The sequence below is a fragment of the Lathamus discolor genome, chromosome 2 (genome assembly GCF_037157495.1).
Source record: "Lathamus discolor isolate bLatDis1 chromosome 2, bLatDis1.hap1, whole genome shotgun sequence".
NCBI lineage: Eukaryota > Metazoa > Chordata > Aves > Psittaciformes > Psittacidae > Lathamus > Lathamus discolor.
The window spans coordinates 50991939-51136117 of record NC_088885.1 but is presented as its reverse complement, the minus strand read 5'-3'; the positions used below and the strand labels follow the sequence as shown (position 1 = coordinate 51136117).

Here is a 144179-nt window from a genome sequence, read left to right as displayed (position 1 = left end):
GCTTGTTGTAAAACCAGTAACACTATGCACATTACTTTGCATTTGCAATGTCCTATACCATGTATTTAAGCATATACCTAGCCGCACACACACATGCATATATATATATATACACACCAAATCATATCTATGCTTCAGTTACAGTAATTCTTAAAGCAAAAATTATTTATGTTTTCCTATGGCATGCAGATAATGATATGGGAGAGAAAATAAGCAAATGATATGATACCCCCAAAAGAGTACAAAATCATAATCAAATTTCAGCAAGCAAGAATCAGATTTTCAAGATATAGATGACTGTCACCTTGTAGGACTGAGGACAGTCACATGGCTAATAGGAGCTGGATGCAGAGAGAGGATGAGCTTAGGTGCCTCCATGGACATATAAAGAGACTAGGATGAGGAAGAACTGAATGCAAGGCTCTGGCAAGTCATGAGAATGCCTAGTTAGTACTCATCCTGTTTCATAAGATAAGCTCTTTAATTTCATTACTATTGCTCACTAGGAGGAGTGTATACATCTGTCCAGATGTACATGCTTTGAATTGCTTTCTGAAAGTACCTGTTACTTTCCCCTAAGATGGCAAACAAAAGTTCCTAACTTCTGGTGTCCTAAATCACACCTAAATTAGATGCCTTGAATAAACAGTATGATTTACCTCCCTCCATAGACAATAAGGTATCCAGATAAATGTATCACTATAAACTTTATCAGTATGATAGATACATACAATTGAGGGTGTGTAACACATAATTAATTAAGTGGCATATTCATCTGCAATTAGCAAATAAGCTCTCAAATCTTGGCATGGGTACTGTGAAATATATAGCGCATGACTGTGTAATTACAATGAAACATGATTCTTTCTCCTGATAGATTCCTCAGGAAAACATATTCACTCTAACCTAAATTCACAAATTGCTCTGACTCACTTAAAAAGCATTTTTCAAAACAAATATACAATTCAGAAGGTAATGGAAGTGTTATTAAGGTTATATTAGAGACATACTTTGCTGGGACATCACATCAGTAACAAAGTGTTTCATAAACATTTACAGCCGAGACAAGTTTCTTTGCAAAGTGGGACCATCTCTCTCCCTGACATGGGTAGCATGAATAATATACCATAACCTATAATGCATCACTGCCTGGCACAGAAGTCCATGTTTAATAGTGATAACTTATCAGTAGATGCTGACAGAGTTGGCCTAGGGTCTCCTAACAGCTGTGATCACACTGACTGGGGGTGGGGAGGGAAAGGAAACAAAATCTCCTGTGGAACACTGTACAGCTCTTCCATAGATTCGCACCAAGTTGGTTAAACTGCCTGTGAAGCAGTCTGCTTAAGTCAAACATGTTATTTTTTGCAATATCAACTTCCTAGCAGAACTCCCCTCCCCAGCTACTATAGTCTAAGCAAGGAACCATCAGAAGCGCCAAAACATGATGCCAACACTTTCACTCTGAGCTCCAATTACTGTTTAGATCTTTATCTGCTAGTCACGCATGGGTATGGAAGCTCATGACATGCCACCTTGCTGAACCAAAGCAAAAATCATGCTTGAATACCATACGATCAGTGATACTAAAAAAAAATCCAGTGTCAATTATACATCACGCTGGATGTACAACCTGTAGAAGAAACACTGGGTCCAGAGCAACAAGCATTACCTATGAAAAACACGTTCCTTCCTGGCATCTCTAGGGCATAAGGTTCACTGCATTTATAGTGATCATCTTAATGTATTATTACATTAAATGTTTCAGGCACTTTCAGTTGCCTTTCAGAATTAAAGATTAAGCAGTTCTATGATTGTGAACATCTAAACAAAATGTATTGATCCCATTCATTTTTAAAAGCAAGACGTTGTGTTGTATTTCACTATGTCATATTTTAAGGCTGGCTTATTGATCACATTTTGAGAACTCTTGATATTCCATTGAATTTAAGATACAAAGTGTAAGATTTTTGTTATGATGATGTGTCCAATGAAGCCACAATCTTGTGTACTGACAAGCTTTTCTTTGCACTGAGATCTGCCCACTACTCTTATTATAAGGACAGGCTCAACCTGAGAACCATAACTCATATTAGTGTTTCTGCCCTTTTCCCTGGCACTGCACATACATATTGGAAGAACTCTTACACTGCAAGTCTACAGAAACCAGCTAGGTTTCTGGGAGTGGTTTTACTAAAGTCAGTTGCAGACGTTCACATTTATAGCAGTTAACTTCTGTAAACCAAGACCAGCACATTTGTTTTACTTCTTTAGTATTTAATATTGGTCTGGTTGGATAATAGAAGATAAATTTCATTGAACATCAACAGCTTATGGAACCTAGACATTGCACTGTGGGCCTCATAACTCAGAAAGATTAAGAGAGAAGGTTCACTGTTCCTCATAAATATACAATCAAATCAGGAGTCTGGAGACATTAAGCAATGAGTTGACACTCATTATTTTCGAGATTTACAGCTCCACAGTACTCAGCTCTAGCATGTTTATAAAGCATCAAATGAAACTTTTAGAAAGTGAGTCTGTTCACCAGTACCAAACTTGGCTATGAGTTTCTGAATGGATGGACAGCAATTGAGCCATATAGTCATACTGTTATCAGTAGAAATCCAAATGCTAAATATGCACAAAGACAACATGCTGTAAACATGCTGTTTATATAGTAGTTCACTGAAATGGGAAAAGACTGAGTTAGAAGAAAGGAATGAATCATTTCTGGATGCTGCTTGGAATTATCAGCTTCACAAGATGATCTCCAAGAAGATGGCACATTTCTTAAAACCATTCTTCTGTGCATGCATTCCATGTTGTTGCTTTTCAGCATTACCACTGAAGTGTCTTTCATAAGTAATAAATATGTTATGTAAATAAAAACACACATAAATTCTAGAGCTCCAGGCAAGAAAGAGCTTGTATTATAATACCATAAATTATGAAGTCTGTAATTGCTACAGCAAATAACATTTTAAAACAGAACTGTGCCGATAAATACACGTGATAAGGCTGAGTAAGTTTCAGAGTGGAGTAAATCAATTGATGTAACTCAATGTAATTATGGTAGCAAGGTAATATGGTGAAGTCCTCAAAGTCATCAGCTTTTCCCCAGACAAGACTTTTTTAACATTGAGAAAGAGAAATATAAATGAAACCTGTGCAAGAAGGCTAAAAATATTTATGGAGAACCCAAAAGATAGTGAACAGCCACAATTATTTTAAATACCTTTACTGTCTAGCTACTTTTAAGAAATCAATACATTGTTTTCACAAGAAATCACTGTCAGTGACTTCTCTAAATGCAGAGAACAGAAACTATGAACTTTATGCTAGACCATTTCCTGAAATGTTGTGATTTAAATTAAATATAATGTCTATTTGAACATACCTACCATAAACAAACATACTTTGTAAAACAAACAAAAATGTAGACCTGTCTGCCTAGATATAAGGTTTCTCAAAACTCACGCTGATTCATTCAAATAAAAGTGAGGCAAAAATCAAAATTCTTTTCTACTATCCTAGAGCAGTGATAAAATGAGATTAGGATCTAACTTGCTTCTGCTTTAATGGAAGATGCAAATTGATTTATTCAACTTTTTAAAACAAAATTCAAAGTGTGGATTATCACCCATTTTTCTCAAGAGGCAACTACATATATTCTTAACAGCAGCCTTTCTGCTCCTCTATCTGTAGTCCACTAGCATAGTAGCAATTGCTTGGTGCAGTAAATGTCTCTTATAAATCCTTAGGAGAGATAGAACTGACAAAAGTCAGTTTGCATTCTGAAGCTTTTCATTGGATTTTCTCTCAGATGATTTCCTCCACCTAATTACCTCTCTCAGCCTCTTAGGCAACCTCCTCTGCCATAATCTAAAGGTTTGCCTCTCCACCTTCTACAGATCCTGTTATACCGATGATTTCTATATTTTTATTATGTCCTTAATCCTCAAGATCACTTAGTAGTGCACCTCAGTAAGTAAACTCTCTTTGGTAAAGGCCATTTAACTCAACAGAATATGACTCAATTTGAATAATTTTCATTTATTTTCCTTATTACTTGTTTCATGACACAAGCGTTTTTATTACTGAAATCCCCATCATTTTCCCTTGTGGAGTCCCTATAGCCAGACCCTGAGCTTCTTCACTTTCCTATTTTCCATAACACATTCTCACTCTCGACCCTTCCAGCTCAGCTGCATTTGAAACTCAGATCCCTATAGCTCCTCTCTTTCAGTGTGACTCCCCAGATCTCCCCCATCTATGTTTCTCCTTCTTTCTTTCAAAGCTTTCTTTCAAAGCCACATCTATACTTTCATCTCCTCCTACACTCCTTAGCCCTGGCAAATCCATCCTCTTCACCACCTTTCATGTATATTCCTTACCTCATGCCACCCAATTTGTTTGGAACAAACTCAATCATTTATCAAATTCTCTCCCTCTCCTTCTTCATCTATGGAATAAAAACTTCACCATTACTAGAAATACAAGCCATTCAGGTTAGCAGGAGTGCCTAAAACCATGGGTTCTCTTGTCTTAGCCATAACATGCTATTGATATTTGGGAAAGTATCTGTGGCTGATGTGGTCTTAAACAGAGTAAATCACAAAGTCCTGTTTCAAGGAATCTTGATCTTTGAAATAAAACCGTATCTAAGACATAATCAATCCTAAATATTAGCATATGTATAAAGTTTCTCTTATTCCCTGCAACATTTGAAGACAAATACAGTTAAATTTTACTTCCATATATAATCCTTTATCAACACAGAATTTTACCTACCCATATTTGCAAAAATGAACACCTAATTCTCCCCTGAAATTTACTCTTGGGGAACCAAAAGAATGTTTCAGGTATGCAAAATTCACTGAACATATGATACTTGCTAGATTTCTTCAGCTTTCTGAAAGCATCGTGTTAATACCAAGAAGTTGTCCTAAGGGCTTGACATTAGTTCAAATCACAAAGCTTTGATTGCCATCCAGACTAGAAGCATTTTATAAGCATGCCAAATTAATAAAAATGCCTCCTTCATACAATTCACCTGGCCTTGTATTACCTGTCTATATCCATTTACATGAGAAGAACAACATAATATCAATTCTGAGATTCTAGAGACAGTTCATAAGACATTTCACTCTACTTGGGAGTACTTGTTTATCTCTATTACAAACAAATCATAAGATTAGGCTGAGAAACAACTCTGCTGTAACCTAAGCCTGCATATGCAGGCAATGGTCTGTCTTTTACTAAGCATAGATGTAATCACATCATAGGTTCAATCTATCTGCAAAATATGGGTCCAAATTGCCTTTTCCTACCACTGTGCACAGTTTAGCCTAAAGTGAACTGTGGACTTTGCACATGAGAATCTGTATTTATTTTGCACAAGAGAATTTTTATTTATTAACATATTTAAATGAAGACTATGTTCTAGAAGGTATTTGAATTACGTCCTTTGTCTCTTAAGACATATCCCAATGCTTATTATAAAAAAGGAAAAAGATTGCACATAGAAAAGTAAAAACATCAAAACACGTTAGGGTCATCTGACTATAGAAGGAAACAAAGGAGGCCATCAGTTAAGGAAAAATAAGATAACACTGGTCAATCTAAAAATGTATCTGCAGAGGAAATTGGTCTAAAGTCAGTGATGTGGTTTGTTGGTTTATTTTAAAGCAGGAAGAGATGGGAAATGAAATAGATTTCAAAGACAGAGAAAATCCACATCATGAGGTGAGTCAAAATTAAAATGTTGGCAGAATCTAGCTGTGCCATGGAAAATCTAAAATATCTTTCCTTCATTAGTGCTTTAAATCTCTAAATCACTAGTGTAGAATTGAATTAGCAGAGCCATAAACCCCATAATTCTGCAATGGCCTCATCCCTGAAACTCCAAAGACAGAATTAATAGAAGCAAGAGTAAAGCATTGCCAGAACTGAAACTAAATCACTTCCAAAACCGAAAGATCTGATATTAGAGGGTAAATCACCTGTGTCTCATACACATTGTTGAACTATCATAAGACATTGCCACTCCACTCATTCAAATGCTTTCTCCTTTTCCAGGTGTTACTTACAACTGGGATACCCAAGTTGCAGCTCCATAATTTTCACAGAAAACCTTATCTAGTATCAAGCAACTTCCTCCTATTCAAAAAATTCCCCTATAAAATACAGCCAAAGATAATGCTATCAACTTTGTGTGCTGGTAGTCTGGTATAAATCTTACCCCATATAATGGAGAAACAGTAGTACGCTGTCAGGACACTGCATGCTATTGTAGAGATACAAATCTAGTCCAACCTCCATCTTATCCCCAAAGCTCATTAACATATGAAATTGCAAATGCTATGAAGGTCTTTATGCACAGTGGATAATCTTCTAATAATATTATTAATGTGTTGATATTAATAATATTGGCATGTGGTCAGAAACACCTGGTTGCAAAAATCACACACTTTTCTTCTGAAGGCAAAAGATAAAAGTCTACTTTTGAAGGGGAGCATGACAACTTGAATGGAATGCTGATCTGCTTTCATAGAGTGCCAGTTTTATCTAATATCAACTCTAAAGTTTGATTAAATAGGATCCAGTCCCACTTCTAAGGGCACCTCTACCTCTTCTTGGAGAATTTTCTCTATGTATGTTGCAGTCAATAAAAACTAATTGATCTTATTTCCATATGCATAGTTTGTTCTAAATCTCACTAAATCAATATAACATTAAACTAATTTTATTCATTTCAATAGGCATTAGAGTCATCTTATATTTTATTAATTTAAGAGAAACATTCATTGGTACCAAAACCAAAGATCTAAAATGGGCTTATACTTAAATGCTATTACAAAATGGCATCTCAGGAAGCTGAAGACTTTAAGTAAGATTGGAAACATCACTGTTTACCCATCAACATGTGAGAGAACATCAGCTACTGAAGAAAGAGTTGCAGAAGGCAAGCAGACAGTATAGACTCTTGAGAATGATAACAAGATGCATGTGTGGTATAGAATATTCGGTTGGCTACTCCTGTATTTTCCTCTACAGCATAGTTTAATATTCAGCAGCAATATATATTTACATAACCAAAAAACTATGCTCCATGCTCCATATAGTTTAATTCCTTCATTTGTAATGAATTCACAAAAAAAAAACAACATGACTTAAACACATATCAAAGCTAATGAGCTGATTCAACAGCACACTATATCAGCATAATTTGATGATATTTCACTACCAGAGATAAGCAAACCTGAGTTTAACTTTGCTAACTTCTCCTCAACTGCCTTTCAGTGCTTGATTCAGACATAAGCATCTAATGCCATTTGAGATACCACAGAGACTCTGAAGCATCCAACTGACACCCATCAGATGTGACGCAGGATTTGAGAGACCTGCACCCTTCAGGAGTGGTAGCTGAAGGCCAGCTGTGATATTCTGAAGTACCTCAAAAGGCACTTGGTACCTGTGGCTAGGCAACTGAATCCCACCTCTTATGATTTTAGCAGTTATGTTTACTAGAAGAAGGCTCTTGGGACACAGTGTGGGCTGTCATAGGTTACTGCATTATATTCTTTTATAAACTCAGCACACCCTATCACCAAGCTATTTAAATTTTTATCTCCTCACTGTTTGCAATAGGAGGTGTCTCCAGAACTTGAACTGCTCTTTCTGATACTTACAAATGTTGTTCATATTGCCAGCCTTGCTCATGGATGATTAAACCCATTTGTTTAATGCCAACATTATCTTCTAGCTTCAATAGCACTAGTGTTTTTCCTGCCTTGATAGTTTTACAGAGAGAAGCCATAATACACTTACAGCACAGTGTTTGCTCGACTAAACAATGCTAGGCTTTAACAATGCTTTTTGTGATGACATTAATACTCTTTATCACTACTGGAAACACCAAGTCTGAAACTTTCTGTTTGCCTTTTCTGCAGTCACTTTGGTGATTCACTGTCATCCTGTTGTTAACTCCAGCCTTTTTACCCTCTGTTATTTTGAGTGAGTGAGCTGCCAGATTACGGCAGATCTGAACTTTATTAACCCTACTTTATAGTATGGTGGTTTATTTTATTTTTCTTTTCCTTCTTATATATCCATCTAGGTTATCTTTTTACCACCATTCAATATATTTTTCTTTGATAAATTATGAGCTCTCACTTTCATTCTTAACCAATTGCTAGCTCTCCGTTCTTTGGCACAACTGAGGAAGGTCGTTACAAGTTCAGAATTTGCATCCTGGGGCCAAGAAGAAAATAGTGTTGCTTTCTTTTCAGAGGATATGAGCAAGAAAGGAGCAAGATAAAACAGCTGATTATCTGCAGACAAATATTCCAGCTTCTTATATTTGAGTATTTAAATCTGGTATCTAGAAAGAGGTATTGTGAACAGCATCTAGACTGGACAGGGAACAATGCTAAAAGCATTGACAAGACTCATAACAACGGCACTACCATGGCCTTGCAGGAATTCCAGTACATAAAGATGTACATACAATAAACTGTGGGATTGACAGTGGGATTGAGTGCGCCCTCAGCAAGCTTGCCGATGACATCAAGCTGTGTGGTCCAGTTGATACGCTGGAGGGAAGGGATGCCATCCAGAGGGACCTTGACACGCTTGTGAGGTGGGCTGATGCCAACCTTATGAAGTTCAACCATGCCAAGTGCAAGGTCCTATACCTGGATCGGAGCAATCCCAGGCACAGCTACAGATTGGGCAAAGAAGAGATTCAGAGCAGCCCTGCAGAGAAGGACTTGGGGGTGCTGGTCGATGAGAAAATGAACATGAGCCGGCTTCAGTGTGCGCTCGCAGCCCAGAAAGCCAACCGTATCCTGGGCTGCATCAAAAGGAGTGTGACCAGCAGGTCGAAGGAGGTGATCCTGCCCCTCTACTCTGCTCTTGTGAGACCTCACCTGGAGTATTGTGTGCAGTTCTGGTGTCCTCAACATAAAAAGGACATGGAACTGCTGGAACAAGTCCAGAGGAGGCCACGAGGATGATCAGGGGACTGGAGCACCTCCTGTGAGAAGAGAGGGTGAGAAAGTTGGGGCTGTTCAGCCTGGAGAAGAGAAGGCTGCGTGGAGACCTCATAGCAGCCTTCCAGTATCTGAAGGGGGCCTATAGGGATGCTGGGGAGGGACTATTCATTAGGGACTGTAGTGACAGGACAAGGGGTAACGGGTTAAAACTTAAAAGGGGGAAGTTTAGATTGGATATAAGGAAGAAATTATTTCCTGTTAGGGTGGTGAGGCACTGGAATCGGTTGCCCAGGGAGGCTGTGAGTGCTCCATCCCTGGCAGTGTTCAAGGCCAAGCTGGATGAAGCCTTGTGTGGGATGGTTTAGTGTGAGGTGTCCCTGCCCATGGCAGGGGGGTTGGAACTAGATGATCTTGAGGTCCTTTCCAACCCTGACTATTCTATGATTCTATGATTAACTGACATTCCACTGCAAAAAACTTCCTTTTGTGTTATTGTCTTCTAAGGAGTTAATGCATAAAAATTACTTTTCCCTCAGGCTGAGACTTCTTCCAAATCAGCCATCAAGGTTAGTAGGTTAAAAATATCGTTGAGAAGCAAGTTCCTTTTTCCAGCGAATGGCATTAGTTGTTTAGTACCTGGCCAACCTCAAGCACAAGGAAGACAAAGATCTTGACAGAAGACTCTCAGAACCTGAATTTTTGACCTCTCTTACTGACTTTGTAGCTTTTATACACCCTCCTTTGCACTTTAATCTTCACTCACAATTATTTTATTTTATTTCATTTTATTTTATTTCTTTTTCTGAATTTAGCAATACTAACTTGTGGAGGTCGATTTTTAAGTAAAAATTTGATTATTCAAAAAATTGTTTTCTTTTATTTGCATCATTTGATGCCTCAACTCAATTCCAGGGAATGTGAGGGAGCCAATAATCCTGGACACCATTTCCGAACATCTGAAATCAAGAAAGTGACTGGGATTAGTCAGTGCGCATTTATGAAGAAGAAACGCCTGACCAACCAGCTAGTCTTCTTCCATGAGATGACTAGCTTGGTGGGTGAAAAAACAGCAGAGGAGGAAAGCAGTAGATGATGTCCATCCCGGCTCCAGTATGAGTTTCAGTGGTGTGTCCCACAACATCCCCATAGAGAAACTGATGAAGTACAGGTTAGATGAACAAACTGTGAGATGAAGTAAGCTGTGAGACGGACTGAAAACAGTGAACTGCTGGGCTCAAGTGGCTGTGAAGGCTGGCATGAAGTCCAACTGGAGGCAAATCACCAGTGGTGCACCCCAGGGATAGATGCTGGGGCCAATATTGTTTATCATCTTCATTAATTAACTGGAAGATGAGACACAGTGCACACTCAGCAAGTTTACAGGTAACAGAAAACTGGAAAGAGTGTTTAATAGTCCAGATGCTTGTGCTGCCTTTCAGAGCGACATCCGCATGCTGGAGAAATGGGCAAAGAGAGTCTCATGAGGTTAAATACAGGGAAACACAAAGTCCTGTCTCTTGGGAGGCATAATGTCATTATAACCTGGTTGACCAGCTGGAAAGCAGCAAAAAAGACCTTTGGGGTCCTCGTGGACACCAAGTTTAACATGATCCTGCAATGCAACCTGCAGCAGAGGCCAACAGCATCCTGAGCTGCACAAGGAAGAGCACTGATGGTCACGGAAGGTGATACTTGCCCTCTGCTTAGCACTTGTGAGGACAGATCTGGTGCGCCAGCTGTAGTACTAGACTCTCCACTATAGACACTAGAGTGAGTCCAACAAAGGGACACAAAGATGATTAAGATATTGGAACATCCATCATACAAAGAGAACTGGGACTGTTCAGCCAGGAGAAGAGGAGCCTCAGGACTGCTCTTGTCAATGTGTATAAATACCTGATGAGATGGTGTACATAAAACAGAGCCGAACTGTTCCCGGCTGTATCTAGGGAAAGGATAAAAGGCAATGGGGACAACCTGAAATACAAGGAATTCCATTCAAACATAAGAAAAAGCTTTTAGACTGAACACTGGAAGAGGTTGCCCAGAGGTGGTGTAGAGTCTCCAACCCCTGATAAATTCAAAACCTGACTGGACATGGCCCTGAGCAACTTGCTGGACCTGACCCTTCTATGAGCAGGAGAGGCTGGACTAGACAACCTCCAGATGTGTCTTCCAACCTCAATCATTCTGTGATTCTGTGATTCTGGAAAGTAAATTGAAAGCTCAACAAGACTCCACCAGGTTTTACTAAACAATAAAAATGTTATGGCTAGAGTTCCTTTAACTGAAGAAATCCCTATTTCTCAAAAGTCTGCATCTTTCAGTTCCCCCATACTGACAAGTCTCTCTTTGGAGGATCAAGCCCCTCTGGTTTCTTATGAGCCCTTTTATTCTTATCTCACAGGCTCTTTCAAATGCAGACCTTTAAGACTTTTATGTGTAACTGAAGCATTTGACATACTTCACTGCTGAGCTGTGACTAGTTCTCACTATCAGCTTAGAGGTGACCCAACCTCAGCGAATCCCTGTTGGCTGCCAGAGCTGTTCGCTCCTTCCCTGTTTAACCCATCCAGTATTGCCAATGTACACAGTGTTTGATCAAGGTCACCTCTCCTTGACAGGAAGCATTTCTTTCCCTTCCCTTCCACCAATAAGGCCAGAGAACCCAGTCCAAAACCCTCCAGATTCCAGACGAATTAAAAGGACCCTTAGGTCTCTCACTGGTTGCAATCAAGAAAAAAAGACAATTAACACACACAAGAAATAACAAATTTGGGATTCAACTCTTAATTTCAGACGAGGCATCTAGTCTAAGCTAGGTCTCCAGGCTCCATCTGTAGTAAGTAGGATAGAGCAGCACTGTTGTGTCACAAGATGTAATTCATACCAAGGCAAGAGGCACAAGTTGCTATCCGAAGAAGACAGACCTTCCCCTTTTACTCTATTACTCCTAAACAAGAATTTCAGGTAGTAAGTCAGGTGAGCTGAACACCATGCCATTTCCTACACATTACCTTTGTCCATTTCCACACTGATATTATTGCTCTTCCCTTTCCTCAGCCAAATGCAAGTCCATTTGAATTTGCTTCCACTATGTCTCCTGACTTAGTAAATCAAATCCATTGTAAGGCACAAAAGCAAAGGCTTTCTTCAAATCCAAATAAATTATGTTCAATGTCTCAGGATTGCCTCCCAGTTTGCTAGTGTATATAATGCATTTAAATGAAACGTATGCATATGAATGGTGATTGCTCCTTATTGAAGCGCACATCTCTAAACACCCTGTAATCTTGTTCCTTACCAATGTCTCCCAGAAATTGTTCCAGCATAAAAGGCTTTCTTCTTCATTCTCAAACCAGTTTTAAAGCCATACAACACAAACTGTTCCTTGAGCTCTTGCAGTGTCATTGTATTTATTATTTATTCTCATTGTTCACACAGTTTTAAGTGTTTCCCAAATGTACAAGGGAAATTCTTGAGACTGAAATTTGGTCACAGATTAGGAGAACAAGCAATATGTGAAACATAAAAAAGGTCACCTAATATACTTGTCAAAAACGAGCAATTATTTAGAGACCTCATCTGATGGCTATTGCCAAGAGTAGGAGACTTTTCCTTTTTGCAATATTTTTTTTGCAGCCTGAATTCTCTTCCTATCAGGCAGTCCTCTAGAACCATCTGATCTCCTAAATGGGTAAAGCAAATGAGTTGCCCTTTCTCTGCCTATGCCTTATGCATTCTGATTTTGCATCCACCAATTAAAACCCGGACTGACTCAAAGAGGCATTAAACCAGGACATGTTCTTTCTGAAAAACATATAAAGGCTTTCAGTCATACCCAGGGATATACTTTTACTGAGTTTCAACTACTGTCAAACCACAGTTCTTCCAATGTGCCTTTACCATGACCAGAAGTAAATTTCACAATCCTACCAAAATTACCTAAAAACCTAAACTTCATTTCCTAGTTGACTTAGGCACTTCAGATTCAAACCACATTGAAAACCTCCTACCTGCTTAAATCCCTTTTGAAGATTCAGTTCGTAGCCTCTTCCTAAAGGAACCTACTCTCACTGTTAAGGTACAGATCTATTTCCTCCCAGGTAACAAGGTGAAATATTTTTCAGAAAACAAAGATCACATCACCAGGCAAAAAAAAAGGAAAACCATGTAGAATGATGACATTAAAAATATGCTGGTTGCAGTACGATTCTTGCATGAACAGGTGATGAAAGAAATGCATTTTTTCCTGCCAAAACTAACAGCTGTATTATTAAAAATATTGATAGGATTGTGCAGAAAATCCAGTCAGATTACTATTGTGAAAAAATACCTCATCTGCTGCTTCTTTTTAATACAGTAGCAAATATACTGCCTGGTTTGGCTTCATGCCAAGATTAATTTTAGATTGGACCTCATGAAATATTTATGAGGTCCAATTTAATGGGATTGCTTTCCCTGGCATTAAGCCTGTGTGGATAGCATCTTAAACACTGATGTTTTTAACAGAACTTCAAGACACACACAGAAAAAATCCTTGGGTATTAATAGGCTTATTAATAAATTGCTTAACACTATGACAGTATATTTTAGAAGTATTTTGACAGGCCCTTTGTAGTAAATCTTTACCTGCTTTTCTCTAAGCCTGCAGTTTCCACTCTGTCAAACAAATGCTGCTTAGCATTTAGCAAAATGGTAAATCACCATTAGTTAGAAACAAGCTCAAGTAAGCTGAGTAAAGAGCTAATCACCCTTAGATAGGCTTCATGGGGAACTGACAGTGCTCAGAAAGCTACAGGCACCACTCAGCTCCTCTGTGGCTTTCTTGACTCGCTGAGACACCATTTACTTTAGGTTTCTAATTACAGTTAATAGTTCAATAAAAACACTATATTGAGACACGTATACTTACAAAAAAACCTCAGCATTTGGTACAAAGAAAACATCTTGAATAATTGATAAATTATTTTCCTTCCTTTATTCGATTAAGAGCATAGACCTAATCTCTACACCCGATTATTTCAGCTGCATTTGAATCCATTTCTAAATAGCTGATCACTTCTTCTCCTCCATCAGTGCTCACAGTGGACCTTCAGAAACCAAAAATCACAGAGTGTAAGAGTAAAGTCAGTGCAGACCATAGCCAAATTTGATCTCAGTCTGTTACTACCAGACAACACCACTGATGTGTGACCCCTGTTAAATGTAAAAACAATACTGCAGATACCGAGTGCCACCTAACTTTATGGATCAGTTCTGCAAGCTGCAACATGACTGCTTGAGTTGAGAATCGAGTACAGAACCCATCTTTCTCCTAGAGAGAGCTTTGGGAGGCCCAGACAGAGGTTTGTCTGGAGTGGAGGGCAATCGCATTCTAGACCACCTAATAAAAAATGTATTTCCAGGTGCTTCCAAACATGATCCTTTTAGAAGAGCCACAGATAGTTCACAGGCCTTTGGAAAAAGCAACTGGTATGAGACAAACAGCAAAGAGAATGCCCATCTGACCTGATTGGTCCATCAAACCTTTGTAAAAAGAGGATGCTTGCCAGAACGGCAGAAAGTATCAGCAAGCAGGAGTAAGTAGCATGCAACTGAAAAATGAAAGAGTGAGGGGAAAAATCATGTCAAATTGTGCGTTTAGGTAACTGGAAGAAAACAGCCGAAAGGTATACCTTTCCATATGTGTGCCATTTGATTCTAGTACAGCAAATGACTGACATAGTGTGACATGACATTGTAAAACTTGCCTCAGCTGCTTTTTGCTGGAGCTAGATGTAGTCCTACTTAAATCCCATACCTTTACCATTCATCTTACATTCAAAGAGGCAAAAAGTTGACTTCACAGTTTGCCTTCCAATGAACCAAAAAGTTCAACAGTGAAACTCTTTAACAAAAAAAAAGAGACATGCTACTAAGAGTTTGGAACAAAATATAATGAGCTAATGATCTAAATAATGAAACTACAAGGGAGTTTTAGGAAGGCAGATTGTAATTAGCCGACTGGAATTTAGCCAGGACACCACAGCTAACACCTCTGTGACCTTCAGTCAACACTCCTTTAATATGCATGAAGCTGAGTTTCTTTATCATTAATAAACTAAATGAAAATCCAATTGGAGCAAATACTATCTTGGTTGATTTTCACCATAACAGAGCTGCTAGAATGACAAAATTCATAGGGGAAAAATTTGTGACTACTCAGTCTTTAATGCTTAGCTAGCTAACAGTCAGTCCCCCTTCTAACACAGTCATGCTGAGAGCTGTTGGATGTGTACAGAAAATGTTTTCACACTCATAGCTGGGATGTATAAACTATGTGTTCACTTCGAATCTCTTCCTGCCAGAAACGAAACCGCCCAAATTCCCACTGTGGCCAGTTGAAGCAAAGAAGAATCTGCAGAACAACACCTTGAATTCAGCTCCACGCTCTTGCGAGGCCACCTTAGCTCTTGGTGTCTTTTCTAAATTGCATTCTGCACCCACACGCTTTATTAAGGCATAAAAGTGCAGAGTCAGAGGAGCACAAAGCCTGCTCCTTCTGTTGTTCCCACACAGATCAACACCCCCTGCATTAAAGAAAAGCTAATCACAGGAAGGCCATGATTCAAGGCAGCCATTTCAAATGAAGGAATCCCACCACACACAAAGCAGCTTCATGGAATAAAACTTTGAACTATCTACCCCTGTTTGGGAGTGTTGATAGCAAGATTAATTATCCCTCTGTTGAGAGGCAGAAGCTGCCACAATGATGTGTCACCAGCACTTACCGAGCAAGGGTGTATTCATCACAAGTGACAAGACTGCAGAGAAGTGAAATTCTTGTTTAATATTTGTCTGTATGCTAATGCAGTGTGAAAACAAAGTTCTCTAAAGCTGGATGAGAAGAAAAAAGAAAAGAAAAAAGGAAAGGAAGAAGAAAAATGCTTTAGCCAAAGTAAACCATGGAAAGAAGTAAAGCAATTTAATTTTTTTACTCATTTTACAGACCTTTTGAGATTTAATCTGCACAGCCATTAGGGATTTAAAGAGGACTGATGTTTAACTTGTTTGCCCATTTGACTTAAGACAAATCCATCTGACAACAACAAAGCACTTTCTTTGTCTTCACCACCACTTAATTTAAAGGGGACATGTTTACTAACAGCTTAATCTGTTTAATACAAATAGTCTTTTACATTCTTTAATCCTGTCCAAAAAAAACAAAAAAAGAAACAAAACCAGAAAAAAAAACCCTAAAAAATACAAACCAACAAAAAAACCTTCAGAAACCATGTGGTCCTTTCCAAAGCCCAAAGCTGGATTTTGAGGCAACCTAACAATAAAATATCCTAACTGTACAAGCACTCTGCACTGAACAATTCACATCTTTATAAAAGCAGAAAAAATGTTATTGCTAAAGTGTCTGTTGAACACTATACACTTTTTTGTAGCAAAAGCTGTGGATCTGGAAGAATTCTATGGCAAATGTACATATTTATGTCATATATTTCATATTTCATTTCTGCTGCATGCAGAAAACTTCAGTTAGCATTAGTGAGAATTAAAGTCAAAGAGCATAATAACACATCGTTTCTCAATGTCACACTATTACTAAAAACCTTTCTCAGGAGAGTTCAATGGTCTTTCTTCAATGCACATATAGCCTGGAATTGCAGATGGAATGCTCTCAACTGTTTGGGGGGTTTTTTGGATGGTATATTCTCTTCCATGACCATCAGCGTCTCTTGGCTGTTTAATGCTAGTAAACATGGCAACTGTCATGTTCTTTCAAAGTGTTAACCACCTGCTTGTCAGGTTTATTCTTTCCTAATGATTGCACTTTCTCATCTCTGCTGTTGATGTTATACATGATCTAGGAAAGGAGCATAGTAAGAATCACTACTCTGATACCAATAGACTTAATATTGGAACTGTCTGCTGTATGACCTTAAACAAGCCATTCAGCCCCAGAGCAGCATAACGTGAGCATATGTTTAATTTTAATCTAAAGAACAATCATTTACAATAAAGAAGTGTTTTAGTGTCTCATTGCTTTGGAGCTTTACCTTTTCTTTGCATTTCAATTTCCCCATATGCAAAATGCGCTACTAAGAGCTATTCCAGTAAAAAGACATTTCAAGTATTTTTCTTGTCACTTTCCTGGGAACTTTGCTCAGGTAGTGCCAAAGTATCTTGTGGGATGGCTGAGGTTATATTTTATGTTTTGCGGTTTAAAGAGAGTAGTCCACAGGCTTCAGAGCTTTGCAGAGCATTGCTTGCAGACACACTGTGTTACCATAAGCACTTCTTGTATTTTAAAAATTCTAGTAGCATACATCTTTCCCCTTCTTTAAATAGGAAGGAGAAAAAAATCGTCTGTAAAATACACTCAAGGCTTGGTATTTTTAATAGAAGACACTAAATAAATTGTGTATTGTTTTACTTAATATGTCGGTGTTGCTTTAGGAATTAGTTATTAAAATAAAGCCTTTTATCTTCAGATTCAAAAAGAAATGGAACTTCAAGACACCTCTGACAAAATACTCATAGTGAATACATTCACGAGTAAACTCAGCCATACAAAAGCTAAGTGATTGTTAGTCCCTAGTTAAACAAGGAGCTAGTGGAAGAAATGGGAACAAGCCAATACTAAGCATTTACATGGGCCTTTTCACACAAGAATTTAAAACATTTTACAATGAAAACAACAAAAAAAAAAGTAAAAAAGCAGCACTTGATTCCTAAAACTCAGCCTTCTGCTGTATCTACTACACATCAATCTCTTCCAGAAAATGCTGCTTCTAACATTTACTTTGTAACACATATTTTCACCCCACCTCTGTACCGGGTATACTGAGTAAACTACAATCATACCAACACACGTGCTTTTGAATTCAGATAAATATTTGAACTTCACTATAGAGGCTTCTGTCAACCCAATTAGACCCAATCCTCTAAAATCGAGCCAATCTTTAATTGTAATAATAAAAATCATATTACAATAACCATAGTTTCAAGTTAATGGCACAATAAAGGCCTGCTAAAAGGCAGTCTTCATCAGCCTAATAACTATCCTATTTTTGAAACAGACCATGGCCATAGAATAGGTTAGATTTCCAGAAGTTCATCTGAAAATTTCCCCCTTCAGAGAATATTTAAGATTTTAAGTTCTTTTGGAGGGAGGCTTTTCCATTTATTTCATGTTTGTACAGGACCTGGAGGAAAGAAGACCTCATCCTACATGTCAACATCACAGAACTAATAAATAAAACTAGCAAAATTTTCATTAACAAGCGATTGATTAAATTATCTAGCTTTGTCTCAGAATTCTTACAGTTTTAATCCCAGACAACGCCTTTCTCCAAAAACAACCCATGCTGCTATGTGGCATTTGAATGACCAAGACTGGAGGACACACTTGACTGTATGTGTAAAAAGTGCATCCCAATTTTACAGGCTTCTTTTGAAAGCCTCACTGGGCTAATTTCGAAAGCGTGAAGATAGTAACTGAGAGGTTGTCCTTTCTGTCAACTGCTAAGGTATACACGGGAGGTAATTAAATTGCAATTAACTTTTAACCACCTTGTCTCTCAGCAAAGTGATTCTCTCCTGTGGGAAAGGAGAAAGTAAACGGGATTTGGAGGTTTGGTATACTTCCCTCCCTGCTTTCCCAGAGCTGAGGAATGCTTGCTCCAGCTGGAAAAATATAAACAGCTCCAATGAATCACAGAAGTTTGGACATCTTGCTTGGTTACCTGATGCCAGACATCTGACCGTGCAGACGGTCAGTAATCCCCCACGTACCTGACATCTTTGGAGTAAAACAGAGTATGAGTAGTTGGTTAGTGAAGACAGAGACTTTAATTAACCTTACTTTGTAGGGACTTACAATTTTAGACTAAGCAAGTGGTGTGGCATTTAAATTTTCTGCCTGATCTCTCTTCACATTTTCGTGTATATAAACTGTTAAGAAAAGCCTTTGGTGTCCTCCTTTCCCAGGCAAAGGCAAAAAAAGAATGCCTCAGAGTCAACCTCAGTGAAGGAAAATAGACATGGTAAAATAGAGAAAAAAAATCGGGTTAAACTTCAAGAATTCTATGGTATGTAACCATTCCAAAGGCCGGGGAGCGGACAGGCATTTTCCAAACATGACCTCTCCCAGTGGCAGTGAAGTGCTGGATGTCACTCTGAGAAATGGGACAACCTGAACAGGAGTCGCGTGTTTTATTGGTTTTTCACTAATAATAATTACTTCAGGTGTGCAGGCAAAAGGATATGCCATAGAAGTAAATGCAGGTGAAAGAAAATAGCGTTTTACTACAAATTTTCTACTGCAAGAATCATCAGTGTCTATGCTGTCACTGTAACATCTCACCATTGCTTAAAGACAATTGAAACTGGGCAATCCTCTGTCTTTCCATAAAAGAAAGGCATAAAGCCTCTTTTCCTTTTTTTTACAACCAAGTTGCCCCAAATCTGTGATGCCTTTTGCTGTGTGCTACTTCAGTTCCATCTGAAATGGTAAATGACCATTCAGGTCAATCTGTGGTGTGAATGAAAAATGACACTTTTCTGAAAAGATCCCCACTTCTTCAATTGTTATAGTGCCTGAGAGTTTTATTGATGTAATTTGGTTACACTTGGGCTTTATATTATTTCTTCATTTGGTGTTAAGAGTGAATATGGACATTTTATGGATCAAAGACTCAAAGTTGCTCTCTAATGTGCCACTGAAAAAAAAAATAAGACTTTCAAACCTTGTGACATGCAATAGAGGATTAGCCATTTGGTGGGGTAGTAGGGTCCAAGTTTCAAAGTTTCCACTTTCTGTATGCACCTTCTTGTGTCAAATTCCATCTCAAATTCAAAATACCCTTATAAAACATGTTTCACGAATTATTCATAACTTTAAGAAGCTTTCTATTGCTTGCAAGGCCCTTGCCAGAGAAGAGACAAACTAAACCAGAAACAAGAAAACACTGGTAAGAATTAGGGGAAAGATTATTCATTTATTCATACCTATTGCATCAAGAACCCGGTATCCCTAACAAGGCTAATGCTGTATGTTTAATTTACAACAGCTGACCTGAGCATCATACTACAACCAAGCAATGTAAAATACATTAGAATGAAGTTTCCTCACTGAAAAACAACGGAAAGTCAACAACGTAGTTTGTTATTACAGCAAATAAAAACCAAATTACTTGAGGCTTTTCCTCATACACTTTGCTAAAGGAGTTTGTCAAGACACAGGAGGCTATTTGCAAGTGCAGTGAACAAAGACCATAAAAATGGATACTAAAGATAATAACCTTTGAAGATATCAGGGATCTCAATCAGACATTCACTGTGAACCTGAGTGTACAATCCCAGAACAATAACCACCCAGGTGCCGAGGCCTTTCAGCTCCTGAGGGTTTTGCCTCTAAAGGAATACTTTGTCGAGATGCCTATAGGAGCACATTTTACCTATTTGTGCTCACTGTAACCATTTATTGATATCAGAAGAGAACTTTACTTACTGAAGAACGTTTTGTCAAGCATTCAAAATAAGGTATGGAACCCTTTTACAATGTTGTTAGCAATTAATCATTGATTCATGGTAGGTCTTGTTCGAATGCAGGAAAATCTGAGAAGGTATTGCAGAAAACATAAATTATTCATATGAGTTCCTGTGTTTAACATAAAAAAGCAGAAGCGGTCCTGTAGAGTTTAGTCATGTAGAATTTTATTTAAATATCTCGTTAGCTCATATTCAGGTGAGGAATTAATCCAATTTTGATGCAACTGTGTAAACGTGGCACACTGAAAAAAATCTATTTATAGTTTTGGTTGCCATCTGTACCCTTTCTATTCTGTTTCACAGCTCAACTTCGCCACCGAGCCTTCACTTCTTGTGACGCACCGACATGGTTCAATCTTACCTCACACTTAACAACTCATGGTTTAGGGAAGATAAAGAACAACTGAAGAGTTTGTCTCATTGAGGAAACCAGGAGGAAGAAGAGCAAAAATGACAGCCACTAAAAACTGCATAACAATCTATTTACTTTTAAAAATCACATTTCCTTGTAGCAGAGAACTTTTAATAGGTTTAGTAGTGAAAAAAATATGAATAGTTTGTAAAATGCAACAGAAAAATGTAAAATGCATAACACAAAAGGCATTTTTTGCTTAAATGTGTATGGGATGACAACTGTCAGCAACTAACACTGGAAGCCAGCTAAACCCATCCATCTGATTAAGATAGGTTATGTCACTCAAAGTTTAGAGTCAAATAATATTGTAAAGTATCAGAGATGATGAAGAAATAGACACAGATTAAAAGACACAACCGATAGGATGTCAGGTACAAGAAATGGAAGGTGCATGAATTTATAACATAAGACAGAGATCAAACGAATGCTGAAAAGAGGCACAAATATTAGGGATATAAAAATACACCACTGGCCTGATTCTCATTTGTGTTACAGAGCCTTTATTCCTTTCTGTTAGCTTAAAGTGGCTTTGAATGAAAAGGGGCGGGGGGGGGGGGAAGAAAAAAGCAAAACAGATTCCAAGAGGTTTTAAACAAAACAGTGAAACCACAGCTCTACCGGAGTTACTGGCATGACCTCCTCTGGTTCTGTGCTAGCAAGAATTTAAACCTTGTTCTTCAGAACAATTAGATATTAAATTATTTAGCTGTAGAGCTGGATAAATACTGAAAAAAAGCCCTCATGTTTTCATATTCCAAAACTATTCAGACTAACCAGGTTATCAATCTCTTTATTCGTCATTCATGCATATTCACCTGGACTCATTTCTATTTGCATGAATGGAGCACGTTCCAAGTGTCATACTCGATGCAAACTCCTTGGAATCAACAGCTCTATGAAATCTGTTCAGATAGCAAAACCATTATCATGTGTACTAGGTAACCAACCCCAAAGCAGACAGTGGAAACCAAAGATACATCAGGGAAATAGCCATGCATGATTTGGTGAATACTCATGAAAAAGAAATACCTCCACAGAAACTGGAATCAATCTGCCAAATTATTTCTAAAGGGAAAATAGAAATTGTTATTGCTACCAATATAATCAACTTCTTCTAGCGAAAGTTTCATTTGGGTTTCAGTTTTAGCTGCTTGAAACTGAAGTGCTTTAAAATTGCACACAGACAAGTGCATTGGTTTTGTGACAGGAATAGGCGTGTTTCAAAGTGGCTTTTGAAAACTAGCCCAAGTGAAAGTATAACCATATCATTTAATGGAAAATATTAGATGCAAACAAATGGTACAAAAAGAACTGAAGGCCTTCCTTCTCTACTCATATCTTGCATTGGTAAATCTGATACCAGCTGTGTTAATACACAAGTCAGTAAGAGAAAATTTGCTACACTCATACTACCCTGACCAAACCTCCCTTATGAAGGAGGGAAATGGAAAACTGTTTTCAGCCCAACTTCTTCATATGAATATCAGTGTCAACTGAGTATCAACTGCTAGTGAAAGGCTCCTTCAGACTGCCTTTTACTTTACTCTGAATCAAAGTATCATGACTGCTTTCACCTGCTCCTGCCAGGATAATCATTTGAAAGTTGATCAAACATATCTGAACCAGTACAAGAGCAATAACCGATGGGGGCTGATGCTGTCAGCTAGGAAGATGTCTTCACGCGCTATTTGTTCAGCACTTGTCACCTTTGGATCATAGTACCTCTGTGCGCACCTTTCTTTTTTATTATGACAACACTGCAGTCCAGTAGCTTTCACTCCTGAAAGCTTGGTGAAAATATGTGTTGATTTTTTGAAATATGAGAAGAAGCTGCTTATCTTTGGAAAGATGTTTTCTTTGATGCTGGTGTAAAAATGCATGGAATGCATCTAAACTCAATTAAGGAATATTTGTAGTTTCACTTAACCTCTTACAAATGCTTCCTGGCCAATTTTAAAAAGAGCTGACATTTTCTTTGAACAGAAGGAAAAAGGGGTGGAAAGATCCATATTAAAACATACTTCTTGTGTGAATATAGTCTGGGAAATTTCTTCCCAAAAGAGTAGTTTTAGGGCTGCCAACGAAGTATAAAATTATGTAACATCATGACATTGTTTAAGGATTGGATATGGGATACCACTCATTCCCAAAGCCAAATCCATCTGAAGGTACTGGACAGATTGCAAAGACACGAAAAATATTTCTGTATTTAAGAATGTTACTACCTAGAAACACTGTTCTTTAGCTCACTTCTATGGCGCAAATATTCCCACTGCCCAACGAAAATGTAATAAAGTGTTTTCCCACTCTTGGAGTCTTAGAGCTCGATACTCAAGAAAATTTGCTGTGTGGTTTTACAGAGGTGGTTTCCAATGAATTTGATTCATTTTAAGAGTTTCATTATGACAGATAAACATGAACATAGCGGCAAAGACCTGAGAAAGAACAGACTGTGCTAATAAGGCACACCTCTGAGATCTCCAAGTCTGAAGGAATACAGACCTTGTCACTTCTAAGCTGGCCATTCCAACCTAAAGTAAGTGACAAGACACTGCAAGATGCTGTTATATCTTAGCATTCGAGTACTTTACATCTCTAAAGTCATCAACGAAAATCAGTTCATTTCCCTTGTTATTATTCACATCAATATCTCTGGGAAACACTCTGGTGATCATACTTAAGCTGCTAATATCTCACAGTCCAGATTCTTGCAGCCCAGTCTCCATCTGAATCCTAACTGTTGCTGTTTGTTGCCTTCAGGCTCTCAAGGATCCTCAAACAACGGAAAGTATCAAAAAAGCACAGATTAGGCTGTGTGAATCATGTTCTCCATGTCCAAATCCATAATATGTCTCTCCAGGGTTGCTGGCTTTAATACACAGTCCTGGAGGAAGAGGAAGGGATAGTACAGCTTAACACATGGCATTTTTTTCCCCTACCTGTGCCAGTATTACTCATTCAGCTTAGAATGAACAACAGTTCTGCACGATCTTAGACTGAACAATCAGTCTCTAGGAAAGTAATTCTCAAGAGTTCTCCAAGCACTAAATAAAAAAGGTAACAGAAGCTGAATTGCTTTGTGTTTTTTTAATGCAGTAGAACAAAGAACAGTGATAATCAAAACACTCTGTTTCTGAACTTCATGTCTCAGCTATGTTCTTTCATTTACGTGGATGATGCAAACATGACATCAAAATGCTCTTAAGGACTGGTAGTGGAAAACTAGAGACAGAAAAACTGAAATATAAGAAAATTCTTTGACTGCTCTAAAAATGCTTGCAAAGGAAGGGTGTGTATTTATTCAGCCAACACTAGGATAAGGTCAAAGGTGACAGATGAGGAATTAAGCGGCAACCTGATAACATCAGCATTATGAAATACTATTCACAATGACAAAGTGTCAGCTGTCCTTGATTAGCATTCAAGAAGAGCAATGGAATTGTTAGTATATTGTGGAAAATTTTCTCAACCATGCTTTTCCATGTTAGAGAAATGTGGTCACTAATCAGATGAGTGGAGTTTATGATGGCAAGCATTTACTCAAATTTTACATGCATTGGCACAGTATCTACATCACTGTCACTGCCATGTACAAAGCCATACACAAGCTACCCTAACAAAGTTAGCTCATGCTAAATACCCAAGTATTTGCCAGCCTTCCTGGGAGGAATTTACAACCTGTACTCCCAGGACAGTATCATTAGTATTGGCCATTATCCACTTTTCATACGAAGGGTACAAGCTGTTGACCAAAGGCTATTGTATCATGAGATAAATGACTTCCTGGAATTCCCAGGATAAAGGCACTGGGAGATAATGCCATACATAATGACCTCAGGTGGCCTTAGACTAAGTCTAAGCTTCCATAAGCAGGAGAAACTAGCATTTCCTACACAGTTTATTGAATGGGGGCATATTTTGGTAGCTCCCACTTAGTCTGTCTTTAGCATCAAGGAAACAGCAGATGGGTTGGATTTGGAATTCTAAGTCCCAGTCCCTTATAAGGCTTTATTGCAAAATAAGGAACAATCACACTAGCATATATCTAACATAGATGTTCAGGGAGTCCTCTTTTGCCTGGTTCCTCCTGATGGAAGCTGGCAAAATAAGTAGTGAACACGCTAAAGTGTAAGAAGGAAAACCATACACATTTTTTCCCACTTGTTTTTCCAAGTTGTTTTTCCAAGATATTTTGTTTTATTTGAAAAGTGTTTACTCATAAAGATTTATCAGAAGGTGAGCACCCACTTTGGGCAATTCACGCTGTAAAGTGCTCTGCCTCTGAACATCCATGTATTTTGATTTCACTGTGTTACCTAAGTGACTCAGACTGGAAAGATCTGCCCTTCTGCAGGTTTTGGATCATTGTCAGCAAAATAGTTTAGGTCACTTCAGTGTCCAAGCTGAAAACCAAACACACTGATACCTAATAAATACTTTACAGGTATACTTCAGAAATTGTACACTGCCCTAACAAAAGGGTGTTACATTGCATTCATAATGTAACAAAGGAAAAAGTAAATTCCTTCCACATGGACCCCTGACTTCTAATAGTAAACTATATCTGAGTGGGAGATCAATAACTAGACTTCTCTTTCTCCTTTCTTTCATTTTTCCAGTTCTTTCATCCACCTAATTTTTTCCTTCCGTAGTGCCTCCTTTTCTTATCCTAGGAGAGAATGTTCAAATGCTTTCAACACACCAATATACCATTAAAAAGATTAAAACCCTTGAAAGCAAGGGATCTTCTTTAGCAGTGGGCTGAAAAATAAAAACCCAACAAAATCAGTGGGATGCAATCAGAAATAACTGAAACATGGAATGGGAAAAACAGATGACTATAACCAGTACTGATCTGATAAACATTAAACAGATAAACAGATAAATCTGATAAACATTAAACAGATTTGGATATAATTTGCCTGAGATTTAAGAAGGCCTTTTTGATACACTAATCTAAAAGTCAAACATCCCCAGCACAGGGAAGATGCTCTTCATTGGACTGGGAGGTTGTCAAAGAAAGAAGACCCTTCCCTTGTGAAAGTTAAAGTGGAGGGCAAGGGCAAGTGATTGGCAAGTCAGTTTCCCCACACATTGGATATAACATAAAATAAGAAGGCACAGCGTGACAGAAGAGCTTATTAATAATAACAATGAGGATGGAACAGTATTAAGTTTGGTGCCAATAATTTTGCAAGTGACCTGAACAAACTAGGAAGGCATATGGGAAATCGTTGGCTTCCTTACTGCAACCTGCAGAAATGTAGGCTAAAGAAACTTCTACAACAGTAAAAATTAATAAACAAACAATTTTCTATGTTACAGAGCATTACAAGAAGGCTCCTCCTGATAAGCAAGTACAGTTTGAGCAGTTTATTCTCTCCTGACTACTTAAGTTTCAGTTCTCAGCAACTCTTACTATAGCAGTAGTAAAAACACATACACAGCCTAATATTCACATGCAATGAAAAATCTCAGTCTTCTGAGGTTCTGACCTTCTCAATGGGTATAAGAAAAATGGTCTTGGTATACAAAAACAAACTGCAAGATAGCATTGCCTTCACTGGTGCAGGAGCTGGTCCTTTATTTGTAAAAAAAAATCATGAGCCTTATTAACAAAAAGTGATCACATATCCAAAAATGTGTAGATATAAAAACAATTCCTCTTAAAATTACTGATTAAAAATGGTTTGAGAAGCTGAGATTTCATTCAGACACTTCAGAAACAGGAAAACATACACTATATTTGAATAACAAAATTATTTGGTATTCCTGCAACCTTCATTTGGGTCTTCTCTAAAGATGTTATTGTGGACCAACCCTGGCTGGACACCAGATACCTACCAAAGCCACTCTACCACTCCCCTCCTCAAACGGACAGGGAAGAGAAAATATAATGAAAGGCTCTTGGGTTGAGATAAAGATGGGGAAAGATCACTCAGCAATTGCCATCACAGGCAAAACAGACTCAACTTGGAGAAATTAATTTATTACCGAACAAATCAGAGTAGGATAATGAGAAATAAACCAAATCTTAAAACAACCAAATCTTAAGATTTGGTTTATTTCCCCAAATAAACCAGCTCTCCTTTCTTGCTGGACTCAACTTCACTCCCAAATTCTCTACCTCCCTACCCCCAGCAGTGCAGGGGGACATGGAATGGGGGCTGCGGTCAGTTCATCCCACATTGTCTCTGCTGCTCCTTCCTCCTCATGGCGGGACTCCTCACACTCTTCCCCTGCTCCAGCATGGGGTCACTCCCATGGGAGACAGTTCTCCAGGAATTTCTCCAGCATGGGTCCTTCCCATGGGCTACAGTTCAGGAACTGCTCCAGTGTGAGTACCTTCCATGGGTGCAGCCCTTCAGGAGCAGACTGCTCCAGTGTGGGTCCCTGGAAGTGAATCCAACTTACACTCAGATATTTAAGTATATATTAAATGAACAGGCTAACTTACAGGCTGGAAGTTGAGCTCATGCTCAGGTACTTTTTCAGATAAGTTCCCAAGTGACAATGCATTCATTATACAGGACAAGTCAGTTTTAAGCAACTAAAAGCACAGGTCTGTCCCTAAGAAGAGTTTTAGCACAACTAAATCTGACAACTCTCTCTTCTCACAACTGAAATATGGATACAGACATGATTTGAACTGCTTTGTTTTCTACTTAGATGATGATGGACTTTGTCACTGACTGCTTGTTACTATTCAGGACAAATGATCTGAGTAAAAGCAAGAGATTTGCTAGGACATCTTTTAAGGTGCAATTCTTTCACTTACTGTTTCTGCATCTGTTCTGTTCTAGTACAGATCACCTCTCAAAATCCTCTTCCAATTCATTGAATATCAGCAAATAAAAAACAAGCCAAAACTTTTCTTCTAGCAGTAGGTTTAAGAAGAGTACGATAACTCTTTTTCTAAATACATACCTAAATACAGACATTCTTTATTTCTGTACTTAAAAGCCATGTCAAAATAATAGTATCTTAATAATAATACCCTTATTCCTCAGTAGCTGGAAAAGAAAACTACCTTCTAGACACCAGTAAGCAAGAATGACATTAACTTGACCTACAAGAAAATTCTATTATCGGAAGCATTGACAATACAACCGTGGAAGTTAGCAATAGGCAAAATTTCCAGTTACACACATTTGGAAGTGAAGCATACTGATTACTGTCAAACAAACAAGATGGATAGTCCTCAATTTAGAAAGCCAACTTTTTTTATATTATTACAAGCATTTTTTGGGAACTCATCGTCTCACACCTGTTCTAAGCTGTAGCCTCAAACAATACAGAAGCCACCTTTGGATTTCAAGCTGCCATTTAAAAATCCTCAAACATAAAAAGGCTTTTGATGATGCCAGAGGAAACCAAATTTGCATGTGAAGCAGAACTAACAAGGACTGGAGTCAAACAACATATGCTTATTTCTAAGGTGTTAAGGAGGCACTTCCGAAGTAATGAACAAAACGTTCTCACCGCAAGACCATGGTTTACAGCAGAGAATGCACTGCCTGAAGAGGACAGCTCTCTTAAACAAGGCTGCCTCAGACTTCCCATTGAAAAACCATCTTTCCAGGAGTTCACAGCTTCCTCAAACTGTAACAGCTTGGGCTGAAAGTGTAGAAAATAGCTCTGACTAAGGATGAAGTTCTTCAGAAGTGTTGACATAAACCAATTTTGCTGTTTCTCAGGGATGAGAGGATGAACACATTGTTTCTCCCATTCTTCCACTTCTCTCCTGTTTCCCTCCTCCCCTCCTTAATAAAAACATCTTTTACAGCTGTTTGGTGGAGATGCTACAGCTCCCTCCATGACTCAGATCAGGCCTTGGAAACATGGCACAGCTGTTGCCATAGCGCCAATATTCTGTTTTTATTGTGAAAATGTCCACAGATTCAGCCAAGTTATGAGCTTCTACAGATCTGCCCACACAGACCGACTGGAAATTCTGACTCCATAACAGACAATAAGAAGCAAACTCCACCCATTAAACCTATTGGGCCAGCCAAAGCGTGCATGCCACATTCTTCTGAATTGCAGGTCCATTCCCTGCAGCTCTTCACTAGCCTTTCAGCCTGTGAGCAGCCACCAGGCCCACTGCCTAGGAATGAAAGCAGTAAATTTTCTCCCTCCTGTGCTTTTTATTGCCTCCGTCTGTTATCCTTCCTCTCCTCAGTCATGATTAGAAAGCAATATTGCAAATTACCACAGTGGAATAAAGATCACGCAGAAAAGTTTGGGGATGATTGGATAAAGCATCTCGACTACAAAGTGCACAGCAGAAGCTGGGCCACATAACAAAGAACAACAAATGGCTACAGACTGTCCCATGCATCCAAGGGCCTTGGTCTTGCCCGTGACTCAGGCAATCAGTGTGTTTCCAGGTACAGCTTTCCAACAGTTTTGAAGCTTTATTTCCCTCCATGGGATGACTATAAATATTGAAGCTGAAGAAAAACCTACCAAAACTGACCCAAAACTCTGGAATTCCTCCTTACTTAGCAGTTGGGTAGTTTTTAACTATTAGGTGTTCATCCACGGAAGCCATTTCATTAGTTGCACCATGAAGCCAATACTCTAGGAAACCATAGTTGGAAATGAGACTGCCATCTCTAAGATCCTCTCTCATTTACAGCAGGAGTTGAAAGACTACTTGAGTGCATGAGGAAAGAAAAAAATGTGGTCTGAAGGGTAAAAAATGTCATCTTTGAGTATTGGAGTCTGCTCAGCTTTGACCACAGCCTCTGATGGTGGCTGAAAAGATCCCCCTGAACTTCTCACAGCTGAAGTCCAACTGTCTGGCCCTTATTTTCTGAAAATACAGATTTGCTGAGGTCACAGACTCTGATTTATGGAAGGGATGAGAATTCAGAACTGCAGGAGTCGTCAGCTACACGTCTGCTTTCCCTACAGAAAGTGCAAAGTATTCTGAAACGTGCCAGCTTTAAGGCTTCTCAGATTGGATTGATAAAATTAGTGATCACTTTTGCCTTGCATTTCACCTTTTTTTCAGTCTCTGTGTTAAATGGCAAAAGTACATTAAACAGTGATTAATCAAAGGATTAATAAACTACTTCTGGTAGCACTATAGAGAGGTACTTGAGGAAGTCGATAATCATGCATTCAATGCTGGACAGAATGGTGTGCAGCAAATAACTCAATGGCATACACTGAGCAATTCAGATAAAAAGAAACATTTCATAAAGCTCCTATTCAGTGGTGTCTATTGTACATGTTAAAGGCATAGACGTCTCATAGAAAAAAGTAGCTGTGCAGTCATGTAATTTAATATCCCTGTCAGGATGTGGATGAACAATCGGAAAAATTACCAGAATCAAGATTGCCAATGTATTTTCTGTTTTCTCTACACTTGACTTTACAACCTTTACACTCTTGTAACAAAGCATTTGATATACTGGCTTACCAAAAACCATTTTTCCACTTTTGAGTATTTCCATGTCAGGGATTTGTAAACACCTTTTTTGTATTAAAGTCCTACTGATGTTTAAAAATAATCGAGAACTTTAAAAAGTCACTGAGATTCATATTCAAAAATATTAGTTCACTATACATCTCTAGTTACTCAGAATACTGAACCTGCCTTTCAAAAATACAGGAAAATGCTCTCATTTCTCACATAAGGGTATAAGACCACATTCAGTGACTCATTTAGGAGGGTATGGGGGTAGAGGCCAGGAATCTGAAACTATCCACTTTAAAATGTCTCCCTTCTTTAACTTGAATCAATTAAGGAAATGGTTTGCCATTAAACTATGGCTCTCCCACACACCATTTAAATACACACTTGACTCCCATTGAAATGGTCAGTTCAACTTAAATTAGATTGAACTGTGCATAAACAAAAGGCTACTGGGGAGCACAAAACTCCCATAGCACCCTCTACTGATAAAGAGGGAATGGGATTAACATTCATACAGAGTGATTGCACAGAACAGGCAAAGTAACAGAGAAAAGTGAAAATGGGTTTTCATTGCAGTTCAGAATCTAAGCTGCTGATTTATAAAGGGACCCTTTCAAGACAGTTACACTCAAAGGCCCAATCCTGTAGTCCTTACTCTGGCAAAATTCCAGCTGAAGTCAATGGGAATATTGCCTGTGGAAGGACTATTCAAAATTAGTCAAACTGTCTGAATATCATTCAATCAGCTCTAATCACTGCATTGAGAATAAAGGCCGTAATTTTGGCATTTTTTGTCACTTTAAATTCTTCAACAAATACTTGCATTATTCTCTGTAAATCATCTTGCCAAGCAGTATTTGTCAAATAATTGGACAATTTTTTTCCATCAACCATTGAATAAATTATGAATAACAAGCACTGATTTAACCATGTGACTCCCATCAGTCAATTCTTATGTTTCCTATGAAGGGCTTAACTGGGGGTTTTATTGGTGACTTAAACATTAGAGAAAATCTCATTCAACAAGAACTACTCAGCTACCTTTCCACCAGTATTGACAGCATAAAGGCCAAACCTAAATTGTGATTTACTTTTTTAATTGTATGGACTACCATAAATGTTAGCATTTTTATTTCTTCTCCCAGAACGTCTGATTTTACTCATTCTTCCAAATCTGAAATATAACCTTTAGAAAAACAAAAAAAAAAATTGCAAAGCTCTACTTAGGAGAGATGATGTATGTAAAGAGACTTCATAATCTTTGTTAGATTAATAGATATATTTGAAATAAATACTTATTTTCTTTCAGACGCATAAGCCTCACATAGGCACAGTAACTACCACATTATTAGCAACAGTATTTGTGTCCTGTATAACAGATTTTTTACAGGTTCTTCCACCTTTGAGATAGATAAACTCTAATTAGAAATATCAGGGTCATTAGGAATTTTTAAAGGGAGGGTAAAGATGCATCTTAAATCTCTTTTAATAAGAAATTAAATAGACTTTTAAAAAGGTATTAAAAATAGAAATTTTAAAATTCTATTAAAAATTAATAGGAGGGAAAATTAATTACAATTGGTAATACTAGGGCATCAGAGTGTACCAATAGCCCAGTGACAGGTCTCAGGATTATTAAGTGGATTTCTTTTAGAAGAAGAAATGACCCCTTTAAAAGATCTATTATTGTGCAATACAGTGCTAGGAGAAAAATCTTGGGTTTATTTGAACTTGTATAGCAGTCGCAATTACTATTAATAGAAACAAATTATTTTGGTTACTAATGTTCTCACCTGAAATAGTTCTTCAGTAACGCCTATCCCCCCAAAATGGCTTGTACCCTGTCAAGCTGGATACGTACACAAAGTGATGACAGCCATAAACAATGCCAAGCAAATGCATAGCCGGGGTCTAAGGTATCCGCCTCTTCGTCTCCTCTCTGAGATGAGCACACTGACTCCTTGAACAACTTTGCACTGAGGAGAAACCAGATGTTTCTGGTTGGATGGCAATGATGTGAGGAGGCAAGGGCAAATGAGAAGATGAGCAAGAAAGAGTGTGACAAGATCTTGTAAAGCAGTGGTGATTGGTAAACAAATTGAAATCTTGCAGGAAATAATGAATTATAGGAGGAATTACTATTCTATGCAGTAGCTTCCCCTACAGAAGCAACGTGGATTCCCTCTCTCCCATGTGAATATATCTATATGTACACTTTCTTTTATCTTATTAACTCTCATTAACTTTGGGTTTTCTTCTCATTAATTCACCTTTCATTTCAGGTAGTATCAGGAAGAGCAATTAGCTGCACCAAGCACATCTTCACTATGCAAATTATTTAGCTGGTAACTGTGTTTAAGTGGTTTAACACCACTTCATTACATCGCCTCAGTTGCTTACATCCTTGCCAAACTCCAGTTGTTCTCCATGCCAGTTTTCTGACTCGGGGAGAAAATTTTATGGAAAGTTTCTGTAAAAGCCTTCTACGTGAGTGGAAAACCTGTTTTGTCTACATTCAAAACCTTGTGCCTTTCACGCACATTGTTGGTGTGGCAGTTGTAGAAAAGGGGTAAAATTTGGGCAAGTCCTACTTATGCTCTAGGGAGTCTTGTCAGAGTTGGCAGATTTAAAGCCTCTGTCTACTGTTGACATGTTCCATCCTTCCAGAGCTCTGAAAAGAAAACCACATTGACCACACATTAACCCCAGCAGGTGACCGTTCTCTGTTTTCGTCCTAAAAGCTTATACAGGTCTTCTTCTGCAAGCAGGGCAAGAAGCAAAGGGATTGAGATCAGAAAAGCTACAGCTTTTACTCTTACACAGCAGCTGAAGGTCTGTGGATAGGCACTTAGGCAACACAACAGCACAGCCAAGGTCCACCTTAAGCTCAATGTGGGCCAAGCACTTCAGTGCTAACTCAGTTTTCCAGAAAGGTTTTATGGCTCCCAGTAAGCTGTTTGTTGCAGAGACTTAGAGGCAGAAGGAGAGTTCCCTACCTTAAAGCTAATTTGGGCATGATGGCAGACGAGCAGGCACATCTTGACAGCAGTATGGGCATTGGAGCTGCCTCCTATGCACTCGCTGCTCCCCTTTTTGCTGTGTGGTGCACCAGGCAGAATAGTTAAAAACAACCTCCCTAATGCCAATGGAATATTGAATAAGAACTAGGAGAAAGTAGGAGAAAGAGCTAGACTGGAGCACCCTGCAATAAGACAGGAGAAATCTGAATTCGACAGGGAAAAAAATAAGTAAACCAAGAAGCAACATTGCGTCGACCATAAAAACTGGTCCTAACCAACACTCGGAAAAGGATGCATCTCTAAAGACTCACATAGTATGGATACTGGCACTTCCTAACCTTCGCAGCCTTGCTTTTGTAATTATGTTGGTCTTTTACTGCAGGTCTCTGCTATAATCGCCCTGGTTTTTCATATTAAAAAGACATTGGGGTAGACTCTCTGCTGGTGTAAACTGGCACAGAGCCATTGATCCTAGTGGAACCGTGCCAATTTTCATCAGCTGCAAATCTGGACCATTCTTGTTAATTTACTTGTAAAGAAGCTCCCCACATGCCTCTAATCACTTCTATTTTCCCCCTTGACCCTTCCTGTGTTTGAGGTTGGGTTTTTATCCTAGAAATGTAGTGATAAAAAGCTTTATTTTGTTCCATCAGCAAATTGGGATGTCGTTAGTCGCCACTTCCAGCCTCTCCTCCAAATGCAGATTCACAATGGGGTGCAGCACGAAAAGCTCTGCAACACTGCTGTCCCAGGCTGCTATGCCTACACGTCTGGCACAGTGAAGGAAGGGAAGCACGTAGCACAGCTTCACAGTGTCTCAGGTAGTAAGACCAGCTTGCTGCACTGCCTCGCAACAAGAGGTGGCATGTGTTTTGTCTCAATGGCAGTTTAAACGCATCCAGAAGGATCCTTGGACATTCCCCTGACTGATTTTTCTGATGAAATCTTTTGCTTTCTATCACAAACCTGTCTTTTCCCCACACTGGCTTTATTTGTGTCATCTCAATTACCAAGTTCTTTCTTTATGATTGCTACTACCTACTGCTTAAAAACCTCATGTACTTGTAATTCCAACCTTCTCAAATAAATTATTGACCTTTAAAATATATACTATAAGGCTCGAGCAACAAGACATATTGTTACAACGGTCACAGTTATTTTCCCTTACAATTATATTCCATCCAGGTTCTTTACAGTTTTTTATCTTTAACAGCTTTACCAATTAAGTTTTCTGACAGCAAAGAAAGGCTTGACATTCTAATTCCTGGAATCGTTCTCAAAACCATTTCCCCAAAAAAAGTTTGGTATGAAGCTGTCTAGCTTCAGTTTTCCTCTATTGCATCACATTTTGCTGATTAATTACCTAAGTTTTAATAGGAATTCACTTAGCAATTCTTTAGCTCCTTCAGATTCCTTGGATGAATGCCACGTGTTCTGACTTTCACTGTCCTTTAATCCCATGGGTTGCTGCAAACTCTGTATATACATCACTGCTTTTGGCAACGCTTGCTGTTTGTAAATAGGAAAGGCTGAGGCAGGTAGTTTCTTTCAATCTGCTCACAATCTATCTGCTCTGCTGAAGTTCTAAACAACCAAAATGCTTCGTTTCTGCACAAGCTTTTTGTCTTTTCAGGTTGTTCCCTTTGTACGCGGGGGAGACCTCATGCATTTCCAGCACATTACCACTATAACTACAAACATTCTTCAGGTTTCTTCTAACTGTTGTGTTGTATATCACATTTTGACATGACATTGAATCATGTCCTCTACCTCTACTCAAACTCTCATTAAAATCCCACTGGGGAAGAACACAGTCTTTGCTTTGTGCTCTTTGCTATCATGCTTAGCCTATTCAAAGCAGTATTTAGCCCAAATACTCTCTGATGGTCCCATACACTCTTCACTTTTCTTGCCTAAAAAATCCCCTAAGGGATTTATAGAAGAGACTCCCACTTCCACATCCTGACCTCTCTTTCCTCTGCGGTATACAGAAATGAATTATTGTACTTCATTGATTTTTTTCATGAGCACCATATTTCACAAGTGATAAATTATACCTATATTATCCTGATGCCAGACATTAAGCCCTACCCTGAGTTTTCTTTAAGCTCCTTACATGAGTATTTGCATGTTTTATTTTATTGAAATGTTACTCCTTTAGAGATGTCCTTTCACCTTTGCTGCATCACAGTTGCAGTTTTTTACTGAATCTCATATTCTTAGATATATTTTACAAAGATGAGTGGTCTGAACAGCACATAAGAAACAGGACATTTTAATCTGAAAATACCAAGCAAAATTATGGTAAAAACACTCTTTCTTGTAAAGAATGTTTTTTGCTTCATACACTTTTGTTCTATTGGGAAGCATGCAATACCAAGCACAAACAATAAATAGTTTGCTTTGTGCAAGCTGCTGATGAAACAAAGAACAGAATACTACATTGTTCAGGTATCTTAATTTATTGAAGTTGAAAATCTGTGTAATGCACAGGGTGGAAAACAGACAAGAAAATATCACAGGCCAAGCCAAATGTCTCAAGTGTGTCTGACAAACCCAATTTATTCAGATTAGCAACAAAAATTGAGGGATGACTTGATGACATTGTTAATGTATCTTTTCAAGGAGAAAATACCAGTTAATAAAGAGCTCTTCAGCCTAGCTGAGAAAGGCATAAAAAGAGCAAATGGCTAGAAGCTGATGCCAGACAAATTCAAATGAGATATAATAAGAGTAGCAGCCATGATGATTAACCACTTGAGCAAACAACCTCCCCCAAGTTACGAAATTTTTAGATGAAAACTGAATGGCTTTCTGAAAGATACGATTTAAACAAATGGTTTCAGTTCTCAACTTTGCTAACTGCATAAAATCCCTCGCGCAGCCTTAGATGGCCAGACTGAACGACCACATTGTGCCCCAAACCTGAGAGTTTTAACATGGGGCAAGACACAACTTTCAGAATCGCATAACCACTGAGAACAACCGCTTGTTTATTGTAATTGTCTTTTTTGTGTTCTCTTAAAGCGGTAATTTTGTGAAACAGATTTCTAACCCTCTATCTTGTTACACAAAAGGTTAATTTCCCTGCGGACGGATCAAGTAAAAAGCAGGTGAAAATTGCACTTAAAAAAACACCCCTGTTTCAAATAGCATTTCACATAAAGAGAAAGAGAGGGAGAAAGAGACACAAACCCAGCGCTGGAAGTATTAAAAGCATGCTCTGAAAACCTCTGTGATGACAGTTGGAAGAAAGCAGCTTTTATGTGCTACTGAGCCTACATCTACAATGTCTTTTAAATGCAACTGTTTACCTAGAAAATATAAGCAAGGGCCAGAATCTGGACTAGAAGAGGCACCTTTTGATTGCAGACACTGAACTGAATCCTTAACTAATAAATTGTTGCACACCTTTGTCTGAAACCAGAAAAGCAAAGGCCTGCATTTTCTCACAAGAATGCACAAGCCCCCTCAAAAGCAATATGGTTTTCTACATCTAAGTCTCTGTATTTGTTGACTTAAAGAGTTTGTATGAATGACAATGCACATCACTGGTTTGTTACTTCTGTCATCTGTGCTACTGAGTGTACCTTGACTCAGATCAAAGTTGAAAGCTTCTTAAAAGATACACAAACCACAATGTGACAAATAGCAGGCTTTGTTTGACACAGCAAACAAGAAATTACTTTCATCAACCCAGGAAAAGAATCCTGTGTTTTCAGTGCTAATTCTGAAGACTGCAGTGATGGAACCAGAGCTTTACTTCATCCTCAAGGAATGAGGACCTCTCCAAAGACAAACAGAGGGGAAGAAACAATATCAGTGCATTAAATGCTGGCAATGGTATGAATTTGAGGCTTGTGCTCTACACTACACATTTGTAGAACTGTGGGTGAATCCTCTACATAATTAAACGTATTTCCCACACAGTGGAAAATGTGTCTATTAAGCAAATATTCCTCTAACAGGGAAATACAAATCAGAACATACGTAGCTCTTCACAGACACGTCCAAAACTAAACATTCATACACCTACAGCATTTCACAGCCTAGGACCATATGCAGTTAATGCACAGGCATCATAAATATTGCAAGCCAGGTGTTTTGGGTTTATTGTTTTTACTTTGGAAATTACCTAAGTAATTTCCAATGCATTCTTGCAAATAAAAAGCAAATCAGGTCTATAAATCCATACTAATGTGTGTACTATTGGGGTAAAAAAAATTTCATTATGACATATGCTCGATAAAAATTAATGGTTAGGCACGAACTGTGGCTTGGAATCTAACTTGTTCCAAAAAATGTACATATACAAATTTCCCCTTAAATTAAGCTTTTTCTCCCTGAGAAGGACATGGTATTTACTTAACAGAACAGATTCTGAATTCAGCTACAAACCACTGACAGCCCTTTAATAGACTTGAACCTAGGAACATCTCTACTACCTTTACAAAGTAAAACTCTGCAGCTTTCCTACTGACTTGGAAGCACATGCCTGAAAGTCAGCAGAAACTTGCAGAAAGTACAAACAGTCAACAAAGAGCACAACGCTGAAAAACACGGAGCATATGTGTGTACGCACACATATAAACAAATACACATATTTACTATTTATGTGAACAAGTGGTAAACAAGGCAAAACGTTTTCAAACCTCTGACAAGAGAAAGCAGACATTATGTTTTATAATTAAGGATGTCTGACTCAATTCTCTTTAAAAATCCTTTAAGTGGGCAACTACAAAGCTCTGTGACACAGTGTTCCTTGCTGAGTCAAAGGCATGGCTCACATGTGCAGATCTGCCAAAACCTGCCTTCTTCAGCCAGCAGAAGTATTTCAAGCTGGAATTCCTTGTTAACACATTCAGACTCACCTCTCATCGTCTGTGACAGCAGCACATTAGATTCTTAGAAGAATTATTGGCTTGTACACTTCCAGCAGTATAAATATCCTCATTTCCAGCAGGGCTTGAGGGTGGAAATCTGCATCCTTACATAAGCAAAGGTCACTGTCCGTACCCCGGAGCTTGGTTTGATGACAGCATCACAACACAGCATCACTGTTGCAACACTACACAACACCCCTTCCAGAGATAAATGTATAAAATGTTTAGCACTTAGTAACCGTTCTGTTTACGACACAAGCTTTACTTACTGTATCAAGGAACATTTTTGTCACATTCTTTTAAAATAAACATTCAAACGTTGATCAAGTCGAAGGAACCTCCACAAAGTACCATATTCCTTTCAAACACTTTACTATCTTCATTACATTCCTTTAACATGGCAAAGTGTAAAAACAGAATACGTTATCACGTATAACAAGAAACATGATACTCAGCATTATCAGACCATATCACGGTATAAGGACCCTGTCCAAGTGAAGTTCATTACAGCAGCTATACATACTACGAAGTTTATTTGAAACCTTTGCCCTAGCATTGCTATTGCTGTACCAAATTTATTCTACTTATGCGATTTATGAGCTCTTCCTGAAAAGTTACTCTTCCGCCATTGATGGCAGCAGGCCACCTGCCTCTGCTAATTAGCAGCACCATGCTCAGTTGCAGCTCTACAAGGATAAAATGGGTCGGCTTTTTGACTAGTGCCTTTTGTTCTAGAACACTAGAAGTTGTTAAATCTGTGTCTTAACTCCTTCAAAAAGACTTGAAAACCTATTACGTCATGCAGTACCTCAGGTGAGTGCTACCGACCTGTGGCTAAAATTCTCATTTTTCCTAATTTTCTTAAACAGAATTCTGTGAAACTCAACCGTTCTAGACAGACCCGTAATTTTAGCACTATTTAAACATACAATGAACACTTTAAATTTACACACATGGGTAAAACCAGGTATCACTAGTCACTTATTAGTCAACTTCAAAACAGGCAGCGTGTTCCTTCTGTTAATGTCCTTGGAGTGTTTAAAGCAACCTTTTGCATTTGAAGTGGAGGCTCTTGGTAAAAGGTGGCACTTAATAAGAAATGGCAATTACTGAGACATGCTGCTCCCCAGAAGACTGCAGGGTGAATTTTAATTCCTTCCTTGACCATGTATCAGCTAAGGCAAATACAGACATTGCAGTTTAGAAGCAGTAGGAAGTACAGTAAAGGTGAAAACCAAAATAAAAGACAACACTAACCCTCCCTGAGTTTCAATTAAGACCCAGCACCACTGGATTAAAGGCTTATTTTAATGAAAAGCCTTAATTAAGCATGTATGTGTATAGGATCACATTAATGAGGTACGACAGAAATAGAAGAGACAGCAAACTTCATTGTAAAAGAAGCTTATTAGTAACTTCAAGAAACTCAGTTGAGGGTTCCTTTTAAAAAGACAAAACACAGCAATGCAATACGGAAAAGACGCAAGAACGCTGGCCCAAGTTCAAGCATAAAACAATGAAGCTAAAACAGGTATGAGAGGGGTATTTTTCAGTATCTTTGTATTCAAATTGATACATACTAATGATTTTTCTACATCCGAATGTGGTTTTGGAAATACTACAGAATTTACGCTTTCGTTTACATTTTAGACAGCAGAAAATCAAGCTTTCTACTTTATTTACTGATTAAAAATCATTACAAAAAATCCTCAAAGGTTTACACTGTAAAATATGCCTTTGTGGCACAGTTGTCATGCTTGGTGCCAGGCTAACTTGCAAGTTTATTTTAAAAATCATTTTATCTTTTATTCCTGTCCTTCGAAAGAATTGGTGATTTAATGTCGTTTTAAAGATAGCCACTTCAGTTGCTTTTTACATCTTTCCCTACAGTACACAGAGGTATCCTCATTTGCAGATTTGACTTTAAAGTAATTGCTTATAATTACAGAGAAGAAATGCATCCAGTGGATTAATCACTCCATTTATATGCTGCTTGAAGAACCACTCTCAGGACAGCCTCACTGCTTTTGCTTGGAAAATGTCCGTTCCGCGAGAAAACAGATCTCTCAAGTCAGCAGCAGCTGAGAAGGACTCTGACAACTATTTACACCCAGAAGATTAAAGAAATGGTACACCTGGACCTGAGGCAGCATCTGTACCTGTCCTCCTCTCAGGAACTAAAGGGCCGCCAAATGAGAATAACCAGGAAAATAGCCAAAGGAAGCTACACTCCTACTCGGGGCTAAAAGTACCTTTGCACAGTTCTGGATCTTAAGGAAACACATCCGTGGTTATTAAAAACAAGGGCAGTGCTTCTGCTCATAAAGCCTTGCTCTGAAGCCTGGGAATTCCCTAAATGAGCTGTCACTGTATACTAACCCTGGTCTTACAGTGTTCCTGAACCATCTGCTTTTGCCATGGACAGAGATGGGACACTAGGTGACACAGATCTTTGGTTTGATCCTTATAGATACCGCTCATCTGTTCTCTTCCTATAGAATTATCATTATGCTTTTTTTATACAGAGTTGCCAAAAACCAGAGGTCACCCAAAATAGCAGCAATGTAGCTTTCCTTAAAATTTAAAGCCACCAGGAACAGCTACACACGGGTAAAGAGCAGGGTTGTAGGTAGTGGCTCTTGATTGCCACAGCCGGCATTGAAGGGTGTCTGCCACCACAGCTCCCTCTCTATTACCAACCCACACCACAGGGCTTCCAGCTGTACCAGTGAGGATGTGGAGATCACAGCAGAGCAGCTTCAGCTGCAAAGCGGTTGCTTACATCCTCCTTGCTCTATGTATCACAGGCTTCCTTGTCTACAATAAACTGATCTGGCAGAACAGTTCAATGAGGTTTATTGCTACAGCCATATTTTTGCCTCGGATCAGTTTGGAATTCATGATTACTGACATTCATTTTGAAGCCACTCTGTGTACGTTATGAGCAGTGCACTGGAGGTGAGATGAGGCTGCCAAGAGAAGGGCACAGTTGGTGCTTTATGGATCCAGAGTTAATTGCTGTGCCTGGAGTACAAGCTAAGCTGTCTCCCATGGTAGGCCGAGGAGAAAATGAGTGAAATTGTAGGGTTCTCTTCTGTTATTGATGAGGTTGCTTCTGTTGAGAAATATTATTCAAGTTCTTATACATGTCTGTTTGTAGAACCATGCTACTCACCTAAAATCCGCTAAAGATTATCAATGGAGCATCATGGTATTATAAGGTACGATTTCACATCTTTTAAAATAAGGCAGAAGGGTGGGGAAAAATGGAGGAATAGGTAGATAAGCCTATTCCCTGTATAAAAATAATATGCTCTTGTTTATGTTCAGTGTTCTGGAAGGCAAGGTTAGCCTTTGGGATTGTTGCTAGTTATATTGAAGTAAAAATGTGTTCGGGCATGCCAAACTTTTATAGTCCATAATGAGTTTATTGCATATAATAATTATAAGCTCGGTAATTAAAAAATGCTGCTATTTTATTTGATATAAATGAGAAATCAAAGATTTCATTTGACTTTTTATAAGTTAAATCTAGGATGTGTCAAACATCAATCTTAAAATTCATATTATGGTAATTGTACATTAGGCTTCAAGTATGGGAGATGCATGTGCATAAAAGTTTTTCACAAGGCAAAAATATTGGCTAAGAGCAGAGTTTCTTTTAATTTAGTATATTATATATGGTTTTTAATAATTTATAACAATAATTACTCACATTTGTGGTTTTTTTCCTTTTAGGGCCGCTCCTCCAAACAAAAGACAACAGTTTCTGCAGTTGCTCTGCAGGATCTCATCATATGCAGTCATCAGCTCTAGGATCTTTCATTAGCAGAACCTTTTAAGTCAAGCACAGGGAATACCAAGAACATTTACAAACCTGTGAACGAAGAAATGGTCAGAGAAATAGTAGATGCAGGACTAAGAAAAAAGAGTACTGGCCACAAAACCAAGGAAGATGCAGATAAAGGAATGCATGCTCTTGATCCCAGTCCTCCACAGCTAACGTTAGATAAACAATTACATCCTGATTTGTGAATTTTTGTTCTTATTTAAAATGAATTAAAATAGACTATGCTTTCTGTTCAAGAAGATAATTTAATGCTAAACAGTATAAAATCTTGTTTCCAGATTTGTCTAAATTCAGCAATTTAGGCCAGGTAAACAACAGAATTGCCCTTCAGTGGCTTGAGCATGTCTTTTCATATCTGAAATGTACTAAAGAATATTACTCTTGTGACAATGAAGGTGAAACTGAAGAAGCTACTGTGTCTTGATGAAGAAGAATTCTTTAAGAGGGGAAAGTTTTTACACTTGTTTTAATATGTTTGAGTGTCATAACTTTCTTTACCTCATATTCTCAAGCAAATATTAGTGATTTTTCAGGTTGTGTTTATTTGGTGGAATGTTTTAATATTGGGGGGGGTTTACGTCTATTCGAAATGGTTTAGTTTATTCCGTATTCAGTAAAAAGACATTTACTAGTGCTGCATTAAATATATTCTTTGTTACTATATACCCACCTTTACTCAAAGTTAAAAAGGTTTGTTTTTACAATGGTCCTGGGGCTAAACCCGGGAAGAATTAACACCTGTAGTTAAATACCTTTTTCAAATTTAGAAGCAAACATGCAACAAGATAAAAGTCACAGATGTGAGGGCTTGGAATGATGCCTGGTGAGAAAACTCACTTTTAAATAGCGTAATACAGTTGTACAGCAGCAACACACAATATTGCTTAAAAAAAAACAAAGCTAGGGAGCATCTTTACAGACCAGGAGTCCAAATGTGCTCCTCATCAATCAGTTTCAGCCCCGTATTTCCCTTTTCTAAAGGTTTCTATAGTATCTTTGCCATGAACATTTTGCTTCCATCTTTTCATTTGTCTTGTTTAGGCATTTCTTAAAGGACCTCCCATCTTCACAGTTCGCAGTTTCAAGCATAATAAAACAATTATTAATGACGATGAAAGTTTATTTATTCTTTACCATAATAATGCCCTTATAGGCCTCTCTGAATCATGTTGCCTTTGCTATAGTAACTGTCACAGTGGTCGCAGCTCTAAAGAGAACCATGTGAATCAATGAGGCTCCATACAAGCACAAGCATCTGCCATTTGTAATGAGCTGAAGGTTAAGAGGGTAACCGAAGATAATACACAAGAAGTGAGTGTAACAAGTGATAGGACAAAGGTGATTATTACTATGTTTACACGGTTATAGTCTTAAAGATGGGAGGTTTATTTCTTTGGTTTGTTTGGAAGAGGAATTTGAAAGAAAAGAGGATAGTGGGGGGGAAACAGCAGGTACTGAGGTTAACACAAATATAAATAATGAGTGATTATGGGAGCTAAAGACTGTGGTGAAACAACGCAGCCCAAGTGTAAGCATGTTCTCTGCAACCATGAGAAGGATTTTCTCTTTCAATCATGGCATCGACTCATTGACTGAACTGTCCCCTATGAATGCTTGTGCAAGTGATTTGAAAGAATGTGCTGAAAGACTTTGTAAAATTGCAGTTGTTTCTGGGTTTTGCTTATTAGTATTTTCACCTATGGTCGCACACTCTTTTAAAGGCTTGTGTCAAGCTTTCTGTTCTTAGGAAGAATTGTGTGGCTTAAAATTTACAGCTGTGAAACAGCTTTGAAAATGTAATTTAATGTGACCTTTTCTTCCCAAGTTTGTGGGTAATCAAAATCTCACAGGCCACTACCATTGCATTTTTCTCAATTTAGGACTTGAGTCCTAAAATCCAATAATAACAGTTTAATGATTAATGTGCGTGATCACTTTGCTAATGTTCATTTTAGGATAGATAACTGGGTTGTAAACGGGTGTGTTCAGTAAAAGGGTTGCGCTTGTAAACTTGATGCATAAGGATGAAAACTCTTGGATGTCTTGAGCGGTTATAAATGTAGGCTTTCATGGCTTGTATTTATTCAAAGTGCTGCTTTGAGAATATCTTTGTAGAGCCTTTTGCTTCAACCACATATCCCTTCTTGTGTGTCCTGCTGCCAGTTTTACTTCATCAACTATGTTGTGTAAAAGCTTTCCTTCTAAACACCTGTATAACCTGTCCCTCACAAATATCCCATCTGGTTTATATTATTTAGAAGTTAAGTTTTGCCGCCAATCTCTTCCTATTTGGCAGCTTTAATCATCCATTTGTGAAAGTTTTAAATAAGCATTTTTTCTTACCCTGGGGGCATACAAAAGGCTTTCCACAAAGCCATCTCATTGTCTTCCTTAAAACAGTCTTTGACCACAGTACTTGGAAGAAAATCAAGGCTAGGCACTTTTTATGTTGTGATACTGTCTTTCATGCTGTGACTGGTTTGCTATCTTGTTCCCTGTGTAACCAGATTTTCATAAAGACCATTGCTTGGTCTTTGTGTATGTTGGACTATCAGTTCGGGATCTTGTTTCCTTACTCATTCACCGATACCCCCAGGTATTACTGTCAGATGAAACTTCATATATTATTTTACTGAAAGTTGTATCATGTATTTTATAATTTGATTCTACTTTTGTGGCAGAAACACTGATCTGTGCAATATATGCTCTTCAAGAGTTAAATGGTTAAGAGGGAAAGCACTCCTGCTTAGGAAAACTTCCTTGTTACTCAGATACCAGTTTCAGCAATGCATGCATAAGCTTTAAGCGAAATACACATTCTGAAGTAGTTTTTAAACTCTAAAAATTTTGCAGGATCCTGTATATATTTCTTAAGCTCATACCATATTTTATCATCAAAAGGGCCAGATAAAAGCATTTTACCACACCAAAATTGATAGACAATGCTATTTTACGTTAATAAGGTATATATTTTATGTTCTGAAATTACAATGCTGTAAACACATATGTATGCACTTCGCTGCTTGACACAGAATGGTTTGATTTCTAGCCCATAGCCTGCAGGCAGAGCTGTGAGTCCCCGCACGTGTGGAGATGCTGCATTTATGTCTGGTATTGAGTAGTCCAGGAACTGTAAGCGTGTGACCCTGAGAAAATGCATATATGACCATGGATGTAATCTACAGCATTCATTGATTCAAATGTTCTATTGATATTTAGGCTTACATGAACTGCTTACCTTTGACTTGATACCTTTACAAGAGTAGCAACAGCAACAAGGTGGGATCTATGTGAACCAAATCATATGTAGAAAAAGCACTTTCCACATTGTTCCAAAAGCAGAAACTGACCCAGCTTGAAATCTCAAAGCCATCCTGTTGTTGTAAGGTGTGGAATTAAATTGATTTATGCTTGAAGGATGTCATGACCTCACAAGGAAGTAGGTAAAGGCAGGTAGTTCACTTAAGGGAAGAAAATATTCTTTATAATTCCTTTAGTACGTCACAGAAGTTCTTTAAAAAGATCAAAACCAGTTTTGTGCAAATTTTAAATGATTAACGATACACATCTGCAGATGGATGAGCCCAGGAGTAGAATTTTTGTCTTGAAAATTAACAAGTCCTGTCCTAGAATAATGAGATACTTCAGTAAGGGAATCACCAAAATCCCAGTCTTTGGTTTGCTGGGATTACTTTTCTCTTGATGACTAACTGGTGTAATAGGTTTGGATACACAAGTGGTCCGATGAGTGTTTGAAACCTTATACAGAACAAATACGTGCTACTTATTAATGTCTGGTTTATGCAAAGATTTTTGTACGAATGAAAGAGTTGATTCTTTCCATTTAGAACTAAAACTCTCAGCTAGGTGTCATCAGCTTGTGTTCTAATTATTGCATGTCCCTCTTCCTTTCTTGTTCGAGCAAATACTACAGAGGCCTCATCATGGACTCATGTTGTTGGGTTTTTACACATACGTTGGACACACCCCACTGGCTTTGGTCAGTCCACACAAGCTGCTTCCTCTGGTCTTCAAAGATGACAAAGATCTATTCTTTGCTGTACCTCCTAGCATACTCTTTTACTACTGAGATACTGACACTGGATTTATCTGCCATTTGTGTATTGTGTTTTCACTGGTTCCTTCGTTAAGAAGGCAGAGGTTTCCTAGAATCATAGAATGATTTGGGTTGAAAAGGACGTTAAGACATCCTCCTTGACATCCTTGTAGGCCCCCTTTCGATACTGGAAGGCTGCTATGAAGTCTCCAGGACACGCAGCAAGGCACCTGACAGTTATCCAATATCGACAAGTTCAGCTATCACAGTGACACTGTCACTGGTGTCTTGTGACCATCTCTTCGTTTCTTTATGATCTTTATTTCTTTTGTACCCATCACAGTCTCATTACACTTGAGGATTTTGCACCAACAACAGTTTTTATTCTATCAATTTACTTATTTTTATTTCTATTTTAAGAACACGACAAATGCAGTGTTGAAGAAACCTTCACAAATTAACAGATTTGGTATACACCAATGATCTGAAATTATTTTATTGTGCATTGCTACATTATCTAGTTAATAACCCCCATCTTAATGGGTGTGAAAAGGGGTTAAAATAAATTCAAATTACTTGGCAAATGAAAGTTTACATTTAAAAAAATTCCTGCATAAATCCTGCATGTAAAAGGGTTCTGACAATTACTGACTGGCTAATTAGTAAGTATGTCGCCTGCTAGGGGTTTGTCTGATAATAGATTTATATGAAGTATCTGTATAAAGTATTTTTAAGTAAGTGCATCATCAATGACTTTCATATGAAGAAAACCCATTGTCTGCATCTGGGTTTTATGCAGCAATTTGTTGCTGTTATTGTCTACAGCTCAGAAATTAGGTCTGGTTGAGCCTTCTTCCTTGCCACTAACTGCTGAAAAATGGGTAAAAATAAAGCAGTGATCCATACAGCACAGAGACTCCATACAACCTTGTGCAATATGCAGGGAAGAATTAGCACTTCAACCTCAGGTACACGTATGACTGTATAATTGTGTGGACTATACAACTGTATTTTAAAACTCTTTTTTCCAGTGTTACTGCTAAAGCTGGAAGAAGAAAGGAAAGAAAGATTGTACTGTAAGACACCAGCTGTCATTTTATAGCCCGGACCCAGCTATCAATGGCCAACTCTGAAAGTATTTTGGACATGACACGGTAGAGAAAGGTTGGTAGTGTTCACCTCTGAAATTATGACAGTACAGGAGAAGGTAATCAGCCTTTTTATCTGTTCTTGCTTAGCAGGCATAGGCTATTTTCTGCTTCATTTAAACTCTTGTTAGATATGATCCCAGCCTTCATTCATCAGACTGGTAAATACCTACTAACTGTACATTTTAAGATACATTTTGTTTTCTCACAAGTTCTGTTAATTACAGTTTAGTTCAATAGCTTTTTTTTTTTTTTTTTGGCAAATGGAAGTATGTGTACTCTTAATACCAGTCAGTCAGTTTCTTAGGTTATCCAAAGAAACGCCTGTATTTTACCTTGTTGGCTTTATTTGACGCATGTGTGTAGCATAAGCATAAAGACATCACACTTCATTAGATTCTCTCATCTGTCATCTTGAAAATATTAAGCCAAAGGGACAAGTGACTGACCGGAGTTCTGCTTCAGAGAGGTGATGATGGTAATTAGAAGAGTTATCCCAACCGCCTGCAAGTTTCTTTCCACAGTGCATTTTAGGCTGGTTTTTTTTTTCTTCCTGTTGTCCCTTTTAATTTTTCCTGAAGACATTTTACAGCCAAGTTTGTGATGTGAATCAAGCTCTTTTAATAACCTTAAATACAGAGCTTTTGTTTCCTTTTACATCAACTGAAGGTGTACAATTGTCCACAGACAGGTGGGATAGATCTGGCAAAAGACCATTCTGCCAGTTTCTGGCTACCCTGAAAGCCTAAAGCTTGACAAGAGAGAGCAAAAGACAGCACTCATTAAAAAGGTTACTTTAGATTTGGCACAAAAAGGGAAATGCCTCTGGAATTCTTTTTGTCCACAGTGTTTCGTTAGCTTTCCTCCCTCAAGGGAAAAAAAGCCACTGTATCTGAAAGCTTTCCCTTCAGCTGGCTGCTAGCCATTAATCCTTTTGTGTTTGCCAGCTCAATAGTACACGCTACTTGTTCTGGTTTTCACTCCTTTCCCAGTTTTTCCTTCCTCTAAGAGCCAACTGCCTTTTTTGTCCAACTCTGTATCTTTTGTCAGGATGGAGATCATCAGCATTTGGTGGGAATTTGGGTCAGATAAAGGTGAAGTTTTCTTGTAGCCTGTGAACATACTTTCTCTTTTGTTTTTTGTGTTTTGGTTTGGGTTTTTTTGTACGTGTGAAACGCTGCATTTGATGTATATCACTTCTTGAAATTTAACGTCTCTGTGGGGAAAAGGGGAAAAATTAATTCACTTTCATCTGAAGTACTTGTTTTATAATCTTCTCCAGTCAGTAGCAGTTGGCACTTCTTGTTTTCTGCACATCGTGTGTTGTTAACACAAAATTCACATACTAGTTTAAGATGTAATTTATTAAGTAACTTCTATAGAAGACTACTTTTATCTTCACTGGAAAGACTGCAGTAGTAAAAGATAGAAACGGATGACCTTTCAGGCAGTCAGCAATCTTCTTGTCAGCATTTCTTACTTTTCAGCTGTTAGAATGGTTTAAAGTCAGGTTTGGTTGGGTTTTTTTCCTTTGAAATACAGGTGCTGCTTTCATGTTACCATGTATTCCATAAGGTGAGTACACTTCTGTGTAACCATTTGAGCACATAATACATGACTGTTTAAACTACTTAAGTCAATACCTTAAATGCAATCATCTTAAGAAGTTTGATTCCATATTTTCATGGCAAGAAATATAACGTAAGGCTACTTTATGACAAAGCACTGTATTTCATGTTATCGCCTTTTTTAAAACCATATGGGAAAACGCTGTTTGTGACTGAGGGATACATTCGTAAACTAATTGGGGATTGTTTAATTCATGAAATTTCATGTAAATATAGGGAAACTCCCAATATTCTCTTAACACTTTAATTACAAAAATACACCTCTTGCAGAGCGTTCATGGATTGACGGATGAACTCTTTTCACATTCTGTAATCTCTCCTGCTTGTACATATTGTAAGTGGTTGCACTTATTTTAACGGGCATGCCTGAAAGCCTTTGAAAAATTTACAGGTAAAAAGTCTTGTCCTTCTCTTGTGTAGGAAAGAGCAGTATCAGACCAGAGAAATACATGATGGGGCACACTGTAAGAACCCTTAAGAAGTAAGCCTTACTTCTTCTACAGGTGCTGTCACTGGACGATACTTATTTTTATATACTGTTCCAAAGGTTTTAAAGCTTTAATAAGAAACTAAAGAGAACGAATGTAGTGCAAAAAGTCTAAAAACCGAAAATAGTTGAAAGAAACAGTGCCTCCTAAAGATAGAAAATTAAGAAAGCAATTCTTTGAGAGAAAGGTATGTTGCATTTCCCCCTTTGCTCTGATTCAGGCAGCCTTAAATCAAAACTCCTGAATATCAGCTCTTTAATTTACTTCCTCATCTTCTTTACAATGTAGAAAGAAAATAATTTAAATACTTAATTTTAAGGTCTGACTTTTGCCTAGGTTGTGTGTGAGGTTCCTTATTTCCCTTCTCTTTCTGATAAATCACAGTAACCTCTTTCTCTATAGAATTATATGAAGGGGGTGTAGTAAGGGGAGAAACAAATAAATGCATAATCACAACTTCTTTTAACTGTCCTCTCACTGGACACTGAACTGGATATTTCCATCCCATAACTTTGCCCTTCTCTAACTTCTCAGGTACGAGTCCGACTGTAATGAATTAAGGTCCTGACCCCATATAAATGGAAACTAAATCAGGTGCAAGCATTTTGCAGTGACCCTGCTTGCCTTTAAGCACACAGCTGCTGCAGAATCCCTGTGCAACTTCAAAGTCCTTCTTTGCAACTTCCAGTCTTCCCCCAGCCCAGCTCTGCTCTTCAGTAACAAAAACTGCTCTGACATCCTCAGCAATCACCAAAGGGTCCCTCAGGGAGTGTGGGAAGTTGTCTTCCAGCCCAGATTAGCAGACAGCCCGGTTAGCAGAGATTAACAAAGCCATACAGAAGAGCCATTGCAGTGTAGCTAGTGTGTGCAACCAGGAAATTACTCTTACCCAAGCTGCAAGCTAAGTCAGCAGTAGGCTTAGAACAGTACTTAAATCAGTTGTTTAGTTGTGGGGTTTTTTTCATATCAGTGCTTTAGTTAAACAGAAGAGTGCGTGCACAAAAAGACTTGTTACTGTCATTATTTCTCATGCTTACTTGGTTGTATTCTGTTGGAGGAGAGCTTTGGAGACAAACAGCCTCTCTTGTTACGTTACGCAGTTACATATGACAGTGAGATTGATACCCTAGAGGTGTTGCAACAAAACCAGTACCGCTGTTCCACTTGTGTGGTGATGGTGGCAGGGGAGAGAAAGGAAATACTGTTCTCAGTCGTATCACTGAGACAGAATGCTGGTTCCTATACTACCTTTGTCATCAATGCAAAGTCCTTCCCTGTAACAGAGAAAATGAATGGGGAGGTAACTGAAGAAAGGTAATGTTACGCTTGAAAGTGCTCAAACACTTCAGGTTGGAAGAACTGAATCCTTGGGTGGATTGTGACTGTCCTCAAGTAGCATCATGAGAACCAATAATAGAAACACTTAGATTTTTCTGCATGGAAGACTGGGGAAGCAGCCGTACATTTCTTCTCCAGGGAGGTGGTGTTTTCTGTGGGCTCAAGACAGTGTGCTTGGCTATAAACAGGTCTCAGTAAGGGGAAGTTGAAGGGTTCTAAATATACAGAAAGCTGTTGAAATTTCTATCACCAAACTTACTGAACTTCAGCTGGCTACAGCAGCAGTCTGCCAAGCTACCTCAATGGGGTACCTTTTAAGGCCCCCGGGTTAGATACCTGTCTTAGGGAGAAACAGCCTGACAGACTGCCCACATTTCATCATGTGATTATAGGTAGGTCTTCATTTAACGCAGTTTCCATATACAGTCCACAGCAGTAGGGAATCATTCTCATAGGTAACGCTTTGGGATTTTCCAGGGAACAAAATGGGCACTACTTTTTCACCTTTTATTAAAAATAAATGCATAAAGTCTTCTTATATGGATTAGCAGGTTCAAATGAATTCAGTGCCAACTATGATTGAAGGCTATATACTGTTTTCCTTAGTGGCTTTGAAGTGGGAATTGCAGATGACATTTCCCGCTTTTGCTCTTACACTTTTAAGTGTTGGCTAATGAAAACACGAAGGAAATTTTCCACAGGGAGCTATCCATTTCCAGATGCTAAAAAGCTTTTCGAAACTAAATTTTGCCTCTCAGACTTGTTCTGTGCTTTTAAAATGTCACTCCCTAAACATTAGCATAACCAAATGGCATCGCCATTGAGGAAAAACCCCCAAATCTAAGATTTAATAACCCTGCCTCCTCTGGAAGGATCACAAAGGTTAAATGTCAAGTTTCATACACTTAAATATCACAAAATAAAAAATAAAGCCTGAAGTATTAGCGCTATTAGGACACATTTTCGACTTGTTTCAGGGTGCTACAGTAGCCCTTATTACAGCTATCATTAAATTTTTTAATAATCTAGATCAAAGGAGATAAGAAAGGTCACTGAAACCGAAGTAGGCTACTTTTTAGCACTGCTATACACAGAAAGCAGGGTGTTGCTTCAGCATGTTAGGTAGTGAGTTTCTTTGATCTTACCTATAAATGTCACTTCTGTATGTCATTTAATTGCGGTATAGTCTTTTATTGGTGCAATTAAATCTTTTCAAATGCATTACATTATCTCCAGCTTTGCTGAAAATCTTGCCATTGTTTAGGCAGCGAGGGGAGTCACTGTGAAATGATGCAGTTGACTTCAGCTTCTTCCTCCCCCTCCACATGATTTCTCCCAACGATTTTAATTTAAATCTCACCAAACAGTATAATGGTCCTGGAATTTGTTTAGTCGTTTGACTTCCTTTATCACAGGGAGATGGTAAACATTCTGTTGCTAACTTGAAGTGGCTCCAAGCAGCAAAACCAGGAGGATATTAAACCAGTAAAAGCTTATCAACTGATTCATTGATATGCTGTAAATTCCAGCCTTTTCATTTTACTTTTGAGGGTTGCCATAAGTCAACACATTAGTAAGCAATTTGCTGACACTGGATCTCTTAAAAAGGCTTCCCTGTGGACAAAGTTCACCTCGGTGCTTTGTTTCATCGTTTTATTTTATCATAGTCTTGTGCTGCTGTACAGATGACTGATGTAGTCTTGCAAACCGATAGAGCATTTCAAACATTCAGTTTGTGCTGTTCTGTTCGAGTTTTAAGAAGAGACAAACATAAAATACACAGGGAGGCTGGATCAGGAAATAAATTCAATTAATCAGTTTCAGTTGTTCTAGGGGGGAAAAAGGTTTTTCGGTGTTATTCATTAAAACACAGCAGGATTTAATATTTAAATCCTACAACACGTTAACAAGTTATACAAAACGCTTATTTCCTTTCTGTCCGTGTTGATAGCTCGCATTTATTTGCCAGTTAACAAAAATCTGGGGTTAAATTTCAGTTACACTGGTTTTTTTCTTCCCAACCTTAAATGTTATTTGCTGATTGATGGATACGGGTTGGGCCAGGTCACACGGCAGAAATACAGGAGTAGCTCAAAGCAGATAGTATCTTAGCAGCAGGGGAACTTAATAGATCGCAGTCTCTGGCAGGAGGAGAGGTTTCCTCTCTTTATTTTTATAGTTTCTGCTCGAGGAGGCTCCTGAGAGGACTTTTGAAGCTTACTTAGTGAAATGGGGAAGAGACGCACAAGTGCAAGCTCAGTGAGGAAACTGAGGGCTTCTCCCTGCTGAGGGAAAAAGGAGCAAGCTGCGGAAGCAGAAAGGAGGCACTGCTTGCTTAACACAATCCTAGCCCCTCTCTGCCCCCAGCTCTCATACCTCCCTGGGGGTTAAGTGTCCTCAGCAGCCTGCTTAGTCATGGTACAGCTCACAAGACAGGCCTGCTCCTGAACTCACCACATCCTGCCTGCCTTGCTCTCGCATTCACAGAAATAGATCCTTGATAAGGGCAGGATTAAAACATGGTTGATTTTCCTCAAATTTTGAGTCCTGAGAGGCTATGGAAAGCATCATTACGGCTGCTCTAGTTCACTATTGCATCTCCCTAGCTTTCTGATGAAAACACTTCAGGCCTGTCAAAGTATGATACCAATATAAATGAAGACCAAGCATAAATCAGGAATAAAAGTGGTTTTAAACAGACCAGCCTTTACTGGATGTTGAACAGAAACCATGACTTTGTAAGGTTTAGGTGTTATCTTACCCTGTTATTCCTGAAGTCAGATTTTAAAATCAAATCAGTAAGAGCAGCTGAAATTACAGTGTGGAGGGGATGCAGTTCTAGAATCTAGGAAACAACATTTAGATAAAACTCACTAGGACTGTAAGTGCTTAATTAAATACATAATCACATACTAAAGGCATAAACTCATTAAAGTGCAGTGCCTTAGTATTTCATGTCTTATTCGGGAAGCCCACAGTGTCATCATTTGGGATTGTTTGGAGAAGACAAAGTGTAAATATTGAAGGAGGCCTGCAGTGGGATGCTTGTTTGTTTGTTTTTTGTTTTACCCATACCACTGAAGGTCAGCGTGCATGTTTGCATGGCATAGAATCAGGCTTTTTTCCTTCTTGTCAGTGAACAGTCATGAGGGGAGCACAAGATGACCCATCTGGCTCCTTGCTGGACAAGGAATTCTCTCCCAGAACACAGAAGGGGCTATTGCTTTTCCTGTCACGTTGTTATTTAAATGCACTGTACAGGGCAGCTGAGGGGAATTCTTTTGTTCTTCCTTTTTATGTTGCACATCAACATTAACTAACGAGGCAACTAAATCTGATTTGTACTGACAATTGGATACAGCCTTTCAATATATTCTTGTGTTAGGGATCATCCGGAAATACAGCAAGTCATATTAGGTCTCAGCAGTGAATCAGACCAAAATTAAGAGAACACACTGGATCAAATCTAACATTAAGCAGCAAGCGACTTGCCTTATGTGATGGTTTTCACTATTACCTGGCTGCTTCAAATGTTTTGTCTCTAAAATACTGAGAAACAGTATGGGTTCCAATGGAAGGCACCTTCATAGTTGCACATTATATTGATATAATTTAAAAAAATGAACCAAACAAAAAAACCCTGCTGAGCATTATATAGTTTTAAAAGTAAATTTAGGAAACTCAAAGTTTAATGCAATCTCATAACATTAATGACCTTTTCAGAGAGTTTTTGTGGGGGTTTTCCTGATTCCATTAGGTCTAGAAAAGTTCCCTTTGAATATTCTGACACATGCTATGAAGCACATGTCCTGGTAGAGAAAGACTACCAAAAAAAAACCCTGAAATGAAACAACAGGAAAGCCTTCAGGTACCATCAGGCTGCTTGACCTTGGCAACACCACTTTTGCCACCTCACCTCCCACTTGCCACCCCACCTTCCCTGAAAAGACAGCTCCCTGTTTTCCTGCCAGGTTTTTACTCACGAAATGCATGGAGAGAAAGGCTCACATGGCATAGTTGTGGTACAGGTGTTGAAATGTTCTTAAAACTGCTGAAAGCTCTTACAAGCAGAGTCAAAGGTAAGTACAAGACTTGTGTGATGCCCTACAGAACTTTCTGATACTGTGGTAGCAATGAGATAAAGCGGTCACAGTGAGTTGGGATTGCACTCAAGGAGATGATTAAGTTTAGAAAAGCATGTACTGCTTTTAGGGACTTATTTTGCTGAGCACTGGTAGGAACATCTTCAAATACAGTGACCAGATTGCTCAGGCCTATGTGCAATGCGCAGAAACATATTTAAGGCTGTAGGTCACTAAGTCTACACCAAGGACAACATCCAAAATGCCTCTTCTCTCACTGGTTATTGTGTCTTTAACAAAGCCCACAGCAGACCCCCTGGTTTTCCAATTTGTGATTTCTCTGAAGGATAATGGCCCATCAGTGGAGACCTGACACTTTTAACCTCTAAATCAGCCCTGGATACCAGCTGCAAATTGGAACATCTGCCTAGGTATACCTGGCCCTGTGCAGCTGAGCAGATTGGACATTCTCCAGTTCCCTTCTCTCATGGAATGGAAGTCTGAAGCTGTTAATTTTCAAATAGTTTAGGAACCACAGTGGTCAGATTTTAGTATCTAAAAATTGCCTTTCAGTCAAACTACTGAGCTACTGCAAATGACTTACACATGACTTAATCAGCATCCTCTTGTATAAGCAAACTGGGGGAAACAGCAAGTAAAGCAACTTATTCACACCAACTATAGAGAGGACAATTGAGAATGCCGCAGGGATTATGTTTTTTTCATTGCTTAAAATAAAGAGAAGCGGAACTCCACTATGAATCACACTTTATTGAAAACAGTAAAAAAACCATAATAATCTTCCTACCAAACATTCAGTGTAACACTTCAAACAAAGGAAAAAAAAATACAACATATTACCACTGCTTTTCACAAAACATTCAACCTGGTGAACGCGGTGAGTATTTTTGTTTGGTTTGTAACAGAGCAAAGTATCCACAACTGAGAACATGATTAAGACATATGCTGGGATGACCTAAAAGAAAGCGGGAAGGGTTTGGTGGGGGAAAGGTATGTCCACAGGAAATTGTTCTGATTAAAGTAACACCAAAAGTGTAAATTTTCAGCTGTATTTTCCCTTGGTCAAAGATACATCCACCTGAAAGAAACATGAGCTGCTCAAGACCAAAAGTCTTAAGTGCAAATCAGACCAAGAGCGAAGCGCTGACAGCCTCATATGCATCGACATTGTGTGTAGCTGTGTTCTTTTTTTTGTAAACTGAAATCTTAACCAGTCACTGTGCTGTGAAAAACCTGGAAGTGCAGGACAGGAGATCCCTGCTGCTGTTACTACAGCAGCAGCAACACCCACAGACACACCAGTCCAGAGCTGTATCATCAGGGTCACACTACCCAAATCTGTGCGGAGTTGATCCCATGTAATGAGATGGCCAGCAGCACTCAGAGCATTCAGTCTCCTTGGTGGGAATTTTGAGACACAAAGCTTCCTGAAGACAACAGCAAGACGCATTTTCTGCTTAGGTAATGCAGCACTGGGTTCCTAACCCCACCAAGAAGTAAAGGAAATCTAGCCATAGTTTTTGTGCACAAGCATGCATTTCATAAACTTGAAGATTTCATATCCATGACGAAAGAATACCTTCATTTTCTATCCATTCATTTTTAACACAAGTCAGGCCAAATAAGACAAAAATACTTTGAAACCTATTTTTTAAAGATCAGAAGTGGATCAACTTTGTTACATAAAGCCAGGAAGGAGAAAAAGTTACTCGCACAGATTTTGTGATTCTAAGTGTTTCAGCTCAGACTGGGAAACTTATGGTTAAGGGGAAAACGGAAGTCACGCATCAGTTAATTTTCTCTGTGAAACGCATGCACAGAATTCACCATGAAGGTATGGCCATTGCTCCTCTCTTCTGAATAATCGTTTTATGGAAAGAGATGCCCAAATTACGCTCAAGCACAGGTGAAATACAAAAGGTACAGAAAACGTGAAGAGAGTCACATCTTACCTCAGCACCATGCAAAGTCTGACCTTGATTAAAACATGAGAGTTACATGCTGCTGACACACCAGAACATTGTGTCTCCACCTCCAGCCAAGCAAGGCACCAAGGCATGTCAAGAGCTGTAGTCCTTCCAAAGTACAAGGAAGGTAGCTGAGGAGCAGGTCCACAGAACGGCTCCAGAGTAACGGCCATCATACAGACTCACATAGGCAGTACTAGCACATTACACTCTCACTGAGAACTAGGCTGGTTGCCTTGCACTACTGAAGATTAAAAGCACATACGTATGTGCAATGACTAAACCGTTTTCATCTCCCTCCTAATTCAAACTTAGATGAGCTGTTGGTAACTTGTTAGAAAACCCACTCTAATGACAGGATTGTTTTAGTGAAATCTAGTGGTAAAAAAGAGATCAAGTACAAATGAATAAATACTAACGTTTTCATCATGGAAGAACATTTCTAACTAAGGAATGTCTCTGTATGGACTCTGTGGGAAAAGAAATACATTAAAATCCAAGCAAATGCCCCTATACTTCAGTAGCTGGTATCTATGGAAGACACAAGGAATGCAAAACAAAGCCCTATTCATTAAAGGAGCTTCATCCAGTGATACTGACTATAAACAATGGAATGGGGGGTGGAAGCAACACCAACACTTGAGGTTAATGCACAACAAACATTTAGAAGCAACGTAGAAGCAGTATTCCAAAGTGCTCATTAGGTACAAAGGAGCAGTCAGGTATCTCACCAGTACCTCGTCAAGCCTTAAAGAACTGAGATTTCCTAATTTCTATGCTGATGTAAAACCTTCATATAGACACAGCTTTTAAATAGCTTAGAATTAGGCAGGTCAGGATTGTCAACATTCACAGGATATTCCTGATGCTATCCTTTTGACTGCTTGAAGTCACCTCCTGCATTTGTTAGAACATTTAATGTTATGTATATTTAAACAAAACAAACAAACAATAAGAAATAAATGCAACTGAATAAGTTACTTAGAAAAATGTGGTAACTAACACAAAACTAGCAAGCATCCTCAGGTTCTCTGCTGCCAAGACAGAGCTATTCTCAAAAGTTCACAGGCTTCTATAAAGTCAAGGATGCTGCTGCACTCTGAATCACAGAATAGATTTTAAGAATCTATGAAGTTCTTTTTGGTGTTAGTGAATTACTGGCATTTTAGAGAACACAGAATTAATTTTCCTATCTTAGTGATACGTGTCTTCTTTCTCTTGGAAAGAAGAGGTTTGGGTGCTTCAATTGTGAAACATTTCAAAAAAGCTTCTCACTTTAAGTGGTCTTCTCACACATCCTACATCAGATCTATGTAAATTCTTCTTGGTCTGGTATTTCATGTTTTGTCTAGATCAAGACCTGCTCTTAACATCAAAGCCACCAAATAACACACTGAATGACTTGAACACATAAAAGAGAAAAGCAAGCAAAGATGTTAGACGTCCTCAAGAATTAGGGCCAGGTTGAGGAAAAGTCATCAGCTACTGAATTTCATGAACTTAAGGATTTTAAGTGTATTTTTAATGGAATTGTAAAGCTTGACTATAAAAAGAGTGGAAAAAAGACTGTCTATACGAATGAGTTCCATCTCATTTGCCCCTTCACATCTCTCCCCTAAATGGCCTGCACAGAAATGTACACCCAGAAAGTCTGGAATGACTTCTCAGTCCCAGCAAAAATGAGCTGAAAGCAAAATGTTCAAGCACATGCACGTCTACCACTTGGAAATCCTGGGAGCCTGTAATCCCCAAAGTAACCCAATTCAGCAGCTAGACCCGCATGTGGCAGATGGACAAGCCACGGGATGGATGTCCTCACACCCTGAACAGAGAAGGAGCATCGCAACTTCTTACGACAATGTCAGAGACCAGTTGCCAGAAGTAAGAGTGCTGGGCAAGGCAGAAAAAGGAAGCAGAGGTTATCACCACCTGGGTGAGGGCCAGTGGATTAGACTGCTCTCCCTGAATGGGATGAATTCCAAAGCAGCATTTTTGTAAAGTTCAAAAGCTCTTAATGCGACTGAAACAACTTGCCAGTTACCAATAGTAAATCCAATATTCAAGAGCTCAAGATTTCAAGCTCCTAAAATATATGGGCTGGGGAGGGAAGTTAGTGTATGGAATATTGTCTGAAGTCAGCACTAAAAGACACTAAAAAAAAGGCACAAAACCCCACTAACACCAGAGGGCAGGGGATTTTACTTCCTTAAAGCCTTTAAGGATCACATCAATGATTTTTTTTTTAACAAAACTAAGCCCATTTCCTTTTAAAGAGGTTATTAACATGGCCTTAGTGTATTGTTTCTGCTCCAGTGACTTCACCGAGATTTTAAAAATTGCTATTTTAAAAATTAGAATGTATGTGAAAGCAAAAGGATTTAACTGTCTTCCTGGATTTGGTGTTTCAAAATGAGAGATGCTAGTCCACTGAGCATAAGGCTCAGTTACTGTATATATGTACAGCACCTGAGCCCATCCCACTTCTGGAAGGGGAGGATAAAAGAAAGGAATATAACCAACAACATTCTTAAAAATTCAAGGAAAGTCACAGGCATGAAGATGCCAATTGTTCTTTGTTTCTACCTTATTCCTTTCTAATTTAGATTGCAGATTCTTTTAAGAGAAGGGCCATCTTGCCTTTACTACACAGCAGTGGGCACACATGAAGCTGCTGCAAAGCTATACAAGCAAGCAGTAGAGATCTGGTGGGACGTGAGGGCTGCAGCCCCTTCGCTCTCATCACTTCTGGTGACAGACTAGAGAAGAGGCACTCCTCAGCATTCTCTTGTGCTCATCCCATCGAGCACAGGGCTGCACAAGCCCTGTCTGCATGGACTGGACCAGACCACAGCACATAGCTATCCCTCTGCAGTACTTCAGGTGGTACTTTGGAACCAGACAAGGAAAGCAACTTATCAAATCCTTTAATTTCTATCACACTAAAAGAGTCAACAGGGTAAAAGGTACCAGAGGAACACAGCCAAAGATAAACACCACATTACAGACAGTAAACAAAGCTTCCTATGACTGCAAAACCTGTTACTTGTACAGTAACCAATACTATAATTTTTTAGCTTAAAGTGATAAGCATGTGTGCTTTATGCTTAGAAATCCCACACTATTAGAGTTCTGCCACTGCGTTTAATATTGTGCTACCAACACAGAATAAAGCCAAGAAATGGCTAACTTAAAACACTTAGTTTACATCTATTTTTTGGTCTTGTGTGGTTATCTAGTTGAAGATGGAAGCATTCATGTACTTTTTGCCTCATAAGAAGTGAGGCAGATGTTAATGTTACTAAGATCAGCTGTATATACCTTGAAGGTATAGACCACCTGACTCTACATGAGTCAAAATACTAGGAATGTATCGTCAATATCCATTAATGAATTACCAGTTGCTTGTATTTAAGTGACCATATGCTTCTGTGAAAAGTATACAGTGATCTGTATCTTACACGTAGTATATTTGTAGCCATTTTATCTGTAAAGAAGCTGTGCATAAGCATGCCATTTTTCCAGGCAGAAGGCGTATTTTAATGTGGACAGTGTCACAATATGAACAGCTGGTTTTAAAACAAAACACTGTCAGTAGCTGCACAGGGTATTTCTGAATTACTTGAAACCACACAGCATCTAAACCACCCTTCAGGTTTCAGTGTAATCTTTACTAACATAGCCTTAACCCACGCATCTCTACTATTGCAGAAACCAGCAGAAGGGGTGGAAAGGCAAGGTTGTAATGTTTGTTTTGAAAGAGAGTTTTGCATTCTTGCCTGAACTTGTGTGTTTCTCAGCAGGAACTGTCTCTGCTCTAAGTAACTGCCCAACTCACTTTCAGAAACCACACATACCTCAATCTCATCTTTTCCTGTGTTCTTGGGTCACTGATGCCAGGACAAACATCTCTCCAAAAGCACAAAGAGCAAGACTTATGCGGGTTCACACTCCCTAAATTTATTCCTTAAATTCATTTCTTCAGTTTCACAGACTGTATTTATATAACTGTCTTAAAAGTTGTCATAGAAATGTTTTAATAATGCTAACTAGCCTCACACACCACAATTCACCAGCCCTGGTAAGACACAAGGACAATTTCGGTCACACAATCCCTTGCATGGACAAGTGGATACATTTCAGTTATTTTTAACTATAATGCTAATACGTAAGGCTACAAGCTCTGAGGATACCTGAATGATGCCCCTAAAAAATAGACCTCCCAATATTTTAAATGTAAACACGTTTTAAAACAACTTTTAATTACAGCTCCCTGTTCTTAGTTGCAGAACTTCGACTCAGATAAAGATTCCTCGCTAAAATGTCAGCATTAAACTCAAACAACAGAAAAGATGCTTGTTAATCTTAATGAAATCAAGCAGTTTTACTTTGTCTTCCAAGACTCAGTACAACACATCAATAGTCAGTTTGATAAGCCTTGAATTTATACTAATCACACACACAAAAAAATAACTCTCTAGCATCATATTTACTACAGAAATATTTACATTGTGCCCCAGTATGAGTCAGAAAAGGCAGCTGCAAAAATGAGAAATCCTCATGTACACTGGAGCTTGATTTTTTAAGCACTCTAGAGAATAAAAAAAAAAAAGAAAAGCTCACATTCACACACTCAGCAGTAAGTTCTACAGCCCAGAGCAGTCATCTCAGGCAAACAGCCAAAGGGTTTCTGACACAAGGTTGATCTTATTTCGGAACCACACTGGAGAGCTAGTCATCACCGCCTCATCATGTGTAAGACCTCAGGCTACAGACATACTTGTTTTACGGAAACGGGAAATCAACAGGAAGGGTATCTGACTTGCTACACTGAAGGTGTCCCCATTCCAACCTGTTTGAAGATAACCTGTGGCAGAGCAGGACAAAAGTGTAACCAGATTTTGGATGCTTATTTGCATTTTGGTTGGTGAGCTTTTTTCTTTATGATGAGCTGCTTGAGGAATTCCTAAGGCTGCAGTAATGCTAAGAAAAGGGATGTAACCACCCACCAACGCCACCCTGAATCTAAGGCCTGAATCTAAGACCTCTGAGCAGTTAAACTGTGACACTGCAGAAATTCAACTACCAAGATTAAACACACAAGTTTTACTTACCAAGCCACCTATGCCATCTCCAGAAGTTTAGAATTTAATTTACGATATCTACACATACAGGCCTATATACACGTTCATGTGTACATTAAAAAAAACAGGCTACTGAAAGATACTGGATTACACCACTGAACAGAAATCCTGGTAACTATAGTATAAATTCAGAGAAATAATTTACTTCAAATGAAAGAAGACTGTAAAAAACTGCAACTGCAGCCTCCTAGGCCTGTGCTACTTGCATTGATTACAAGTACTGCTTATACAACAGTAGTTCATAAACAATTTTACAGGGATGTACTTGGTAGGGAAGTGACCTCCCTGGCATGATAGCTTACAGAACTGTAAGAGCTGTGACAGGGGGTCTACACAGCTTTTTACAAAGCATACTTGGCTCAGATTTAACACTGAAGTTAATTGTCATCTTGTACTTTAGACATTGTCTGACTACCAGTAAAGCAACCTGGTGTTTCTAGCTAAGAACAGAAAGCTGAAAACACTGGCCTTCCAAGAAAGCTCCGTGACATTCGGCTGTGAACAGCCTGCTGTAACCAGCATGAAAGGACTGTGATCTCTACACATTACTGCTATTTTTAACATGTTCTTAGTGGAACTGTTTATCTACTGCCAAGGATACCTACTCCAGGTAGTTTACATTTCCAGTAAGGGTCATAGTGGGCTCGAAGTGTACCCTTTTTGCTGCTTTTTTTTTTTACCAAGTCCCAGAGTTATTTGCTATAGCTGTGTCTGTATAACACAGGAGGTACTATGCATTCAAATGGTAGCAGGTTTGTTCTAAAGATGTGAGACTTTCAACAAATAAAAAGGAATGAATTATTCTCTTCAGCTTCCAGTCTTCAAGGCACCTCCTACATTAACTTACCAGGAAATAAACAAGCAGACCAAAAGTTCACTGGAAAGAGAAGAATCTGATATACCTAACTTTCTCAGAAGCACACAGCAACAAAAAATGAGACTTAGGTTGGACCCAAATTATCAACAAATAAAAATCAATATAAAAATACTGATGAGATGACAGGAATGCCATGAGGTTGATGTTTTCAGCTTTGTTGATTGCAGGCGATTGTTAATCACAGTGTTTTCTGATGCCCATTTGCAGATGGCTTTGTCTCCGAGTCTCTTGGATTATTTGATAGATGAAGTTTATCTAATCCTGCAAAACATTGCACAAGGAGAAAAAACTGATTCTCCCATGTTTCATGCAGACAGGTATTCAGAAGAATGTATACAAACCAAATTCTACTTTGTGATAAGGACCTTTGCTAAAGACCAGAACAGATTATAGCTCTGGTAAGAATTACTTCTGGGATATGCCCTCAGTTCCATTTTAAGTGAAAAAAGTCCATCACAACGGACCAGCATGGAAGGGAGAGAGGCCTAACTTCACATTGCTTAAATCTGATGTTCAGAACTGAGAAAGACTTGCAATATTTTACTCTGTCAATTTACAAAGAACAACATAATTACCTAAGAATATTTCTTTTAAAGTATAGCTGCTTTCTGAAACGCGTCCACTGATCTTCAGATCACTGGTGATGACCTCATCATTTCTCCAAACTGTTTATATGTAGAATAATATTTTTAGCCCTACATTATTACCAATTTGTTTTATCTCTATTTCCAGCCATTTGCTCTTATTGCATCATTCTCTACTACAAGTGCTAATTAAGGACTCCCATCCTGCCTCAGGAAAGTAGTTAAACTGCCCTTTTTTTGGAGGAATGTGGGGAAAGATGGTACATTCAGCCATATTTTATTTACAAGAGGCATAATGTCAGTCCTTCCTTGCTTGCTATGGTTTCTCTCTGAAGTCTCCTATCAAGTCACTAAGGATCAAAAATGGAAAGAGCTTCTTATTCATTTAGCACAGACCATACAGAATGTCTTGATGAAGTACGATAATGTACCAAGCTAAGTTTCTTGCAACACTGGAATTCCAAAATTGACTGCACTACTCAAAACAAAACTCCTCATTACTGTATTACTTGTAAATCCCAATATTACATGAACTCTTTTGGTCACAGGCCTGCAGTGGGATGTTAACTTCCAATAATTAGCCATGACATTCCCCCAACCTCTAACCCTCAGCATCACAGTTCCCAATATGTAGGAGAAATAAGCACACAAATTTTGGTTCTCATTCTTTGAATTCCATGTGACATTTTTTAATAGACACTGTTTGTTACGCACAGCATTGAACACAAACCCAGTTTGTGTCAAAAAACCTGCACTCTTCAGGATATATAACTTCCTGTTTATGTCAAATGTAAAGCTTTTACCTATTACTTTTCCATTTTGATCACAATATTTACACAAAATCACAAAATATGTGACAGCAAGTGGCCAAAAACATCCCTAAAAAAATCCCTTACAGTGGTGCTATCCAGTGACCATTATCCTACTATGCTTGCATTCTGAAGTTTGTTAATTTGCCTAGATTTTTTAACTAAACACTGTATATTTAATACAGTGATGTGCCATGAATTATCAAGATAAATCTTTTAAATCATTTGCTTTAAGAAAGACACTTTAAAGTTTTACCAGACCTGTTGCTATAAGCCCATGCTGACTGATGTTAATTTATTTCCTTCAGAGCTCTGCAACAGCCATTACATTATACAAAGTAATCCCTTTACAGTCAAAACAGTTGCCCCAAAAAAATAGGATTATGCAAGTCAACTGAAAGAGATGAATCAAGGTCTTCTCATAAAATAACCTTAACTAAAAGCTGGGGGATAATGTCAGATACATCATACTTGCATCATATATCTGTCTCAATCAACAATGGAACTTCTCTGAAAACATTTTCGGCATAAAAATCAATGGAGAGATTTACACAGCCCTGGTCCACTAATCCGTTCCCCTGGAGCTTCAAAACTCAACATCAAAAATCACAGAATAGCTTGTTTTAATCCTACACTATCAGTCATTTTGTATTTCCCTATTTAGTAGGTCTGAATTTAACTTGATTGCCACCAGTAGAGGTGTACTCTAGGAAAATGCTTGGATTTTGCTTACCAGGGTCGCAACTGTGGAAAGCAATAATTGATGAAAACGAACAAACTAACCTTTTAGACACTACAAACTGAATCCACAGTTATAAATAACACTGAAGTTTCACCATTAGTTGTTTCAGTTTCAGCAAATACTATTCCAGGGTTCTATAGAGGTAGGAGCTTCATTAATCACCAAAGATAAGATGTAGTAAACCCACAACTGCTAAATATGTACATGTTATCCTCTTAATACGAAATATGTTTCAACTTTTCTCCTATGGCAAAAAAAAAGAATGCTCATTTTGATCTAAATTGTCATGATATCAAGCACAGGTTTTACTAAATCAGTTGCTAAGCTTCTGTATATTCTTTAGAAAGACTTTCTGAACAGGTAGTGCTCAAAAAAGTCATCACAACAAGGTAGCTCAGACTGCCACTGAACTATTTTTAGGGAATAAATTGCTTTAAGCACAAAAGAAAACAGCGAACCCACACATAAGTGGAAGTTGCATTTCCAAATAATTGCTGGGTAGCAAGTGGAATGTTTCTGTGCTCTCTAAAGTCTGACAATCTAACTGCAGACCAGGAAGTACATGGGCACATCATTAATATCAACACTGTACATTAGCACTCAACTCTAAAAAAACACCACAAAGCTATGCATTCTCACACCTTAACTTACAGAAACTTCCACCAAAAGAAACTTCTGTCAGTTGTAACAGAAACTTACCAGGAGCACATCAAGGTATCAAACACTGGAGAAAGGAAAAGTTCAAGTACAAACTACATTTTCAATGCTGTATTACCTAATGCCTTCAGGAGCTCTTCTCGCACAGCGGAAGTGAACTTTCTGACCAGACATAATGTTGTCATGATAGCAAAGAGCAAGTTGTAAGATAATACAATATAGAAGTTTCCCAGCCAGTTAAACCTTCCAAAGTCTCCAAGCAGATCAAATCTGGTGATTCCTGTTAAAATTGCATTTAAGATTTATATCAAAGTCTTGATCGCATTTTTTAAGAAACACAAAAACATCACTGTAACATTTTTTACATATGTAAGCAAAATTCAGACAACACACTACTTATAGCAGACACATGGTTAAACACAAAAGACAATGTTCTCAAGGTCATTTTCCATTTCATTGACCAATATAAAACTGTAAGACACACTTATCAAAGTGTTTAAGTTTCCTAGTGAAATGCTTGAACAATGTGATTTTAAGTCTATTTGTCTATTTATATAAGAATTCTGCTTCTTTAACTTCAGTAAATATAACTAGGAAAGAAAAATATCAGTATTAGCATGAAAACTGCTTGAAATCTCAGTTCCTATGAAATCCATATCTATTCCAGAAAAGGACGAAATGCATCACAGGCTTTATTAAAAATACAGGTAGCAAAAAGCCTTTCCATTAGAGCCACAACATCCTATAGCAAACACTAAGTCTCTGTGGTTTTTTGGAGCCACTGCTTTTGAAACCAAAGTTCAAAGACATCTTTCCAACTGCAGTTTTACTCCTAGACCTACCCACCACTATAGCCACCGAACATTTGCACAGAAGGAAAAGAGTTTAGCTGAAAGACAGTGCTGACAGGTGTTCACAGTGGACCTCATAACACTGATGCCTGCACTTTGTGCTGATCAAAGGCTAATCAATCACTACAGCTAAGTGAGCAAAATTCTTCCAAAATGTGGAAGTGTTTATGAGCTGCAGGGTGCATCCCAGAAGGCAGAAGAGGAAGAGCCATCAATTGTTCCTCTGTTAGGTCTACATCAGGACTGCACTGAATAAACGGCAGAATATTGAGATGATACCCAAATAACAGTTGTCTAGGATTGATAAGCCACTCTATTCCCCAAACAGATTTGCACAGATGACGTTGATGCGTGCTCTCGTAGCTGAGACCAACAGTGAAAAGGAAGAAAGCTTTCCTCATCCCATAGGTGAAATGGCAGCAGAAAACTAGGCAATCAGAAAACAACCTGGCTCAGAAATTCCTGGAAGTGAGTTTCCTATCATCCTATTTTGAAAAAGTTTGGGGGCTTTGAAGAACCATGACTTAAACGGTGATAATCAATGAAGAGAGGCAGAATTAAGGGTCAGTTATTTTCCTCTCAAGGGTAAACCTGGCACTTCTGAATCTCATTGTACCTTGATACCCAAGACTTACAGCCAGCTATCACAATAGTAAGAGATACAAATGCTCCTTTTACTCAGCATCAGTCATTTATATTAAAAACATAGGAATCAAATTTGACATCTAAGAAAAACATGTTAAAAATTAAGAAAATGAAAGTCAGGATAAACGAAAAAAAATGTCACTGAAGCTGATCAAACTAGCAAGAGAAGCAGGAAGAAATATGAAAAAAGCACAGAAGGTCTTAGCACAAAAAGAAGAAACCAGCTGACTGAATTAACTGGTAAACGGATGAAGGACAATAAACACAAAGCTGCTTTCACACTTGAAGGCAAACAGTGTCCTTAACATTCTCAAAAGCAGCCATGTTTTAGTCAGACTGCAGAGCTACAGGAAAATTGAGAAAGTCAGGTTTGAATGTAGAGCCTTCCAGACCCTTAATGGAAAAGAAACAAAACAGGTAGAGCACTGGGTGAAGAGTTCTCTGGAAAAGAAGTAATACTTCTTGCCACAATGAGGTTCAAAAGAATATCTAGCAACAGAGCAGGCATTGTAAAGGACAAACAAAAATTAAGCCTGACACTCCTATTAGAACAGGTGGGAAAAACATTGCTCATTAATTATGTTTTTCTCTTAAAATAAAGTCACTGCTCGTTAGAAAAGATCTGACAGTATTATTTTGTAAATCTGTGGGAGAAAAGGATTAAAAAGCTTTCGGTGACTTTCTGATCGAAGAAGTATCTATGCAGCCCACAAAGAAAAGAATTTCCAAGACTGCAATCTGAAAAATTATTCAGTAGCTGAACAGAAAGCAAGAGCTCTAGTTGACACAAATAGATACCCAAGAAAGCTGGCATCAATTTACCAAAAAAAACTATCAAAGAATTATTTAGGTTAAAAAAAAAAAAACAAACCAAACAACAACTATGTTTTAGATTGTACATGCAAATAAGTTCAAAAATCACTATTTACTTAAACCATAATACTTGAGTGGAATTCTGGGAAAACTGTATACTAGAAATTTCAATTTTGTTTGCACAACTCTGTTTCTGTTTTCTGTAAAGTGCCCTGCTTCCTGTCTGTTTCTCAGTGGTTAGCAATATGGTGCTGGTGTGAAACGTTTCTGAAGGAGCACTATTAAAAGGCTAAAAAATGTGTTATTTTTGTAAAAACTTTCCTGGAGTTCTGTAAGAATTACTAGAGACCTGCACCACCTACATATCCAAGACGAATGTTATGTAAAACTTGCAAACTTGTACAAAATTCTATTTCCATTTTTAAAACTTGAAAAATGTCAGTACATGTGTTAGGTAACTTTTGCTTTTTTACCTTTCCCATAATGAAAAAGTCTAATCTTTTCCATATAGTCTAGAAACTTGCTTTTTTAATAAAGTGAAAAGGCTATGAATCTGCTTAACATATTTATTTCTTTTCATCTATTCAATGCCACAGGGCAGTAGCATGTAGTTCAACACACTGATATTTTTGCAAAGCGCCACATGACTCACTGTACTCTAATACACTCTATTAATCCTGTTTGGACAGCTGTGACTGTGCATTTGTTAGCTCTGTGTTAATTGTTCCATCTTTTTTCTTCTTTTATTTATCTCTATGGCAAACTATTCAGGAATTTCATTTGTCAGTCTTTTTTTCAAGTGAGTTTTACCATTAATCTGTTTCCTATGAGACAACAATGCACCCAGCATGTATACCGACTTCCACAGAATCCATTTATTATCAACTGTTAATCTCGCAGATCATTAACAATTATTTCCCTTTAAATAAGTGATGAATGCAGTAACTTAGTGGACACGATACTAATGTTAAAAATCTGTTCTAAATCACTAATTTTTCAACATAGAATCTTGCTCTTAAGTGCTGGAATTTTTTTACTTGTAAGAACTTTATCGTACTGGCTATACTTTAAAAATGCACTATTTTAAATACTTGAATTGTTCTTTTGCATTTGTGAAGTTTTCCTACAGATTTTTAAAACATGAGCTCTGTAATGTGTATTTTCAGATTCAACCCTCCAAAGTGCATTAGAGATGAGGTTTTTGTTTGTTATAGAAATGATGTAGTAAATCTAATAAAACTCATCTACAGATACATACAGCATGAAGATGTACAGTATAACTTACCAGAAAATATTAACTACTCTTGATTTGACAGTATTCTGGTTGAAAATAAGATGAGCTACAGAACCACATGGTACACATTCCTGATCTGTGGGCTTTAACTGATCTGAGCTTAAACTCCTAAGCTTGGACTAAAGATTCGTACAGCCTGTTGTGTAGATTTTTATTTCATTTACCGTTCCAAATGAAATTCACATTACCTGAAAGTATTCTACACTACTTAAACATGTGATAGGCTTGCAACCTAACTTTAAGAAATCAAGTTGAAGATTACCTAACTAAAGTGAAGATACAAAGCACCTTGTCTTTCCAAACAGTTAAAATAGTTTTTCCACTTCAAATGCTATTGCCAGTTCTTAACTATAAAATCAGAACTTCTTCAGTTCTACTATGCTGGACTCCAAATTTTTTATATTTGAAAATTGAAGTAACAAAGAATGCAAGCAGGTTATTTTAGGAAAAATGAAAGTAGCCTGGTATCATTGCTGATAAAAAAACTTCAGTAAAATTACAGTATTAACTGTACTTAAGATGACATTTACACTCAACGTTATCTCAAATTTTAAACCTGAAATCCCCAAATGTTTGGTTGGTTTGTTTGGGGTTTTTTTCCCCATGAAAACTGAGCACTATAATGTCACGGTGAACATGAAACTATTTTATACCGCCCTAATCAAGCAGTCTACATACCTGTTCTTCCCCACCAGAAGTTTAAAAACCTAACCTACCTTTTTAAAAGAGTATATTCTGTAAAAAATGCTTAGCATCTTTTTTTAGAATGTATATACTGCAGTGTATGCATGTAAAATGCATGTTCAACAGCTCATGTTGGTGTAGAAAAGGCCACACATACATGCCCTTTCTATGGGGTTTTCCTTGGTTTTGTTAACTCTATTAAACATCCTTTATCACAAGTTGGTGTACTTCCACTTCACTTACCCAATGTTCTTGACATCACCGGCAAAGCAGAGCTCAGCACCAAGATTGAGACACAGTTTCCAATGATCTGTTTAAAAATGACAAACAAACATTTAAATTCGCTATGGGATTGCAGAAGAAACACAGTGGTCAAGATGAGAAAGAAGAATTCCTGAAAGTTACATCCTTTAAACTGAACCTAAAGCAATTTACAGTAAGATACTGTTAGTCCTGCTCACTTCAGCCACACTTCTCCATATGCTGTTATACAAGATGAAGATGACCCAAGGGATGAGGTAAAAATATCAGGTATGTAATCATTTGCTTTTAATCATACTTAGATTGAAAATAATTCAAGACTACCATGTTGCAAAGCATCAACTGTTTACTTAATTCCTGAAACCTTTTGATAAAAGACCCATTCCACAGGCTTATAATAGATGACTGATACATCAGCTTAAGCTTTGTAGGTAACTGCTTGCAGGATTAGCATTATTTAAAAAATTACAACAAAGAGCTTCCTTTCAATTGAATGCCTGTTGACTACTTTAAACAGAAGGAAAAAAGTCACAGCTGTTAGATTTTACTCCACTTTTTGTAAAGCCTTTATAAAGAGTAATTGAAACTTTCTCTCACAAGAGATCACTTTCCTCAGCTCTAATTCTATCAGAATCTAAAATAAAACAATCAATAATTAAATAAAACTCAAAACCTTCTTGAAAGTAGGCACACATTCCTGCATTCACTGTTTATTTCCACACTATTCCTTGTGTACTGTAAACAATTAGTAGAAAACATTAAGAACATTCCAACTCCCTATTATCTACTATAACCATTCTGTGTGTTTATCTACTTTCTCACTTCCAGCAGTTTATGGTAAAAATGTCTACACACTACTTCAAAAACACACAAACAACAAACAAACAGTGAAACACAAAGAAAAAAGAATTAATTTTGTCATCTGTTCCTTGGTTACTGAACACCTCTCCTTGTCAGTTGTGGGAATATTCTACCAAAAACCTAACCATGTTCCTCCGCATTAGGTAACAGCACTTGTTATTCTGAAGCCAGTGCTAAATTGTAGAAAGTCAAATTAGCCTCAGACTGCAAAATGTTGCTGAATATACCTCCCTCAGTCTTAGTTTAATTATTCAAATTTGAACTACTTTGTCTGTATTACTTCTAGCAACCAAGTTCTTCAGATTTCAAACAAGCTCCCTGAAGTACAGTTAGCACAATCAAAGTTACTCATTAGCAATAGGCTTCCTTTGAACAAAGTTCTTTCACTAGCTTTTCTATAGCTAGTTAACAAGCTCTGCTATTCCCAGCTTTTTACAAGTGAATGGATGCCATCCAAACTAAACAGAGCACATCCTTTTTCCCACTCATTCAGCATTTTGAAAATCTTCCAGTTTGTGTTTACCCAGCTTACAAACAAATACTGATCACCGCAAATGAGCCATTCAGGGTAATTACTAACTAAAAGAGTCAGTTTGTCTTGGGTGGCAAGAAAGAGGAGAAGGGGCCATCACCATTGCAGACTTTACCTTACCTTTGTCATAGTTGTGTCATCCTTCCTGGGAGTAAAATTCTCAAAAAAACGAAGACTGTAGAAGCCGACGACAGAGGACACCATAAGATAGCTGTGAGAATCAAGGAAAAAGGGACCGCCAAGGAATGCAAGTTTCACTCAAGTTCTCAGCGGACTCCTAAAAGTCTTAAGAAGCAAAGGGAAAAAAAAGAAACCCCCACACACACAAAAAAAGAAAACAACCCACCAACAAAAACCAAAAGCATGCTTCGAGTGCTTGAGAAGGACTGGCCTGTATCTCTTCTTCCCATGCAAGTGTCTGAGTAAACTACCAATGTCCCAGAAAACTGGACAGAATGCTTGTTAACAGATAGAATTCTTCAAGAAAGGATACAAAATCAAAATGATTTCAAGTGCTGCTCCCACAAAACCAAAGGTGGACAGGGAGGCATTTCCTATTCCAGGCCCCTATAAGGGGAAAAATATTTTGCATAATTTAGTAAGATACACGCAACTGTGTCATAAAGTTAACTTTCACCAGGACCAAAAAGCCTTATGTCTTACATGAAGTAGTCTTTTCTCAATTCAGTGTTTAAGGGGCATTTTGATGTTCTAACCTTTAAGTCTCCCATCCTATGCAATGGCATCAGCTAGCTTTCAAACCGGAGTGAAATGTGTTACTAAGACAGAAGGTACAGTGATTCATATTTTACGCATATGGCATCCCACCATGCTACATTCCATACCTACTCCATTACTTTGGAAACTAAAATAAATGCTTTCAAAAGGTAGCACCTCTAGTTGTTCACAATACACAGGCAGAGTGGCCATTACTGCTAGAAACCTTGTATAGCTCTGCAAGCTCACATACAGTGATACACAAGGAAAAGCATTACTAAGTTAATACAAAAATCTTCATGATTAAAGACATTGCAACCCCTCAGTTCTTTACTTTCTTCAAGGACTTTTATGATAAAAGATGAGAAAATGTCGTATTTTAAGTGGAACAGAAACCAAGATAAGCTTTTTGTATTGGTTTTTAATATAGTTTCTTAAATTGAACATTTCTTGTCCATAAAAATGTAGGAAACATGAAGAAAAAAGAATCAGATTACTGATTTACTTTAATGAATCACTGTATCTTCACCAAGATTCTCGACTAGTTTTATCTAGAACACACTATAACATGACATGTAATAAATATTTATGTGTGCACAGGGACAAAACCTAGAAGCAAAGTCAAGGTGGAGGCTCATTTGTTTCCATGTTATTAAAGCAGAAGTTCTCACTTGCACTTTTCTAAGGGCTCCAAAGCTTTACTAAAGTTATGAAAATCATACATAAAGTTTACTTTACCCCTGATCCCTTTGGCATTGCAGTCTCATCAACCAACAGGTAAAGAATGTTGAGAGCAACTAAGAGGACTGAGATGGACTGTAAGGAAGCAGAAACAGTCTTGTTATTTAAAAGTATTCTACATTTTTAAAACGTATATATTTATCCCCACCAGATTTTGTAATGTTAAGGGTCTTTTTAAGAAATGGTTCAAAAGAAGAATGTCAAGTTTGTTGTTTAAACACACATCATTCAATTTCAAAACTATCCTCCCAGATGACAAAAGAATTCTTCATACTTTTCACTGGAGAAAAAAGGAAAGAAAGGCAAAAATTCTTACTGTCTCAATCAGTAGCAGTATCATAACAGCTGGATAGACTAAATTCCTTTCCCAAGCAGAAGCTTTTTTCCTCCGTTCTGTTCAGAGGAGAAAACACAGAAGCATAACTGTACATCACCTTGGAATAATACACATAAAAATCATTCAGCTGTCTATAAGCACTTGTAACTACAGTTAAGAAAAGCAATCTTATCTTGAACTGACATCAACCAGTTCATAAAAATATCCACCCTGAAGAGCTGTACACAGCAATGCCAAAACATGAAGCCTCTTTAGAGAAAGGCTGGGCAGACAGATATTTTTTTTCTTGTTTACAGGCATGTTTTCCTACAGCACTTTCCCCCCTCTCCCCCCGCATACAGCAGTTCTGCAAAGGTTAAAATACACCTAATGTTAAATTATGCTGTTTACATGTATACTCTAGTACAACCTAAAGGGACAGAAGATAATTTCAAATATTTAAACAGTATTTTCCTCTTAACATCAGGCAAGAGAGACAAGACTAACTCACTGCACATCACTAGTACATCTAAAAAGAAAACCCAACTTTTTCTTCCCACAGTCTTAAGTTATCCCACCAATGAATGCAAAAATCCTGCAAACCTTTGCATAAATAAGGAGACTCCTGTCAAGCGGCTGCCATTACCAGAAGTATCACTTTTCAGTTTTAAAAGACACAAACCTGCTAAGAATTATTTTACTGTTCTTATAAACAACCTTTTATAGAAGTAATTCAGAAACAGAGGGAAGTATGGAATATTGCGTCCAGTTCTGGGCCCCTCTGTTCAAGAAGGACAGGGAATTGCTTGAAGGAGTCCAGCGCAGAGCCACAAAGATGATTAAGGGAGTGGAGCATCTCCCTTATGAGGAGAGGCTGAGGGAGCTGGGTCTCTTTAGCTTGGAGAAGAGGAGACTGAGGGGTGACCTCATCAATGTTTACAAATATGTAAAGGGTGGGTGTCAGGATGATGGAGCTAGGCTTTTTTCAGTGATATCCAGTGATAGGACAAGGGGCAATGGGTGTAAACTGGAGCATAGGAAGTTCCACGTTAACATCAGGAAGAACTTCTCTACTGTAAGAGTGACAGAGCACTGGAACAGGTTGCCCAGGGGGGTTGTGGAGTCTCCTACACTGGAGATATTCAAGGCCCGCCTGGACAAGTTCCTGTGTGATGTACTGTAGGTTACCCTGCTCTTGCAGGGGGGTTGGACTAGATGATCTTTTGAGGTCCCTTCCAACCCTTGGGATTCTGTGTGATTCTGTGTGATTCTGTGTGTGTAATGTCTTAGATTTTGTTAAATAATCATAAGTGTTATCATTACAAGTATGAAAAAACATGCTATTGAGCTCCATGCAAGGAAGTGAATATGTTACAATTTTTCTGAAGTTACGTTAAAAGTAAGATTCAATTCAGGCTCCCTACTTCAATTTGTTTGTTAGATGGGTGTAATGGTTCTATGTAATGTAATTGTAGAAACTATGATGATTTGAAAGGATTGCAAACACACAAATTTGGTTAAGAACAAAGTGGAACCAATCAAGTGACTGCTACAAGCTAAACACAACATCTTAAGGTCACTTATTAAACCGTAATCCACATGAAACAGTTGGGGAAAAAAGTGTGTTACCTAGATTTGTTTTCCTGCTTTTCACCTTTTCAAGCTCCCGTTCCAACTCTGCTGCCTGGTATTCCACCGTGGAAGATATACCTATTAACACAGAAGACAGAATTTTCTTTTGGATGAGACTAACTGTAGTACTGTAAGACAGACTGCGACAATTCAGATCTAGGAAGCATCACATGAATACTTGTGGCTTTAAACTGCAGGTGTTTGAGACTCTTCAACTACTTTTGAAAAATCAGAGGCTTAGTTGAGAAACCTCTAAGTCTGTCTGACCAGAAGAGTTCAACACATCAGAGGTTTTGCAGTGTGACCTTCATTGATCCCTGCCTATTCTGTTGGCTGGCTGCTGCAAGAACTAAGAACAGCTACTGCTGAACTGTTGTGCAGGTCCAAAACCCAGTTATGGTGTGGCAGCCTGAAACTGGATGTCTCAAATGCCTCATTCTTCTATCTCTCGACAACTCGTGTATCAAGATGTAAAGAATTTCTCTATGTTCTTCAAGTGCATTATTATTATTTAGCAACTTAAAGGCAAAGTGGACCATTGCTCCAAACTAAGTAAGCTGGTGGCTAAACTTCCAGTTTCAGTTTGTGCCACTCCCCAGTCCTTTTTTCTCAGCAAACTCAGTTTCCATATTGCTGACCTGCTTGTTGACTTATCTTCTGCTCATATGTGTTCACACAATTTGGTCAGTGTGTCTGTGCCACAGAGCTCCCTCTGACAACCACAATCAGATCTTCCTCACAACCACATGTGAGCTCACATTCTTTCACTCTCCTTTTTACAGTTCACAGCATAGGCACGTCACTATTGTACAACTATGCAAACTCTCCTCTATACCAGCTGAAAACTAACAACTGTAACATAAATTCCTCTCTCCCTTGCTGATTTCCTGCCTAAAAGCTGCTAAGCAACTCTTCCTCCTACCTATACATGGGCTCTAGGAAATCCAGCCCATTTTCCCTCTCCACACTTTTCCTTTTATACCTCCCATTCTCTTCCAGCCACCCATTTTTCCAGTGCAAGCACACTGTGGTTTCTCCCCTGGATTCCAGTTCCTATACAAACACTACACAGTGTTGAAGTAATGATACAGCTCTGGAATGCTGACTAGAGATCTGCTGTTTCAGTTCTGATCTCATCATACTTTAACCTTTGCAATCACACATTGGAAATATTCTTCCCAGCATAAATTAGAAACACTATCCTTTTGCCCTACTTTCATCCCTTTTTTCTGTATAATCTCACCTGACAATACATTAAGAGGGCTCGTATTTTCCCTGTCTGTTCCAAGACAGTCTCTCTCTGTGGCAGTGATAGTTCAAGGTCTTAATAAATCTTAAGTCCTGTTATCTTCTTTCTCCATTTACATTGATGCCCTTCACCTCATGACAATTCCCTACCTTTGACCTCACCTTTGACTGTGCGCTAACCTGTAATAGCACCATACTCCCGGTACCTTTTCTAAACACACTCTAATAAATTTCTGAGACTATTAGTCTTGTTCAGGCTTTTGTCTCGTATCTTCATCATTCACCTACAAGACCTAAACAGCACTCAGGCTGCTGGCAGACTAACACTACTTTATATTCCAGTCTCATTATTTCCTCATTTTCTGTTGTCTGCTCATCCATCCAGCAATCTCAGTACAAGATAAGAAGGTAAATTTCTCATCCCATCTAGCTCCCACATTCTCCATATGAATATATAAAGCACAGTGAAGTCCTGCCTGAAAACAAAGATATACAAGAATATTACTTGAACTTAAAAAAAAAAAGCGTTTATTCTTTTTATTTCAGAGTATTCACACTGATTTTCTCAATGCAGACAACCTATCAATGAGGCATCCAGCTGTTTCCAAAATTGATTAAATGTTTAATTGCATGCTTCTTTCATACACAGTTTTGCACATAACACAACTACTGTGCTATGCTTAAACATTCATTTTTTGTATCAGTGACATAATGTGTATGATGCAATAGTTACAGAGCTTCACATATGTACATATCTCAAATCCCAGGACCAAGCAGTAAGACCTACAAATGCCGGTTTCTAACAATTTCTATTCACTTGAAGTACCCGCAATATGAATGTCAGTTTAACTTCTGTGTATTTCAAATAAGTAATCATAATATGCAGGTTTTCAGAAAAAAGATGGCTTTAAAGTATCTAATTATCGTTATAAAAATAAGCTTTTGTGCTGATGCATTCCCTTTGATAAAAGTCTAAACCATCTATTTTATAGAACAATTACTATAAGTTGAGAAAAAGCATAGCTATAAAGCTCAGTGGAAAAAGTCTCAAAACCTTTAATAGAAGCAGTTGAAAAAGAAAAAAATACAAGTTAGCATTTTATATTTTCTTTTTCTACATAATTGATTTAAGAGTCTCTGAGAAAATGCTTTACTGAAGATACATGCTGTTTCTAACCCTCAATATAAAAATCTAGAGCTTAAAGCACTGATATTCATGGGAGTATTTCCAACAGTCAGCAGAATTACATTAGGTCCCTAAGAGATACTTCAATAGAACTCTGAATCGTATTTAAGTGCTGTTGTAGTTCCTCCTTAAAAATAGTAGCAAACAACAGATTGCTATACAAAAGGATATTTTACAACAGGGGAAGGCAAAGTTTCAGATCAGTCAAAAGAGTATTTGAAAAGGATGCAGCTAAATTCTTAAAAGCTCTATAACATTAGCTTTATTTCAAACACGCACAAAGTTCAATGTCAGCGCTGTCTAGCCAATAAATCAAATCGGTAGACGAGACTTGTTTGGACTAGCAATGAAAAGTTAGAAGGGATTCTCCAAGAAAGCCACAAAGCAGCTCATTTAAGGTCAATTTAACGGTATTATTCTGTTTTTCTTCCAGCCCCGACATAAGATTTCAGTACCTCAAAGGAAATTGTAAGAGTATCTATTTGCATTCCCCCTAGGTGATTGGCAGTTCAACACCAATTAGTTCAAAATTACACTGTTACTAGCGTGCAATAAAAACAACACCTTTCATCTTTCTTACATAGGTAAGGATACCTTCAGAGCCAATAACTTTGATCAAGTAAGTATTTTTGATCCTACCCCACCCGTCTCTTTGGATTCAGGAAAACTAATAGCTGAAGGCAACTTTTTTCTTTTAATATAAAAAAGTCCCAGCTTTATTCTTCGACTGTAGGAGTGATGTGGGTACTGAAACATAATACACTGGAAACAAACATTTTCCCAAAGCCCAGTATATCTTCAACAGATAAAAATACTAGGGTAGATAACACAATCAAGCTTTCCCCTCCCTCCTCCTCCAATTTTCAGTTATACACTGTATACACCTGAGAAGGAAGAACACTGGTTTCCGCAAAGGAGATATGCAGTTTCACAGTTAGATGTATTTTCAAATATGAAGAGCTTTACAGAATACCCTTATCAACTGCACCACAGTCACAACAGTTACACCTATACAAATCAAGAAAGGCACCAGCTCACACAGCTAAGCGTTTTTCCTGCTCTGAAAACAGGCTTTACCCAGCCCATTCAGTGGGAACAGCAATTCATGTTAGCCCTTTCCCATGTCCAGACACTGTCTGAGGAAGCATTAATTACAACTGGGTAAAGCAGTGCTAGGAGTGTGCTAGCAATTATTCTACCAAGGGGAAAATAAAATAAAAATCAGCATTGACAATCATCAAGTATCACTTATGCCTGTGCTCTGGACCTCTTCAGTTTTAATAAAAAAATCAACTTTTGGGTTATACGTACAAATGCAGTATATATTTTAAAACACTTTACTGCAAAACTGCCTAGCAGGATCACTTAAGCACATGTATTTCCACTACAACTATGGAAGAATTGCAACAGCTGCGGCACAGGAAGCATGTATCTGCTCTGACACAGCAACAAAAATACTTGCACGTTTGTGTGTTAAGTCACAGATTATGGCCTCTAATATCACAGCACTACATTTACTGATGCAATTAGCACCACATCTCTAGTGGTACACATTTTTTAAAGATGCAGGAAACATGATAAACATGAGTCTTCACCATTCTGGCAAAAACTGTGTCTATTTTTCTGCATATAATTTGTACATATTAGAAAGACTTGGGCAGAGAAGACAAAACTTCCCACTTAATTGAGAGCCATACCTAAAATTACTTAAATAATTATTCACAAAGATTTTGCAGAGTATATTCCTGTGCACACAACATACTGCTCCTCACCTACAAACTACATCCAAGTTTAGATTATTATCTACTTTGCAGCTAGAGTCCATTAATCTTCTCCATACTCCTTCAGACAGTGGTGTCAATACATTCCCTCAGCATGTGAAACAGAATTCAGTTCCCTTTCCCGTCAAAGAACATTTAAGCTCTGCATCTTTCACCCCTCATGAGTAGGCTGGTGAGAACGCTGTGAAACACGGGTATGCTGCAGTTCCACTTTATGTTGAATACGTATCAAATCACTGAGAAAACCTAGTCTTTTGGCTAGTGGAGAGGGGAGCAACCTGCACACATCCTTCATCCAGACCCCGTTAGTAGATGCCTACAAACAGACCAGGTCTAACTCACAAGTAATATTACTAAATTGCAATATAAACAACTGTCACAGACTTCTACACAGAACAGCAGCAGGCACTTACCACCTAAATAATCACATCCTCCACCTGAACAGCGGAAACCGCTCTGCACTACATCTAACAGACACAATGACCCAATAGTTATTCAGGTGTTGCTTTTCTTGTACATAAGCACAACTACCATGACAACATAAAATATTCAGTAACAAATATTTTACAGTTGCTAGCTAACATCAAACACACAGAACAATAATTACCCCATCACAGCTTCAAAGACATTCACTATACACACTTTTTTGTGTATCTGTATGTGAACGCATATATATATATATATATGTATGTATGTATATATCTCCATGTCAGTATGAATACCTAAGCTTCTAAAACAGCAAAGGTGAACATTACCTCTACACAAAGAAGTCACTAGTCCTCCACAAATTTTAAACACTGGAATAAAGACAACCACCACGATCTGCTGCTATAAAAGGTACTTTCCCTGACCAAGCAACTTCGAAAAGAGATTTACTGAGACTTGAAAGAAGAAAAGATTGAGATATATGACAGAAGACTTAAGAGAGAAAGGCAGGAAACTGAGAAAATTAAGGCTAAAATAAATCCTAAGACAACAATGGATGCAGTCACATCCAACAATGGATGTGTCATGACATGAATATTCTTTGGTTTTCCAACCTGAAGCAACTGTAATAAATTGTGAATAGATGGCTTATCTGTGCAGCTAAAAACAATTCAGAAGAGAATTTGTACAACATCATTTCCAGGTTTGTAGAATCCATATATTTTTTTGTAATTGGTGCCTGCCATGCCGCAATACGCTCTTAGAAACCCAAACTTCATACTATTTTTTAAGTACATCAAAACAGAAACACCTTAAGAAGTACAGAATGTAAGTAATATTGTATACAAGAATTCTAAAACATTTGAATAATTATTCATTTTAATGATTCATTAATAAAACTATTGAAATTATTAAATTCAAATACTCCTAGAATATAAAGAACTGCTCTGATGTTTAATGAATTACTACCTAAGATTCTAAATAATAATGAACTGAAACAGAAAATATCCTCCAAATGAAAAACAAAACTCATAATGCAGGAAAGTTGAACCTCTTGCTAATATAAATTCATTGTTCTTCAGACAAGGCTAAAATACAGTCATTTACCAATCCAAACTATTTTGCAATACAGGTGGTGGGTCTGGTCAACTGCTCAATCTGCTTTCTCAGTCTCAGAACATTCACATATTAGAGCTCATGAACATGTTAAAGAAAACAAAACCAAAGCAAACCACACAAGCTAATCTTGAGCATCACAGTGAACAATGGAACGTAAGTCTAATAATGCTTATTACACACTAAGATGCTGAAGTTTTCTATTTTGAGAGAAGAGGCTATGCAACAGTGAGATCAATGCTCCTGATCAGAACCACTCTAGTCTAAATACTGTATCTGAAGCAGTATCAGAACAAGCATACCATTAAGCCTCCTCTGAATTGCTTCTTCCTCCAAAGTGATGATGTACATCTGCTCATCTAGATCTTCGAGGATCTGTATTAGTAAACAGAAACATAAACTGACCATCAGAGTCACTTGTTTAGAAAAAACTGCACTCAACTAGTCAGGTTCATTTTGCTCTAGTAACCTGCATTTTAAACATACAGTCTACAACTCTGCAATACTGATACAAATAAGAACCCCACAAAAGATTATTCCATTCTATTACAGATCTATTTCTTTACGGTAAGCAAACTTTTTGTTAAGTTTTCATTCCAGGTTAAAGCTCTTTTATGTTCACTTTGAATCTAAAGACACTTAAGGAACAGGGGAGTGGACAGTACATGTGACCTTCCCCTGATATATTCAAAAACAGGGGAGTGGACAGTACATCTGATCCTCCCCTGATATATTCAAATCATATCAACCTTCACACTCAATTTGATTTAAACAAAAATACCTACAGATTTTGAAAAAGTATATCTTAAAATGTGAATTTTCGCATAAAGCCAGTATCTCAAGCAAGTATGAATTTCTACTGGAAGCTAAAACAAATTAAGTCTGTCTACATTACTATCAGGTACTTTGAGTTTATAGCTTACAGATAGCCAAACAATATGTATTTTCTTTGTATTTTCAGGGTTGAACTGACTAATGAAAAGGAATGCAAGACCTAAGTGCATCCAAATTTTAGCACATACCAACTAAGAAATGTGACAGCAAAGTCACTAGAGCACTAGTACATGATGAAAACTTCTCCCTTCCCTCACAACATTCAGTACAAGAACTCAGTCTATGTATAAGATCTTAAAGATGCTAACTACCTCCATTTTCCACCCATCCAAGTATACTCCCACATTCCCTTTTTGTTATCCAGCCTTAGCTTTGTATCCTTTGCTTAGTTTTGTATCATTTGCTTCTGAACTCAGAACAAGCCCACATTTTTCAGGCATTTATAAAACAGACATAGGAGGCAATACTGGCAATAAATATTAGTACTAGTAGCAGTTATATAAGTTATATAAGTTATATAAGAAAATCAGAGGAAGCCTGTACTATTAAAAAAACCTTTTTCTGTAGAAAAGAATAGGCTTTTGTGCTCTATGAAAATCTTTAAACAAGTACAGAAATACTGATTACAGAAACTCTGATGAACTGAAGAGAATTACGAAGAAGTGTAAGCATTCAAAAAGGAAATACCCTAATGGCATTCCACTTTCTAACAGAGAGCAAATGAGGACAGATTTGTGTAACACTTACTGTTGGCTTCACCAGCAACTGACCCATTACTGTAAACATCCGTGAAAGTCCCACTGGGGTGCATACTGCAGATGAAAAAAGATCATTGTAAACAGTGATTTGTAAGTCAAGGACCAATTTTTATTTGGATGTTCAAAGTGCTATTCCACATATAATCAAACACGGTTTTGAAGAGAACTGCAGGAGCTTCAAGCTCCAATATGAACTTTAAACCACACTGTTATCATACACATTTTGAGTAAGACAAGCATCTCTCCCCTTCGAGAGCATGTGTGATTTTTTTTTTTCTTTTTGTAAACAAGGAACATCATCTAATCAGATATCTTGAACTTGCTCAAGTAATTATTTATTCAAAGCATGTGGCACCAGAGGCTATGTCTACACAAGTAAATTCAGCAGTGCCAGGATACATTCCTGGGCATTAAAACTCGCTTGCCTATACCAGTAAATTGCTAGAACTATCCATGGCATGATATGCCCTGGGCCAGTTAGCACTTTCCCAAACAGTTCTCAGGTGCAGTTCTAGAGTTCCTGCAGTCCAGGAGCCATTATCAGGAAGCGATACCCACGGAGCCACCTACTGCATACTGCAGTATCATGGACAGAAAGACGCTAGTTGGCCAGAACACTGGAGACCATTGAAGACCCATTTAATCTATTAGCACAGGTGTAGCTGTGAGGTCAAGAGATCATGATGCTGCTTTGCTATCTAAGTTGTACTGCAACTTCAGTTCATAGCAGGCTCAGCCACCAGATTTTAAGCTATTTTTCTTTAAAATAACAATGGGAGCTTTTTGATCATAGCCTGTGATTGTTTCCAGGTACGGTGCATGTGTGCTTGCTAGGAGAAAGGCTCAAACCATGATAATAGAAAATTATTAGTAAAAATCAACAGTTTTGGGAGAACAGCCTTCAAACACTGAAGTGTGTGAGAGATAAGATGAATTTGTAATAGTAAGGATGAGAATATATATTTATGTTTCCATTATAACAGAACAGAGTTGCCAAATACAGAGAAGCACACAAGATTTCATAGGGAGGATTAAATTTCTTTTTAAATGGTGTTTCCCTATGGCTACTATGTACTACAGGAAAAATACAAAAGGCTAAGTTAAGATAGTCTTCATTCACAACAAAGGAAGCCTGCAGGAAAAGGAAAAAAAGAGAATGGAAGTGATGCTCCAAATCACCACAGTAATATTCATGCACCGCTTCAGCAATTAAGCCAGCTGAAGATATAATGAAGCTTCACCCCAGCCATCTACCATCTTTCCACTGTTGTATGATGTCTTTTCAGCTAAACAGACACCGCAGCTTGGAGCATCTTTACTTAAGTGATTTTCTTGTACAAGTTACAAAAAATTCTTCCAAAAATTGGTATTTAAACCCAATTATTTTGGTGAACTGGTTTACAACAGCCCCAGAACACACCCTGTGTTTTCAGCTGTACCAAAACAAACAAGAGACAAGAGATACAAAGTCTGTAAGCAAACTGCCCCATTAAAACCATTCAGCAACTGCTATGACTCACTCTTCAACAGCCAACAGGAGACACTCAAAACCACTCTTTTTCCCCTTAACCCACACACCCTCCCTCCAAATAGTTAAACTTGAGTTAAGAATCTCCACATAGAGAGAACCTAAGGAGACTCACCAAGGTTTCTCTCTATGAGCAACACCTTTCACAAACAGAACTGCTTAGTCTTAAGGATGTTTTGAACTGTCATTCCCCACAATGATGACCCTGTGTTCGCTGTAAACCTATCAAGCCTAGAGAACAAATGAAATCAAGATAATCTGGAAAGTGGTATGTTCTGTCCTCCTCACAACAATTTCCTAGAAACTACCTGGGGAGGGCAGGTGGGGACTGAAATTACAAGTGGGATTTGGAGGCTTCCATCATTTATCTTATTCCCCTAAACACAGAATCACAGAATCAACTAGGTTGGAAAAGACCTTCAAGATCATCAAGTCCAACCACCACCCCAGGACGACCAAGTCCACCGCTAAATCACATCACCAAGGCCCTCATCTACGTGCTTTTTGAACATGGATGACTGAACCTTCGCTATGACCAGTTGGTATAAGGTTGGGGTTTTTTACTGCATTTCCTTTATATGCAAATATATAACTGACCTCCACATAGCTTTCATAATCACAAAATAGGTAACTGCACTGTTCCAACTTCTGTCTGTACAAGAACATTTTCAATTAAATAAGGAAGAAGGGTAGCTTACTTAATATAGGACAAATTAAATGTTCCAAAATAACTTTCTCTCTGTACTACTGACCTCCTGGAGATATATTTAAAAACTGCGCTTTTCTTTGCAGAATAGAGGCCCCATTTTTCAAATACCTTTAAAAAGTTAAAAGTTGAAATTATTTTGGGTGAGGTGTGAAGTTCCTCAAAACCTGAATATGTAAGGTAGCATTTATTCAATGTTCAGAACCCAAACCTAACAAATTTACATCTCAATTTAAGCTTAAAAATGGAGGGGGGGGGGGGGGGGTCGAAATCACACTCAGCTTTCACAGTACTGGTTTTCATAATTAAAAAGTTCCCTTTAATTTTTTATATTTAAAAAAAAAACCACCATAAAATCATTCATCTTTTGGAATAATCTGTAAAATACTTACACAGAAGTAACAAGCATCCCATCAGTGATATACAGGAATATAAATATGGGAGGTAGAATTCCCAGAGATCTGTAAAGAAAATATTCAGCACAGCCTTAGCTTATTACAAATAGACTACTTATGTCACAAACACTACTGAATTAACCTTTTTTCTTAAGCATTCAGTATTGAACAACTGTACTTTCAAGAATAAGTTTAGAATTACTGAGTTAATAATCCTGCAGGCAACTAAATCCCCAAGTACTTTAGCTTGAAAAATCACTGACGTGGAAAGATATACCACTTAAGTCTCTTGTTTTTAATATACACCATGTCCACATGTAATTCCTCAGCATGTTAAAAACTGATTTAACAAAACAAATCCTACTAAATTAATACAGCTTCATCGCAACCTGTGCAACACTCACATAGCATTTACTAGAAATACATTTAACTGAAAACATCCATTTCCATAATTAAAATGAAATTAGTGTGGTGTTTTTTTGGATTCCATACCATACAAAGACTCCATACTGGCAGCATCATTGTCTATGAGTGCTGAAGCCACCCATACGATTCCAAGGATAAGCAGTGCAAGAAGAATAAGCATTACAAGGGTTTCCAAAATGCGTGCTCTGATGCCCTATGGGCAAAAAAGGGGAGAGGGAGGAAAGAACACAGGCAAGAAATTTACATCAGATATTTTCAAACACAAGAAAAATAAAAATAAATAGCAGTTCCTTCTTCCTAAATATATACTCACATTTTCTCAGGTAGACAAGGGAGACAAAAGCATAACATGTAATGTACATTTAAAAGGCATTGCATTAAAAAAAAAAAAAAAGGAAGTACTTATGGCTTTAAAGAGCCCAGATTGCGTTTTTCCCCTTAAAACCATAGAAAAAAATGTTTTAAATTGCGTATGCCTTACAGTTCTCATTAATCTCGTTATTCAATAACATATTCTTTATACCGTATGATTTTGCTCAAGCATTTTTAAAAGATGGATTACTTTTCTAATACTTTCAGCAAAGAAAGTGGATTAGCAAATTTTTATCTATGATTCCAATCAAGGGAATGGAAAGCCAATTATGGCAAATAGCCAAATGGCCCAGCAAGCATTAAACCCCGTGCAGGTACAAAGCACCAATTTAGTTAAAATACATTCTTCAACCGCAATTGCTTCTGCACCATTCCTCTCAGTCTTCAGAGCCCTCAAGTGTACGATCGGAGAAGTGCTCACATGCTGCAGCTGCTGCTGCAGCCACATACATCCTTTACCTCCTCTGCATGCTCCGTGCCGAATAAAACACGTACTTCTTGCTTACACCACACTCACATCACAGGTCTACAAGGTTATATAGCGTAGCATTTGCTCTTGAGTCTAAAAACGTAACAACCCTCTAACAGCTGAGGGTTAGATTTGCAAATGTAAATTTAACAAGTAATATACAAAATCTTTTTTTTTTTTTTTTTTTTTTTTAAACTGGTGCTCTAACACTGATTTTACTAATTGCAAACAACAGAGCTACTGGGACACTTCCTTCTGACATCCTTGCCATTAAGGGACCAGCACAACAATTTTACCTTTATTTTTCTTCAGTTGCCAATATGCTTCTTCACAAGCAAACCCAACTCTCGTTTCTCACACAGGCTCACCCCAACTTGGGCATATTCCACTGAAAAGCCTACTTTGTAGGTAGGAGCAGAAAGCATGGTCTATTGTATTACCTACTCTTATTATGTATTCTGTCATTGCTTAAACCTAGAGGGTAATCTTTACATGATATCTACCCTGAAAATTATTCTCCCTACATAACCACGGCATCCAACCACAACTGAAGACCTCGGACATCCTAACCATGTGCAATGATCTCATCCAGCATACCAGTTCCTTTCAATCACCAGTCCTCTGCAGAACAGCTAAGGTAGTACAAGAAAAACAAAGACAGAACTTCACAAAATTCCTCTTGAGGCTTAAATGGGCAGATTAAGTCCAACTCCATAAAGAATCTCAAACACCAGAATTCAAATTAAAGGTAGTATGGATAGGATATGGCTTTACTCCTAAAATGTATTTTGTGTATAGTAACAGTGGCTTTGAAGTAAGTTATTAAAATGGTATTTTTGTCATGCTCAGACACTGGCTTTCAGCCTTCTGTGAGTTATTTTGAAGATGAGCATCTAAGGTAAATATAGGTATTTAAAGATTAAATAGCCATATATTTAATACTGAAATTTTGAACCTGAGCAATAAGTTACCAGGAAACAAAGAGATTCCAGTCCAAGTAGCGGCCCTTGATAAAGTCTCACTTTACCACGGAAGAAAGTCACAGGATTAGAAGAAAACCCAGAACATTCAAGGATCCATGCACAGAGATCTGCTTCAAGCTTTCCAAATACCTTGAAGACTCCTTTCCTCTCCTAGGCAGAGGAAAGTATAAAGCTATCTTCTGAGCTTCTGAAAGCCTTAGCCACAGAAAGTGGATTCCTTAGTTCCCTACTGTAAGATATAAGCACAAATCTCAGTCTCTCGGCCTTAAGTTTAACAGCAAGAGATTCTTCTAGACAAACCTGGAAAGTATTTTACATGGCAAACCCAACCACCAAATCCTCCTCCGTTGGATGGAGTATTACAATTGTCAAAACAGAGAAATACACTGTGATGGAGATAGCCACTGTGAATACCATTTTTTCATATTTACTGCAAGTATTCTCTGCAGACAGGCAAGATTAAGACAACACAAATAACATTCAATCTCAAAAAAAAAAAAAATGACCAAAGCAAGTACTTGGAGGTAACCATTGCTTCTGGCCAAAAGTACCACTGGCACAAACTCCAGCAAAAGCCAGTTAGCTGCCTAATGGGCCTTCCCTGTTTTTTGGTTTCTATGCTAGTTTGAATCTTTCATTCTCAGAAAATGGGATCAATCATCTTCTGTTCTCATTAGCTACACCTATTTCTACACCTGTGTTATACGCCAACAATACTGCAGTCTCATGTATGCACTGACGGTTCATTTCAAAGGCAGAACAATTTCTATATTACATAGCACACACATAACAGGATTCACACCATGATGATCATTAAAAAATAGCAAAATATAAATATTTTGAAGAATTTCAGTGAAGTGACTAGATAGAAATATTCTGTCATAGGCACTAATGAATACCTGATAATGGTCCAGGGTAGAAAAAAAGAACCTAAGATGCTTGAAGCATATAGGTAAATACTTAACCTCTATTAAGCACCCATAAGGCTGTGCTTATTAAAACATTAATGATTCAGGCACATTAGTTCATACTTACATACATCAGTGTCTCTGTCAACTGCTTTTTGTAAGGAATGAAAGGTGCAGAATTTTCACACACACACAGATAACTTCTGGAGAATCACAGAACGGCTGCGGTTGGCATGGACATCTGGAGGTTATCTGGCCCAACCACACTCCTCAAGCAGGGCCACCCAGGACTGGTTGCCCAGACAGCTTTTGAGGATCTCCAAGAATGGAGATTCAACAACCACCCTGGGCAACCTGTGCTAACACTCACAATGAAAAAAGAAGCAGGTGAGCCTTAGACACCCTCACTACTACTTATTTTTTGCTGAAAGTAGTTTTTGTTTGTTTAGGTGAAAAATTTAAAGCTTGAACGTCACCATTAGGAACATCACTAATTTAAGAGCCAGGCAAAAATCTATACCCCTGACTTTGAAAACAAAGGGGAAAAAGAAGAGGTAAATACAAGCAAGATTTCATTTTATTTCAATAAAAGCAAAACTATGAAAATAAAGCTTGAAATTCAATGCTTATTTTTTCTGAGCAAAAACCTGTTCACTGACATTTTGGGTTTGGCTTAGCATTTCTTTTTTGAGTCATTTCACTTCTCTCCCACAGCCCCATTATATTACTCAGATTTCCTAGATGAACAAAATGTCACGGCATATCTTCATGGCACAGAAGATATTGCCACTTCTATTTCACATAATACTTGCTGCATTTTTTGAATCCATTTACTCCTCGCTTTTTTTCTGCGTGAAAAGGTGCTTTAGAGTCTGACACCTTCAAAAACAGCAACAATCCCACCTAAAACTAGAGATTTCAGATCTTGTAAGAGTATATTTATTGTTCGTGTTCAGTCTACACCATCCTATCTGTCTCAAGTACAGAATTAAAAAATGAGCACAATACAAAAAAAACATGTAGTCCAGGTAAATAGGACTACTTCAAATCAGCATTCTAACCTAGCAAGGAAAACCAGTCGCACAGCACTAAATCTTATTGTCAAAAGAATGACTGCATTTGAATCACTTGGAAGAGTTCTTTGATTTCTAATCACCTGTGCACAACTGAAAACAAAGGAAACCTTTACCACACGAATGAAGGAGGTGGCTACTCAGCAAGTTAACTGTGTGTGCACGTGCCTATGTATGTACAAATACAGGGGCAGGTAAGGGGAGAAGGGGGCAACAGTCACCTTTTACATTAGTTTTCCAGCTTGACTGGTTCATCGGGAGAAATTGCCTCATGAGCTCTTATGATCACTGTTTAACATTCCTATGGAAACTGAACCAACTATAAGAAAGAGAAGTGGGAAAACACTTTGTATTTTTAGCTTTCCATATTGTTTTTTAAAAAAAATTCAGTTGTCCAAGTATTCATCTGGTCTTCTTTTCCTAATGGTTCTGACAGGTAAGAACAAGGAAAGTAAGCACTATAAACCAGCAGCTTGCATCAGGGTTTTCATAAAGTTATCCTAGCGCTCAACTTTCCAAACTGCATTTGGTAACAAATACTACTTCATTCTGAAGGTGTCTTTCATTATGAACAGACTGCATATATCCCAATTAATTCACTATCTTATGAATTATTTTAATGCAATTCCCCTTACAGTGTAACCTGGTTTAAGGGAGGAGGGATTTATTTATCTCCAAACCAAGCATAGGTTGCACAGTAAAGCACCAGGAGACCTCCAGGATATTGATACAGTGAGGAAAAGACTGGTTTGCATCTATCATATGTTGCAGTATTTAAAGAAGAATTCAAACATAAGATACAGACTGAAACAAATAATGTCTATACAGCTTTTTAAGTGGGAGCGTAAGAACCACCTTGAGACCACTACCAATTCAACTATCAAACTCGGATTTCAGTACAGCATCAACCATACAGTATTAAATAAGGCTCCCATGCTGTAGACTTCAGAGATGAACAGACCCATAGCCCTTGGAAAGAATTAAAAATGTTTCCCTTCACATCGGACTAAATTGTGTTGCTTTTAAATACAGTGAGAAGACAACTCTAAACAAGAGGAGTGAGCTCAGGCAATACACTTGCTTTATTTTCAGTAAGACAAGCTGAACCCTGCAGTACTACCCTGCATGTCAATTTTAAGGACAAATCCCTTACTTTCTTCTTAGGCCAGTTACCGCTGGGATGCTGGTTAAATTGAAGAGGTAACCTGAAAAACAAAACCACCCACACCAACATTTTAAAATCTTTTTTACAATGCTAGATACCAGATACCAAAAAGCAAATAACAAACTACACAAAGTGTAACTGAACCTGAAGTTATGAAATTAAATAAACATACACGTTAAAGTGGTGGGTTTTCATACTTTCACTGCTATACACTAAGAATAATTGCTGTGACTTCTGCTTACATTTGCATGCATGAGGATAGAGGAGTGTGAAAGAACTAAGAGAAGTATAAGAACCTGGAAAAAAACGTTCCTTTTCAAAAAACTTTTCTATAAATAAAGCCTAGGATTAGAAAGATTATTTGCCAGGAATATGATTTGCTAAATCCGGAAGATTTGAAAATCTCAATCTGTAACCAGGACATACAGTCCTCAAAGGAAATAGCTGAAGCAATGTAGACCACGGCTACTTCTTCAGACACTCCCTGAAGATCTGTTCATGTCATGCTCGGCTTTTGAGGTATTTTTCATTTATTTATTTTTTTTTTCATTATACAACAGGGGCTCAGAAACTATCCTCACTTGTGTAGGTGTTGCTCCCGCTCCCTGGGGATATGCAGAGAAGAGGGAAAGCTATAAGACACTAAGAAGGAGAAAGAGATTAACTGGAAATGAAACTTGAGCAAAAGGGAACAGGGCACCGACAATTCAAGCTAAAAGAAAGGTAGAAGTGTTGAGAAGAACCTGATTTTTGGTCTTCAATTCAAACAAATTTCTCTGTAGGTCCAAAACTGAGAGGAATGTTGTTCTAGACTCAGGGCCATCCCCTGGTAAGCTTGAACCATAATTTTAAGGAACATGGCACTTCTCTCTCTGGAAAGTGAGTTCAGTTTTAGTAGCCCAATTTCTAAGTCATTTTCCATGAAGGCACTTAGAACAAAACATCAACTATCATTGCTTCCAGCACTACAAGCACATACAATCATCTTCAGTAACTGCTACATAATAAAACAGAATGCATCCAACAGCTTGCAACTTCCTCAAGTTTCAGATTATCTATAAGGCAAACCAGGCTTCTGAAAGCAAATTACTTGTGTGGTTCCCTATTGTCAGGGAAGAAGAATCTAAGCCAGCTTGACATATAAAAGGAGTCTTTTAGGGCATGCAAAAAAGGTATAGTTAAAACCTTTTGGAAGCTAATTAATATAACCTGATAGAAATGACAATTAAACTATTTGTGAAGAAAACGAGAAAAAAGGACTGGCTGATTATACCCTCTAACCTCTCCTTCCCTGCCCCCTTTTTTGGTTTGTTAACTTCAAAGTTTCACTGTTCAGACTCAACAGCTCGCCTGTATTTTTACTCACACCGCATTTCCAAAATCCACCTAGTTCTGTAACGTAAGTGCTTAACAAATTAAGTTTGGGGTTTGTTTTTTAAAGAAATCATGTCTAACGCATCAGCCCCAGCAGCCTGGAACTTGCCAGAAACCTAGTAATATCGGTCATCTTCTCTGTACACTACTTAGGGGGTGTGGTGGAATGAATGTAGAGCACATTTGAGTCCCTCAAGGCAACCTACAAATAAAGCCTGTCCTACAAATGCATTCTAAGGATACTGTGGTTTGTACAACCTTAGAGATACCCGACTCTCAAAACTCTGACTTCTTTCAAATTCAGTTGCTAAGACATTTAGAAGTTTTCACATTGTTTAATCCTGAGCTACTTATACTGCCTGGAGCAGCAGGTCTAAGGGTTCATGTTTCCAGAAAAGCCTAATTATAGCAAAAAAGATTTTAATTATTCTAGAAGTGTTCTGACAAATTTTTAGTTGCTACTCCGGAAGGCATCAAACTCTTACCATGTCTCTTTCCTGTTCGGATTAACACATATAAATCATCCAGGAGGATAAACATCTAAAACACATTTAAAAAACAGTACATGGCCAACAAAACACAGAAAAAAGGTAATTCTTCAGCTGAAAAGCCCAATGAAGGACAAATGGCAACAACAGTGCAGAACGGATGACTGATTCATAAGAAAGTCAAAAAGTATAATGACTAAGAAAACCATTTCTCCTCCCTAGTACATTTGTGTTAAGCAGCATGACTATTATGCCCCTTGCCACACACTAAGGCTTTTCCCACTATGTGTTCACACGTCACACCCAGAGATTGGATTTTACTTTACAAAATTGGTGGTACATTTTGGTGGTACATTTTTTGGTGGTACATTTGGTGGTAGTTTCTTAGAGCTTTTCAATAAGAAAAAGGAAGATTTCTTGATAATGGAGACAGAAGTGTTGGGGTAGTTCCCCCTGTGAAATTCTGTAAGTATTTTGAATGATATAAAGGTAACGATACAGAATGTTTTACCATTAAGCTAGCACAGGTAGCAAGTGAAGACCTTGCTCCACACACACTGATTGTCTACAAGGTTTCTGGTGTAACAAGCAGTTAGCACAGGGATTTTTCCTGACTACGTGACTCACAAGGACAATGCACAGGCAAGAAACCTGCTGACTGCTCCTCTCCCCATAGACAGTCATGTGCAAAACCTGCAAAAGCTTAAAGGGAAATCTTTTCTTTCAAAGCTAAGGTAAAACATGTACCATATATCCAGGAAACACACTATGGAAGACACTGACTTTCCAAGCAGTCACACAACCCTGTGCAAGAAGCGCACAATTTGTTACTTTTTGGGGGAAAAAAATTATTAAATAAATTTGGCAATCGAGCCACTTTTTGCCGATTTATGCTCTGCCAGTTGTGATCAGGAGCACAATTATTGTCCAGTGATTTAAGCATAATTTTTAATGCTTTCTAATGATATAAGGATTTCATCATCTACATGCAGATAATATTTACCAAGAGTTCTTGTGTTTTAATGCTGATGGGTTAAAACTTGCAACATGTTATTTTCTCTAAGAGGCAAAATTCCTGCTAAAACTGAAGAGCTACAGCTCCACCCCTACCTCTAGAAAAAGTTATCTTTGATGGAACATTACCTGGCTGTAATGATTTTGATGAACCCATTATTAGCTTCTGTAAGATGGAACTACATCACCAATACAGGACATGCTATGGCTTTTTTCAATTCTAGTTAATTCTACATTTTAATTTGGCTGCAAATTGTGATAAAAGAATAATGAAAAGCCACTATTATCAATTAAGTAAAAATTAAAACACTACACATACAACCAGAGTCCTAACAAAGTTTCTATGGTGCTGAATACTTGAACACAGCTCTGCTTGGACATGTTGACCTCCTGCAAGGTAGGCAAACAGCAGTTTTTACACCATGCCCTGACCCACTGGGAAAGCCTGGGAAACATTTCTGCAGTCATGGCACATTTAAAGTACACATGAAGCCCGTTGTTTTCATGTGACAAAAAGGAGTCTTAGTAACCTTAAGATTTGTTCAGTGAGAGGCTGACTGCAACAAACACACATGCTAACATCTGCAGAAAATAAATGGAGGGACTGAAAAAAAAAAAAAACAAGAATTACAGCATGTATGAGATTGGAGATGCTCTGTAATAACATTATTATGTTTTTAGACATGATCCCCCCCTTTCTCAATTTGTGAGCATTAGTGAAGAGATAATTTCCAGCATCCTAACCATTTCTATGGTTGGAAACCATACTTGGAGCCATTTGTTCTGACCTACTCAGTGCAGAAACTTTTTCTATATCAGGAGAGGAGACCCATTTTCCATCAGGTAACATGGAAACGCACACTGCATTTAGCACACTGATATTTTAGTCAAGAGGTCAGTACCTTATGAGACTGCCACAAATTACCAAGTCAGAAACAGACATTGTAGCTGTAGGAAAAGCCAATTCAGTTTGAAAACATAGAAGCCAATGACTCAGAACCCTCACAGAACAGGCGTAAAGAATTTAATCAAGGAATAATAAGTTCAGGCATCAGATTCAAGCAATAAGGAAAAAAAATTTCCTTGCCCATGCAAGAACCAAAGAGCTCAGACTCTAACCAGTGCTGACTGTGTCTTCTCCCACACCACCTCTTCCCTCACAGAATCTTTTCAGCCTGTGAAAACACTTTTCATTGCAACACAAGTTTATTTTGAAGTTTTTATTTATTTTCCACATAACACAAATATTTAAAATTCACAGTCACAAAACTATCCCAGTAACTTTGAGCTGATTTTTTGTGTTGGCATCTTTTCCAAAATCATTTCATGGTGGCTACTGTTTTGTCAATAGAGCAAAAGGAGGCTACAGAAATACTTTAACTGTATGGAACTTAACAGTTACATAGTATAAATAACAAAAAACCAGAAATTTCAAAGAGAAACTAAAAACTGGAGAAAGAAAAATAAAATGAAAGTTAAAGGATGCAAAAAAAAAAAAAAACACCCATGATGAATTCTTTGAGAATCGACTAAAGAAATGTACCAAAGAAAGACCTCTTTATTCAGCAGACTGGTGAAGAGGACATCTATCCAGGATATCGTACACCCACTAGACTGATGACTCTGCCAAAGAAAACTTAGGCCCTCTTCTCCAGTGTCCCAGAAGAGTATACAAATCCAAACCACAGTGTATAGTATATTTTAGGGTCTGTATCTGTCAAACTTTCCTGCTGATATTGTGTGCAAATAACTCACTGAAATAACCTAAGAACCAACGCAGACTCCTTGCAGGCTTCCATCCTTGTGGTCAAATTAATTAAATAAATGAATAAATAAATTTCTTACTTTTTTCCCTAGAATCTATTTAATTATCCAAGAGGGACTCCAATGAGCATGACAATGTGATATTCATTTATTGCCTAGCAGTTAAGGCATCATTTCAAATACATGGATTCATGTTACACAAGGAAAGAACAGACAACTGGCTCTTCCCCATCTAGGTCATCATTCTTGCCTATCTACCATAGAAATTGTATATTGGAAAAACATTCCCTCCAAATTTCATAATAGAAGATCTATGCATTTCTTAAAACGAGGAAAAGATAGAGAGAGTATTAGATGCAAAACACTTATTAGCTGGAATAAAATAACTGCACCGAACAGCTGTCAGATGTACGACACTACCCTGCTACAGACTCCCTTCCCTCCTTAGCAGAAAGAAAATGTTGGGGGGGGGGGGGGGAAACAAAACAAAAAAAACCCCACACACATAAAAAAAACAAAAAAACCCAAAAAAACCCCACAAAACCCACAAGGATTATGTCTGTGTTGTTGTCCTTAACATAAGGAAGACATGGAACTGTTGAAACAAGTCCAGAGGAGGGTCACGAGGATGATCAGGGGGCTGGAGCACCTCACTTATGAAGACAGGCTGAGGAAGTTGGGGCTGTTCAGCCTGGAGAAGAGAAGGCTGCGTGGAGACCTCATAGCAGCCTTCCAGTATCTAAAGGGGGCCTATAAGGATGCTGGGGAGGGGCTCTTCATTAGGAAACATAGTGATAGGACAAAGGGTAACGGGTTAAAACTTAAACAGGGGAAGTTTAGATTGGATATGAGAAAGAAGTTCTTTCCTGTTAGGGTGGTGAGGCACTCAAATGGGTTGCCCAAGGAAGGTATGACTGCTCCATGCCTGGCAGTGTTCAAGGCCAGGTTGGACAGAGCCTTGTGTGGCATGGTTTAATGTGAGGTGTCCCTGCCCATGGCAGGGGGGTTGGAACTTGACCATCTTAAGGTCCTTTCCAACCCTACCCATTTTATGATTCTATGTCTAAATTCTTATTAATAAGGACAGAAGCAGACTTATTGACACTCGGTAAAAGCGTACAACCCAAATGTTTTGGGGAGAAGGAAAGAAAAAAATGAAAAGATAGACACAGTAAAATGATGATTGTCCCAATGCTACCCCTTTACCCTACAAGTTTCCTCTGTTGTTCCACTGGCTAGCCCAGCACTCACTAATTAGCTCTTACATGCTCCACTCCCTCCACCTACCAAGTTTCCCAGACTTTCCAAAGCCACCTGCAACAACAACACGGGAGCTGTGGGATTTTTGACACTGTGAGCCTCCCTCTAATCATTTACTTTTGGATGAGAAAGAATCTTTCCTGCTAGACTGGAGTGATAGGAAGATAAATAGATATTTTCCAATGTCTTTGTAGCTTGGCAGAAAATTAAGATAAGTAATGCAAAAGCATGAAGACAGACTCGGAATTTGTGATTGTGTTTCTGGCAAAAAGAAACCACTAAGACAGTTCCCAAAGGCAAATGACACGTAGAAGCACACAGGTCACTACTAAGGTTCTAAAAGAGAGAGAAACCTGATTTTTTTGTGTGTGTGTCTGCCTATTACTAAACCCCTGCAAGGGTGAGCAAGATCAAGAAGAAACCACATTTCTAGGAAGTGGCCAAAATTCTTTTTAATAAGTTGAGAAATCCTTAAAAGGCCACAAATGAGAGACAAACTCATTGATCCTTCTTCCTCCCTTTTTTTGTAAATAGAGTTGTTGGCTGCCTTACAAAACCTCATTACAGATGCATTAGCTCCTTCCTTGCATTGTCAATTTAAAATAAGTAATTCTTAATACAGAGTAATCCTTAATGTGGAATATTTCTACTAATACTAAATAAGTAACATAGACTAAAGATCTACATATCACATTGCTGCATATCAGAATTAATTAAATTGATTTTAGAGAGACAATCAGAAGCGGTGTTTCATAAAATCACAGAATCATAGAACAGTTACGGCTGGAAAGGACCTTAAGATCATCAAGTTCCAATCTCCCTGCCATGGGCAGGGACACCTCACATTAAACCATGCCACCCAAGGCTCTGTCCAACCCGGCCTTGAACACTGCCAGGCATGGAGCATTCACAGCTTCCTTGGGCAACCCATTCCAGTGCCTCACCACCCTAACAGTAAAAAACTTCCTCCTCATATCCAATCTAAACTTCCCCTGTTTAAGTTTTAACCCGTTTCCCCTTGTCCTGCCACTACAGTCCCTAATGAAGAGCCCCTCCCCAGCATCCTTACAGGCCCCCTTCAGATACTGAAAGGCTGCTATGAGGTCTCCACGCAGCCTTCTCTTCTCCAGGCTGAACAGCCCCAACTTCCTCAGCCTGTCTTCATATGGGAGGTGCTCCAGCCCCTTGATCATCCTCTTGGCCCTCCTCTGGACTTGTTCCAACAGTTCCATGTCCTTTTTATGGTGAGGACACCAGAACTGCACCCAATCTCCAAGTGAGGTCTCACAAGAACAGAGTAGAGGGGCAGGATCGCTTCCTTCGACCTGCTGGTCACACTCCTCTTGATGCAGCCCAGGATACAGTTGGCTTTCTGGGCTGCAAGCGCACACTGAAGCCGGCTCATGTTCATTTTCTCATCAATCAACACCCCCAAGTCCTTCTCTGCAGGGCCACTCTGAATCTTTTCTCAGCCCAACCTGGAGCTGTGCCTGGGATTGCTCTGACCCAATGTAGGACCTGGCACCTAGTTTACATAGTAATGCCTCATTTAATAAAATTAAAGCTATCAGAAAATGGTTTCATGCCTTTCTATGATTGATACTTATATTAAAAATTGCCACTATCAATATAAAATCATATAGCAATTTTTCTCTCTATGAATTAAAATGACATTTCTATTAAATCTGTGAATAAAGAGACTAAAACAAGTACAATGTTTTTGCTTGTCCTGGAAGGCCACTATTTGATGTCAATGGAGACACAAACAAAGACACAGAATAATGTGAAAATATTCAAATATTTAATCTTAATAAAATATTCCTCACACACTTATAACAGCCAATTTTGTAAAACAAATCACTTTGCTCAAATCAAAAGCAACAGATGTTTTCTACCATCTAATAAAATAAACCAAAAAATTAGATGGAAAGGTGTTCCCAGTGCCTTCTTACAGCCTCTAACTCAGATGTGCCAAATTCTTTGAGGCATCTGCCTTTTTTCACTGACTGAGAAGGCTTCTAAGATGCTCTGAATCAGAGCCATTTCAGGGAACCTGCACAGGTGAATACTCCCTTTTTTCCCAGAGGACAGCAAAATTTTCTAGCCTACATGAAATAAATAGTTCTACAAATTTTATTATAAAGAGACAATAAAAAAAACAAATACATCTCAAATTTACCACAAACAGAAGGGTTCTATACAGGCCACTAAGAATGCTACATCTAAACAAATTTTGATAACTACTCACTTCTGCCTGAAAAAGTGTCTTAAAAAAGAAAAACAAAAAAGAAAAAAAAAGTATTTTAAAACCCAGTGCTTCAGTTTACATCAGTGATAAATGAAGAGATTCAAGCTTTGCATTTGTAGCTGTACTATCTGTATACTTTACAATCAGCAGAAGTATTTAGCATGTCTATTTTTACTCATGCAGAACTCCATAAGTTATCCTAAAAACAAATAAAAACATAAAAAACCCACTCAACTTATTCACTAAGAGAGCATGTTACGCTTTAAGCCCAGTCAGTAACCAAGTACCACATCTTATTCCACATGCAGGTTTCCAGCTACATGTTAATGCTTTTAGCAAAGAACTATGGAAATTCCACAAGACATAAGCATGCTCAACACAGCATAAAAGTACAAGTTCAGAACAACGTAGGAGTGGGGAAAGCACAAAAGTTCAGCAATGCATTTCATTCCTGGCTCCGATTAGGTGGAATAACTAATGCTTGAGTGCTAGCTTCTAAAACTAATTAGTTTTACAGATGACTACCTACTCATAATGTGTCATTTACTTAGTTTCTCACAGGAAGGTATACAAGTAATGGTCAGAAAACCACATTTTGAAATAACACTAAGCATGTCTGGGATTTTCTTTGTACAGCATTTTTACCCCAGTATTATTAACAAACCTTATTTCATCTTATTACTCTACTAATTCTTTAGCTCAAGTATATCACAGTGTTGCAAGATCACAGACTAACCTGACACATTTTGCTTTACTATCGACATTAAAGAGGCGGTCAAAAAAAGTAATTATAAACTCAAACCCTTAAACTATTGCAGAATGGTTGAATCATTGCTCAGCTAATGAAGTCGCAATAAGGCAGGTAGTACAGAAACGATATGCCAAACAAGCTATACTATTAGCTTATCTCCTGTTAGCCTATTTTTTCGTAACTTACACTGAGGCCTCTTTAAAAGAAGTACATTCTAATTTATGGAAGCAACCAACTGACATTTAACTACTTCAATGAAACGGAGCACAGGTCACATCTCATGACATCTTGATCCAATGTGTGCAACAACTAACATTTACTTATTTCCCCCTCAGCTGTCCCCAGATACAGAACTGCTAAATATATTCAACAAACCATAGATGTCCTTATGGTAAAACAAAAAGGGACAGATTTTGCTTAAAATATTCACAATTGACTGAAGCAAAACATCTTATAAAACCTTCTAAAAGATTTTATATACCTACAAAAACAAATTAACATTGAGCCATTATTCCTCAACAGTCACAAGTTTCTCCCTCCTAGCCACTGATTCTTGAATTTCCTTTTATCTCGCTTTCATTGAAACATGACATGGGCCTAAGCTGAAGTACACGTTCATGTTATTTACCTGTCCTGTACAGCTGTTATTCCTAAGTGTCAAAATATAGGCACCAAAAAATAAAAATAAAAAAAAAAAGTAAAAAAGCATGCTGAAGGCTAAGCTTTGTAATACAAAAATCAATACAACCAACATTACCAACTCCTTCTTGACCTAGCTGCAGCAGTTTTCATGTTCTTACTGTCTTTAACTTGGTCTTACAGTCATTGTGAAAGGACAGAAAAACAGATATCCCTGCAAAATGTTTACAGACAAAGGTATTTTCATTTCATACTAATCTACAGTATAATTACGTATTCCAATCACAGGTACTCAAAAGCAGCCCATAACACTCTCATAACTCTTTTCAGACTAATTTGCTGAAATCTACCTGTACAGTAAGATTAATTTTTTCCTCTGCAGAACTGCAAATAAATGACCTGGCACTGTAAAGCTATAATTTTAACATGTTTTCAGAGTTTAATGTAGACACTTGTCAATGTGACCTGCTAACAAGTAAGCTAAATGTTCTCAGCTTCCATTTCCTGCCATTCTCAAATACAGTATTAGGTGTGCCTGTCCTCTATACTACAAATTAGAAACACACTACATTTAGCCACATACATGCCATTTCTGAGACTTCAATGGAAGAAGAAAGCATACAAAAAGTTAAGATGTGCAGCACTCAGCGCAAGACTTACCATTTAAAATATAGCCCTTAACTGTGTACCTTACATCTTGCAGATCATGTTACGGGTTTGTATAACTGTCAGTTAAGTATGCTTTTATTTTAATAGGGAAAGGGGAAAAATCCTGATCAAGCTACTTGAGGTATCTGAATACCAGAATAATCAGGATATACTTCTAAACAACAAGAAAAGTCTAATAAATGTTAAGTAGTGTCATTTTCAATCACTCCTGTTTAAAGAACTTCATATCTGAACTTAAGATGTCAGCTTATGTCAAAAATACAAAACCAAACAGCTGCCTTTGATGTGACTGATTAAACAACTTTTGTCTCTGGTATTACTAACGGAATGAGTAAATGGGTTGTAATATAATGTACAATAATTCAGTTACATACTAGTAAACATTTCATGGAGATCAGAGCACTAAAGTCTCAGCTCATGCTGCATGATTTTATAGACAAATAAATATGAGCTTAAATGACAAATAAACATACACTGTTAACAGGGTACCTCAAAACTATTTGGTGAGCTATTACAGAGAGTGGCCTGTGGGTACTGCAGTTGGAGGTACATGCAAGCATTAAACACAAAGTCAAATGTTGTTTCCTAACACAGTTCACATCTCTTGCACTATCCAAACCACTTTTCCAGAAAAATTAAGCCAAATTTAGAAAATTAATTGCTTTTAATCAGAGATAATCTCATACTGGAGAGGATTTCCAAGCCACTTTCCCCAGTATTTTGTATTATAGGAACAACAGCTTTTCATGGAATACTGCTTGAAATCAACAAAAAGGTTTCTAAATGCAACTAAAGTTCAGTCCAAGGACTTTAGTTCAGAAGAAACTGAACATTCTACCTGCACTGGCTTCATCACATACTGAAAATCTATTGTGACTTGCTCTACACCTATAGTTGTTCCAGAGTTCTACTGGTACACGGAGTAGAACGGGGGAGTAGAGCTTTTCTATGTGCAAAAATACAGAAAAAATAAGATTTTCCATACCACCAAAAAAGGAAAAAGGAACAGGTTCACTTTTCACTTATGTTTATTACCTAGTTACCTAGAGTTTGCAAAGACAATGCACTACAACACAATACATTAGAAACTTAATCTTAGTTCAGACTTGGTCTACAGTAACATGACTAGGAAAAGCCACTGCTATTGATAAATAGAGTGGATCAAATTAAATATTGAGTAGTAGTTTCAAAAAAATGCTAGTAACTATTTTTGCAATACTTCAGCATTTTATTCCATCCCCAAATAAGTAGTTTTAATTACAAAACACATTCTTAAAAGCCATGCTCCAATAAAAGAGGGGAAAGGAAGAAATCTGCCTTTTAACAGCAGAAATGGCTATTTCATTATTTGGAAAGGAACCTACATACCACGTTTTACTTGTATGGACTAAGCTGCAACTGCTAACACAGGCTGGACTTTGCTGTCATGACAGCCAAATCTTTATACAGTAGCAAGCACTCCGCAATAAACTGTTCTGAACACTGGCCCACCTCACCTGCTTTAAGTGTATGAATAAACTGCTATATTTTTAAGTGGTGCTTTTATTAAAATAAACTCAGTGAGATTTTGGGAAGCGGTATCAAGGAAAGGCAAGCAGATGGAGAGACTAGCTGACACATAACAATAGCTGGTGAAATATTACTCTTATTTTCTGTAATAAACACCAAGATCAAAACATTATGCAAGTTAAATTTCCTTGAAAGGTTCCCAGCAGGAGTTTTCCTTTTTGTTTGTGTAGTACACGATTTCCTCTCACCCACAAAAAACATACCAAGAACGTGCATGTGCCACTAACACTAAGCAGCACTTCCTTAATCACTCATTTCCAACAATTTATGGATGATCAGTGGCAAAACCGAGCAAAAATAATGAAAGCATGCAATGAAAGCTCATTGAGACAAACTGGCTTGGACTTCCTAATCATTTCTGAGTCTCTAAGATGGGGGTCTGATACAAATTAGCCACTGGGAAAAAAAAGTCATCTGGTCATAAAATACAGTACAGGGTCACTTTTATGTAAGTTTGCCAAAAGGGACATAAACCAGGACAATTTCAAACTGTGACACAGGATAGAAGTATATTAAAAAAATCTTTGTTCCTCCTCCATTGTGCTGTCATGTTGCTCAGCTTTATAGACATTCTGAGCACCAGCTCTGGCCTCTTCGCTTCCACCTGGTTTACCTAATTAATTAAGCAAGGAAGTTACCTCAAATTTTTGTACTATTTGTTTTTATTATCATGCACTTCTTTTGATGTTCCAGGAGTTAACCTCTTAATCCAGACTCTGTGTGTTGTGTTCTGAACATTTTGGGATGTCTGGATAATTTGGATAATTGGTCAGGATGTTGCTGTCGCTCATGTTAAAGTTTATGCCATGACTTCAAGTTCAAAGATCAGTATTAAGGTAAAATACTTCATAAAGCCTTTTTAAAACTCTACGCTCGTGATTATGCAATACCCAGTTATTCCAGTTTCTTACAACAGTAAATTGTACCGTTTGTATTTTCTTACAAGGAAATTACTCCTAAACATCTTCATCTTTGTCAACTTCAAATAAATACAAATTTCAGTTAAAGTTACATCAAGAGAAAGCGTATTTTAAAGGTCAGGAAAAGGTACAGCAATTATCTCCTCAAAAATGCTTGCCTCCTTCACACAGTAGCACATATGTAATTTTCTGTGCAGTTATGAGACATAAAACATCAGCATTCTGAACTGCAGATGCTCAGCTGCAAATACCACAGTTTCCCTTTTTGGGGAGGATGGTAAAGAGTGAGACTAATTCTGACATTAAGAAACATTTGACATCTTTGTTTCATAACTGTACTACAGAATTTGAGCAGGCCAGTGGCAAAGACCTGAAAGAGTCTCTAAACAAGAAATATAACTTTATGCTCAGGCTCTACAAAAGAAAACAAGAAGAATATAAAAACATGAAAAAGTTTTTAACGCTGATGCAGGAGATTAAAAGTTACTTCAGGTACTTCAATAGCTCAGTTAACAACATCAGGTAAGGTGAAATACATCACAGTGACTTCAAACTACTTCATTAGTCTGGAAAACCCAATTTACATGTGTGCATGAAAATAAGTGTGTGCATAAATGCACACATAGCACGTACATATATTTACATAACGATATACATACACACAAATGTATTATACACCTCCCATGTTGCTTTTATAATTATTTTCCTGATAACACTAGTTCTATTTAATGGCAATTGCAGACTTAAGTAACAAAGAAGAGCACTTAAGCTCTTTAAAAGGGCATGGTCAACCCCCTTAGACCCAATATGCCATTCTGGAATTAACACAGTGCTTTTCATTAAAAACTAGGCAGAGAATCAGTCTGATTTTTGGTACAACACTACATCACTCTACGGCGAGTGCCTGATTTCCGTATTTCTCTCCTCTGCACAATATGCAAGTCATTGGTTGTTTTAAGCTATTGCCCTGGGGAATCAAAAGAGTCTATAAGAGGGGCCATGTGCCATTAAGAAAGTAAACCAGCAACCAAGAAAATAAGCCATAGTAAATTGGAAAATGGTTAATCAAACCCATTCTGATTCATGAAACTTAAAATAGTGAAGGGGCAATACTTCCTTACAAGAACATGGAAATCTCTTTCCATGGGAAGACACAAAGCTTGTAATAGTAATCTATGAGCTAGATGAAATATCGTAACCCCCCAAATGGTCACATTACAGTGAACACAAAATCAATTTCTATAGCATAACCTATGATAAGCACTCAGATAGCTAAATACTTTGGAAGCTAGGCCCATGTGATAATGACTAACACTACTGCTGCAATTTAAGCTGAACAAAAATCTGATGAAAAAATGAAATAAGAAACCCAAACATTTAATTTCAGAACTGAACTTCCTTTAGTCTTTCCTTTTCAGAACTTCTATTAAAATTGAACAAGTAATTCTTACTTGAACAGCTTCAAAAAGACATCCTGACAGTGCACACCTACATCTCAAGTGACCTATTTGTTCATCCTAATGAAGGTAATTCTATGACAAGTTCAAGATGACATGCATAAAAGCTTCCACAGGAACAGTCTTTTTACCCAAATTTTGAGCTGAGTATCTAGAATCAATTGCTTTCCCTACTCCTTGCATCCAACTCCTAACTGAAAGATTAAAGATTATACATCCTGTGCCAAGCCTCCTTAATGAATGTCTTCACATTTACAGTAGATTGCTCTTCTCTTTACAGACAAAAGTTTTGTCAAATGTATAAAATGTTCTTTTAAATTGAGATCACTAAAATCTGATTTTGCCAGTCAACAGTAGTATTTGAATCATGTTGAATCTCTTTAGCCCATTACCCTGAAGTGATATGAGACAATATGACATTTAAAAATTAAAACAAAATTAAAACAAAAAATCCGACTTTTACAAATTATTTTGGATTTTATTATATTGCGCAAGCACCAGAATTCTACACAGTAATCATAGTCTCAAAGTCTTCTCTGAAAAGAAATAAGCAATGTGTCAAAACTTAAGGAAAACAAAGATGGGAAGTACCCGTCTCAGATTCTAGAACCGAACAGGTTACATGTAATCCCAAGTTCAAGTAACCGTAAATTTTCCCAGATTCTAATCACTAATTCTAATCTAATTCTAATCACAGTTCTAATCTAAATTATATACACAAAGTACTTCTTGCAAGTAGAATCATTTATCTGCATCAGAATTGGAAAAGGACAGCAAACTCAATTTTAGCTATCAACTTAGCCCAGAAGTGACATTTGCTACATTATAAGAAAAGTGACCAAAGACACAGTATGTTCATATTAAATAGACTACAATTCCTACATCTTCACCAGTAGCCTTAGGGCTCACTCGAAGCTGGTAAAACAATCCAGTACATTCACATCCATTTTGGATACTTTTAAACAGAGCAGCCAGGTAGAACAGACATTGGACAAAGGCCATGAGTATCTGTACTAAGAATCAGACCTGGCTTTTAGGACATACCAAAAACATCCAGAAGAAAGCAAAGTAACAAAACAAAAACAAAACAAACATCTGCAGACAGATTATGGTTCTATCTCATCTAGAGTCACAAATGCTTGTAAGTGCAAATATGTAATGGTGATCCTATTTATCTTGAATAGGGTTTATTGATAGCCAGTATCATAAGTTTAGAAGTTACACTGTAACTGAAGCTTTATGCGAAGTGCAAGTTTATTGCAGCTGAGATAGATGATGTATCTGCTGGTTGGAGCCAGCAGAAAAATACAAGTCAAGGGGACATACCAGCAATACCATACATGGTACACCAATGGAGAATAACCCTGGTTTTGGCTGGACTGCCAGAGACCAACCCCACCAAAAATCAGTTAGCTTATTTCTTTTTAGAAGAAAAGATACACATTAGCTGTGGCTAGATACTTGGAGTCAAAAGGAAAATGGAGCCACCTCCACCTAAAAACTAACAGGACAAAATGAGTTGCTAAAAGTTCTCTTAGTCCTCTGGATACCTAAAGTGATGGAAGATGCAGAGTGTTTTCCAGCCAAGATGGATAAATGGAGTTAAACATAGCAGCCCATCACCAAACTCCTTTGAAGGTGAACTTACTAGCTTGGCCATCCAAAGTTGCAATTGAAGTAACATACACATCTACAGGTAGGTCAGTACAAAGTAAAACTGCAGTAGCATCAACAGCTCAGAAAGGGCTGCACCAACCCAGTAGTGACACACTATCTTGGTCAGGTCCCACGGGTCCATTGACACAGATGTATTGCTCAGTCTATGTAACCTCTCAGTAACTTCAGCTATAGGGTAAAACTGGGGTTTTTTCCCCACATTCTCTGAACTAATGTTTTCCTTCATGCTGTACTCTCCAAGTATCTACCTTTGTTGTTGTTCTCTGTTTTCTCTCTAAGTACCTACGTGAACCTTAAAATCCCAAATTGAATGCAGTACTTCAGCTGAGTTTTTCCCAATTCTCCCCAGAACAAAAATGGCAACTCCATTGCCTCAATGCCAATTCCTTTCAGTGCAACCAGGAATTACATTTTCCTTCTCACTACAATCATCCCCTTGTTGATTTGTTACATGTGATCCAATGACTCATCATCTTTTGTACCCATCCTTAATGGGTTTCATTTTCCTGATTTCAGACCACATTTCAAGACCCTTCGCTTTGTAGTATCTGTCATCTAAAGAGCACAGAATGCCCTCAAGCACACCGTCATTAAAAAACAAAAGTGTAATCATTTGGATCATAAAGATTAATGCAAATGTGCTACAACTGGCCTCCAGACAGTTTATTTGATATTTACAATTTGAAATTCATTTTGCTGTTCTTCCCATTATAGCAATTTTCATTGTATTTTTTTAGTTAACATATTAATATAATCGTTATCATCTTACTGTTCAGAAAGTGCTTTGCCAAATTCCACGCCTTGCTGAAATACTCAGCCCTCTCATATATATGTGTATAATACATACAACTAGGTTTAAGGTTTTCGGTTATTCTCTACCCATTTATGACAGTTTTCTTAACATATTATTGTTAATCCTGACAACATTTGAACCTTTTGGGGGATGTTTGTTAACGTTTAAAATTCACAAGTCGAGCTTGTTTTCTATAGGTCATCTATTACTTAATCACCCTTCCCATTAGCAGGAAGCCTGTACTGCTTTCTCTTGTCACTTTATTTCTAGTGTATTTATTGAACCTTCTCTCCATTTAGCATCCCAGCAAAATCATTTCTCATAAAATAATTTTTTGATTAAAATATTTTGTTACTAAAGAATCAAATTCAGTCATTTTCTTGATCTCAGTATAAAGGGCTTTTCAAGGACCATCATTTTTCCCCTAAGCTTACTCACAGCCACACACCAAATACTCGCTTCACCTGCTTATGCAAAAGCATTCACTCATATATACGCATTCACATAAGCATACACATTCCAGCACCAAATTCTCCCAAATCTGTAGTTTCATCAGAAACAAGAGCTAAAAATTGAATGCATACCATAATTACTTTGTATTTAACAGCATTTTCCTACCTTTTTTAAGCCAGCAAATCCTTCCGATTCCAGGAAGAAGAAGGCAAAGGGCATCAATACAAACAAACATAAATTTGAAAAAAGAGAGGCAAGATTCCACAAGCCTGCAACAAACAAGAAAAAAATTGTCAGACTTTTAGCTTCAAAAGTTAAATATACCCCATTTCTCCCCTTAAATAAAACAATGTAGTATACGTACAATTCTAACAGAAGACAGGTTTCTATGATACAGTGTTATTTACAGGCCTGAAAAATACTCTGTCTTTGTATAATGATCTTGAAACAAAAATTGGATACCAACTAGAACAGCAGCAAACGTATGAAATCTTGTGAGACAGGCTGCAAGCTCAGGTGGACTACTTCCACAACGTACCATTGAAAGCTCTTTAGTTGACCATTTACAGAGTTTTTTAGTACAAAGATATTCTACCACTATCAGTGACTCTCCCAAAATTCAGTATACTCACTTCCATAGTTTTTCCAAGAGAAACTCAAGCAAATCACAGATTTTAACATGAGCAACACACAAATGCCACCATCACGGTAACACAAAAAGCAGCATTTCATGATGAGATAACTGCTTAGTGGGCAAGAGGAGAGCAGTGGATTTTGTGGATCAAAAGCTTTAAACATCACCTCCCATTAATCCCCTCATAGTCTAATTAACGAAGTATGGGCTAAGTAAGTGGACTCTGATTTGGACTGAAAGTTGGCTGAGTTTCTGGGCTCAATCGTTATGACCAGCAATACAAAGTCAGGCTGGAAGCCAGTCACCAGTGGTATATCCCAGCGGGTCAATACTGGCTTTAACATCTTCACTCATAACCTGGATGACGGAAGAGGGTGCATACTCAGCAATTTTGCTGAAGATACAAGGGTGAGGAGCAGTTGCCTGCCACTCAGATGATCCTCAGCAAGCTGAACAAATGGACTGACAGCACACTGGGGACCAATCATCCCAAAAGCAGCCTTGTAGGAAAGGCCTTAGAGGAGTTGAACACAAGCCAGCAGAGTGCCCTTGCAGCAAATGTGAACAGCATCCTGGGCTGCATTAGGAGAAGTGTCACCAGCAGCTTGAGGGAGGTGATCCTTCCTCTCTGCTCATTAGCAGAGCTACTAGCACTAGTAGCACAGATCTGGAGAACTGCATCTAGCTGTGGGCTCCTCCATATAAGACAGGAGCCCATATATATGGGAGCAATATATTGCTATACTGGAGCAAGTCCAACAAATGACCATGAAAATTATTAAGGATTGAAGCATCTGTCACTCAAGGAGAGGATATGAAAGCTGGAACTGGTTAGCCTTGAAAAGTGTTGACTCAGGGAGATTTGCAAGGAAACCAGTGTTGGACTTCTCACAGTGGTATCCAGTGAATGGAGAAGAGACAATATGCATGAACTGAAAAACCTACTGAAACATTAGAGTGGGGGGAGAGGGGGAGGGAAGGGGGAAAACAAACAGAAAAAAAAAACCCAAAGAAACAAACAAACAAAAAAAATCCACACCAAAACACACCCCAAACTTTTTCCACTGTGAGTGTAGTCAAACACCGCAACAACTTGCGTATGGAGGTCTTGTAATCTCCACACTTCAACATATTCAGAACCCAAATGGGCACTGCCTTGAGCAGCCTTCTCTGACCCTGCTGTGAGCAGGGCAGTCAGACTAGATTATTTCCAGAGGTCCCTTCCAACCTCAGCCATTCTGTGATCTAGGTGAAAAATCTAGAAATGACTAAAACTGGGACATCTGTAAGACACATGTGACATCTGCAGGAAGGGAAAAGGTTTAGAAAACAACCTGAAGTGATAACTGATCTCCATTAAGTGTATCTGCTCTATTAAGATCTAAGATGAACACTTTCTGAACAGACAATTTCTGGTGCCTAAACATGAACCCATCATCAATCATCCTACTAAATGTTGTGCAGGATGCAGTGTTCCTCCCTTCTAAAAGCAGCAGCTTACCTGCAATTTAGCAGCTAACAGATTCAACTAGTGTCACATGTTCCGCATCCTGAAAACACAGCTTTTATTTTGTAGTTGAGAAGACAAGGCCACCTTTCCCAAAACACACACATTTCCACAATTACACAAGACTATATTGTACCACCTGAAAACCAAAAGAGAACATCCCCCATGATAAGAAAATTTGAACTAACGGCTTTGTTTATTTCTTTCTTCTCATGAATAGGCTTGTTCATTTTCTTCTTCGAAATTATCCATTTTAGAAAGAATAGGCAAGGAAAGAGACATTTACTGAATGTCTGGGGAATTCATCATTGACAGAAATTCCTCTGTTTAGTTCCAAATGTAAAACACTTTGCAGCTACCTTCACCTACACCTCCTTAAAAATGCTTTCACCATATTATTTCCTTTTTCTTTAAAGGAAATTATTTACACTTCAACAAGAAATAAAAACAGAGGGAGGAGGGAGGAAAGAGAAGGTAAGAAATCTACTTCAGCAATTAATAGGACCAGGACCCAAATTCAGCCCAATAAGCTTAAGAAAACAAAACAAGAAAACTCTAAAAGATGCGTGAAATATAATACTCAGTTGCTAAAGAAAACAGACTGCCTAAAGGTAGCTAAACTGCAGCTAACAAAGAGGGGGATTTTTCCTTTTGAATTTGCTTAGCCAGGAAGCTCCAGTTACCATTCAAGAAACATTCACACATAGCAACATCAGCAAGAATGTCATTAACAGCCCTTACTAGGGGTACACTAACTCAAATAGTCTGCCTTTGGTTTTGGTTGCTGGCTTGATTTGGTTTTGGGGTGTCTTTTTCCCAGAAAAGAGAGTCAGAGTAGAAATACTATGAGATGGGGTAAAGGTCTCATTTCAGCTGTTTTCTCTGAGGACAAATAGTGCATTCAGCTACCTAACACAAAGCCGAACACCTGGTTGTCCTAATTTCAGCAGCTGTATCACATGTAGATTTACAATGTAAGACAGTGCTCAGGAGCTGCACAGTATGTGCAGAGTATTTTAACAGAGGGGAGAGTGGTGCACATCTGGGGTGGTTTTTAAAGAAATCCAGAAATTTACACATTAGCACCTGATAGGAACCACACTTACAGAATATTAAATTACAGGGCTAAAATATACATGCAAAGTTACGAGAGGTAAGGACAATGCTATACTCCTCCTGATACACATACATTTTCTTCAAAGTAAGGAACACGCAGGGCTCTCTTCTCCCCCTGACGTGTGTCTTATCCTAATTTGATATTCCAGAAGTCAAATTAAAATAGAACCAGAAAAATAATTATTTCACACTGCACTGACTGCATCATAAAATTACATGAGAGAGACTTGAAGGCATCAACATACATAAAAGCTTTAAGCAGCTTATTGGAATAATTGGATAATAATAATAACTGGAACTTTTTTTTTTGCATTTGCAGCGACCTAAGAATATCACCCATAAAACAAGTTAATAAAACATAAAAATTAATCTCTCAGTCTCTGGCAAACAGATCTGACCCTCAGCAATTTGTCAGTTTTCTGCTCCTGGCAGTTTCGTTGCATTTTACCCCCACCTGGTGGTTGTATCCAACAACAGCATAAGTGAACATCCAGCTGTCAGAAGAATTTCTGGGTTTAGTTCAACATGCATTATATGAGAGTGTTTGTTCTGGACACGGATATGGGCTTTCTGCCTAGTTTCAAAAACTAGAGGCATATATTTTCTATTATTCTACATGCCATAACTAATGCAGCAGTCTACAATATAAAACCCCTTAATACTACATTCAAGTACCTCAGACTACATCTGTAATTGATAAATCTGGCAAAACTGAAGTGTTGTAAAGCAACACAAATCTTCCCATTTGATAACATTTGCAAAGCAGTATGAAAACCGTACATGAAGACTATGCTAGACAGTATTATGGAGACAGGAATATTTTCTGGACTTGACCGCTTGTGATAGAACTATCAAAATTTGAGCAGGTATTTCATAACTAACTTCAGAAAGGTATTGCCACTACACGGAATAGTTTTTTACAGAGCAGGGCAGTGCTATTGTGCAAACCCAGTGAACACCACATGAGGGAGCCCTTCCCTAAGGTAAGGCTTTGAAATAAGGCACACTAATTTTTGTCAAGCTGCAGTAGCAGAAACCTGTCGCCATATCCAAAATCTACTGATGTCTCTGAAGTCTTCACAGCAATTGTGGTGAATCTTGGGTTAGTTCATTTATATCTACCCTTAGCATAAGCTTTGCAATACTGAGTCAAACTTGGAAACAACAAGATGCTGAATTTACTTCCTTGCTAGACATTACTATTGGACTTATGAAATACAAGTGCTACTGTGCATGCATAAGGTGGCCCTTTCAAAAGACTGTCCCATTAAAATCAAAAGATGATGGTCACTGGGAAATCCGAAGGCCTTCCTATACAACAGCTACTTTTACCAGCAAATTCCTAATTAACCCAAGTTTTATCAAGTGCTGTAGCAAATGACAGAATAAAAACTTCTTCAGTTATTATCTAAATTTTCTCCCTCTACAATATTTGATTGTTGTTTTTTTTCGAAGTCAGTTCAGACACAGAAGGAAGGTTTATTTTCCATAAATATTTCTTTTCATATTTGGGAGTAAAGAATGTAAATCTGAGCAGCCAAATCCTTGTGAAAAATGAGGACTCGCTGGGGGTTTTTTCCTCCATGCAGGAGATGGTGTGTCTCATACCAAATTAGCAATCCCCCATGATGTGTGACAAAACAGATCATGGAGTAACTCAACTAGAAAGAACCTCTGTAGTCATGTAGTCTGATCTGCTGCTTAAAACAGCTAAACTGCAGGTGCAATCAGGCTGCTTAGGGGTTTAGCCAGCTGAGTTTTAAAAACTTCCAAGGATTTGGATCTCTCTGGACAACCTTTTCCAGTGTTCAACCATCCCTGCTGTGAAGAACTGTTGCTTTGTGTCTTGCAAACATTGCTTCTTGCCTCTCACTGCACATACCAGAGAAGAAGCTGGCTCTATATAAAACCCCTCACCAGTTGCAAATCCAGCTGTGCCCTGGCTCCCTAATTTCACACCAGCATATTAACCCAGGTGATATTTCAACACTTCTCCTGGGCAGTTCATCCCTACTTTACCTTTGGTACACCTTCTTTTTGGTTTTGAGCTCATGTTCCCTATTAAGCCAAGTCAATCTCCTACTACACCTGCCCATTTTCTTGCACTCCAAGGTACATATTATCATGCTTGAAGGTTATCCTTGAAAGTAAACATGTCTCCTGGCATCCTTGGCCTTCAGGATGTTCTCCAGTGAGGTCCCATACACATTTAGTGAAGAGGACAATCTACTCTCTCAAAATCTGATGTCTTTATTCTACTATTTTCCTTCTTCACTCTTAAACTACTCTATCACTGGTCAGGGTCACACCTCCAGTCAACCCCCCCTTATTCGTGTGTTTAAAAGAAAAAAATTCTTTTACCATCCAGGTAGCACAAAAAAAACTCAACCAGTTTCAGAAAGATGACAGACAACATGCATTACTTCCTGTCTTCACCTATCCACATTTGTTTAAAACAAATTAAAAAAACACCAAACACCACACTCTTGCAAGTTAGGGATCAAGAAATTCATTAGTTCCCTGTGAGTATTATTAAATATTTAGCAAAAAGTATACACTTTTCAGAAAACAATCCTCCCAAGTCTACTTATTCTCTCTTCACAAGAACAGAAGGACAGCACTATTAGCTTGTAAATTACTTGTTCCAGATTAAATTGTTTCTCATAGCAGAGGTACTATTTCCCTTCTCAAGCCAAATCTACTAGAGTGTCCTGTCTCCATCAGTTACTTCCCTTAGACACATGGAACTGTCCAAATTATTTTCAAATATTAGTATACATTGTACATGTCATAGTTGTAGGCATGTTAACCAATACTGGAAGGCATGCAAAACTCAATGCCAGACATCAAGGCATCATTGCAGAAAGTATGAGTGATATTCTTTTCTTGCATCTTTTCCTTGAAAGAGTTTATTTTCATTGCGCCTCTATCACACTCAATACATTCATGTTCTATTATTGTCCTCATTTACAACTACATCATTAGCAGTTTCACTATCCAACTGCTCAGAGCTAGTAAGTTTCATGAAACAAATTTTTATTTTGAGAATAAAATTACATATATCATCATAAAGACAGCCTTATGAATCTCACTTTAACACATGAGGAAGAAGTTTGTCAGTGTGTTTTCAAGTTAGCTTCTAGCAGCTTTTACTCCACACTAATATTTATAGCAGTGAATTTGGTTTAATCCCATGAAGTCTGCATAATTCTTAAAAAACAAAACAAAACAAAAAAAACCCCACACAACAAAACCGTTAAGACAGACTTTTGTGATAAATCACACAGCAGCAAAACCAGCCAGTAACATGCTAAAAACTCAATTAGCATCTTAGGTTAAAAGAGTTATTAGTTTGATAATAAGAACATATCTTTGCACGTATAATGAAGACATCCATTTTTATTACATTATGCTGAGTACTAACCATGAATTAGTGAGCCATTTAACCACTGAATATAGTAGTTTTGTGGAAAAGAAAGCAGGATCTCATTGCTGATTATTGAGAAAGGTAGGAGCAGGACTGCACCAGCTGAAACTGCTAGAGTGAAGGTGCTCAAGAACAGCCTGAAATTTAAAGAAATGCACCACTGTTACCACCAACATGCTCTGAACAAGGGGAAAAAGAAAAAGTCGTTAGCCTGTTAATTAGTGTCTGAAGGCAACACATTCTTACATAGTAAAGGGGCAGAAGAAACTTATTTCCACAATGTTTCACTTCTAAAAAGCATATTTTAAATACCAAATAGTTTACAGAATCCAGTAAAAATAATGAGTTTTTACCAACTACCATAATTACTCTCTGAGACTTATATACATTCAATTCCAATGTCATACACACATTAAATTATTGGAGTTCAAGGAATATGTTAACTCTCGTATTTCAGTTTTCATTACACACACAGTCAGAATGGGAAAAAAAAAAAAAAATCACTGTCTATACTCTTTTTACAAATTCTAAAATCAGGGCAGCTTGTAATTCCTAAAAAGTGAGTGCTATTCGAGTATCTCATAGGTTGGGGTTTTCTAATAGCTGTGAAGTCAATACAGAAAAACTGTCAGAAGTATTTCAGCTTTTTCTTTTTTAGATCCCAAATACAACTTACATCAAATGCCATCTTGTGGCATTAAATAGAACTGTTCTTTAAAAAGGCAAAAAAATAAAAATTATATTCTTACAGAACCAACCCAATGCTAGAATAAAATTAATTCTCAAAATTCCATGACAAAAAAAGATAAATTCTTCCTACAACAGGATTATCAGTAAGCTGCTTACAGAAAACGTACTTTTCACTAACAGTGTACAAGTCCATTGTTCATTGATACAATACTTACTAATTTTATTTTAAAAAAATATATACTCCTACATGATTTTGAGATAATTCTTCTTTTATTTAAGGATGTTTAAGTATTCTAAGACAGAATTATGAAGCCTAACACATTGCAGCCTTTCAAGGTGATACAGCAGTTTGTTTTCTCCCCAGTAAGTCCTGACAATTAAGCTACACAAAGAAATATCCATCTGCATATGTTTGAAAGTTACTGCTTTTGGGAAATAGCACACACACTTAAGGAACAAGAAAGCTTAGGCCAAAAGAGCAAGAAGCATTTTGTATTTGTAGCAACAGTTTTAATGAAAGGCTATTACTCTGTGGAAGTGCTAATCCTGCCTTACCTTGCTTTCACATTAAAAACACAATGTTTACAACTGATACTTGTTGCATTTTAAAGCTAAACTAGAAAATAGGTGTGCTGGTGGGGATAAGAGTTAACAAGACTCTTACACTCCTTGAATATCCGAAAAATTCAGAACGAGGCTAAGACCACAGATGCTACAAAAATCTTCAACTTAGAAGAGCCTTCCCTGTAGTCTTAAAAGCACAGGGGAGATGCTCCTCTACTTGAGAGGGAATCATTTCCTCATAGCATTCAAAAGCATGTATTTGTCTCTAGATCTGAAGTGTATCTTGTGGCAGTAACTATTTCAATTTTATCAGACACTACTGAGAGAAGCGTGCCTAAGATTTACATCATCTTTGTACATCTCTGAAGCTTGCCACAAATGTACAACTAACAGTGAACAGCTTGCAATGTTCTCGGCACTTTCCCAGGGTACAAAACAAATCAATAAAACGCTCAATGACCTCTCCTTACAAAGGGATGACGGTGCCACCACAGAAGAGCTAAGAACATTGAAACAAGCAACTCCACATGGTTTAGCAGATCATGTAACTGAGAAGGCAGCAACAGCTCACAGATCTTCAGACGTATTTATAACAGACAGTTTAACATCTAGCTTTACAAAGGAACAGGAAGAGGAGATGAGTTGCTGGCAGACCAACAGGTCTGGCAAGTGCCTGTCTTCCATTTGTTATCCTTTTTTAACCTTTTTATTTTCAATGATCAAATACAGATGTTTGCTTCAGGGTGAAATAACTTTTTTTCCAGGATCCACTGCCTCCTTGACAGGACTTCCACCAGCTACACCGAGAACTTAAAACAACCGCCTCCCATACAAACACCTACATTTTAGAGACCTAAACTTAGGTGCAGAAGTCTTGTATGAATTCCATCTCTTGTGTCAGGTGCTCATGCAATATTCTGGCCAACATCATGCTTATCAGGAAAGCCATGGGTGAAAAAAAGCCCGAAACCAAACTGTCTTGCCTCTTGTCATGCCTTTCACAATTCAAAGTACCACTTTGATTAAATCTTTTTCTTCTGCCCTCTAGCAATCTATTTGTTGCCACATTTATAATATACTGTTACTTATTTGCAAGAATAAAAGATTTCTATTCCAACAATATATAGAGGGAAAAAATCTGCTAAAAAGAGCTATACATACGATATTCTGTTAACGATGGCATCTTCATCCTCTTGCTCATCTGAAAATTAAATGACAGCAGGTTATATTCAATACTTAGTCATCTTTCCTCAAGCTAAAATATATATACATAGGCACAATCTTAATTTACAATCAAAGTTTAGAATTACTAAAAGAATTTATTAGCATCAATATTTTGCGAATGTTCATAACAAAAGAGAATATTCTTTCCTTTTTTTGCTTGTCTGAAGCTCCTTTCAAATCAATGTAACTATGAAGTTATTTCACTTTATTTAAATATGCAGATCAAAACTTCCTGGAAACATCTTCCAGAGGGCTCTACAGCAAACAAGCTTTCAGACTACTACTACCACCATGGCTGCTGCTACAAACTGTTCCTTTGGGCATCTCTGAAAGCACAGAGAGCAAGCAAGCTACTGCAGGAAAGTTCCACGGTCCAACTAACTACTATAAGTGCCTAAACAGAAGTTTCATTTCCAATATTAAGATCATTTTAAAAACTAGAAAGCATACCTAGAACAGCAGTGATGACCCCTTGGTTGCTTCCCTTTATTCATCCCAACTCCTGGGGATTTGGTGGTGGGGGAAGGAGAGTTGGTTTGGATTTAAAACACCATGACTGCCCTTCTGGTATTTCACATTTTAGCTCATTTTTGTTCACTTAGTCCTCAATTATTATTCCAACTTTTTGAAATCAACATCAACATTTAACTCAGAGGTCAATCAATAATGTAGCCTTCGTTTACCCTTTATACCCTTCTCTAGATATATCTGTACACAAATGTATGCATTTGTACATTTGAAATCATTTTGGAGTAATCTTTTATGTCTCCCAGGTTTTCCATTAGTGGTAACTCAATGTATTTTAAAATGTAATAATAAATAAAGCCAGGCATTTCAAGTTCTTAAAGAGTCATGCACACACTTGAAATAACATCACACTATTTTGAAATTCTCCTGTGAAAGTACCCTGAGTTATTGTTCTGGGGTTTCATGGGAATCTCATGCTGTTTTGAGAGACTAAGTCAAGGTCTCTTATGAATCATTCTGGCTAAAGAGCCTGTTGTAGAAACAACAGCTTGTCCTCAAAGAGTTCCAGACATGTTAACTCAGGAAGATCCTAGTAGGCTACAAAAGTTCATCTTAGTAAATGCTCGGAAAACTTTCATAAAGTCAGGACAGCTGCAGAGCAGTTCCTCTCACTAGGTGATAACATCAACTACCAGAAAGTAACAAAAGTGCCTGTATATCCAATAGTGTTTGTCAAACCCATTCCCCCTCCCTGCTCTTCCCTATCTCCAAGTGGTAGCAGCCTTGTAGTACCCAAAATACATACTGGGATCAGAAGACAGTATCCAACTTCCTTACTTTCCATGTTCAAAGAGATGTACTCTTTTTTTTTTTCCCAAGGTATTAAATTTCTTAAAGAGTTTACTTTTTTAAACACGAATCCAGTTCTATCATAACACAGGTCACTATAGCTCAATCAACAGTTTCTAGTAAAGTTCAAAGTGCCAAGATCGTCATGCATAAGAATGCTTCTCCACCGTGACTGTGACCGAGCACCAAGGGTGATATAAGCAGTCAAGAGTCAAAGATTCTGACATTTTATGCAGATTTTTATGCTATTTGTCTCTAGAAGAAACATAGAAGAAAATAACAGGTGTTGCTACAGAGTAGTTTCAGACAATATTTCCAAAGAATCATATACAGGATTATCCCAAGGAGTGGTGCGGTCATGAGCAACAGGTTAAGAACACTGAAGCAACTGTGCTTGAGCAAACAGGGCATGTTTAGAAGAAATCCAATACTTCCCTTCTGTATTACTGACAACTTTTTCACTTTACCAGCTAAAGCTCTGAACTTGATTCTTGTGCTAAAACACAGCCTGAAGATACTCATGTCAGCTTTTCCAGAATAAAAGGATCTAAAGGCAAGGGAAGCAGAAACATCTACTTGAAATTTTAACCTTTTTTCCCCTCTCTAAACAGTTTAGATTTAGAGCTAAAACAGAACAACTGATTGTGGAGATCCACACCACCTCCATAACAGCCACCAACTGTCATTCAATCGCAGAGTGCTAGCTACAGAACTCACTGATCCTTTTCCGAGATGCTTCAGTGCACTTCCTCCCTTGGTTAGCAATAGTAGAAGGAACACTGAAGTGGGAAGTGCCAGAGCAGGCACAAAGGAAGTGTTGGGAACTTGTGGCTCAGGGGAAAAGGGAGCAGACAGAAGGCAAGAGCAGCATATACAATTATATCAGTCTGGCAGCCTAAGAAACACTTTTGGTCAGAGAACTAGTTCTTCTGCTTTCCTTCTGGAGGCCAAAAGAAAAAGAATCAACTATTCACGTGAAAGACAAAATTATTTTTTAATATATTAAAAAGTCTGTGCTTACCTGCTTTCCTTTTATATCTTGTGATTATGAAGTAGGAAACTATGTAGAGAACAGCAAATAGGAGAAAACAGATCTAGGGAAAAAACAAATAAATGTTGCATTTATTAGGTTGTAAAAAAGTGCCTGTATTATAATAAGAATAAACAGAAAATCAAGTATCAACAATTTAAAATTTAATTCAGATCAACAAAAGTGTATTCTATGTAAATGTCAACACAATTATGTTTTATATCTTACTAACAGAAAGTTACATCCACAAGAACAGTTCAATTAGAGTACCAGGTATGGGATCAACTATGTGGCCAGCAAATTTTACTCTAAAATTAAGAAAAAAAGCCTCATTTACGGTGTGATTGGGAAAGGGCTGGGTTGGGTTCTTTTTTGAAGTTTAAATCCACTTGTGTTGTAAAAGTTATCATGCTTTGTACCCCCTTCACACATAAGGGTAATCATATTTTATACAATGGGCTCTTTAAGATCTATTTTGGGGTAAGCTATTAACATACATGGAAAACAAAAAGCAGTTATGTTTACTATTTCCATCATGTCTTGAAACAAACAAATTCCCAGCAACACCACACACAAGAGACTTATCTGCCAACAGTGGATGCTCAAGTGCAGGCTAGTCAAACACAGTGTTTCCTTTACAGTCAGAAGCCAAGGGCATAATTTCCCTCCTCATAAGGCAGGTGGCTTATTTAGGTCAGATGTACCTTGAACCCAGCATGACTTGCATCCAGTTGTTCCTAAGAGTTAGCATTACAATTCCAAACACCTATAAATATGCTGGAAATCTTGGGGGAAAGAAGTAAACCAAGAGGACAGGTTTAACCATCTGAGCCTTTGTGGGAAACAAAACAAGGAGGGGGGAAGGAACAGGGAAAAAGGGAAGAAAAAAAATTTATTTGCATCTGAATGAGGCACCCAACACTGCTTCCTCAATCTTGTTTGCTGATACCTATTAAAAACATGAGTCAGAAATGAAACAAGAACCAAGCGTCCCATTCCATGATGCTGTGGCCCTTGAGCTCCATGGGTACCTGAGCAGCCATAGAGAAGAGTTCTCTATGTACAGCAGCGTATTCTGCTGTTAGCTTGCAGAAAACAGATCACCTGTATGTCACAGGCTGAGAAGCCACCTGAAGTAGCCCAAACTGTCAAGATTCTTTTGCTTATGCACAATATTAGTAGCCACCTAATAAAGTCTTTACACACAGCAGTTAACCAACTGAATTGGGTAAGACTGCTGTAGCAGGTTTTACTATTAAATGAGTTTGCCATATTACCTGTATAAGGTTTGGGGGGGGAGGGTGTCCAATTGGCCCTGCCTGGATCTGCAATTCATAGTATCAGCACCTTAAACATGTTCTGCTTCTGTCTGAGCTTTATCTCCTTTGTGATCTGAAATTGCAAATACTTCACTGGGCCACATTTGATCTATTTCTTTAGTCAATCATTTAAAGATTTGTTGCCTTTAAGAACTCACTGTCTTGAAGTCGGAAAATCTACCCTAAGTGAAAGAGAAAAATGAAAGCAAAGGTAGCAATCTTAGCTTTTAAAAATTTACATCTAAATAAGCGTTTTGCATCGACCAGCAGAATCAGAAAGGGCGAAAAACATACTGTTCAATCAGTACATACTTTTAAAGGAATACTAATAAAAATAAATTAGGAGAGATCTTTTGTGTAGACTGATATTCTAGCTATAAAAAACAAAGTGCAGCCAAGTGTTTGTGTGGCATTTGAGTGCCTACAACTGCCCTACAGAAGTCTCCCAGAAGTATCACAGAGCCACAGGTCTGCAAGGGGCAACAAAGCTCAGTCTCTCTTCAGGCAACACACAGCAGTGATAACCCGAAATACAGATGCTGAAAATTAGATTTCATAACTAGATCTCTGAATTCAACTACTGCATCTGAATAGGGTCCACAGCTTCAACTTTTCAAAGGATGCTTCAAAAAGGTTTTGATAATCATTTAAAAAAAAAAAATCTATTAATAATATTTAATTAAAAAATACACTGATATATTTTTTAATCAGGAAGAACAAAATAAATTGAGAATAGCCTTGGATTTTCAGAGTACTCTGACACAGACTGTCCTGTCAGCATCAGAAAACACAATGCCAGTGCTGAAAGACAGTCCTCCTCTAAGTTTCCAGTTCCTCTGAAAACTAGACCAAGGCTACGGAGAGAGACATCTAATTTTAGGCATCCACTTTTGAAAATCAGGTATCACATATACAGGTCAGTAAAACCCTTTACAAATCTGCCAGACTCAAAGATAAAATTAAGCCACAAATTAGTTTAACTCTATTTAAAACAAGAATAAAAATTACCACAATCTTGTTTGTATCTTCAAATAAAATAGATAACCTTTATTCTATCTGTGATAACAAAGTTACAATGAAAATGTGGATCTGTACTTATAAGGTACCACAGAGATAACCGAGATATTTTGAGGTCACAGCAGATGAAAGCTGCCCAGTAATATGAACTGTCAAATACTGTATTCCTAGTTTTAGATGATAGCTACTTCACAACTCAGCAATAACGGGTAACTATATATCTTGGTGTAATTATCAGTCTACTTCTGTCAGAATTGAGAACAGTTTTGTAAATATTTCATGAAATTTATTGCTGAAAATTCACGTAATTTTAAAGTTATCAGCAAAAAGTAAATTCTAATCAGTGAAAGTTTTAGGATCTTAATAAAAGGTAATTCATAAATTAAAATTCTTTCATAACAACCAAAACAAGCCAATAATCAAACTCAGAAATATCACTTCAATCTCAACTCACTTATGATCCTGAAGTGTTTCTAACCATGCATTCTGAAGAGCTTTCAAAAGGGAACAGCAAAAGCCAGCATCCTAACTATTTTTAGAGTGGAACTCAGTTAAGTTGGGGAAAAGGAATGTGTTGCCCATCACAGCCAAAGAATAAGCTCCACTGTCATGTCACGCTGCTATCCTGGGTTCTTACTCCTCATAATGCTCTTTGTTTCGGGATATTTTTGTACTGCAGAAAACATACAGCCCTTGTTTGTATTTGTTCTGCCTTAAGTTTATGTTTCTCAAACATGAATGCAATACTCCAGGTACGGCCTTATGGCTATATGTAACAGCACTAAGCCTTTCTTTCTGTACTGAAAACTGTATTGGGTTTGCAAGACAGTTTTGTTGGTGGGGGGCTACAAGGGTGGCTTCTGTAAGAAGCTGACAGAAATTTTCCGTGTCCGAAGGAGCCAATGCCAGTCAGCTCCAAGACAGACCCACCACTGGCTACGGCTGAGCCCATCAGTGACAGTGGTAGCACCTATGGGATAACATAGTTAAGAAGTGGGGGGAAAGAGCATAACTGCAGCAGGAGAGAGGAATAGCCCTGCAGACACCCAGGTCAGGGCAGAAGGAGGGAAGAAGGTGCTCCAGACACAGAAGCAGAGATTCCCCTGCAGCCCATGGTGAGGCAGGCTGTGCCCAGCAGCACATGGAGGCTCTCAGTGGAGTACATACCCACCTGGAGCCCTTGGAGGACCCCACACTGGATGAGGGGGGATGACCAAAGGATGCTGTAACCCCACAGGAAGCCCACTCTGGAGCAGGCTCCTGGCAGGACCTGTGGCCCCATGGAGAGAAGAGCCCATGCTGAAGCAGGTTTGCTGCAGGACTTGTGACCCCACATGGGACCCATGATGGAGCAGCCTGTTCCTGAAGGACTGCACACCACGGAAGGAACCCACGCTGGCACAGTTCATAAACTGTAGCCTATGGGAAGGACTCATGTTGGAGAAGTTCATGGAGAACTGTCTCCCATGTGAGATGCTCCACACTGGAGCAGAGGAATAGTGTGAGGAGTCTTTCGTGAGGAGGAAGGAGCAGCAGAGCCAATGTGTGATGAACTGACCACAACCCCCATTCCCCATCCCCCTGCACTGCTGGGGGTAAGGAAGTAGAGAATCTGGGAGTGAAGTTGAGCCTAAGAAGAATGGAGGGCTGGGGGGAAGGTGTTTTAAGGTTTGGTTTCTTTCTCATTATCCTACTCCGATTTGATTGGTAATAAATTAATTTCCCCAAGTTGAGTCTGTTTTGCCCATGATGAAAATTGCTGAATGATCTCTCCCTGTCCTTATCTCAACCCAAGAACCTTTTGTTATATTTTCTCTTCCCTGTCCAGTTGAGGAGAGGAGTGATAGAGCAGCTCTGGTGGGCACCTGGTGTCCAGCCAGGATCAATCACCGAAATATTTCAACACATTAATGTGAGGATCATGCTAGTAACTTAGCATTATCCTCCAAATGCTGAATCCTTCCATGCAGCCCTCCCCAGCTGCTTCCAGCAGAGCAGCTCTCAAGTTACAGTAGAAACTTGTTTTTTAGGGTTCAGGGTCATCACCATGTCTTTTAAAAACCACGCCTTAATTTCACACTGCATCTATGACTTCAGGGTGATCAAGTCCTTTCTGCACCATGTTCTAACCCTCCTCTGCATTAACTACATCTCCTAAAGGATTGGTTCTGGGAGGGGTACAACTGTTATAGGACAGTATAATTTTAATGTATTTTTTTGTGTTCTCCAATCCACACCACTCAGTAACTGAAAACAAAATGCATGGATCCTATGCTACATCTAGGGGCTCCCTAGCACATTAAGTCTTCAAACCTGGACCATGTAACTCATGAGTATCTCTTTGCACAGGTGAAATACAACATCTGGTAGGACAAGCAAAGAAACCTGTCTTTCCCTAGAGCGTGACCAGCAGGTCGAAGGAGGTGATCCTGCCCCTCTACTCTGCTCTTGTGAGACCTCACCTGCAGTATTGTGTGCAGTTCTGGTGTCCTCAACATAAAAAGGACATGGAACTGCTGGAACAAGTCCAGAGGCAGGCCACAAGGATGATAGCAGACTGGAGCACCTCCCGTAAGAAGACAGGCTGAGGAGGTTGGGGCTGTTCAGCCTGGAGAAGGCTGCGTGGGGACCTAATAGTAGCCTTCCAGTATCTGAAGGGGGCCTATAGGGATGCTGGGGAGGGACTCTTCATTAGGGACTGTAGTGACAGGACAAGGGGTAATGGGTTCAAACTTACACAAGGGAAGTTTAGATTGGATCTAAGAAAGAAATTATTTCCTGTGAGGGTGGTGAGGCACTGGAATGTGTTTCCCAGGGAGGTTGTGAGTGCTACATCCCTGGCGGTGTTCAAGGCCAGGTTGGATGAAGCCTTGTGTGGGATGGTTTAGTGTGAGGTGTCCCTGCCCATGGCAGGGGGGTTGGAACTAGATGATCTTGAGGTCCTTTCCAACCCTAACTATTCTATGATTCTATTCTATGATTCACTTCAGAAAGGAAGCGCTTTCTTCTCCTGCTTAGATTACACACTAGACATGCCAAGAAAGGCTACTTCTGGAGATGCATGGCACTACATTCTTAGGTATCTTGTATCCAATTCTTCCATCGAGTCATACTTTTGAATCTGTTATCCAAAGTCATCCAAGTATGATCCATGTCATACCCTTGGATCTGTACCAGACAGCTCTCAGTTCCTGCGAGAATAGAGCTGCAGATAAACTGCACGCATTTCAGCTCGTAACTATGTGCTTCTAAGGGGCTGGCACTGAAGAGCCCAGCATTAAACACAAGAAAGTCTGAACTAACTCAAATTACATAGTACTTATCTCACTGACACTTATTAAAGAACAGCTGACACTAATTTGCCCATGTGGATGATCTTTAAAACTTTGGCACTGAAATCCATGCCTCAGATTGGTAAAGCAACTTCTGTTGCAAACGCTGGAGCTACACTTTCATGCTAAGAAAGTACATCCTCAAAATGCAGAAGATTCTCTCCCCTCCTCCCTTCTGCACAAGATACAACCATCTTTCACAACTGCAATTTGTGTGTGCTTTAAAAGTTGCATTTTTTGTGTACAGAAAGATCAACAGCTTTTATTTACATAGCACAATATTCTTCCCAACTATTATGCAGGAAATACAGCTGTATTTTATACTAGGTAAAAAGCATATAGCTGCATTGCCCAATAACTGTTAAACACCTTACAATCCATGTGCCCTGGCAGCAAGTGCTCAAAAGAACATCCTGGGCTATACTACCAGAAACAAAGCCAATAATCATGGGAAGTAATTATCTCTTTCCAGTCAGCATTCATCATGTCACATGTAGCTCCTGCATCCAGTTTTGAGCCTCCAATGTAGTAAAGACATTGGTAATTGCAGCAAGGAAGATCACCAAGATGTCAGAAGGCTCGAACACTGGCCTGGTGCAGACAGGCTGAAGGACCTCAGTTTGTTCAACCTAAGTACAACAAGGCTTCAGGAGGACCTGATAGTAGCAAGCTGGTACTTGTGAGAGGGTCATTAAGAAGACAGAGCTGGGCTCTTGAAAGCAGTGCTCAGTGGGAGGATGAGACTGCAGGTAAGGAGAAATCCCCTCCATGAGAAGGGCCATGCAGTGGAACCAGTTGCCCAGAGGTTTTCAAGCTGTAAGTAACCCAGACCAACACTGCAGATGATCCTCCTCCAAGCCAGAGGCTTGGGTCCAGTCAGCTTTCTTTTCTATTACCCTGAATAAACTACCAGCATTAGAAACTTTGCCACCTCATAGTTTACATCCTTGTCCAGGTCATTTATAAATGTGTTTCAAAGTTTTAGTGTAAGCATAGGCCCCTATAGGACTGTGTCAAGGATGTCCTCCCACTACAAAAAAGCTAAACATCTTCCAGAACAACAAGTTTTAGCAGTAAGGAACCACCACAGAAATCCTATGCAGAAAGAAGCCACAGACCTTAGTAATGTTCTTTGATGTAACACACTTCCGAGCACAAAGCACAGGTTCAAGATTTCCACTTGAAATGCATCAAAGCAGAGAAGTGATCATTTCCTCCCACTTGACTGGATACTAATGTTTAAAATAGGGAGAAGTAAATCTGGAGGAGCAAATGAGTGACAATGAAAAAAGTGAACAGCATTTTACTATGCTGTGTATGAAATGAAAGATCAAGAAGCTCCAAAAAAAATAAGGGATGGAAGGAAATAAAGTGGCTACATCAGTATTAAAACAAGAAAGTTACTGCTACTACATGCACCAGCATTTTGATTCAAAGGAGATGCCAAAAAAAAAAGCAGCTACAGACATAATGAAGACCATCTCCACTTCTTACAGCTATTTTAGAGAACGTGCCCTTTTCCCTAACTAGAAGAGTCGGCACAGAGAAAAGAATGGTCACTGGGTAACACCACCTTGTAGAATACATCTAAGAACATGTTTAAGAGTTGAAAACGGAACTGTTAGTGTTTTGCTTGATCATGATTACTACCTACAGAAAAGTACTAATGTTGCACTTCTGGGTTTTAATTTCTATAATAGAAAACAACTAAACATAGCATCATACACCCATCTCTTACTGCTGTCACGCTGCTGAAGTATTTTAATGGCCACTGAAATGCCACAGGACAACTAAAAAACATCCTCCCACTGTCCCACTTGGCAACTCCTTTTGTTTACTCATGGAAAGGATGGCAGGAATAAAAAGCAAGAAATACAGGTACGGACAAGCAGTTCTGCTCTAACAACTCCATTATCCCATTGACATGTAAAAAGCACATAAATCCACCTGATTTGGATGTGTCAACAGTAGGTTACCTATAACAGACTATGCACACTAAATAAAACTATTTTTAAAAAACTCTGAGCTCTGTGGGTAGATTAAGTTCACTCTAATCCAACCAGCCTTATACACAGCATGACACACTAAACTCAAGCTTAGGATAAAATGATAAATACGTCTGATGACTACAGATTGATTTTACTCATTGACACGGCCCTCCACACCTATGATCTCCCTACATCTATGGTCTCCTCTAAGGACTCCTCCCCGGCGTAAGATCTGTGCAAAAGTGGTTGACCGACTTTTATTTGCTGGTTCCCAAGTCATGAAGAAATCGTAAGTGGTTCAGAAGCTTTGGTGCCTAGATTTGTTTCTCTAGGAAAAAAAAAATCCAGGATATAACAGAAAGTACAAAACATCCCAAAACATATTCCGTGTGCTAAATAGTGCTCAGCTGAAGATAAAAACCAGCTTCTATAGCCCTTCCAAAGATTGCTTCCATACTTCATCCACTTAAAACTACTTTTAAGTTAACTTCACCAGCAGCAGAGCCGTAGTTCAAACTAATGCAGGAATTCAAAGGAATATATTAATTCATTAGCTTTTTACACTCCTTTTTGTATACTTAATAGGAATGGTTTTATGTTGCTAGGTAAACAGGGAAAAAAAAGGTTAAAAATGTGACGACACTTTCACAACACTTGGTAAGAGATATCTCTGTTCAGGGTACTGTATTTTATAAATACTAATACACACAAAAACTTCCTGCAAGTAATTTTTATTTAACCTCTACAGGCTACAGCAATGCCATTAAAATTGGATTCAAGAATATTTTTCAGCATTAGCACAAGACTTGAAAACACCCTCTAGAATTAGCACCAATGACACCAACCTAGATCCTGCTAACATTCTGCCACTGAATGAAAGTATTATTCAACATTTTACAGCCAAGCTGTAATAATGGGTTATATTAAAACTTCACAGTCTTCCATTAAAAATTCCTTTTAGAAAAAATAACCTCAAAAGTCCCTTTAATACAAACTGCGTAAACAATTTATATTAAGGCTGCTTCTTTGGCTAATATTAATTTCCAGGACAAGGTGCGTAACTATTTTAGAAGACAGAGCTAATGAACTCTCTCATCCTAACTCATAAACATCCTCTTCCTTGTCTTCTCATACATACATACCGAGGAAATTTTAAGTAGCACATCTGTTTTTTTCACCACCCCTCCCAAAACACAAACATACTTAAACTACAATACTTGTACGCTTTCATAAGCCTAACCAATTATGCAGATTCTCTACTGGACCTAAGTTATCACAGCGTTAAACTTGACAAGTATTTTAGACATGCTGCTATTGTCAAACTCAACACAAACTTATTAGCATCAGTTCTTCCCATCAGCTAAACATGTTAAAAACGGAAAGTGCAGTTGGGTAATGGAAAAACTGGGATATTCAAGGTATAAACAGGACTTAAAACCAACAGTGAAACTGGGAAGCACCACATATCAATTACAATCATGGAGCCTAACACTGGAAACCTCACCACTATACGCCAAGAAGGCAAAAGGGAAAAATAATCACACACATATAGTGTTTCTATCCTCTGTATATAAAACTCAGCCATATGTTAACTTCAATGACATCTATAGACACACTACTGGCTGTGGAAAGCACACCTGATATGGAAATAGAAGGGACAGAAATAAAGTTCCATAGAATAGTATTTTCCAGTTATTCACAATTTTGAAAGCCAAATTAATTTCAAAGTAGTAAAATATTAAAACAGTACAAGTAATGGACTCTACAAACCATGCTGGTGATTGTTAGAAAACCTTTATCATATTCAGTTAATCGAGAAACCAGAAACCCTGTGTGGAAAGCAACCCAGCAGCACTATACATATTCAAAACCAGGTTGATGAAACATCAACAAGAGTTCTGTACCCATCTTTATGACAGTAAACTGGGCCCCAAAGAGGCCCCAGGAAGCATGAAGCAATTTCACTTGTTACGTGAATGACTAATAAGGGCTTACAGGAGTAACTTAGTCCAGGTCATCTCTCTCCAGGTGTATGCATACCTTTTGGAGAGATGTAACATCTAAGGCTGTTGATGATTATATGCATAAAACCAAACTACAAACATGACTTTCAAAGTCTCCCCTCTTCCTGTGTTATAAGCTATGTAAAGTCTTGCACATTAACATTGCAAACAAGTCAGTGTCCCTAGTCATTTGACAGTACATGTTTACAGGAAAGCTACAGTGGTTTTCAAAGTAAGGGGGAGGGTGTGGAGAAAATAGAGAGTATTGCAGAAGTTAAGACTCTCTTAACAAGAGTCACCATGAGGATAAATACCAAATTAAACAGGGGAGGATGAGAGACGGGAAAGGAGTACACTGCAGTAAAAGTCACTTACATAACCTTCAAATAAAAGCGGTAAGATTATATTGAAGTAAATGTTTCCTCTAGATAGTCTTCCTTAACCTGAATTTCTGTCACCAGAACCAAACTCACTTTCATTATAAATTCACTTATACTTCAAATTCTCCCTCTGCTCTGACACTACCACCATCTACTCCGTTACTCTGCTCTATGCTTCACCCACCCCTCAACCCTCCTCAACATCTCTGAAAACCCTTCTTTCCAGAGGGTCTTGTGCTTCTGAATTCAATCACACTCAGCACCCCTACATCACAGCAGAGATTGAGATGCTCGTTGCAACCCTATGATCACTTAGTTACATCCTGCCAGCATACCCAGTCTCTCTACTACAGGACCAGCTACCCAAACAAAATCCAAGACGGGTATGTTTGCCTGTGGTCCTGTAATCAATAGCTGAGTTTGTTTACTGCATTTTCCCTTTCTCATTAGGTTTTCTCAAATCTAATTTACATCTTAATTAAATGTTCCTAAACAGGTGCCTGTACCTTACATAAAGCGTGTTGCCCTTTTGGTCAACTGCTACCACAAAGAAACACACTAGTGTTCAAAAGGAATTATTTTCAACTATAACTAATAGCAACTTTTTACACTTAAGCCTTTCATGCTTATTATACATAAACAGAAAAAGCAGAACTCTCCAAAAGTGGTTCCTGCTGTGGGAATAAGCATCTGTCTATCTACTTGTTTTGGCCAAGTATTTGGAGATGCCTACTCAATCCAGATGGATGCACCAGTGCTGGTCCTCAGGACCAGCAGCCAGAAATGGACTCATCACTTCTTCGAGTTCAGTACAGCACCTATGTTTACTTGTAAAGGTAGTTTTTTTTAAACGACAAAAGGTTACCAACATTTTATATATCTACGTTAAATGTGCACCACTCCTTCAGCCTTATATCTCATGCCACTATCACAAATACTCCTTTATTCAGTTACAGTTCTTTTCCAAAAGACTTAAGAAAGAAGCAGCAACACTGAGAAAGCTCAGCAAAGTTGTTTTTGAGATATAAGCCATTTAAGATGCAAATTACTCTTCAAGTTTTCAGCATATGAGTAAAAATAAACAATGAAATGCATCAACTTTATGGACTAGAAGAAACTTGCGAAAATATTCAGTCAAGAACATTTTGGTATTTTAAATAAGTTTTTTCTTTAAAATCATCTATGCTTCTAATCAGCATTTTCTTCTTTGCCCACTATCAGAATACCATCACTTGTGGCATAAAAAAAGAGTCTGTGAAGATTACAATTTTTATCTGGGGCATAAATCTAAGGAGGCAGAACTGATCAGGAACAAGAGCACTACCAACAGGAGTACAATGCTCAAATCAGCTTTCTCTGTTTACAGCCCTATAGGAAAAAAATGCCAGCAGTAACCACACTGCACTCGTTCATACAGAAGAATCCTGAACACCTCTCTATCCCAAAATAGGAAAAAAGGCACAAAAATAAACCAGAGAAGTAAACAAAGCCATGACACAGTTCCAACTACCTAAGAAGGCCTTCCTAAACTGCTAGATATTATTTTTAGGTTCAGATTTACACCGACATACTCAATAACCACCATATCATCTGTAAAAATAAATAAATATTAAAAGTGGGATGCTTAAAAAAAAAAACAACCTTCTTGTACAGGGAACTGCATTAAGAAGTAGAGAAACTAAGTTTTTCCAAAAATCTGGTATCTGAAGACTACACACCTGAAAACATTTAGTCCTTCAAATGGACGCATCTGTCATTAATCATGAAACTACATATTACACCCATTTCAACATCTGCCTGGACTTGCAAGAAGCAATTAGAGTTATAACAGCACTTTTGTATTTGGACTTATTGTACTAAGACTGATATTTATCATGACATATTTAATGTAATTAAGTCATTTCCAAATATACTATGCTTGTTCTTAAGCTTTCTACCTAATAATTCTAGTGTCACTGAATTATTTTCTTGCGTAGTTTCCCACACTACAAATACAAGCACACTGTATTTATTTTGCCAAGAAAACCTCATAACCAAGTGTGTGTGTATATTTTTATAAACTCAAAATCCTATATTTTATAAATGGAAAAAGAAGATCAAAAAGTAGACCTAACTTTTAAAAATACAAACTAATATTGCAGAGCAGGAGACTCAAACTTGAAAAAAAAAAAAGAGTCTAAGAATATTCTAAAAAGTAAACCCAGGGGAATATAAAGAGACTGACCCATTGCACTTACTTGATTTGCATTTGAAATTAACAGTTCACAACAATACAAGTGGAAAATGGAACAATTATGTTGTATAAACAGACATAATAGCAGGACACAAGGGAAAAGCAGTTCCCTAAAAGCTTAAATATATTGCATGGATGTGTGACATTGAAACAAGCTATAAACGAATCTAGAGGGTCAAGAAAGGCAAACTAATTAAGTGTACAAAAATAACAGATAGTATCAGACTAGCACAGAACACTGTCTGCCCTTTACAACTCCTCCATAGGAATGCTGACAAGTACAGAACACAGACACTTTTCTACATTTTGTAACCAACTAAAGCTGCTTTTCGGAAAGATGCCTCTTTTAGTTAGAATGTATGACTCCAGCTTTATTAAAGTCCAGGCTTCCATTGACTTTGAGCAAGCTCACAGCTGTGCCATGTCTCTTATACTAGCTCATCAGTTCTCAGTCTCCATGTTTACTTTACTGAATCTGAATTTTAAAGTTCATACAAGTCTGAAAAAGTCTGAAACTGGGTGTTTCCAGTAACTATTCCAAACAACAGATCCTCAACATCACAGTTTCACATTTGAAAAGTCATGCCAAAACTAGACTAGGGAGTTAACCTTCTGTTATAAAAGATCATCCCCATGAAGCACCGAAATACAAGGCAGATTATTTTCTTGCAAACAGCCACCCTCTTGGAAAAAACAGGTACCACACAGACACTCCAAATGAGGTCAAAAGTAAATGGGCCAGAATAAAATTAAGCCTTAAAATCACAGACAGTGACCTCAAAAGCAGATGAAGGATTTATTAAAAAAAAATAATAGTAATGTTTTACTACCCTTGCTCATAACATGTGCCCTGCTATAAACATGTCTCAGAAGCATTTGTCTTTTCAAGGTGGGATTAGCAGAAGCTGGTGCCTACAGAAAGCGACAGGCACCACCAGCAGAAGGGTAACGAGCCTTTAATTTCTGTTATGTAACACAACTTCATGGAAAACCCTGTAGCTCGCCAGTTCAGAGAACAGATGAAACAGAAATGAAGCACTATGCTGAAGTTAAGCCTAGTGTGCCCTGAGGACTCCCATCAGAAAGCACAATCTAGAAATTCTTGAATAGATTGAAAGAAAACAGAACATTCGTAAAAGAAAAATGAAAAAGGTTTTTCTTTAAAATCACATCAACTTCCTTTGATTTCTCTTCACTCATGAATGTATCATTTTAGCTTCCAGTAAAGATTCTGCCACACAGCCAGGTCTCCAAAGACAATACTACCAGATATTGCAAGTTTGACTTCTTACAGGCACATAGAGGTTTCCTCCACTGTAATATTACACAACAAACGTAAGTCTTTCTATTGATGACCCCACTGCCCCCTGCCCACCTGCAGCTTGAATGAAAGTTGTGTGCATGTGCCAGAAAGTGGAATATGCTCCCTCCTCAGCCAAGGGGATGATGATTATATCCACTACCCACACAACAACTGTATATCTGCATATTTTAAGAAATTACATTCACCATGTAACTTCATGACCAGCAAGAGCAGGAACGATTAGGAGGAGGTGGTATCATAATGGTACATGAAAGCAACATGCTCCATGTACTTGTTACGCTTAAAACTAACCACAAGTGTAATCATAATTGCAATATGCTTCTGCAGCTATGTGAAAGCCACAAGAAGGTTGTGTACTCAGCTGTGGATAGCAGCAGTTTATACATTCATAAAACCCTGCGGTCTTCCAACGCAAATTAAAGACAAGATCACAACTGTACCAATGCATGGTTTAAAAGGCAAAATTGTAATTATTATCCCCACTGGTTAAACAAAACCATAGATGGCTTGTCATCAATATTAAAGACCAAAGTACAGTTTCAAGAGCAAGAATATTCTGCCTCCGTTGTCCAAATAAAGCAACACTGCACCTCTAAAACAAGTTATTGATGTCTTATGTGATTTCTTACATGACTACACCAACAGGAAGAGTTTGCAATTGTTCTAGAGGGACTGAAAAAGCTTTAGAGAAGTAGCTGCAGTACAGATGAGCTAGTTCTTTAAGAATTTAATAGACCTTCAGTCTTTGTAACAGTACCTGCACAGAACCATTCCTTCAGAATTAAAAGTGTGCATCTTGCTAGGTACAAAAGCAGAATATGTAACATACAATGTATTGGAACGAGACTCTGGTGGACATGAGGAGACAATACACAAAGAAATACAAATGAGAAAACAGACACTAGCAGAAAGACAAATGCTAGCACCCAGAAGAGATGAACAATTTGTGAATACACCTGAGTTTTCACAGCACAAAGATGATTAAAAATGCTTAAAGAATTCTTTACCAAAAGAAGCATTTTTTTTCTTTTTTACGCCCCTCCACCACTCACAGCTCTCACTACATATGCTACATCCACTCACAGAAAAGTGAGGGCCCAGAAAATCTCCTAAAGTAACAGTTCTCTTCATACAGCCTTGTTTTGCGCTCCTCAGAAAAACATCCCAGAAATATAATAATTCACCAGAACAAAGAAGGTCTTACTATGCAGATTTGTAAAATATAGAAAAGAAATTAATACACTAGGGATCCAACCAAGTCTCTGTTAACAAATAACCTTGCCGTAGGCCTGCATAAATCAGTTAAAAGCGGTATTTAATATTGACAGTATTAATACAACTAAAAATACTTAAGGCTGAACTATGAAAAAAATATTTTAAACTGAGAAATCCATTATTCTTTATACAGCATTAACCGCAAAGAGAGTGCAACTACCCAGCTCAGTTAGGGCAGCACGTGCATAACAGGCGACACTGCGTGTCTCCTACGTGCAGCGTGTATTTCCTTTCTTGAACTGAAGCAGAAGAGAAACAAACCCCATCAAAACACCTCTATCAGCTTTGAACAGTCCTGAAAATAATTATGAGGCAGTCAAAGAGGAAACCACAACAGCCCCATCCAAGTGCAAGTAAGGTGTAGCGCTGCACTTGACCACAGAAGGTTGAGGAAGATGGGACAGCCCACACACTGCTTATGAGCTCTGTATTGCTCCACTTGGAAAGCATAAAGCACGCAGCAGCACTCAGAATGCTATGACAGCTCAGGATAAACCTAAGGTTACTCACACATCCGCTGCGACAGCGCAGCAAAAGAGAAGAGGATCTTAGAATCACAAGCAATACTATGAAATCCCACGCATACCTTACCACCACCCAGGCTGTACCTGAAGGCTGGGGTATTGAAGACATAACAGAGTGCACAGGAGAACATTCAGAAGCACACCTATGCCCTGCATGTATACACAGCCGGGGTAAGTGCTGAGGTCCCCATCAGCCAGCCCCCACGGCCCCGCACACCCATCCCGGCGGGAGATGCACGCACAGCTATGCCCACAGGGGACACGCCACCGGGTCAGCCTGGACGCAAGAGCTGGGGCGAGGGGCGAAGCAGCGAAGGGCAGGCAACGAGAAAGGGACAGAGCGGGACAACCCCACGGCTGCTCGGCAATGGGGCCGAGGGGGAAACAGGGGAAGGGAGAAGAACGAGAGGTGCGAAGAGTACAGCACGGCGGGGGGGGGGGGGGGGGGGTCCCGCGGCAGCGCGGCCTCCGGGGCACCGCAATGACAGGTCAGGGAAGAAGGCAGGAGGGGGACCGCTCAGCCGGGGAGGGCGGGGGTCAAACGGAAGGGTCGCAGAGGCACGGCGGTGCGCGGGCGGTGCCGCCTACCGTGTACTCCCGCACTTGGCTGTGGAAGTTCTGCTCACGGATCGTCACTTCGTCCGCTTCCATCCTTCATAGTCCCGCGGCCCCCGCGCGCAATGGCGCCCGCCGCCGCCGCGCCTGCTCCTGCCCTCCCGGCGGCAGGCGAGCCACCATGGCCAGCGGCAGCGCCGGCTGCTCCCCCGGGCCCCGGCGGCGGCTGAGCGGCCTTGGCAACGGCGCTAGCGGATAGCTCCGCCGCTCTGTCACCGTCCGGCGAGGCGCCGAGCCGCACGGAACACGGGCAAAACCGCCTCACCCCTCCTGCTGCTGCGTCACCACGCAGCGCCGCCGCGCGCAGCCCGGGGGAGAGGCGGGGCTAATGGGGAGGCGTGGTCAAGCCGCCCTGAGGCGGGGGAGGGGAGATGGGCGGGGCTTAAAGTCAGGGGCGCGGCTGGCCGGAAGGCGCGGAGGGGGCGTGGCGGGAGGGCGTGGCCAAGGGAGCGGTATGGGGAGCGGTATGGGGAGCGGTATGGGGAGCGGTATGGGGAGCGGCGGAGCCCACCGAGGGTCTTCACTCACCTCAGGGGACTGGGAGAACGCAGTCTTCACTCTAAATGCACCAGAACGTATAGTCTGAAAGATCGTACTTACCTTAAAACTAGTGCTCCGCTTGTCTGGAGCAGCCTTTTGTCACCGAGTGGTTTCTCCTAATGACTTGCTGTGCTGGGTTTTGGCTTAGTGCGGTACTACAGAAGCACAGTCTTACAGTTGTTCCCAATTCCCCCTGTACACACAGGCAACTTCCTTTATTCCTGAGGTTGCAAGTAGATCAACTGTCTAAATATACACATACAACCTGATAATCTCGGACACATTATAAATTATAGATGGTGCTTATTTCTATCCAAATATGCAACATTATTCCAAGGAAGTTTCAAAAATTAATTTCATCCTTCTCTGCCTATTTATATCTATTGATATACATCATATCCGTGCCAATTACAATATATATTGTACTTACTTCCCAGCCTCTGGCCCATTTGCTTGGTTAAAAGCAGACAGAGAAGTATTCATTAAATTTTAGAGTCAGCAAAACTAATGTTTGACTATTTAATGTACTTCTCATAGTTCTGAATGGATGCAGAACTTCCTTCAGCTCGATATGGCCCTGGTCTCATCCTTGTTCTTTTGATACTTGTGAAGGTACAGACAAGTACATACAATTTGCAGGCAGAGCAGCATCACGGGTGTGAGAGGTCAGAGGTGTGTTGTCACTCTCTCCCTTCCTGAAGCCCACTGCTTGAGGTGGGAGACTTTCTAGATATTCACCAAGGCTAGAAGAACAGAAAAGGACCATTAAAAATAGGGCTGAAGTATCAGGGAGCACCATTTTTGAGATGTTTCTTGGGAAAAGTTGTCCTACTTTACAGCTATTCCCTGCACAGCACGCGGTTGTGTCCGATAGACAGTATTATTACCCATCTGTTTTTTTAATTCAAGTATTCCCACTTATTTTCAATCACCTTTTCTTTTTCAGATGCTGAAAGTGGTGAAAGCAGCTGTAGCTGCTAAAAAAAATCGACAACTGGTTAGTATGCAAGAACCTGACCCCAGAGAAATCAAATTCTCTCAGAGCTGCCTATAGAAAAGTTTGTACAGAACAGACAGGTTCCCAGCTTTCCTAATCTCATATAAAGATCTACACAATAAATTGAAACAGTATTATAATCAGGGTGTGAGGAACCCATCATTCAGGCCTTTGCTAGATTTGCAATGAAGACAGAAGTGCTGTAGCCATACCAAACCAGATCTAAGAACTGAGGAGACCAGAAGGTCTAGTCAAAGAGGAGAAACGGGAACAATCAGAGATTAGGCCAGCAATCAGTATGTTAAAATAGACATACCAATACTAAGACAAAAGAGTCGCATGGTTGGAGTTCAGGCCACAGACAAGCAGCAAGTTGATCCAGACAAAAAGGATGACCCACAAGAAGCGGATGGAAGAGCAAAACCAGTTTGGGGAAGAAGAGACAGTGAAAGCCATAGTTAGGAGTCAAGAGAAGGAACTAAGCTTAAGGCAGGGCTATCTATAGGCTTTTAGGGAATCTCTGCCAGTAAATACCAATCTCTACTGCCCGCTGGTTAGGAATCTTGGTCAGAGGTGAGATTTAGTTCCTGAGTTACCTGGGAAATTATTCACCCAGTGCTAAAGAAAAGGTCATTGAATCTGCAGCTAAGTTTATTTCATTAAGGAGGTCTGGGAATTGTATCTAGGCACCAAGGATTTCCTACATTTCTAACTTCATGTGCAGACACATTAAACACTGTTCTGAAGTAGAAGGTTACAAGGAAAATGAGCTGTACTTCTGCAGTTGTTATAGAAATGAAATTCAGATTTAACAGGACTGAACCTTCTGCTTTCGCTTGGGCTATATGTTTTCTCTTTAATCTATTGAATTTGAAATATACCTGAGGAGAATAGAGAGAACACAGTTCTTTTATGGACTGGAAAGTTCTTTCTTCCATTTCTAGCTGGTGAATCATCAGAAACATGATGCACTGTTGTATTTGCTAAAAAGACAGAAAGACAGGGGGAGTGGGATAAGGAGAAACAGCTTCGATCCTTTCTTGGGAAGAAGTTATTGCTTGGTTCCAGCATGTCTACATCCCAAAGGAAGGTCATGATAGCCACCACAGTAAAATCTATTTCAGTCAAAGGAAATGCAGTCTAGAATAGGCAGCTCTTGCAAAGTGATGAGAGTGCTAACTGATGAATCCATTGATTTCTGATGGGAGTACAAAAGCAGTATTTTGAAGCATACCGAAAGAAAACCTCAAATATTAAGCCAAAGGTACATTGCACCAGAGAGTGGCTAAAAGACCTCTACATGGTTTTCATCCATATTCAGACAAAACAAGGACAGCGCTGGAGGACCATCCTCAGCAATTCTCAGTAACCCTGAGGAGCTTGGTCTAAATATAAGCTCTGCATGATTTAGGTGTAAACAGAACATTTTCTCAAGCTGGTAATGTAGTTATTCGTACACAAAAGGAATAATGAAAAATAGACTTCTATTAAGCTTACATTTAGTGGTACCTAACCCCTTAGCATAAAACTTGAGAGAACTTAATAGATTTTGCTTGGTTCATTCCTTTTCAGCCTAGTTTTAAAAGAATGATTTTTCAGCTTCAGGATAACCCAGTGTCTGGTATCCTGAATCCCCAGGGAGGATTTTATGTCCACTGGGTTTACTCACATTCCAAAAAAAAAAAAAAGAAAAAAAAATTTGGGATATTCAAATTAATAAAATTTAGTTGAATTAGCTAAAATCGAAGTTGCTAAAGTTGGAGCTGTTTAACTGGGAAGGTTCCTACATCCTGTCAATGGATTTTAGATCACTCTCTTTACCTGCAAATGTGAAATGGGCATTGTGTCTTTAAATTTAAATGTATCTAGGAGCATTTGAACAAGTGATGCCTTCTTTTCAAGTCACCATTCAGCCAAATACAGCTTGGATTACACAGAAAATAGGAAGTTAGTCTCTCAGTTTATATAAATATTTACATGGTTACATTCAAGATACTGCTCAAGAATTGGCCAGATCAAATCCTGAAGACCAATTTGGTATATTGCTAAGGGTGACTATAGATTTTAAAGAGAACTTACGGTAAACACAGGCCACAGATGATACCCAGCACTTTACATACTCATCAGCCAGTTACAGAAGACAAAAGAAAGATTGAAAGGTTAAAATAATTTGATCATGGTATAAATAAATGTTACGCAATCATAATTATATACATTATTTATTGGGTGATCATTTCAATGTCTTACATTTGGTAAGCTAAAGCAGAACAAAAATTGCGTTATAACTTGAGAAAGCCAGATCAATGAAACAGCCTTGTATCTAGATTCACTAGAGAGGAAAACAGCACAGAGCTTCAAAGGTGAAAAACATGATTGCTTCCCAGAAGCAAATGGAATGTGCAATTGAAGAAACTTGTATCCCTGTCTTCCTGCTATCAGCAGTTCAGCTGTAGGTTAAAGACTTCCTGTAAGATTAACAGCTTTTTATCTTTGTTTTGGGTTGTTATGACCACTTACATGGTTATACAGAGTAAAGCCAGTTTTAGGGACATTTAAATCCAAATGCTATAGCAATCATTTCCTTGAGGGAGAAAATAGTGGCTACCTCTGAGCTTTGCTCATATCAATCAGCAGCAATCCATGATTTCTGTTCTGAATCACCATTCTCCAATTCTTAGACAGGACCTCAATTCCTTGCACATGGGCATTTGACTGAATTTAAGCCTTTTTTATTTTCTGCTTCCCAAACATTATATAATTAACTCATCTTTGTAATTTACCACTCTGTTATTTCCAGTATTTGCCAACTCTTGGGGGTGTTGGTCGATGAGAAAATGAACATGAGCCGGCAGTGTGCGCTCGCAGCCCAGAAAGCCAACCGTATCCTGGGCTGCATCAAAAGGAGTGTGACCAGCAGGTCGAAAGAGGTGATCCTGCCCCTCTACTGTGCTCTTGTGAGACCTCACCTGGAGTATTGTGTGCAGTTCTGGTGTCCTCAACATAAAAAGGACATGGAACTGCTGGAACAAGTCCAGAGGAAGGCCACGAGGATGATCAGGGGACTGGAGCACCTCCCATATGAAGACAGGCTGAGGAAGTTGGGGCTGTTCAGCCTGGAGAAGAGAAGGCAGCGTGGGGACCTAATAGCAGCCTTCCAGTATCTGAAGGGGGCCTATAGGGATGCTGGGGATGGAGTCTTCGTCAGGGACTGTAGTGACAGGACAAGGGGTAACGGGTTCAAACTTAAACAGGGGAAGTTTAGATTGGATATAAGGAGGAAATTCTTTCCTGTTAGGGTGGTGAGGCACTGGAATGGGTTGCCCAGGGAGGTTGTGAGTGCTCCATCCCTGGCGGTGTTCAAGGCCAGGTTGGATGAGGCCTTGTGTGGGATGGTTTAGTGTGAGGTGTCCCTGTCCATGGCAGGGGGGTTGGAACTAGATGATCTTGAGGTCCTTTCCAACCCTAACTATTCTATGATTCTATGATTTGCCAGTGGTATTAGCAATGATTTATTTGCCATAATAAATACATCCTTAGAAAAAAAAAAAATCATCTCTATCCCTGTTTTTTTTATCCAAATTTTTCCTATAATTGTTCTCGTCTTTGGGAAACTCTTGACATACTAAGTACATATATACTTTACTAGTTTTGAGTGTTATTTTTGCCCATATGGAATCTAAGCTTGCCAGTGTCATGGGTTGGTTCCATGGCAACATAATAAAAGGATCCAGAACTGTTATTTCAGAGTGAAGTCAATATTTTTTCTGTTAGCAAATAATCATTAGAAGCTTTTATGTTGTTTTACCACTGGTTGAATAATAGTACCAGCATATGTCTCTGAATCCAAAGTGCCAGAAATAATTTTTTTGTTCTTACAGAACAGATGCTTTCTTCACTCCTGTGCTTTCTCTTCAGTCTGTGTTTAGTTCCCACTCTTGATGTGCTTACATAGTATCATTAGAAATAATTCCAGCCTATGCTCCACTCTCGTTTGTTGCATATAGCTCTATATGAAATGTCCTGCCCAAGCTATAGAGTCTCACCCATCACTATGCCTGTGCTTGCTCTGCTCTGTTTACATTGTCATTGTTTCTCTGTCCTTCATGAATATCCTCCTTTGATCTGTGGGCATTCAACACCTTTCATTAGACATCTTAGTCTGCCAATTTACTATTGATTCTAAAACACATGACCATGCATTAACTGTATTATAAATGATGAAAATGCAAATAGCCACCCATATTAGCAGTTCCTGACTGCTTAATATGGCTGTACTCATCGTCCCTTAAAGCCAAAAGAAAAAAAATCATTAATCTGCTGGACCATCTGTGCTCATTCTAAATTATCCTCAAGTTATTTTTTGTTAGTTACATAGTTTCGAGAAATGAAATGTTACACTTTTGGGAGAAGATAGGTTGCACTGCCAAATCCTTAAACAATAAAAACATTTTTTTGTATTAGTTAGATTGTTTTATTTTCCTATCTTAATATCAGTATCTGACTCATCATGACTAAGATGACTGTACTGTTAAATAGCATACGAAAGGCATTTGGAAAATCTATCCAGTATTAAACTACAATCATTTTTCAGTCTGCTTGACAAAATCACATTGTATAAATTTAGTCTTTGAAAGTAAGCCATGCACCTTTTATGAAGGACTTTTTATCCAAAATGCTAGAAATTTTAAAGGAAATAAATCACCTTAATTTCTAAAATTAATAGGTGCAAGATTTATTCTTAAATCATGGATACTCCTTTCTAATTAAATTCAAATGTGTTAAATGCATCTCAGGAGTGTTAAGATAATAAGTAGTCCTTTTCTGGAACTGAACATCCTTGATCCCTGTCAATAATTATACTGGATGACTAATAAAATATGATGCCAGGCGTTTTTTAAATCTTTATCTTCCTCCTCTGTCTCATTAGCAAAATGAATAGGTTTGCTCCATGGGCACCACCTTATCTGGAGAATTCAATGTTGTTCAAGGACACTGCAAATAAATTTCAGCAGGTATTCCTTCAGACAACAGTCGTATATAAAATGCATTTTTTACAATATCTGCCAGTTGCTATGCTAAAGTTTCTCTTTGCTCTATAAGCTTACTGCTAGCATCAAGCAAAGGCTGGAAGGCCAAAAAAGATCACTTCCACTGCCAAGTCTGATCTCCTGACCAGGAGAATTTTATGTAGTTGTCCCATCAAAGACTATACTCGAAGTAGAGCTCCAATGGTCAGTATTTGATCCACAGAACATGTAACACTCATCCATTCCACCAGTGGTCTATCAGAAAATGCTGACGTCATGAAAACAGATTATTTTATAACATAAGACTTATTTTCAGAAAGTAGACTCAGATCTAGTACGCTTTTTAACAAAAATCATGCCAGTAATGTGAAATGAGCCAATTTGTTCTTGACCGCTTAACTTTTTCTCAAGTAGATATATTATTAGAGTAATTGCACCTCCAAATAACAAAAATACAGCGGGATCCTGAGATCCTGGGGTGATACATAGTCCTCTGTCCCTCATATAAAATCAAAAGCCATCACTAGTGACTTAAAACATTTGGGTATATCTAAGTATTTGAATGACGGACTCCAGAGATTTCATACTGTCTTGAAGGTGGGAGGATAGAACAAGGAATAGGTTGTCATTCATCCAACTCTAAAATATTTTCATCTACTTAACTATATATTACATTCAAATTATACCCACACTGCCAATGATTTCAACTGCAGAGATATCATGTGCTGAATGTTCCATATATATCTATGCTACATGGCACACACTGGACCATATTTTACATGTGGTGTGTCACATAGAATCATAAAATCAACAAGGTTGGAAAAGACCTTTAAGATCACCAAGTCCAACCGTTACCCCAGGACTGCCAAGACCACCACTAAACCGTATCACTGAGGGCCTCATCTACACAGTTTGTGAACAGTTCCAGGGACAGTGATACCGCCGCTTCCCTGGGCAGCCTGCTCCAATGCCTGATCACCCTCTCTGTGAAGAAATTTTTCCTAATATCCAATCTAAACCTCCCCTGGCGCAGCTTGAGACAACCTCTTGTTGTATGACTTGTTACTTGGGAGAAGAGGCTGACCCCCACCTCACTGCAACCTCCTTCCAGGTAGTTGTATAGAGCGATAAGGTCTCCCCTGAGACTTCTCTTCTCCAGCCTAAAAACCGCAGGTCCCTCAGCCATTCCTCATGAAACTTGTTCTCCAGACCCTTCACCAGCTTTGCTGCCCTTCTCTGGACCACTCCAACACACTTTCTTGTAGTGAGGGACCCAGAACTGAACACAATATTCAAGGGGCAGCCTCGCCAGTGCAGAGTACAGGGGGACAATTACTTTCCTGGCCCTGCCAGCTGCACTGTTTCTGACAGAGGCCAGGACACCATTGGCCTTCTTGGCTTTCTTATCAACTAACCCTGTAAATTCCCTCCAGTGATGTGGGTTTAGTGTATGCTTCCATGGATATGAAATGCACTCACTTACTCTGTTTCAGGTTTTCCTGTGCTCCAAGTATAAGTGTGCAGGCAGGGTCAAAAGTTCTTCATGACAATGCCACTACTCCCTGGCCTGCCTATTAGCCATTCCCTCAGTAAATCTCATCCATGGCCTGGATAAAGTCATCCCAAACCTTCTCATTGCCAGCTGAATCCTACACATAAAGGCATATCTCCTGGTCTTTCAACAAAGGAGCAGCAGAGGGGAAGGCCTGCCTATATTAACGGATTTCAAGCTGTATCTTGGACTGAATGTCTTCTTTGGTGACCAGGTGTGCCCTGCTCTCCTAGGCATTACTAATGGCTGAACTGAGGGGAGTGGGACAACTCCCAGACTTATCCACATGAAGTTGAAAGTGTCAATATTCATCCTTCTATCTCCATTGGTGTATGATAATGGTCACTGGCCCCATTTCTCACCAAAGATGTGGTCATGCATGGCTCAACCTGTAATAACTACTACCTGACATAAAAGTGCACTTTCTCTGGCCCAAGGAGATGATCATACTTTGGCCTTGCTACAGGTATCCTTCAGCTTCATGACCTCTAGACAATTCCCCCTATTTTTCACATGTTCCACATTGATATGGCTGTTGTAGTCAGGCTTTCCCAAAATTCTGGTCCCACCTTATAGAGAAAAAAAAGCATAGAGCTCCATATGGCCCATCATGTGACAAGTTCTGCTGCTGATGGGCTTAGCTCACCACAGTATGCTGGCTATGTACCATACATGGGAGGATAGAAGGCTGCAGAGTTTTTAAAAAAGCACAAAGACGTTCTTCAGTGTGAAAGCAGGTACACCATTCATTTATTCTTCTTTGAAGTATATTCCCTACAAACTGGTCACTGATAAACTTGCAGAAGCTAGTCTTTCTATTTTCAGTAATGATAAGGTTACAAAAATGTCTTTTGTTTCCAAATCATATTATTCTGCGAGTAATCACTTATTTACACTGTAAGAATAGTAAAAAGTTAACAAGGTTTCATAGGATACATTCATATTGTTTTGCATTTCATGTTGATACTTCAGAATTTATTTGCTTTTACAGAAACAGTGCACCTTCTCTGACCCAAGGAGATCATAGAATCATAGAATAGTTAGGGTTGGAGAGGACATTAGGACCT

At 38.4% G+C, this 144179-nt stretch overlaps 2 protein-coding genes across 3 annotated transcripts; one reads left to right on the top strand and one right to left on the bottom strand.

The window, feature by feature from the left end:
* Nucleotides 1-41231: 41231 nt before the first annotated feature.
* Nucleotides 41232-52281, top strand: RNF32 (ring finger protein 32). The gene is given in 10 exon segments (XM_065669116.1): nt 41232-41249; nt 42030-42295; nt 42675-42679; nt 47024-47166; nt 48889-48921; nt 49314-49385; nt 49387-49438; nt 49522-49649; nt 50520-50762; nt 52216-52281. Coding segments are annotated over 10 exon segments (1026 nt in total).
* A 3352-nt stretch (nt 52282-55633) lies between these two features.
* On the bottom strand, nt 55634-135269 carry LMBR1 (limb development membrane protein 1). 2 transcript variants are annotated; one of them, XM_065666804.1, is made up of 17 exons: nt 134970-135269; nt 118978-119050; nt 116577-116616; nt 114159-114298; nt 107643-107746; nt 85498-85624; nt 85003-85071; nt 82366-82430; nt 81087-81159; nt 75025-75105; nt 73396-73472; nt 73077-73154; nt 72115-72188; nt 71742-71832; nt 70211-70277; nt 65799-65960; nt 55634-63149 (listed from the first exon to the last, which is right to left on the bottom strand). In XM_065666804.1, the coding sequence occupies exons 1-17, from the start codon at nt 135030-135032 to the stop codon at nt 63067-63069; spliced, it is 1467 nt and encodes a 488-aa protein (XP_065522876.1). In that variant the 5' UTR covers nt 135033-135269; the 3' UTR covers nt 55634-63066. The 2 variants fall into 2 exon arrangements, with proteins under 2 accessions (XP_065522876.1, XP_065522877.1); XM_065666805.1 differs by lacking the exon at nt 114159-114298 and having other exon boundaries at nt 134970-134984.
* Between the last annotated feature and the right edge of the window lie 8910 nt (nt 135270-144179).

Coding starts and splice junctions, on each gene's coding strand:
- LMBR1 (XM_065666804.1), bottom strand. CDS start 135,032: ATGGAAGCGGACGAAGTGACGATCCGTGAGCAGAACTTCCACAGCCAA. Junction 107,747..114,158: donor AAATGGCTCACTAATTCATG/GTTAGTACTCAG, acceptor TGTTTGTTGCAG/GCTTGTGGAATCTTGCCTCT. Junction 85,625..107,642: donor GATTTGCTGGCTTAAAAAAG/GTAGGAAAATGC, acceptor TTTTGCCCATAG/GGCATCAGAGCACGCATTTT.